Raw genomic sequence first — 144,179 nt, forward strand, 5'->3', positions numbered from 1 at the left:
TTTAAATGTATTTATTTATTTATTTTTGGCTGCATTGGGTCTTTGTTGCTATGCATGGACTTTCTCTAGTTGCGGCGACGGGGGACCACCCCTCGTTGTAGTGCTCGGGCCTCTCATTGCAGTGGCCTCTCGTGTTGCCGAGCACGGGCCCTAGGCGGGCAGGCTTCAGCAGTCGTGGCACGCAGGCTCAGCAGTTGTGGCTCATGGGCCCAGCCACTCCGCGGCATGTGGGATCCTCCCCGGCCGGGGATCAAACCGGTATCCCCTGCACTGGCAGTCGGACTCTCAACCACTGAGACTCAACCAGGAAAGCCCTACCTTTATTATTACTAATGGACAAAGTAAATCACTTCAATTTGAACTCACATTGCAGTAACTAGATGGAAGAGAGACATTACAAATTATTAATAAGAATAAGAACACAAGCGACCTTGTTGACTGAGAGCTTTATGAAAACCTAAGGTGCTGATGATTAAAAAAATTAAAAAGGAATGCTTAAGTGGAGGTAGCAATATAAAAATTAAAGTCTAAGGAGAACTGTCTGAAGATAAAGGACCATAGGGTCAACTTGCTATTTCTACGAACTTCCTGTTCTTAAACAAAAATCACAACAGACAAGGCATGTCTTCTTTCTCATGACAGAGTTCAGAAATAGCAAATACATCAACAGAGTTTTCTTTAACAAACCTTTACATAGATAATGACAGAGAACAAGCCACTAAATCTTTTTCACCATTTATTAAGCTCTGTTGTTCAGTTTGAGTTTCTATGATCATTTAATTGGGACTTGCATTACATTAATACACGTTTAATGCCATCTAAAAATATACCGCAATGAAAGAATATGAATTGTTTCTTTACCTTAAATAATTATTTTTATTTGAAGGATATCTATTTTTCTTTTCTATGTTCACCTAAAACTGAGACATTAAAGCATCTCTAACATTAAAGCAATTGAAAATATCTGTATTTTGGTTTTGCTAGTATGACTGTAAGAACAAAAAATAGTACAACAGCCTTCTAGTGACATCTGCTGAACAACCAGACTATTCCTTAAGCAATAAATAGAAAAGGTATCTCTGTTTGTAAAACAGAAAGTAAATGAATTTTCCTGAGTTTCCATACAAAATTAAAACATAAGATTTAAAATCAAACAATTGGGTGTTTCTTAGTTAAATGTAACTGTATGACTAGTTGAACAAGAATCTTGACTGTGTTGACACATTGCAAAATATAAATTATCGCCAAAGCATGGTGCCAATTTTTCTTCCTCATGATCTCCTCCAGTTCTACAAAAGTTTAATTTAAAGGAACATAACTTCAAGAATAAAAAAAAAATTCTTATGGCAGGAGGTGCTGAAAATTAGCAATGCATATATAACAGGCTCAACAAAGATGGAGAAAAGAATGAGACGTAGAAGTCATATTTATGAGAGCAAGCAAGGTTAGATGACTTCTGATACAAAAAAAAATGAACTGTAGAAATTTTAAAAAGTTTATAAATAAATTAAAATAAAACAAATTATTTGAAAAATTATAAAATAACTGGAAAATTCTTTATAAAAATACATAGTAGCTAAATTAATCAGTTAATATCAGATAACTATATGGCATGGATCAATGGTTAGTAGAAATACAGTAAATAATTTAATGCTAGCAAAATATATAGATTAATAAAAACTTTTAAATAATATTGTATTGAATAATTGTCCTGATATATAGTCTCGTTTAATCAACAAAGTAACCCCAAGAGGTGGGTATATTTTAGTTTAGCTGGGAAGGGAACCAAGGTGACATGAGTTTAAGTGGCCTGCCTCATGACAAGGTCATGAAACTTGGACTTCAAAGATCAACTCCATAGTCCTTTATACTGCACAGCTCCCATTTAGAGGAAATACTGCTCTCATTAAAGGCTGAAGACACTTATTATAACATTTGGCATGTGTTAAAAATAGAACTGTTAGAAGTCATCACCTTAAATAGTATGTCATGATCCTGGGGCAAACATCTACATTTTTTAATTGGAAAATAAAATTGTCAAGTATTTTTTTAAATTTATTTTATGTTTGATTTTTTCTTTCTGCAGCATTATATTAAAAGCTATTTTAGAACATTCTGTTGGGACATATTAGTTTGGGGCATGTTTTCATGATTTTAAATTATGGAAGCAATTATGTAAGGAATCAGACAAATTCTGTTTATGATACTTTTATAGCTCTTGTCAGTAAAGAACAGATGGTTTAAAAAAAAAGAATTTTGTATTGATAATATCACAGTTTTAATGTTACAGAATAATTTTTTTAAAACTTGTTTGAAGGTAAATAGAGAATTGATCTTCACATATTTTTCTTAACCAACATAAAAACATCTAATGTTCAGGGATGCTACTACAGTTGCATGTGTGTTGATAAAATTTGAACAAGCTTTTAAAATTCCTGGCACCATTTACTATTAATTTTGAGTTTTGTCACTGTTTAGAAGATCAAATATTCTACCATTATATGATGCATTAATTAAAATTAAATTTGTCTTCTTTTTTCATCAGTAAGCTAGTTTCCAAACAAGATTTCTGAGTCAAATTTATTTGTGAAGATTACTCTTCCTCTTGGCCTAGATTCTCTTCTCCAGTACCCTTGCATGTTTCCAGGAACAAATTAGATGCAAAATAAATGTTTATGATGATGTTGATGGTGATGATGATGACAATATATGAAAACTAATGACTGCTGTAAAGAATCATTGCATATACACTATAATCAAAAAAGGAAAGTAGGTGTGAAAGAAAGAGAAGATTACAGAACATCTTTTTCAAGTTGCCAAAAAAGTAAATCACATTCTTCCAAGATAAACCACTGTATGCTATTTTTATCAAAAATTTTTATTGTTCAAACTTAGTTTAAAAAATAAAGTCTTGTGATTTTTAAACACATTTAAAACTTTTAATTTAAATAGTATGAATGATGTAAATGAAATGAAAATGAAATATCTGAATTCAGTGATCCTAGCTATGGTTTTTGAGAATCTTGTCTGTCTCCATTTACCCCCAGGAGACAAAAATGTTCCTTCTTAAATAATTTTAACTTGTAAAGTGCATGAATGAGTGAGAGAAATAATGAATAAATGAATAAATAGATAAATTAATAATATATTTATCAACACATTTTAAAATCTAGAGAAATAGATTGTTATATTATCAAAAAAAAAAAGAAAGAAATGATATAGTATTGAGAGGATTCCAAAGAGGCATAGGTATATTTCCTATATGCAGTTAACGTTCTGCTAAACTTGCTCAGAATTCAAGCTAAGAATTTTGAAATACTCATTAATTATATTTCCAAAATATTAGATTTTTTTTCCCCAGAAACCACATACAAATATGATAATACAGGTCCACTCTATGCCTTCAGTGAGTTAAGGTATTTTGCATAATTTATGAAAAGATTAGCAAGGGCCAGAAAATCCAAGTAACTAAGACAAAATGAAGCAGCTGGTTCAGGGGAAATTTGGAATCCAGGTAAAATAATAAGGTAGCAAGTATCAAATTTCAAAACCACAAACATTTAAATAATGTAACTTACTTTTCTATAAATCAACTTTGTCTCTACAAAGAGAGACAATATTAGTCCTAGTCAACTCCAGATGAACACAATATATTTGGGTTTTTCTATCACCTGGCCTCTCCCTTTTCCCCAGAGATCAGTGTAAATTTCTGAGGGCGCATACCATAGCATGAGTTGGAAACTGAAGGTGTGATACAACCTCAAGGGGTAAAGGTAATCATCTACCCTTAGTGGCCATGTCATATTGGGTAGGTAGTAATAATTAGTGTTGACCTGAGACAAATAACTGCCAGGTATTTCTCCAGCAAAAATGGGTTTATTGGTTATCAGCCAAGAATTGCAATTCGGGGTCCACAACCTTGGTGAGCCATGTGTTAAGTCTGCTCAGAGCAAGAGAAGGAGAACACTTTTATAGAGGTGAAAAGGAAGTTGCGAGGGCCATAGCAAACAAAGATTCCTTGACTTTTCATTGGCAGAGTCCTTGCCAGGAAAGAAGAGGAGTCTTTCTTTTTCCTGTTGGGCTCTGTTATTGTCTCAGGGTGTGAGGGCTCCCCTTCTGATCTCCCAGCTCTATTTAACTGAGGTTTCTGTTTATTGATTTTTTTACATCATTTACAATTGTTAGAGTCCCTACTGTATATCAGACAGTGGTCTACATTCTTTCTTTATGTATTAGTTTACTTAATCCTCCCTAGATTTTATATCTAAGGGAGCTGAGGCACAAAAGATTATGTTATCTGTCTACCATCCTACAGCAAGTGTCAGGATGCTGGCTTCCAACACTGATCTCAATCACTACAACGTACTGCTTCTCTATGTTCCCAAGGTACAAAGTTTTATCAGTCCTTGGAAGTGGGTATATATCTCCTTATGCTAGTATCACAGAGACTCCTCCACTCAACCCACCCCACTCTGTCTATAGCTCCATTATGTTGGAACTGCTGATGCCCACTGGAAAGATCACAAGAGTCCTTCAGGTCTCTCAATGTCTTATGTGTGTGTGTGTGTGTGTGTGTGTGTGTATGTTGGGAGTGGGTGAAGGGCCACAAGAAAGAGGGATGCTGGCTGTGCCTCAGGAGATATTCTTCTGTATCTGTCTTACACATGGGCTTAAACTATTGAAACTTAAAATCCAATGATTTTATGTCTTTGTTCTCTTAGTTGACTTGACAATTTCCCACAGAGAAGTGTGTTGTAACAGAGTTAAAGAGTCACAGGGGTTAAGGAAACAACAGACTCCATAATGTCCTATCACCACAATAAGGGTGAAAATAACAAAACACTATCTCCTGTACCCAGAGAATTTCAGAGACCTCAGGAACAAATCTTTACTTTCTATTTGTGATTGCTCGAACGTCTTACGGGTGTTCTTTAATAGTGTCTACAGAGACTTCCCTGGTGGTGCAGTGGTTGAGAGTCCGCCTGCCGATGCGGGAGACACAGGTTTGTGCCCTGGCCCGTGAGCCATGGCCACTGAGCCCCGGCCCATGAGCCTGTGCTCCGCAGCGGGAGAGACCACAACAGTGAGAGGCCCGCGTACCGCAAAAAAGTGTCTACATTCTGCCCTCTCCCTTTCCAATATCAACATGAATTTTTTTCATCACAGTAGCAGTCTCTGAAATGTCATATATGAGTCTTCTCTTTGGTTCTACTCTCCAACATACTACAAAATCACTATAAGAAATTGGAGCAAATACTCTCCACTCCAACTTACGTTACCTTCTCTTCTCAGGACTCATCCTCCACTTTTAAGCTTTATTTGATGTTGTTCTTTTATATTTCTCATTATTTATTATCCAGTCCAATGTGTAAGAATCTTCCATGAGTCCAGGAAAACTGTAGGAAAGTTCAAATTGAGTGGCACATGTAATGATCTCCCAAATTACCCACTGTTCTTGGACCATGTTTGTCTTCTTTGACTTTTTCTTTTGGGGGGTGAGTTTCTTTAAGTGGAAACAAAAAAAAGGAAATTATTTGATTGGCCACAGCTTAAAGCCTGTTGGCTGTTTGTCATTGGTTGCATCTCAGTCCAATGGCATTCTTGCTTAATTAATTTAATATTAAGTATTTATTAGTAATTTAGTATTAATCTGGCTATAATACCTAAATTATGGTGGCAAAATATATTTTGGCCCCGATATGCCCAAACTTGTCTCACACCAAAAAAGGAATAGTTCACACTTGCACACACACAGATGACTAAATTTAATAGAATTTCAATGAATCCTTCAACTACAGCATCAGATATGGCTAAAGAGAGAAATCTAAACTGAATGGCTGCAACCCGTGTCCGTGGTCTCTTCTCTAGAACTTCTGTGTCTCAGAGTACCCATATCAGACAGGCAATATTCCTCTGTTAAGAGGAATGGGTGAAGTGACCAGCATGCTAAGGAAATGGGGGTCAGGTGGACATGGGAATAGAAGCCCCAGTTATTTAGCACAATCATGGGAGATTTTTTTTTCTATCTTAATGACAAATGGTTGGGTGGTTTTCATAAATAAATAAAACCAACTTAGGGTCCATGATATATACACATAATTTTAGTAGCATTTCCCATATCAATTAAATCAAAATTTCATACTCCTCTAGAAAGCTCTGACGGTAGAGATAGGTGCAATTTTTCTTTCCTTGGATCTAGGGTCGTTTGGTTTCTGACTAAAAGACATTTTGCTTGCTGATAACAAGTCTTCCATAGACATTTGACAAATATCCATTGCTTGATTAAACTACAGTGAGCAAGTATCTTTTGTTTATCATAGTGTTTCCTAAAGATTTCAAAGCATTGTTCACTAAGCTTTCAGATTTAAATAACTTTGAACATTCGTTTGAAATGATAAGCAATTATGAACTTTTTTTAAAAATTTTGTATTTCACAGAATGGAAATGTGAACTTCAGATTACCAGAGTAGCAGAAGGTAGAAATAATCTGGGCTCTTGGATTTAAAATCCTGCCTTTCTAGCCTTTAAAATATCTCCAGTGAGAGGAAGAGATGTATTTCTCATGGACTAAAGCCGGCGGGGAGTAAGCTTTCCTTCAGTAGCCCAGGGTCAGTGTGGGCCCTGGTTCTCACAGGCTGAATTCAGATGAGGCAGTTGGTCTGCATTCAGCTTTGTTTCTAAGCACAGAATGATTTCATGCACTTATCCTTTCTTTTCTGCCTGTCTGGTTTCCATGGAAATGCAGGCCTTTTGGAAACAGCAAAGCCTTGCACCTCATGCACAGGCACTGTGTGTTATTTTTGGAATCAAATGAGAAGTGAACACATCACAACATGTTGGTGTGAACAGGTCCTGGCCAAGGCAGGCAGGGGTGCAGAGGGAAGGTGCAGTATCCCATCATCTTATTAGGGAAAGAACTTCATGTCCACAGGAATTACAGGTTATCTGTTGTTCTATGAGAAATACAAGATTTATCTTGGTAAACATTAATCTAGACAGGGGAAAAACATATAATTGGGCAAAAATTCAGATTTCTGTGACTTCACTAAAAGTTTGTTTAATACGTGCTTAGGAATTACAGAGATGTAACTTTTACTCAAGTCAGGACTTAAATAAAATTATTATAAACTTTAAAGCTGTCAATTTCTCCACCAGAATGTATAATTTCATTAGGAATTTTCCTATTGGGTTAAAATCTATTTCTCTTCCCACACACAAGGTAAACGGAATTTGAAAAATAATTTAAGAAAACAACATTTTTTAAAGAAAAGAGATACTTGAAAAAAAATCCGATTGTGTTTTTTATAATGGGAAAATCATTTTTCATTTCTGTGAATTATATGCTGATTGTTGATGAACAACTTATTTTAGTGCCTATTTCTTAGTTTTTATTCTTGATATGTTACACTTTTATATTACAACTGATTTTATTCTTATCTCTAATAGAATTTATTAAACCTCATAGAAAGTCATGGGCTTTTAAGAGTTGCTTGGGTATAATCATATAATGTTATGTTACTCATAAAATAATTTGCTAATCACACAGTTAAATCAATCCCTTCTTTTTACAAAGCAAATTTTTTTAAAGTTTTCCCTTCCTTCAATTTATTAATCATTTAATTTTTTTAATAAATCATAAACATAAGAAATAATAAATGATATACAAAGTGCTACAGGATAAAAATATCTGTGTATATTCTAGAAAAATTACTCTACGAAAGCCTTGCCTTGTAAGAGCTTATGTTCATGGAGGAGAATGGAGACCAAAAAGATTTGGAAAAGAAAACACATAATTTGGCTTCAAAATGTATTTTTACAAAAATCACTTGAAAAACTTTTCTTTGTACCTACAGGGAAAGAGAAGGCCAATTTTGCACATGAAGTGGGAAATAAAGAAATAGCATAGGCCTCAGGAGAAAAGAGAAAAGAAAATGTTTATTATGAACTAGAGGTAAAAGTTTGGTTTAATCATAATGACAAAATGAAGAAATAAAATTGTGACAAGGAAAAAACTTTAATACTTTATTGTTTTAATAAGTTAATAAAAATAATATGTAGCTGAAAGACAAATAGAAAACCCCAAAGAGAATCATCTACAATGAGTCTGACAAGGTTAAAAACTACAACAAACATCCTTTTTTCCCAGCTTTATTGAGATATAATTGACATATAACATTGTTTAAGTTACAGTAAACATCTTAGTGAAAGGTATAGACAGTAATAAATTTTAACTAAGAATAGCTTTTTGAGATTAATTTAAAATACTTTTATCCTTAATAAGGAAAGTACATGCTTTTGAATCCAAACGGTCAAAAGTGTGCTTGTTTCTTTAAATTATAGAGCTTCATCTCAGGTATCTAGGAATAGAAGCAAATGCTATTATCTAGAAACCAGAGCAGTCCATCACTAATCATGGCTCTTGCAATTCAATATTATAGAGGTTATTTGGGATTGAGGATGACTAACACTATATAAATGCCACTGGTGACTCAAATTTCATCTCAAAAAAATTTAACCTTATGGAAATATTGATACATACGAATTATACAACCAAAATTTTAAATGATTTTTATGACTTGGCTTCATTGTCTTTTAAGTCCTCTGGTCAGATATAATCATATGTAAATAACAGGAAAGTGTTCCATTGAATAAGTATTGCTGCTTTCAGAACTACCTTTGTAAGCTATTACCTATTTCCATGCTTACCTTGTGCAAAATGTTTCTATTTATATTCCCATTAGGTCTTCCTATCCTTCATTCTTCACAATTCGTCTCTTGCCCGTGCGTATACCTAGACGAGAACAGACAACTAAGACAGAAAGAAATGAGGCTTTAAGAAATCAGGAGTCATTTCTTTAGATGTAAATCTTTCTGATCGCTATCATCATTCTAGCTGAAGTTGTTCCAGCGTTTCCTAGTGAATAGAGAGAAATTTTGTTAATGTCCTGCTGCAAATGACATCCATGTGCATCTTTTTCATTCACCTTCTCTAACAGGATATAAATTGATTTCGTTAAATCTTATACTTAGTGAACTTATGTTAGTTTCTAGTGATCACCCCTTCTCTTTGTAAGTGTTCCAATACTTCAGAATAATTTGTTTACTAATCTGCTTGGAAATTTTATCTGAGAATGACACAATCATTTTTGCAGCTTGCAAACATCTCTTTCTATCTGTACAAATCAAATATTACTGATATCAGCTTTGTGATCATAGCACTGGATTTTTTGGAAAGGGCACTGCACTGTGCCTGGAAAGTAAATGCAAAGGTATTATGTCAATCAACTGACTACCTAATAACCAACAAAATCCTGGAGTCAGGCCAAGGACTGTATTACTGTATGTTTCATGAATTTTTAAAGAGGCCTGGCTTGTGTACAACCAGGGATTTACAGAGACACTAATATCTTGATATTGTCAATAAGACAAGCCAAGGACACATCACACACTGTGCATTTATATAATTGAGATGCTGCCACGTCTCAGTACTTGAGATCTCCAACCATTACATAATAACTTCTTTGCATATTAATAGCACCTTTAAAATTGTTTTAAAAGGTGGAGCACAGAGGATTATTAGGGCAGTGAAACTACTCTGTATGATACTATAATGGTGGATACATGTCATTATACATTTTTCCAAAGTCATGGAACAGCAAGAGTGAACATTAATGTAAACTATGGGCTCTGGATGATTATGAGGTATCAAAGTCGGTTCCTCAGTTGTAACAAATGCACCACTGTGGTGGAGGGGTGTTGAGAATGGGGGAGGTTATGCATGGGTGGGAGCAGGAGATACATGGGAAACCTCTGTACCTGTCTCTCAATTTGCTGTGAACTTAAAGCTACTGTAAAAAATAAAGTTTACCTTTTAAAATTGCTTTATATTACTTATAAAATACATGTCTTTCTTCTGCACAGACGTGTGATCCTGGGAGCAAGCACCAAGTTGTATTCAGTTCTTTGCCTAAACCTACCACGTCTGCAAGAGCATTGTTTATATAAGGGTCTCAGTAATTGTTGTTTAAATGATAACTTCCCTCCAAGCCAGTTTTGTGCAGTCTAATTATTGTTTATTAAACTCATAGTCAAAACACTTTCATGCTTGGGTAGGCTGTGGATACACAGGGTATTTTACTAATTTGACTGATTCTTTGTCCTGTAACTGCTGTATTAGGAATCCTCTTTATACTAATTTATCAGTTATGATTATGACTATTTACTCATTTAAAAGCAGCTCAGAGAGTTAGGCAGTTCAAGAAAAATAGATCTAATACATTGTATTCATAAAAGACTCTGGAACTTCAGTTTCTGCTCACAATCAGCGTTTGACTTCTTCCATCCATGTTTACCTCATGTTTCAAGATGACTGCTGAAGTTCCTGCCATCGACTTCATCTTCCAGGCCAAGAAAGAAATTTCAGAAGCCTTGCCTAAAAACAAAACAAAAAAAGTGAGCATTTCCAGAAGGCTCACAAGATTCACCTGCTTAGATTTCTTTATCTAGAATTTAGGGGCATGACCACACTGAGCTGTGAGGAGGATAAGAAGTATAGTCTTTTATTCTGAATGGCAACATGACTCCCCAAATCAGAGCTCTGTTACTAGGGAGGAAAGTGAGAGTTTATGTTGGGTTAGCCATGGTAGTCTGTGCCTCACCAATCCTCAAATATGACTGGGAATCCCTCAAATGCCTGCTTCACCTGCTCTCACAAACCAGTCCACAAACATTCAATGACACTTGCCTCTCCTGTTCTGGATTCCTCCCTGTTAAAGCTGGACATTCTTGAAGCCCCTCTCTGGCATCCTCATGCCACTCACTGTGCCATCAGAGTGTGAACCTCAATGATGTACTCCAAGGGTGGTCCATCCAGATATTCTTGAAAGCACCTCATTCTCAAGGTTCCACAACAGAACTTGATTCTAAGCTGTTTCAGCATGAGTGGTCACTGCCCTAATGTCATGCAGCTGTTGGTAATCTAGACACAAAACCAAGCTTTCTAGGTCCAAGGACTTGGAAATTTCTTATGAAATTCTCTGACCATGATGTCTCTCTCCTAAAAGTCTTCTGGCACTCAAGAAACTGGGTGGTGCATTGGAGTTAGGCCAGTCTCCACTCTCCCCCATCAGGCCTCCTTTGACCAAATCAGAGCACATCTCAAGCCTGTCAAGTCTGAGAGATAGAGGTGGGTCTGACTCCTCTTGGGTTCTAGTAGGATAGCCCACTGGGCACACTTCCTGGCTGTTTTCTCTGGAGTGTGATTCCCTCCATACTGAATTTGCTTTTTTCACAAAAGCTGTCTTAAAAGTCATAAAAACAAACTTGAAGTAAATATATTCCACTATTTATTTAAAGCTCAAATATCAAATGTGAAGGATACTGTCATAAAGTTAGACTAGATTTTAAAGGCAGGTACTATAATCGAAGAGAGTAAATACATTCTCTTTATGAAAACAGGCCATTAGAGAAACATAAAAGTAAATGAGAACCTGAAACTATGTTCCTTTTCATATGTTTCAAATTTTTTGATGGCCAAGTGTTGCTTCATAAAGCATTTCTTAGTCATATTAATGGGTCATGAATACACATTAGTGTGGATAGAACAACGTGTTGATTAATTATTTTAGAGAAACCCACCAAGTGGCTTGTTTTTTTAGAGCCAACTTTTCAACACCAATTCATGTCAGCAAAAGCATTGTGAAGAGGAATAGAGTTAGCAAGATAAATATATCAGAAGCAGGATAACCTTTATATTATACTTAGGGAGAAGCACTCTGTAGCCAGATTGCCTGAGTTCAAATGGCAACTCAAACATTTATGGGTTCTGTGATTCTGGAAAAGGTGGTGAATCTCTCTGTGCCTCACTTTCTCAGTCTAGGAATCAGAAATAATAACGGTGCATAAACTTTCTAATTATTATACATGAATATCTCAAAATAGCACCTGGTGTATATAAATATTAGCTGTCCCTATAATTAACTTAAAAAAGATTTCAGAACACAGTAAAAAATATTACAAATTGACACCTATAAACAGAACTATTGAAACAACCTTTTTGCTTGCATAAAATGTATCAAATATATCCTAGTTAAAATCCTGCTTCCCCCAAATGATAAAATGTTAGTAGACACCTGTCCCCTCAAATAAAAGCCTATGAAAGCATGAGGAAACTAACATGCATCAATATCAAGTATCTTCTTTGTGCCTGGCATTTAGGGCCACCTTATGGGACAGCTCCATGGGGTACCATCACAATGTGTTCCAATGTGGGTTGAGCGTCAGGAGGTGCCATTACTATTGACCCCTGGGTAATGGGTACCCCCTGGAGCTGTGCAACGCAAGAGTCATGGGTATTATGTCAGCAAGGTACATTATACTCTAGGTTCACTGGAGAGAAAACATCCTTGGGCTAAATAAGTGGCTCAATTTAGCATCATTTCTAAGCAGCACCAGCTTCTCAATATCAGCTGTAGTAAGTCTACACTCAACCAAACCTATAAGCCCTAATGATGTGACAAAATTTAATAGTGTGTTAAACACAAGAACTTGTCACTCTCTTTTATATTCAGAGCTCAGGCCAGATTAGGTCTTGCGAACGAGAGTCCACAAAAGCAAGACAAGACTATTGCCCTTGTTGATAAGGAAACACTCTTTTAGAAGCAACTGAGAACTACTGAAAGAGAAACAGAGGAAATGTGAGCAATCCCAGGACCAAAGCTGCTCATCTCAGGCCCTGGGATGGGAAAGAGTCTGCAGGATCCCAGGGGAAGCAATATTCCTTACATTTGGAGGAGGTGAGGAAATACAGGGGCGGTCTGTGGCTTCAGCTTCTTTTTTCCTATCGTCCTTGTTACTGTAGGCCTTTTGTGTGGGCCCCTCAATTCCTTTAAAGTCCATTTTCCTTTCTTTTCTGATGTTCCCAGTTGTCACGTGTGTTACAGAACAAATTGTACTTTGTGCTGAATTCTGGGTGGAGAGGGGTGAACAGAATCATTGTATCTAAATGTCAAGTAATGTCAAAATGTGTCAATGCTTAAGAAAATAAGTGACCAATATAGGCATAAATATATGAACTTTTCAGTCCCTTGCATTAGTCATGACAGGCTCCATTATAATAAGAAAGTACTCCCTAAATCTTAGTGGTTTAACCCAACAAAGGTTTATTTTCGGTTGATTCAAAGTCCTCTTTAGACCAGGTGACACCTCATGCCTTCAGATCTCCCTGCCTCAATACAATGATCCAAACAAACAGAGGCCCCAACATGCCATAGTGGCTGCACCGGAAACAGGGGCATCCTGGGTCAGTGCAGCAGAGAAAACAAGGGCTGGAGGGCCCCCATGCTGGAGTTAAAAGTTTCAGATCAGGAATGTGCAGGCCACCTATTAATAACCCATTGCTAGTTATATGGTCTCATCTAATCATGAAATAATTGAGAATGGTGACCTTCTTGCTGCTTGCCGAGAGCAGGAGAATAACAAGATATGAGTGAGCATCAGAAATGCCTACCAAAAGCATTTCATGATCAGGGATTGATTAAATACTTTTTATGTCACACACTTTCCTCAGGTTAAATAGCACAAATTGCGAAAAGGCTGCTTTCAGAACAATTTTCATTCTATTAGGAAGGATTATTGTAATTCCATTAAGAAAGAAATAAAGCCTATATAAAGTTCTGTAAACTCCTCTGTATTTTGATTGTTTTTAATTCAAGCACATTATATCCTTTTGCTTATTAGTGAGTTACCCAAAAATACTTTTTTACCTATTTTTTTCAGAAAACAGTATTTGTTTCATAATGAGTCCTAATATGTGTGTATTCATATATATATATATATATATATATATATATATATATGTATATAACTGTAACCAAATCTCTATTTAGTAATTACTCTCAAATTTATTTTATTGGCTCTCAAAAAGCTACAGGTAAGTGTACCAGTTCTTACCCAGTAAAGCATGATCATCCATGACTGTCAGGTTGACTATAATTTTTTTTTTTTTTTTTTTGGCGGTACGCGGGCCTCTCACTGTTGTGGCCTCTCCCGTTGCGGAGCACAGGCTCCGGACGCGCAGGCTCAGCGACCATGGCTCACGGGCCTAGCCGCTCCGCGGCATGTGGGATCTTCCCGGACCGGGGCACGAACCCGTGTCCCCTGAATCGGCAGGCGGACTCTCAACCACTGCGCCACCAGGGAAGCCCTGACTATAATTATTTATGTTATATGCTGTGATTTTAAGATATATATTGTTGGGTTTAGATACATATTTGACTAAACTGAAAGCAGAAATCTCTTTAAATATTTTGAACAATGTAATAAAACTCTTCTCACTATTCTTACTGCTTCCTGTTGGAAGAGCCAGGAGACCATGAAGACTGAACCGAAGTGGAAACTGAACATCCCACCAAGTGCTCTTTCACTGTAGGAGGAAGATGGGAAGCCCTGACGAATGGCTGAACCGGGATGTGAGTGAACAGTAGATGGATCGAAAGTACGTCATGGTTGGCCAGGATCCAAAGCTGGTTGGACAAAATCTTACTCGGGAGCCGCATCAGGCACTTCGGTAGAGCCAACTGTGTGCTCAAAGTTCCCACCCACTCTATTCCTATCTCGGGGATGAAGTGATGGGAGAAGGTTTTTATGTATACCGAAAATGGGCTGTGTATAATATCTAGCTTTTAATATAAAATAAAAATGAAAAAGTCAAAACTAAGGAGACAGTAAAAAGATCAGTGGTTGCCAGAGGTTAGGGTGCAGGGAAGGATGAGCAGGTAGAGCACAGACAGTTTTTAGGGAAGTGAAAATACTCTGCATGATAGTATAATGATGGATACGTGTCATTACATGTTTATCCAAACCCATAGAACGTACACCACCAAGAGTGAATAGAAAGTAAATTATGGACTTTGGGTGATAATGATGCGTCAATGTAGATTCATCCATTATAACAAAAGTACCACTCTGGTACTTTTAATGGGGAAGGTTGTGCATGTGAGGGGGAGGGGGCATATGGGAACTCTCTGAACCTTCCCCTCGATTTTGCTGTGAAACTAAAACTGCTATAAAAAATAAAGCCTTTAAAAATGACAAAAGTTCAACCAGTATTTTTTTAAAACGGCCTAATCTAAGAAAATAATATGATTAAATTCTTTCCTAACTATAGGCTCTATAGACAACTATAAAATTTAACCAAATATTTTAATTATTCTGAAATCCAGAGCATGTAGTAATGTCAAGTACCACATATCTTTAGCTTTAGATATAATTTATCTTTATCTCATATGTTCAATCTAAGAGTGTAAAATTGTGCAAATTCTTAATATAAATGATTTTATTTTATACAGGCACAAAATAGGATATACATCATGAAATATATTTGTGTGAAAAAAGTATTTAAAAGTGTTTTCTTTTTTAGACAGTTGTTAATATCAATTTATATAGAATTTAATATCAAAGGAAGTAAGGAAATTCTCAGGTAAATTACCTAAAACTTTCAGATGTCACAAAGAATTATTATGGCTTTGTTATTGAGAGATAGTTAGGAAGATAATCTTTATGAGAGTAAATATCTTCCATGATGTTGGAACTTACACTATGCAATGCATTGGGGGTGATTTTGGTATACTGGCCAGGAATATATTTTTTTAAATTGACTGGCCACAAGATGGCAGCATGACACAAAAGACAATGCAAATGAAAAAATTACTTGTAGTTGTAAAAATACTAAGGTGCATGCCTTAATTTCATTTGATTGAAAGAAAAAAATAGCAAAAAAATAACTTCCCTAGTAAATACTTGATGGGAACACAACAGTAGGACATAGGCCATTGCACATTACACATTTTGAAGTAAAAGCAGCATTCTATTTAACCATAATTTCAGGAATATTGGCCCCCAAAAGGAAATTCTGCAAAGAGGCCTAAAGTGTTTCCCTTCCTTAAATAAGTGAGACGTGTCAAAGTGAAATCAATTAGATAGGTTACACTCACTGAGACACAACATTCATATATACCCACACATGCAAACATAATATACAGGGAACTATAAAGTCTGAAAACTTCTACGTTGCCATATTTATTGAAGTACTACTCAACCACTTTGAAATTTAAATATGGATTTATTTGAATCAGATTTAAAAGTTACATAACAAAGTGTTTAAATAATGTCAGTGCTCTTGAGTTCTGAATACTTTTGTGAATGTAAAGTATATTGCATTAAACATTTTAAATTCCAAATTTTAGAAGAAAAATAACCTTTACTATAAAGATATTCTAATATATTCTATCTATGAAGTTGGAAAGAGTTGACTGTGTGAGGAAATAATTGAAAATATTAGATGTCACTGATTCTAATTTTTTTGATTAAGTGTGAAATTGTGCATGCTTCTTCCTCTTTACGTTACAGCAATGTACAGTCCAAACATCAGCGCATTTGAGCATTATAGAGTTCATTCATTCTTATAGCTGAGGATTTATCTGATATCCTTTGATTTCAATCCTTATGGTACAAAAGCTCCCGAAATGCACTAGTCTATTTTCTTAGTTTGCAATTAGGATCCTGAATAGAAAAGAAAATGAGAATTTTGGTTATACGATTAACATTTTGTGTTCAATGAAATTATTCAATGGTTACTAAATGAAACTATGCACAATGTCGGAATCTGATTTAAATATATACTGACTCTAAGTCACAAATTGAACATTTTAAAGAAAATGTGCACGATATTGTATTATAAAAGTCATCAATGTGTTTTTTACTTTTTAAGAAACATTTTTTTTTTTTTTTTTTTTTTTAGGTACGCGGGCCTCTCACTGTTGTGGCCTCTCCCGCTGCGGAGCACAGGCTCCGGACGCGCAGGCTCAGCGGTCATGGCTTACGGGACCAGCCGCTCCGTGGCGGCATGTGGGATCTTCCCAGACCTGGGCACGAACCCGTGTCTCCTGCATCGGCAGGTGGACTCCCAACAACTGCGCCACCAGGGAAGCCCTAAGAAACATTTTAAATGAAGTGTGCATGATACATTCTTATAATAATAAATTCTCAACTTTGGTTTTTCTTTGTCCAAAATTACATATACAAAGAGCAATTTTTATGATGGTTGAGCTAAATGATTTCATATTACATTATACTATACTATGTTATGATATATTATTACACATTATCATAATATATTCTAATATTTTCTAGGAGTACATATCTTTATTATCATTTTATTATCACAGCATAGCATATCGTCCTGCCCTTTATCTCCCTACTGCTTTGTTGGTTATTTTCCTCTCTCCACCAACCACTCTGGAAACTTTTTTCTCTAACACCAATTTTGCCATTTTTTAAGATGATTACAAGAGCCGGAGGATCTAGCTAATAAGATTTTCCAGTATAATATATTCATTAAGCAAATGTTTGATTAGGATCTTCTTCTTGTTAAGTTTTTCAGTGACATCATCTCTTTCAACTTTTCTTCTCCTTGCTCCCCAAGCAGGATGCATTCTACTTTCCACCTGCTTTATCAGCAGTTTCCAGTGTGTATCTCACCCCCTCGTGCCCCACCCCCCGCCTTTGGGTGTATATTTGCTCATTCAACCTGAAATTCTTTTTTCCCCACTCTTTTGGCTTTCTGACTGTAGGGTAATTCTCTCTGCTGAACACTAATCACACTCTCCATCTCCTGCTCTAGTGTTTTGCAAATACCCAACATACACTAACCAGTATTAAAATCATCTCTTTTCTTATATGGTGCTACCCACAATAAAACTCTAAGCTCTTTGCAGATAGGTGTGTTTTATATTTAGTAACCATCATAGCAAAGTTGACTGAATGAAAGAGTTGATAAAGGGCCTGAACAGAAGTAAGAGTGACCTTCTTTTCTTGCAGCCAATATGATGGGAACTTACTGCCAGCCAAGAATTTAATCTAGGCAGTATGGACATATGTCTGTATTTATTTATATATGTATATATTACTATTTTGTTCTGTCTTGTTGTTTTTATTTTAGAATTTTTTTTAGAAAAGGAAAAGGAGATAAGATGCTATGGGTGTGACTATTTTATGCTTTTCTTTGCAATTCAGTGTCTCAGATAAAACCAACCTCCAACTGCTTGTGGACATTGAGGAAAACTCAGTTACCAATAATACAAGGAAAAGAAAGTGATCTTTGCAACATGCTGATAAAGGGGAAGTAAAACCTTCTGGCAACGTCTCAAGGCTGTACTGTTACTTTTAGGTCTTGTTACCATGTGAAGTTACTCCTCTTAGAGATGGCTAGGAAGAGAAGGTGGAGGACAATGTATGATTAAGCCCTGATCTTTGCCCTTGACATTTGAAACTTTCACGTTTATGCGTTTATGAATGAAGCTGGACAAATTTACCAAATTTTAAACCTGAAAGGGATTTGTCCAACAACTTAAATTCCCCTTTACTGCAAACAGCTCCTTTCTGGGGGGAGCCACATAAAATGCCCCGTTGAGAGGGACAAAAGTAAAACAGGCAGAAGAGACAGTGAAAGAGTTGCTTGAAAACCTATCTAAACTCTTCTGTGCCATGATGTGGAAACGTTCCATGTTGACCACTGAAGTTTATCTGTAGTCCACATGGACTTTGGGGAACTGTGTTTATTTTTTAATTATTTATTTTTGTTGTTATGATGTAGAATGTGCTGTGTCTGCAAATTGCTGTTTGTGGAGAGCTGTCTCTGATGCCATGAACAGATGCTCATAGGGTCAGGAGATGGGACCATACAGACTATGGGAATGATGTACAGGCAGGACGGACTGCACCCTGGAGGAAGAATGATGAGAAGTGAAGTGTTCAAGATGCATCTTGAACTAGACCATTTACTCCATTAGGTGGTATTTAATTCTGAACAATCCAGATTTTTGGAGACCTTTTTGAGTTGAAATGGAGTCTTACAAAGTAGCAGAAGAGTATCTTTCATAATTATGTTATGTCTTTTAGTTCCGAAGAGATTGTGGGTTTGGGGGGGCCAGGGTTGTTTTTTTATTTTTCATTTTTGAGTCAAAGGGTAAGAGCCCAGATCTCTAAGGATGGATTGAATTCCCACCTGCTGGGAATGGTTGTCAAACATTTTGCAAAGAGGCAGATCCTGGGGTAGGAAATGAACTTGGGAAAGAGGCTTTAGGAAGGGAGTGTCCCCAGCTGAGATGGGGATCGGAGGCAGGAAGGAAGCATCACTGTGTTTTCTCTTTATGCCTTTCTCTCTTGACTATGGACTCTGAAGAATCTAAGACCGTGTAATGCCTGCCTGAATGGTAGATAGAAAGGGTCTTCTACCACAGACTGTAAACTTATAAGTGGGCAAAGAGACTGGTAAGTAGTTAGGGCAATATATGAGGGCTCTGTAAACCAGATGAAAGGTAAAGGCAATCCGAGTTTCTCTGTGTTCCAATTCTCTCTCTAAACCATTGACCAAGTTTGTAAATGGTATAGTTGGTCTCTGTGCCACAGGGAATTGGAGAAGGAGTGGAATAGGAATGGTTTCTACCTTGGGTCACAATATCCAAGGGGTGAGCCATGCTTTCTTAGGCCAAATTGGGAGTGGCAGCTATGACCTGAGGGTGTGTCTGTGATCCCATTCCTGCAGAAAGAAAACATCACAGGATGCTGCAGAGCCAAACACTGGCCCAGCCTAGGCAGGGCCCTGAGTTGAGTAGAGAAAATTCAGAGGAGATGAAAAGATTTGCCGAAGTGTTCACATCTACTTCATGACTGTTCTAGAACTAGTACTAAGGTCTTTTAATTCCCAGTCAATAAGTAAAGGAAAAACAAAAAAGTGAAACGGTCTACATACAAGTGAATATATACGATATACATGTAATTGACAAAAGTGATAATAAAAGAATACCCGTATAGCCACCATCTAGTCTAGAAAAAGGAATATCTCCACACACTTTGAAGTGTCTTGTGGTCCTATCCTGGTTGCATTTGCTTTCTTCCACCCAAGGAAAACACTTTTAGAAGCCCCTTTTACCTCTAAAATTATCTGTGCTTTACGGAGAATATATGAATTCTCATATTCTTCACTTTAAATATCATTCATAATCAAAATACGTTTCATTTTACTTTTCCCGTTTTTGTTTTGTTTTGGTTTGGTTTGGTTTTTTTGCGGTACGCAGGCCTCTCACTGCTGTGGCCTCTCCCGTTGCGGAGCACAGGCTCCGGACGCGCAGACTCAGCGGCCATGGCTCATGGGCCCAGCCGTTCCGCGGCATGCGGGATCTTCCCAGACCGGGGCACGAACCCGTGTCCCCTACATCGGCAGGCGGACTCTCAACCACTGTGCCACCAGGGAAGCCCTTCCCGTATTTTTGATCACCTATTGGAACCCTCTAAAACCTTGATATAAATCCAGTTCAAAGGGTGAAAAAGACACTACCATCCCCTACCCATAAAAGACCACACTCTTTTCTACTACGTCTCATACTCACATGCCTTCAAAATTGTAAAATAAAATGTAATTTCAAGTTTCATACGCTGATTATACTTTCTACAGTACTCATATTACTTGACTAAGGAAAGCAGGACTATGGTTTTATCTGCTTTTTCATTCTTCTTTTTCAATAGTCCCTTTGTCCCCCGGTCTTTTCCCAAAGGTTCTCTATCAGATTCAGAAAATGGAATGAAATTGGCAGCTGAAGGAAATGACAAGTAGGGAGGAAAGAATCAGCTGGCTAAATGTAAATAATCTCATTTCATGGTATTCATTCATTCATTCACAAAAATTTATTGAGATTTTACCATGTGTGTGGAACACTGCTTATTGGTGGAGACTCACAAAGTATATAGTGCAATCCCCCTAAGTTCCCTGGGGGGAAAAATGATGGAAAAATTGTATTGTCTTGAAAATATCAATGACGATTTATACTGATATTTATGTATCCATCCCAAATCTAGAATTAAATACGATTATGGGCTGAATCGTGTCCCCCTAAAATTCATGTCTTGAAGTCCCAACTCCCAGTATCTCAGAATACAGCCATATTGGAGATAAGATCTTTAAACAGGTGCTTATGCTAAAATGAGGTCTTTAGGTTGGTCCCTAATCCAATACAATTAATGTCCTTTCAAGAAGAGGAAGAGACATCAGGAATGTACACATGCAGAGAGAGGCCATGTGAGGATACAGTGAAGGGGGCCATCTACAAGCTAAAGAGACCGGCTTCAGGAGAAACCAAACCTGCTGATATCTTGATCTTGGACTTCTAGCCTCCAGAACTCTGAGAAAATAAATTGCTGCTGTTTAAGCCACCCTGTGGTATTTTGTTATGGCAACCCTAGCAAACTAATACAAATACCTAAGTTGACAGCCTTGTCATAAAATATATGGTTTGGATTGTTGTCAACTAAATAAAAAATGTGCTCTTTATTATGCATTTTCCCAATTCTTTACTTGCATCACTCTCCATGAATTTATATTTTACATTGTTAAATATAGTTGTAATTCAGAGACATGCACACCAGGAGGCAAACCTGCTCTGAATTTCTATTCTTACTTGTAAAGGATGGACTCTGTTCTAAATCCAAATGACCATAAATGCTTATGTTTGTATGTTCTACCAAACAAAGCATGGGCAGAAGCTTAGGTTGCTGGACAAAAAAGCGGACATGTCATTCAAGAATGAGATTCTCCCTCAAATGAACCTTCTCATTCTACTTCATGTCAGACATAAGAGAATCCTTGGTCTCTTTGTTCTCTCAAGGAGCCATTTACTCTATGTGATTTAAAGTCAGCTTTTAAAAATGAATCTGCAGCCACAGCACCATCTAGTGCTCTTCACTCTTGGTATTTTGCCACATACCATTAAAACACATTAAAACGTATATTTATAAATAGAAATATAAACTTTGTTATACTCATTAACATAATAGTTAATATTCCAAGGGTATTCTTTGGTAGTAGTAGTTGGAAATGGCAGCAGAATACCCAAAAACTCCCCTATCATCTGACACACATTTCATAACATTAAAAAAAACCCTGAGCTTCCCTGGTGGCGCAGTGGTTGAGAGTCCACCTGCCGATGCAGGGGACACGGGTTCGTACCCCAGTTCGGGAAGATCCCACATGCCACAGAGCGGCTGGGCCGGTGAGCCATGGCCGCTGAGCCTGTGCGTCTGGAGCCTGTGCTCCGCAATGGGAGAGGCCATAGCAGTGAGAAGCCTGCATACCACAAAAAAACCCCAAAAAAACCCCTAATTTTAACATTCATGAAACCCATATTATAAAGGATATGTACTGATTTTGCTGTCTACTTTTTCTTCATCAACAAAATGAAATTTATTGACAGCTACAAAATCAGCGCTGTTCATGAATCAAGTTTTCAGTAGGAATTATTTCTTTAGAAAGAAGTTTGTCTGTTGGCACAGATTTCTAGGTATTTTCATGATTTTCCAAGGCACAAATTCTCAGAGTTTTATACCAATGTGCATAAAGCTATTCTAGACAGTAATCGTCTGTGTTTTCAACTGTGGGTGAGTATATGTGGGTATGTGTCCATGTACATGTAGTAAGCTTAGGGGTATTAAGATAGTAGGTGGGCAATAAAGTGTTCCTGGAAATAACAGGAAATGTAGCCAAGGAGAAAACGAAACAACACACTGCATACTGGTCCTGGGAGTCTCCACTGATAAAGAAAGACAGAGCTTATTAAAGCTCACTACAGGAACCGAGAAAGTCCAGCTACAGTTAGAAATTATTATTTTGTTGCTTGTTCACCTTTAAGACACTAAAGGCAATCTCCTTAGAAGCAGGTGTTTCTGTTGGGATTAGTAAAGTGACCTATGGAAGAGGGACTATAGCAGTTAAGGTACCTTGCTTATGAGTGGGTGCAGAGCTGGAGCGCCATTTACCAAGGGAAAGGATCAGCTCTGTTTATTCAAGGAGAAATGATTGGCCACTGAGTCTGCTCTCCCTAAATGCAAACTCCAAGTCCAGGAGTCACCTGCAGGATAGGAGGTACTGAGTTCTTTACACCAGGGAGCACAGATGACTCATTGATGTCAGTAACAGTGGCCACTGCAACACTAAATGCTGGGAGCTGACTCCGCTAGAATGTCATTCTCTGGTTGATTCTCTGACTGTTTCTATACTTCAGATGAGCAAATGGCTAACATATATGATGCTTCAGAGGAACTCACTGTAATTAATTCTCAGGTGTACCTGAATCCTTCTGTTGTAGTGGAACTATGTTAAATCAAGAGCTTTTTGTGAACCTTGCTACCCAAGATTCTTTAGAGCTGAGAATCTCTTTCCATTCTAGTGAATTTTCAGCTGAACAAAACTTTACAAAGTTTTGTATATGTATCTGTAAGAAAAAGAGGAAATTGTGACGTTCAGTCTGTTATTTACTTGATACCTGGAAAGGGTCGAGGAGCATTTGCTCTGTGCAAAGGACTTAGCTAATGCTCCCCACACACCCAAATTCCTGGAGTTTCTCTCTCCCTTTCTTGTTTGTGTGCTGTGTCATTTGATAATTTAGTGGGGTTTTTTGAGTGGATTATTTTTGTTTTATCATGGGAATTTTTATACTGAAGGCAGAAATTATGGATAAATTGTAAATTAACTGTTTAAAAGGAAAGATCTTAGGTACACATCTGTTCTGACTTTTCCTTTTCTACCTCTACTGCCAAAAGAATACAATGTCACATTCTCAACAAGAAAGGCTACTGTCAAAGAAAGGCTACTGTCAAAGACAATGAAAAACTTGTACATCCTTATCATCCAGAATTATCCAATATTGGAATGTTTACTGAATAAAAGAATTGAGATTATAATACTGGGTCAGAAGCTACTATGTTTTTCATGGTCCTCTGAGAATCTCTAGGCATATTCAAATTCAGTTCTCATCACAACCTGATGAAGTAGGTACTGTCATCCCTATTTTACAAACAAGGCAGAAAAGTTAAATATATCCAAGGTTATGGAGATTACATAGTTGCAGAGCCAGGTTTCAATAAACCCATGCCCCTTCCCTGGTTAAACCAAGTGGTTTTTCAAGGCAATGGACAATATTTGCAAACCAAATGTTGCAGTTTATCCCACAGATTACTGTATCTGTTTACTGTTTCAAATTGTATCTGAACATCCCGCATTATAAACGTAACTTACCATAACTATAGATACTACTTCATATATACATGGTTATGTGCTTTATTGATAGCACCAGCTCTAAAACACAATCTGTTTTTGAAAATGTAAGTGGGAAAGGGATTAGAATTTCTTATGTTAACTGACAACAGTCATATTAAACATAAGATCAAATACTTCATTTATGAAATTCTAGTTAAGTATTAATCTATAATGCTTCAGGAAGAGGCCAGAAATTTAAAACAGATTTACAATTTTATAATAAAGCCATAAAAACTAATATGCACAAACTATTTTACCAATAAAATAACCATTTTATTCAAAGGGCAATACCACATGTGATTCTCAAATAAATATTTTTCAGTAACCTTAATATTTGAATCAAGATGATTATTGAAAAAATTCCCAATTTCACTCCATGCCTACTTTTTTGTTTTATGGATGGAAATATACTTCAAAGCTTCAAATCATTTCAAATCATTTCAAGGAGATCAATGTTAGTTAGTACAATGATAAAATTCTTTATTGTAGTTGTTACTTCACTATTTTCAATAATGTAATAGTTAGAAATGAAAGCTATAAACATAAAGTAGTATATGCTTCAACCTCAAACTACGTCATATGTTTATAACAAGACACAAAAATAAAAGTCTAGTCCAAATGCCCAGCCTATAAGACATCATAAAATAAGAGAAAATACAAACAGGTATAATTCAAAAGTTTTATACTTACTCCAATATCCCCCTTTTAGGAATCTCAACATTACAACATTAAGTTGTAATTTTTTTTTTTTATGTCAGAGTTCTTCTAAAGATATGACAAAAAGAAAAAGTCTGCTATAGCTATCCAAAGCAGGAATGAGCAACATTCAAAAATATACCTGTTGGGCTTCCCTGGTGGCGCAGTGGTTGAGAGTCCGCCTGCCGATGCAGGGGACACGGGTTCGGGCCCCGGTCCGGGAAGATCCCACATGCCGCAGAGCGACTGGGCCCATGAGTCATGGCCGCTGAGCCTGCGCGTCCGGAGCCTGTGCTCCGCAACAGGAGAGGCCACAACAGTGAGAGGCCCGCGTACCGCAAAAAATATATATATATACTTGTAAATGACAGTGAAACATATTTTAACAGGAAAAATATAACTTCTTTTAAGGAAATTTCCATTCTATCCTGTAAATCCCCCTTCTGTGAGCTGTTGACTATTTTAAACCATTGAGAAACTGCCCCATTTATATTTTAATAAAGCAGTATTGGTTTACCTTAATTTGGGTCAACATTCTATCCAATGTGTCATCACTTTCAAGAAGGATTATATTGCAATAACTCCAAGAGCAATAATTTCAAATCTTCAACAAATAAAAAACAGAAATAAAAGAAAAATTGTCATCTCTGAACGTGAAGATTAATTTAAAGTTTCACACCTGAGGTCAACAGATCTTCCCTTCCTTCAATACAAGCAATACAAAGTATTTTATGAGTTAAGAAATACACTTCCCCAAAAGCCAACCAACCTGATCAAATTAAGACTGGGTATAACCAGGCTACACCTGGGCAGACACAAGAGCTTTCAACTGGTGCTTAAGATACTGATTTGGGGATGCATATTCATAAGGACACAGAGATTTTTATAAGAAAATCCAGAGTCCAAGTAAATGATACACATTGTAATTTGTAAACGGATGCTCAGATGTAAACTCTTTTGAAACTGAAACTAAATAAGTTACAAAGATGATAAAGGCCAGAGTTTCCTTTTAGCTGCTTTGCCAACTACACGCTTAGTCTTAAAGGGACCTTGCTGAGAGACAGGGGGATCGTTTAAGGACTCAGCGCCACCCATGTAAGTGACATCAAGTGATGGCAACTTTCTTACAAGTTGAAGGTGGGATGTGTGAAATGGGGGCTTCAGAACAATATGCCTACAAATTTATTACCACCTAGAACTGCCTAAAAGGGAACTGGAACCCCTTAATTTCATCATGCCCTTCCCTTCTGTTGGGGATACAGACATGAGTGTGATATTGCTAATGACAATGTGTTTATCAAGAAGGAGAGAATGATGGCATTAAAGTAGGATATGGAAAGTACAGAGCAGGTATAGTTTATATTCTTCAGCGATAACTATCTTAATTGAGAAAAAAGCTATGAAATGACTACCTAATTTCCTGACTCTCAGTCATGACTACACATTAAATTTACTTTGAATGAATGAAATCCATATATGAGCCCTAGTACTAAAGATTCTGATTCATCTAGTCTTGGACGGAACCTGGGATTCAATAGGTAAATTATCTCACCAGGTGTTTTTAATGTGCTTCCAAAAAGGAGAATTGTGTTTCAAAGTTCTCAATAAACTCTTGAAACTGTGACATGACTACAGTTTGCAGAAATCTACAAGGTTTTGTTTCATCTTCCCAATTGTCTGAATATACTTTTCCCTCTTCTAGATCAACTATGTATCAATTTGACCTGCTCCAAATGTGTAGAAACTGTGTAACACCCAACAGGAAGGAAGAACAATTAGGAATGTAAATGATGGTTTACAGATTGGGAGCTAGCAGCTGATTGGCTCATTTATCTTTGTGGAGAGTGTTGTAACAACAGAGGCATTACTTCCCCTAAATAGAGACACAATTGTGTCTACTTGTGAGTTGAGGGTCTCATGGATACAGTAAATGGACTTTTACCAGGAAGGTTACAAGTTTTGGCCAGAATTGAAATTCAGTTGAAGAGTTAGTTATGAGGTAACCTGGCCAAAGAATTCAGGAAAATTGCAAAGTTTTTGGAAAAATGTCAGAATGTCCTCAGTTATTATGAGTGTCCTTTGATATGGTAAGAGAAAGTACTGACCATCATGAAGACACCACTATAACATTAAGGTTCAGGGACCAAAAAAGCCCTTCTCAACATTGCCCATGTGGTTTTGGTGATTTTTGAAATTATAGGATATTTTGCTCCCTAACAGCATTTGAGCTAAGAAAGTATGCTGTACAAGAATAAGTAGTATTTTTCATTCTCTAAGAATACACAGCTACCCTTTTTTTAGTCTCTTTTTTTCTTCAATGTTTTGAATACCTAAAGAGAGGAAAGGAACAGCACTGGAAATGTAGGAATTCAAAGAAGTCATCCTTGATGAGAAGGGAATATTAAACAGTAGATGTAATGTGTGTGTCATTTTGGAAAATTACTCTTTTTCACCATTGATAGAGGGAATCTCCCAAGGTTCCCTGAACAGAATTTGAATTTAACATCAGATTGCTATTTTCCCTGATGACAATCTAGATCTAGTCAAGTTGAATTTCGGAAATAAAAGCTTTTTTTTTTTTTTTTTTTTTTTGGTGTGTTTATCACATGCCTTACAAATAACTTCTGCACATTTTTTGAAGTTATTTTTATTTCTAAAGTTCACACAACAATGAGAATAATTGCTCTAATTATTGATAAACTGTTGAAGTCACAGCTTTGCTCCAAAAAAGCTTTAACTTTGCTTGTAGTATTTTTTGCTACATACAAATGTTTAGGTTGCAAAATCACCAAAGTGTGTGTGTGTGTGTGTGTGTGTGGTTTCTAGACTTACAATTCTTCTATAAAAGCTTTCCACGCACCTAATCATCCTTTTTTTTTTTCTTAAAGTATCTTTATGAATTTATTTTTAAGTATTTATTTTGTATTAAGAGGCAGGTAGAAATTTAACCTATATTTCCCCACTGATAAGACACCACAACATTTCACAAACTAAATCTCCTATGTTGATTTCTTCCTAGCTTCTAAATGACCATTAAGCTGTGTGTCTATTTATGTTTTAGTGACCAAGATGTTTAACCACAAAAATTTCTCATTTAATATTTTCTACTACTAATATAATATTTTACTACTCTTTCTCAGGATTGTGTGATTTTTTAGTATTTAATGTCTACAAATGAACTTTAGAGTCACATGGAAGATAGAGATTAACTGAGGAGAATTGATAATGCAATCATTAATTTCATTACCTAAAAACAAGTTATTTCCTATTTATTTCATTAGCTATTCAAATCTGCTTTAGGTTTAATATAGGTTTTGCCCATATCTTGTTAGACTTATTCTCATTTATATATTTTTCTCCTTATTACAGATAAAATTTTGATTCCATTATATTTTTTGTTTGGTATTTCTAGAAATAGTAAAATTGATATTTATATTTATCTGTATCCATTTGTCTTGCTGGTTTTTCTTATCGGTTCTAATGATATTTTATTGTTCTGGTACTCTCCTGCTTCTCAGCAGTGCTATTTTTTTTAGGAGTTTTCAGGTATAAAGTAAAATCAGATGCAGTCAAATAATTTGACTCCTTTTTTTCCTAATATTTAACTTCTGATTTTACTTTAGCCGCCTTGCATTGACTTCTTCTTCCAGTAAATATTAAATAATAGTGATGCTAGTGAGCATTGTTTTATTCATCCTGATTTTATATGTGAATGCATGTAGGTGTATGTATGTGTGTGTGTGTGTGTGTGTGTGTGTGTGTGTGTGAGAGAGAGAGAGAGAGAAATTGTGTAGAAAATGAGAGAAAAAGGGCTCATGTTGAATATTATTAAATGCATTTTCTTTTTTCCTCTTCTTTTCTTTTTACTTTTTAACTCCATAAACACCTGTTGAAGAAGCAGGCACTCCTTTGTGCCATTGTGTATCTTCCATTAGTTAGAAGATTCTGAGAGTTAAGAGTGATAATCTAGGGCTTCCCTGGTGGCGCAGTGGTTGAGAGTCTGCCTGCCGATGCAGGGGACACGGGTTCGTGCCCCGGTCCGGGAGGATCCCACATGCCGCGGAGAGGCTAGGCCCGTGAGCCATGGCCGCTGAGCCTGCGCATCCGGAGCCTGTGCTCCACAACGGGAAGGGCCACAACAGTGAGAGGCCTGCGTGCAGAAAAAAAAAAAAAAGAATGATAATCTAATTTTCCATCATACAGAACAGAGCTCTGAGCAAAATAATTGTTATTTGAGGATGTAATCCAATTCCCTTTATGTCACAAATAGAAAATACTTCTTTGGTGGTAGCCTTGAATAAGCAGCTTTTGCAAAAATGTAGATCCTGTTAGAAGAGAATAACAGATTCCAGAGGCTTAAGGTATCTGCAAGGATCATATGCAATCCAGGGAAAAAAAAATATTGTAATACCAGCATGATCTTAAACTTCAGTTCTGAAATTAGATATATATGTTTTCCACATTCTTTTCAAACATTTCACGTTGCCACAGGCTATCAGGAATCACCTCACACCAAGCTGTTTATAAACCCACCATGCTATTCAAAGGTTTAGAACAGCCTACTAGAAATGTGCTTTGTTAAGCTACCTCTATATGATAATGGTAGTCAAACAGAGTATAACTGTACACACTGAAAGTGAACCCATAGTTGGAATAATGTTGGCCATTTATAATAGCAACATAGTCATCAATAGAGTGAATATTCTTTGTTTATCTTGACAGTAATAATCCCAAATGTCACACCAGAGCATTAATTCAAAGAGACAGCACAATGTTACCCCTGTGAGCTTTCCCAACTTCCTCAGGTGTTCTTTCAAACCTTCCATAATCTATTAATGGCACAACCTTAATGGGGAGCTTTCCAAATCTGCCATAGCGCTAGTCAATAGTAACAACACCCTACTTACCTTACTATGGGGCTGCCAGTATAATATAAGAATTCCAGAACATGAAGAGAGTTGCTTGGGGCATATTAATTAATGCCTACAAAAATAACTCACATTACATTCCCTTTGGCTGAATTTTTATAGTCTATGTGATTAACTCTTACTGAAACACTCTTTCTAGAGGCAAAATAAATGAAGGTGAGAATGGGGAGGAACAGCACAAAGAAACAAGAAGAAAATAAAGTCTTAGTATGACTTTTAAATCCAAGTAACTTTGCTTTAACTCAAGTGCATTGCCATGAAGGCACTGAGCCCAGCAAGCTTCAGAACTTTATTTTTTTTAATTTTTATTTTATATTGGAGTATAGTTGATTAACAATGTTGTGTTAGTACTTTCAGGTGTACACCAAAGTGATTAACTTATACATATACATGTATCTATTCTTTTTCAAATTCTTTTCCCATTTAGGTTATTACAGAATATTGAGCAGCATTCCCTGTGCTATACAGTAGGTCCTTGTTGGTTACCTATTTTAAATATAGCAGTGTGTACATGTCAGAATTCTTATTTGTATAGATTTCTTTCAACACCCAAGGAGAGACCCCAGCAGTGTATGATATGATATCACCATGAGCTTTTTGTAAACTTGTAAAGGTACAATTTTTTTTTAACTAGACTTGACTAAGTCTGCTGTATCCTGCCATTTAACTCTCCCCACTTGCTTTCTTGCTTCTTCTCTTGTCCACTGCTGATGAATGACCATGAGTATAACTGAAATGCAACAAAGGAAAGGCTGACTTGGGGGTATACGTAGTTTGGGTTTAGTGGGGTGTATTTACAAAGTTCACATTCACTCTGAGCAGAGTGAATTTATTGCTTGGCTCCAGCATGTAAGGGCTGCCATGGACATGCCTATACTCCCTGTGCCAACTCACTGTGCATACGGGAAAGCAAGCCCTGGCCTAGAGGATGCTCTGGGAAGTGAGACATGCCCTGCAGCCCCTGGCACCAGGTGTGTGAGGGCAGTGAGGGAGCAACAAGACTTGGAATGAATGGAGCCAGAGGCAGCCTGCAGAAAATTTTTCCAGTTGTCAGCAATGGAAAAATATAATGGTGGATTCATTTATCCAAGAAACTTATTCAAAATGGAAATTCTTGTCTTAGAAATATATTTTAAAATAACGTATATAAAAGAATGTGCTAGACGTTTTGGAAAAAAGTCCTTTTTGTTGGAAATATTGCACAATACAATTAATTGGAATTCCTGGAAGGAATTGCATAACTGCCACCAACATCAAAACAGCTTGCTTGGAGCAGAAGCAAGAAGAACTACAATCCTGCTGCCTGTGGAACAAAAACCACATTCACAGAAAGATAGACAGGATAAGAAGGCAGAAGGTTATGTACCAGATGAAGGAACAAGATAAAACCCCAGATAAACAACTAAATGAAGTGGAGATAGGCAGCCTTCCAGAAAGAGAATTCAGAATAATGATAGTGAAGATGATACAGGACCTCGGAAAAAGAATGGAGGCAAAGATCAAGAAGATTCAATAAATGTTTAACAAAGACCTATAAAAAATTAAAGAGCAAACAAACAGAGATGAACAATACAATACTGAAATGAATACTACACTAGAAGGAATCAATAGCAGAATAACTGAGGCAGAAGAACAGATAAGTGACCTGGAAGACAGAATGGTGGAATTCACTGCTGCAGAACAGAAAAAAGAATGAAAAGAAATAAAGACAGCCTAAGAGAACTCTGTGACAATATTAAGTGCAACAACATTCACATTATAGGTGTCCCAGAAGGAGAAGAGAGAGAGAAAGGACCCGAAAAAATATTTGAAGAGATTATAGTCGAAAACTTCCCTAACATGGGAAAGTAAATAGCCACCCAAGTCCAGAAAGCACAGAGAGTCTCATACAGGACAAACCCAAGGAGAAACATGCTGAAACACATAGTAATCAAATTGGCAAAAATTAAAGACAAAGAAAAATTATTGAAAGCAACAAGGGAAAAATGACAAATAACATACAAGGGAACTCCCATAAGGTTAAGAGCTGATTTCTCAGCAGAAACTCTACATGCCAGAAGGGAGTGGCATGATATACCTAAAGTGAGGAAAGGGAAGAACCTACAACCAAGATTACTCTACCCGGCAAGGATCTCATTCAGATTCGATGGGGAAATTGAAAGCTTTACAGACAAGCAAAAGCTAAGAGAATTCAGCACCACCAAACCAGCTCTACAACAAATACTAAAGGAACGTCTCTAAGTGGGAAACAGAAGAGAAGAAAAGGACCTACAAAAACAAACCCAAAACAATTAAGAAAATGGTCATAGGAACATAAGTATCGATAATTACCTTAAACGTGAATGGATTAAATTCTCCAAGCAAAAGACACAGGCTCACTGAATGGATACAGAAACAAGATCCATATATATGCTGTCTACAATAAACCCACTTCAGACCTAAGGGCACATACAGACTGAAAGTGAGTGGATGGATAAAGATATTCCATGCAAATGGAAATCAAAAGAAAGCTGGAGTAGCAATACTCATATCAGATAAAATAGACTTTAAAATAAAGAATATTACAAGGGACAAGGAAGGACACTACATAATGATCAAGGGATCAATCCAAGAGAAGATATAACAATTATAAACATATATGCACCCAACATAGGAGCACAACAATACATAAGGCAACTGCTAACAGCTCTAAAAGAGGAAATCAACAGTAACACAATAAGAGAGGGGGACTTTAACACCTCACTTACACCAATGGACAGATCATCCAAAATGAAAATAAATAAGGAAACAGGAGCTTTAAATGACACAATAGACCAGATAGATTTAATTGATATTTATAGGACATTCTATCCAAAAACAGCAGATTATACTTTCTTCTCAGGTGCGCACAGAACATTCTCCAGGATAGATCACATCTTGGGTCACAAATCAAGCCTCAGTAAATTTAAGAAAATTGAAATCATATCAAGCATCTTTTCTGACCACAACGCTATGAGATTAGAAATGAATTACAGGGAAAAAAATGTAAAAAACACAAACACATGGAGCCTAAACAATACCTTACTAAATAACCAAGAGATCACTGAAGAAAGCAAAGAGGAAATCAAGGGATGCCTGGAGACAAATGTCAATGGGGATATGATGATCCAGAACCTGTGGGATGCAGCAGGGTTAGTTCTAAGCAGGAGGTTTATAGCAATACAATCCTATCTCAAGAAACAAGAAAAATCTGAAATAAACAATCTAGAGTAGAAGAAAGTAAAGAAAGGAACAAACAATACCCAAAGTTAGTAGAGAAAGAAATCATAAAGATCAGAGCAGAAATAAATGAAATAAAAACAAAGAAAACAGTAGCAAAGATCAATAAAATTAAAAGCTCTTTCTTTGAAAAGATAAACAAAACTGATAAACCATTAGCCAGACTCATCAAGAAAAAGAGGGAGAGGACTCAAATCAATAAAATTGGAAATGAGAAAGGAGAAGTTACAGTGGACACCGCAGAAATACAAAGCATCCTAAGAGACTACTACAAGCAATTCTACGTCAATAAAATGGACAATCTGGAAGAAATGGACAAATTCTTAGAAAGGAATAGCCTTCAAAGACTGAACTGGGAAGAGATGGAAAATATGAGCAGACCAATCACAAGTAATGAAGTTGAAACTGTGATTAAAAGTCTCTCAACAAAGGTCCAGGACCAGATGGTTTCACAGGTGAATTCTGTCAAACATTTAGAGAAAAGTTAACACCCATCCTTGTCAAATTCTTCCAAAGAATCGCAGAGGAAGAAACACTCCCAAACGCATTCTATGAGGCCACTATCACCCTGATGCCAAAATCAGAAAAAGATACTACAAAAAAAGAAAATAACAGACCATATCACTGATGAATATAGATTTAAAACTCCTCAACATAATACTAGCAAACAGAATAAAAGAACACATTAAATGGATCATACACCATGATCAAGTGGGATTTATTTCAGGGATGCAAGGATTCTTCAATATAAGCAAATCAATCAATGTGATACACCATATTAACAAATTGAAGAATAAAAGCCATATGATCATCTCAATAGATGCAAAAAAAGCTTTTGACAAAATTCAGCACCCATTTATAATGAAAAGTCTCCAGAGGGTGGGTACAGAGGGAACCTACCTCAACATAATAAAGGTCATATACAACAAACATTTAGACAGCAAACATCATTCTCAGTGGTAAAGAACTGAGGCATTTCCTCTAGGATTGGGAATAAGACAAGGTTGTCCACTCTCACCACTATTGTTCAGCATGGTTTTGGAAGTCCTAGGCACAGCAATCAGAAAGGAAAAGGAAATAAGGGTAATACAAATTGGAAAAGAAGTAAAACTGTCCCTGTTTGCAGATGACATGATACTATACATAGATAATCCTAAAGATGCCACCAGAAAACTACTAGAGCTAATCAATGTATTTGGTATTGTTGCAGGATACAAAATTAATAGACAGAAATCTCTTGCATCCCTATACACTAACAGCAAAATATCAGAAAGAGAAATTAAGGAAAAAAATCCCATTCACCATTGCAACAAAAATAATAAAATACCTAGGAATAAACCTACCTAAGGAGATAAAAGACCTGTACTCATAAAACTATAAGACACTGATGAAAGAAATCAAAGATGACGTGAAACAAACAGATGGAGAGATATACCATGGTCTTGGATTGGAAAAATCAATATTGTGAAAATGGCTATACGACCCAAAGCAATCTACAGATTCACTGCAATCCCTATCAAATTACCAATGGCAGGGCTTCCCTGGTGGCGCAGTGGTTGAGAGTCCGCCTGCCGATGCAGGGGACATGAATTCGTGCCCCGGTCCGGGAAGATCCCACATGCCGTGGAGCGGCTGTGCCCGTGAGCCATGGCCGCTGAGCCTGCGCGTCCAGAGACTGTGCTCTGCAACGGGAGAGGCCAAAACAGTGAAAGGTCCACGTACCACAAAAACAAACAAACAAACAAACAAACAAAAAATTACCAATGGCATGTTTTACAGAACTAGAACAAAAAAATCTTAAAATTTGTATGGAGACAAAAAAGACCCGAAATAGTCAAAACAATCCTGAGGGAAAAAAACGCAGCTGGAGGAATCAGACTCCCTGACTTCAGACTATACTACAAGGCTACAGTAATCAAGACATTATGGTACTGGCACAAAAACAGAAATGTAGATCAATGGAACAGGATAGAAAGCCCAGAGGTAAACCAGCACACCTATGGTCAACTAATCTATGGCAAAGGAGGCAAGGTTATGCAGTGGAGAGAAGACAGTCTCTTCAATAAGTAGTGCTGGAAAAACTGGACAGCTACATGTAAAAGAATGAAATTAGAGCACTCCCTAACACCATACATAAAAATAAACTCAAAATGGATTAGACCTAACTGTAAGACCAGACACTATAAAGCTCTTAGAGGAAAACATAGGAAGAACACTCTTTAAAAAAAAAATCACAGCAAGTTCTTTTTTGACCCACCTCCTAGAGTGATGGAAGTGAAAACAAAGGTAAACAAATGGGACCTAATGAAATGTGGGAGCTTTTGCACAGCAAAGCAAACTATGAACAGGATGAAGGGACAACCCTCAGAATGGGAGAAAATATTTGCAAGTGAATGAAGGGACAGAGGATTAATCTCCAAAATATATAAACAGCTCATGCAGCTCAATATTAAAAAAGCAAACAAACAATCAAAAAATGAGCAGAAGACCCAAATAGACATTTCTCCAAAAAAGACATACAGATGGCCAAGAGGCACATGAAAAGCTTCTCAACATCACTTATTATTAGAGAAATGCAAATCAAAACTACAATGAGGTATCACCTTACACCAGTTAGAATGGGTATCATCAGAAAATCTATGATTTTCAACAACAAAGTCTGGAGAGGGTGGAAAAAGGGAACCCTCTTGTGCTGTTGGTGGGAATGTAGGTTGATACAGCCACTATGGAGAACAGTATGGAGGTTCCTTAAAAAACTAAAAATAGAACTACCATATGACCCAGCAATCTCACTACTGGACATATACCCAGAGAAAACCATAATTCAAAAAGACATGTGCACCCTAGGGTTCATTGCAGCACTATCTGCAGTAGCAGGTCATGGAGGCAACCTAGATGCCCATCGATGGACAAATGGACAGGGACGATGTGGTACATATATACAATGGAATATTAGTCAGCCATAAAAAGGAACAAAACTGGGTCATTTGTAGAGATGTGGATGGACCTAGAGACTGTCATGAGGAGTGGGGTGAGTCAGAAAGAGAATGACAAATATCATATGTTAGCACATATGGGTGGAGTCTAGAAAGATGGTACAGATGAACTGGTTTGCAGCGCAGGGGTGGAGACACAGATTAGAGAACAAATGTATAGACACCATGTGGGGAAAGTGGGGGTGGGGTGTTGGTGGTGGTGGGATGAACTGGGAGATTGGGATTGACATGTATACACTAATATGTATGAAGTGGATGACTGATAAGAAGCTGCTGTATTAAAAATAAAAAAAATAAAATTCAGAAAATAAATACTGACTAATAAAATTTTGATTAATAAAAATATTGAAATAATTTTCTGGATTTAGTGATTTTTTTGTCTGTCAGTTTTTGACAATTGTAATTCTTATTCCTTTTCTCATTGTAAATAAATATTCTCATTTTTAATCTAACTTTGTGGTTGTCATTTTCTTTATTTTCCTTGAGGAAAACCCCTAATATTGTATAAGCTTCAAGCTTCCACAGTTTCTGAATCTACCTTCATTGTATTAGTAGTAGTATTGTTATTGTTATTTTATAATCAGAAAATCCACTTCTGACAATGAAAACTGTAAGCCTGGAGCTCTGAGTCTCAAAACCATTTTCTACTGGAAAAATAAGTGACTTTTATGAGGCAATTAAAAATTACAAATTAAAATGTTCTGTTAAATAATTCATTTCTCCATTTCTCCAATGATTTTATTTACTGTTCAACAGGTGCCAACTGAGATAAAAGCAAATGCTAGCAATAACCCCAAGAAAATGTTATCAGAAATGTACTCTTCAAGGCTACAAGTTGTACACAATAATGTGACTATACTATTTTCAGTTATTTAACAGTCCAGTCTTGAAGCCAGAGCCTCTGCATCTTCTGAGCTGAGGGAGGAATAAGCACTACTAGGCTTGATCTTCCCAGGCTCCAGTGTTTCATGTCTTTCACTAGATACAGAGAAATGGAAGGATATTGTCAGAAAGCAGAAGTGAGTGAGCCAAGACTCAGTGAAAAATATGTACCCTCTTGTCTCAAGTTCCCTGTATGTGGGAATGGAGTGCCAGGTATGTGTGAGGTGGGACTCTTCCGAGGGTGGGGGTATGTGCTGGGAAAATTTCCCCAAATTGAGCTTCTCAAATGGGAAGACATATGAGCCTGGAATCCAAGGCTATAGGAGGAAGAGGCCAAGAGCCTCTAAGATCCTTGTACATGCAAGACAACAAACCTGATAGGAAGTGACAGAGGAATTATCTTTGGTTGGGACAACCCAGAATTTTTGCAAGTTGAGATAGTGGCAACTTTCCTGCCTTAGTGCATAATTAATGCAGCCACAGAACATCCCATGAAAAATCGGATTCCTTAATATATATAGCCCCAAGAAATTTGGTAAACTGAAGCAGATATATTGCTGAAGATGTCCTGGATTTAAACATGTATAACCTCCCAGTCAGATACCACACCCAGGTGCAAGCAGTAATCCCACCCCTATGCAATTTGCTCTCATTTTGGAGAAACCATATTCCAAATGTCAAGATCTAACTGAGCCACATTTTTGAAGACACCTGGAAGGAATTGATATTGAGTTTCTTTGCTGTGCTTTTTTGAGAACTTATTCTGCTAAAAGATCAAATAACCACTTCAGAAAATAAAACAGTGGGTAATACTCAATGACAGCACTCCTTTTCACTACATAAAAATGCCTGAAGTAAGGCATTCCTACCATACACAAAATCTATGTTATAAGTAGGGTGTGATTAACAAATTTTTGCCTAGCACCGTATGAAATCGCTCCCATTCATTTATTTTTGACCTACAACATGGCAAGCTCTAAAAAAAAATGGCATATAAAAGTATGGCTCTACTCAAAAAAAAAACTATGATTTGCTTAAAAATGATGTCAAACATATTCCTCAACTTTACCATTCCTAGAAAATCTGTGGCAAAGACAGTAAATTAGAAAACCACCTCTATACAACCTCTCATGGATATGTTCATGGAGAGCCAGACTAGCAAACAAGAAGTCAAATTTGGCATGTGAGAGAGAATACAGGACAGGAAAATTGACGGCTGAGTACAGCCACTAAGAGTGGGCACAGCAGCAAAGCTATTCAATTTGTAGAAGAGATGGATGCAGAAAACCAGAGAATCCCCAGGGCCAGGCAACAGTGTGATTGATAGCTTCTGCCCTTGGTCCAGGAAGAAGGAGCAAGTGGTCTGCGTGCAACAGGAGCAAAGGGAAAAAAAAAACATGTCAGAAAGATAGGACATTGTCCCTGATATGAGGTGAATCATGGAAATAACTAGAGCACTCACATGCAGAAAAATAGCTACTGAGGTATGTAATTCTTGGTATGCTCTCAAACCATCACACCCCAGGTGGGGATGTTAAAAATAACAGTGGCTCAGGCTGTACACAAACATTTCCACAGGCTGTACACAAGAGATGGCAGAGACAATGTCACTACTTAACATAAGGGCATGGTCAAGAATCAACAGATATTTAGACAAAGCCAAAAATGGCAAATAAGGATAAGAAGCCCAATAAGCAGGAGAAACTGTACCTGTAAAAAAATCAATAGAACCAACAAAATATGACATTAGGTTGAGAATAATTAATATGTTCAGGAAGACTATTAAGGATGTCACATTCAAGAAACAAGATAAAGCTGCCAACTAAAAATATTGTAGGTATTGTATAGCAGTATCTCTATATACACTTGCTTTGCTGATAACTTTTAAAGTTTAATAGATGGTCTGAATAAGTGGATAAGAATAAAAAAATTATCAGCTAGAAGATTAAGCTGAGTAATTTTCCCAGAATGCAATTCAAAAATGATAGAGAGAACTTCCCTGGTGGTGCAGTGGTTGAGAGTCTGCCTGCCGATGCAGGGGACACGGGTTCATGCCCCGGTCTGGGAAGATCCTACATGCCGCGGAGCGGCTGGGCCCGTGGGCCATGGCTGCTGAGCCTGCGCGTCCGGAGCGGGAGAGGCCACAACAGTGAGAGGCCCGCGTACCGCCAAAAAAAAAAAAAAAAATGATAGAGAAGGAAAGGCAAAAAGAAGAATTGAGTCGGATAAAGCATGCTCAGAAGTCCTAGCATCTGCCTAATTATAGAATTAGAGAAAAGAAATGAAGAGAGATAGATATTTTTAAAAAAGAATCATCAGCAAAAATTCTGAAGAACTAATACTTGAGTATTTAGATTGAAAGGGTCCACTGAAGGCCAAGAAAGATATAAAAATAAAAACAACCAGCACCTTGACAAATACCAGATTCTCAAGAAGCATAGCACAGGGATATCAGTTCGGTGCTTTGTGTGCACCTAGCGTGATGGGGGAGGGAGACTCAAGAGGGAGGGGATATGGGGATATATGTATACGTATAGCTGATTCACTTTGTTATACGGCAGAAACTAACACACCACTGTAAAGCAATTATACTCCAATAAAGATGTTTAAAAAAAGAAAGAATAAAGGATAAGGGAGGAAAACAAAATCTAGGAGCTTCTAAGGAAGAAAACAATTTTTTTAAAGTTCCTAGAGTGAAACAAACACCAGATTTACATGACTTCTTATCAGCAACATTGTGTGGAAAAAGACTATAGCATAATACATACAAAAACTTGAGGACTGAATGTGGCTTAAAACTCTTATCCAGAATTCTATACCCAGCCAATTTTTGTCAACTCATGTCTGGAAAACAAACAAAGCAAAACCATCAAGAAACTCTAAGAGTCACAGGCTTGTACATCTAAAACATAACATAGCCTCAAAAGATGAAAATCAGAAACTAATAAAACTAGAAGTGGAAGCTGATGAATTAGTAAGAATTGTGAATGTCTTTAAGTATAGCTCTTAGAGAAGAAAATTCAGGTACAAAACTATAAAGAATGTAATAAACACATCTAAAAAGCATTATATGTGCATTAACAATACAAAAGAAATACAAAAGAAAAGTGCCCATGTAATTGGTGAAAAGAAAATCTTAGTATATCTCTCAAAATGATACATTTAACCCGTGTTCACTAACCACAGTACCATAAATTTAGGAATCAAAACAGTATTTATACAAATAATAACGAAAAGGCCAAATACTTAGGAATTTCAAAAATATACTCCTAAATTATATCTGATTTAAAGATTAGCTAAAAATGGAAATTACAAACTATCTAGAACAGAACAGTATAGACACTACATCAAACACTGGGGACTACAAAAATAAATGATTTATAGGAATATTTATTGTTTAATTTATGAAAGGATTTCAATCTAAAATGGAACCAGAGGAAATGACATGGAAAATCTCATGCAGACACCCACAGAAGAACAGAAACTAAGAACTATGAGACAGATTTCAGGTAAAAGCCTGATTTACAGTAGACAGATTTATCTCCTGACCAAGGAATATCCCAAGAATCTCTTCCCATCCTCAAGGCAATGAACTTACGGCTCAGACTCTGGACTTCTTCCTCTTTCAGCTCTGTGCCCACAAGTCCAGCCAGCTCCAAATGCTCAACCGACTTGCCTGTAGCTGGTTATAGCATGTGTTTCACAAATTGCAGTTCTTCTGTTGTTCCCAAATAAACTCAGTTTCTGGTAATTTGAGCTTACCTTGGTTTACCTCTTTAGTTAGGTTGACAAATTTAAGAGGATAGAGAAAAAAAAAAGGAAAACCTAAAGTTAGTGGTATATAACACATCCAATAAATATGTAAAAATATATTAAGGAGATGGAAAACAAAACCAATTCACCAACAAAATGGAAAGTTTGTTCCAAAAAGCTGATATGACAGATTGACCTTTGCAAATAATAAAGAAAAGTTGAGAGAAGTTTAAAAAGTAACATTTGAATGAAAAATAAACTACAATGACAAAAATATTTTAAGTAAAAGAGAAAACCAAATATGGCAACATGCAAAAGTAAAAAAAATTGAGATGAAATGTCCAAAAAATTCTCATTTCTAAACTTGAAATAAACACCACACACACACACACACAAACCTTGAAAGATAAATATTAAGATAGTTACCTTAAAAAAAGTAGTTTACAATATTTTGAAAATTTATTTTGAAATAATTTAGATTTAAAGAAAAATTATAAAACTAATACAGTAAGTTCCCATATGCCTTTCATTCAGTTTCTCCTAATATTAGCATCTTGCATAATATAATAATTTTATTACAATGAAATCATCCACATGGATATAATATTATAAACTTACCTGAAGACTTACTTGGATTTCCCCTTTTTGGAAATTTTCACTTACGGTATTTCCACTTTTTTCTTTCAGTTCCAGGATCTTAACACTGCCTTTAGTTGTATGTTTGCTCAGTCTCCTCCAAGTTATGAAAGTGCTCAGTCTTACCTTGTTTTTCATGACCTTGACACTTTTGAAGAGTTCAAGTACATTATTTTATAGAATGCCCCTCAATTTGGGTTAATCTTATTTTTCTAATGCTTAGATTGTGATTATGCATTTGGAGCAAGAATACCACAGAAATGATTCATCCTTCTGAGTGCTTCAATCCAGGAGTTTCTGATTCTGATATCGATGGCGTGACCTTGATCACTTAATGTGGTGTCTGCTGGGTTTCTCCCCTGGTAATTATTATTTCTCCTTTTGTAATTAATAAAGAACCTGATTTTTCTCACCATCTTGCCCGTCGATTTTAGCACTCATTTGTAGAACTTGATTACAATTCTATGTTGTGTTATTGGTGATTTTTTTATTTCCTTTATTTTTTTCTACACTTATTAACTGAAGTTATTCTGTGAGGGAGGGCTGTCCCTTCTCCCTCATTTAATTATTTAAATATTTACTTTTATCAGTATGAACTTATACATACTTTTTTCTGTGGATTTTACTCAATATTATCATTATTTATTTTATTGCTTAAATCATTCCAGCTTTGGTTATTAGGAGCTTTTTCAGGTTGGCTCCTATACCTTTTCAATATTCCCCTTTCCTCTTTTTTTTTTCCCTTACTTTATTGATGATAATTGACAAATATAATTGTATTTTTTTAAGTATATAGAATGATGATTTGATATACGTATGTAGAGTGATATGATTACCAAGATCAAGACAATTAACACATCCATCACCTCACATAGTTAACACCTTATTATTTTGAGTAATTCTTTACTTTCCAGGACTACATCTTTCTCCAGGTTCATCTTGTATTTACCCTGTCCCGGACCTGGAATCAACAAATTTTTCCAAGCCATCCTGCCCTTAATTGGAGAATAATATTTAGAAACAAAGACCTGGGCTCCAGATACACTCGTAGCTACTAGAGTGTCACTGAATCTAGACCTCAGAAGATAGAGCAAGGACATGTATGTATCTATATCAACCGATGCACACACAGACATTATCTATCTATCTATCTATCTATCATCTATCTATTATTAACAACATAGGCTTTGAATACTTCTTATTCCATTCCTACATAGGGTTAATGCTAGCCTTTCTCCTTTCCTTATTTCTATCTGTCTTATCTATCAGTAAGAAATCTGGCTCTCATTACCTACAAAATATTTACTTACTTGTTAGATCCTAGTATATGCAAAACACATTTTCAGGATTCCTATACCAATACTCCTGGAAAAAAAAAATTATTAACACAAATATAGATTTGATGTACAGTGCTTTTTATTTTCTTCAGTCTTAGATTATTATCTCATCAAAATACTGGTTTCCAAAGTTACTTAGGTTACTTCTTTCCCACCCTCAATATGCTTTTATAAATATGTCATGTATTGCATTCCATTTTGCATTCTTCGTATATCCTGGTTGATATTTTAGAATTTACATATAGTATAAATCACTCTTTGTGGAGTTCAGTTAGTTTTTACAAATGTATAGAATTTTATCCACCATAGTTATGCCACAGAAAAGTTTTACCACCCAAGTATTACCTTCTGCCGTTCATATTTAATCAAGCCCTCCCTCCATCCCGGGCAAGCACTGATCTTTTTTCTGTTCCCATAGCTTTGCTTCTTCCAGAAGGTTATATAAATGGAATCAAACAATCTTTAGTTCTTGAGTCTGCTTCTTTCACATAGCAAAATAATTTTAGATTAATTATTTGATGAATTGATAATTCATTCCTTTTTATTGATGAATAATATTTTGTTGTATGGATGTATTAAATTTTATTTATACACAAAATGAAAACGATATGGGTTTTATTCAGGATGTTTTGATTATGAATAGTGTTGTTATAAAAACGTGCATATAGTTTTTGTGTGAACACCTGTTTTCATTTCTCTTGGGAAAATAACTGATAAGTGAGATTGCTAGGCCACATGAAAATGTATGTTTAACTATGTGATAAATTACCATACCGTTTTCCACAAAACGTCTGTGCCATTTGGTATTCACAGCATCTTTATACGACAAAAGTGAAGGCGGCCCATAGCCTCATCATCACTTTGTTATTGCCAGAATTTTTTTTTACTTAAACATTCTACTAAGTGTTTACTGGAATATCATTGTGGTTTTAACTTGCATTTACCCAATGACTAATTATTTTGAACATCTTCCACATGTTTTTTGCCATCCCTAGGCCTTCTTTGATGAAGTGTCTATTTAGATAGTTTATTTACTCTTTTTACTTAGGGTGATTGCTTTCTCACTGTTAAGTTTTGTTGTTCTCTATTCTAGATACAAGTAATTTGAGAGAAAGATGATTTGAAAACCTCAGTCTATGGATTATCTTTTCATTCTTTTAACAGTGTCTTTCACATAGCAAAGACATATAATATATATGTCTCCGTATCCATATTGCCGTTATCTAAAACAACATTACATGAGGTTTAGAATACCTGGTCTAAATTTCTTTTTACTAAACTTCAGTGAATAAAGACCCAGAAAAAGATTATTATTATTGTTATTATTGAGTTGGTGGAAAGGAGCTTTTTGTTTGTTTGTTTTTGCAGTACGCGGGCCTCTCACTGTTGTGGCCTCTCCCGTTGCGGAGCACAGGCTCCGGACGCGCAGGCTCAGCGGCCATGGCTCACGGGCCCAGCCGCTCCGCGGCATGTGGGATCTTCCCGAACTGGGGCACGAACCCGTGTCCCCTGCATCGACAGGCGGACTCTCAACCACTGCGCCAACAGGGAAGCCCCAGGAGCTTTTTTTTGGTAGAAAATAGACGAAAAGATAGATATTAGACTGGAAATCTGCAAACTGCAAGAATATAACTGATGCTTATATAGCCATAAAAATCATGTATATGAGTTACAAGCAGATTTTGTTTAATCATAATAAACATGTTGACCTCTTTGTAACAAAAAGCGATGGAAATTAAAAGATACATGACTTCATGGGTAACTGTTTTAACATGGACAAGAACCAAATAACAAATAATAATTTAACATTAATTCAGGTATATACCTACTTTTGCAAATGATAGGATGGTAGGTCTATGCCATCCTATAATATCTAGTTCCACTGCACAAAGACAAAGCAGAGCTGTACACCCAAAATTAATATCAAGGTGTCATTTCTCAAATTTTCAGAGAACTTGAAGGATGTCTCAGTTCTGTGAATACAAATCAAAATAGCCTACATTTAGGAAATTTTGAAAGACATCTGGGTATTTGAAAATGCATTTTCCTAAAATTTCCAGTAGATGGCATAAATACTCCTATTTTCCAGGTGTTGGCTATCATTAGTAATCATGAGAAGGATGCTGTAGCTCTCCAGACAGAAGGAGGAGGTAGGGGGAATGTTCTCAGATCATGCGGAAAAGACTGATATACCTCTTGATTTGGAAAAAAGGCATACACTACCAAATGTAAAATAGATAGCTAGTGGGAAGCAGCCACATAGCACAGGGAGATCAGCTCGGTGCTTTGTGACCACCTAGAGGGCTGGGATGGGGGGGTGGGAGGGAGACGTAAGAGGGAGGAGATATGGGGATATATGAATATGTATAGCTGATTCACTGTGTTATAAAGCAGAAACTAACACAACATTGTAAAGCAATTTTACTCCAATAAAGATGTTAAAAGAAAAAAAAAAAACCTTTTGTAAACAGAAATGACTGTCCTGATCTGTTTGTAATTGGTGACTTCAGAGATTTTATCGGAATGGAATTAAGAGTTACTGGTGTTCCTCTAGCATATATCTTAAACAAAATTAATTATTTTTAAATGCACATATATTTTAAAGAAATAGAATTATGAATACAACATAGTCCCAGTAAACTCATGGAAATTAATTACTGAAGTTTGCAAATAACCATTAATTAAGTAATCTAGCTGATATGGGGATAGAATCCCTGTTTGGCCCAAAGAAGTTGTCCAGATTCACAACAGTTTCTTACATAAGAAACTATAAACCAGATCACCTAATTTTACCTGTCCTCAACTACTAATGTTTTCCTTAGTCATGTAGCTTCTGTCACTCCGCATCATTTAAATGTTCTAATCCCTCTTTAATATTCCTCTAATTCTGACTGTCTCTCATACCATGTTGTCTATCTATCCTAAGAAAAGTTTACACTCAATAGATAATAGAGTAACGGCCCGCATGAGGGACACCACTCTCCACGTGCTCATAAAAATGCACACACACACTCACATCTCATTGCATCACTTCTGTATCAGTTAGGGTGCTTCAGACCACACAGTTTTGAGCAAGAAGTAGGTTGTTTGTTCTATAGCAGAAAGTTCAGACAAAGACTCTTCTTGGATTGATTCAGTGCCTAATGATGTTCAAGACTGGTGTTTTTATCTTTGTCCACTGTTCCACCAGTCTGGAAGCAACCCCTCTCATGGTCACAGACAGATGTAGCTTCTCCAGACATGGCCACTTCTGGTAATGAAAATTTTCTGAAAAAACCCTCAGGAGATGCCCCTTCACATCTTTGTCTAAGGTTAAATATGGTATGTGAGAATGCCTAAATTGTCAGGAGTTGCTTAAACTAAATAATATGTATCCCCTGGTGATGGAGTGGACCCCTGTGGCATGTGATCTCCTGGCACGTAAATACAAGTAGGACGTGGAAGGAGAGAAGCATAGCAGTTGGACCGGAAACTACATATAGCAACTTCTTTTATATTCAGGTCTCAAGTCAAAAAGGGCAACATTAATGAGACCTTCTCTGAGGACCCATATGTATCCCCTTCCCATTCCCATCACTCCTGCCATTGTGCTCTTGTCTCTCACCTGACTACTTCAAGAACATATTTTCTTTCAAAGATCTTCTTATTGTTTCCCTATCCTTCCCCTTCCCCTACTATAAAGTCAGCCCCTTTAGAGCAGAAATGCTGTCTGTCTGTTCATCACCATTCCTCCAATTCCTGGAACAGTTTCTCCTGTACACTAGATTTATTTATTTGAGAAATAATGGTTGGATGTAAATATTAATAGAAGCATCCTGATCTTTACTGGCTCCTTGTTTTAACAGTATAGAGGAAGTTAATTAGGAAGTATCTTTTTCTCCTAGACATGATTCTGGCATGAGACGAAAATGCTTATGGAATTTAATAAGCACCAGAGAACATCAGAACTGGAAGGAGGAGCTGGGAGGTGGTGGTTGACTATAGAATTAATATCCATCAGGAGGATAGAGTGGGCTGGACCACAGCTCAATAAACAGGAAGATTGGACCCTTAGCTAAGGAAAAAGTACACCCAGAAATGATGCGGGTTTGAGTTTTAGTTGAAAAAGCACTTTTTTGTGTAGTTGTTTCTAGTGTTGTTACTTAGTAGCTGTGTTTTGTTAGGCAAATTACAGATTTTCTGAAAACCTTAGTAGCATCATCTCTAAACTATGGTTGTACGATTTGCAGGATCTATTGGAAAGAACACAGGAGTTGAGGTCAAATATCTCAATTGGAATACTGACTCCAGCAGTAAGGACTTTTGTTTGTTTGTTTGTTTCTTCCTCTTTAACCACACATAAGTTTCTTGACTTCTCTGAATCTTGGCTTCTTTAAGTGTTAAGTAGATATTTAGAATACCATATAATTCAGTTGACTCTGTTCCAGCTAGTTGTAGCATTTTCCTATGTGGATCCAATTTTCTCAAATTTTAAAAGTTGGCAACTAATTCGTTACACACACACACATACACACACACACACACACACACACATCAGCAGTGTGCCAATGGGGGAAATTAAAAAGAAAAAAAAATCTCTGGGATTTTTCTAGCCCATAGCTTTCTCATTCCAGCCGGGCTGCTAAGATGCTCAAGAGACCATCCATTAGTGAGGAAAATGGAATAATCATAAATATTTGTAGAATGAATACAATGGAAATTGGTGAATGAACTTGTAAAAGAAAATATGGCTATTAAAACTTAATCCAAGTTTAGTTCTGTAAATAAGTTGCAACAGTGAACTAAAGTGAAAATTTCAGACCTCTTTTGGTCAGCAGTGTTTGAAGATAGGTGATGTTCTGGAGGTTTATATTTGACCGATGCCATTTCTCACCCATATAAGCAAAAACAGTGATTACACAAATGATGAAGTTAACCCAGCAAAATACTGGGGAAAACAATTTTATATATGGTCTGTTTGCTGAAAAATATAACTAATTGGTTTTCATCAGACTCATTATAAACTTAATAAGAAAACATAAAATGGTTTCTTGGTTTATGTGATTGAGATGTTAGTAAGCAATGAACACACTGTAAGCACAGTCTACACAGATGACAGAAAAGTATTTAAAATGGTTTTTCATAATACCCTGGTTAAAATTAAGAAAATGGGTTATTTTTAAAGAAAATTAGGTGGATTAGTCACTTCTGGTTTAATGTTTTACTGTTTGATCAATGAAGAAATTAAAGTAACCTCAAGGGAGATCTCTTCGAAGGCTTTGTGTCAAGTGAGAGCTTTGACCTTTGTTTCCTTAATGTTTTTGTAAAAGAAGATTTTAAAAAATGTTTCTCATATTTGAGTTATGTAGCATTATTTTTACGTATAAGAATAAGATTGAATGGAACTTCAGGATCTAAAGAAATGGAATAAATCTAATGACCAAAGACAAGATTCAAGCAATGCTCTTGATTCTAGAAATCAATTGCTTTCATGTAGGAATAGAGATGGTGAGAGATGGCCTAGTATCAGCCTATGATGAACTGCCTTCTGCATTTACTGTATGATTACCCTCCAAGCTGTGAAGTGGCTAGGAAAAAAAAAGAGATATTATTCTGTACCCATTAAGAATAAAATCTAAGAGGTAATGGCTGAGTTCTACTCTGTTCAGATCACAGCATACATGGAAATTTTAAAAAGTGATAAAGATCAACTAGATCATTTGACAGCCAGGTTATTTTGTAGAGAACACAATTAGTATTTCTTTCACGGATGGCCTCACAAATGGATATCTCATCCCACTGGCTCTCCTTAAAATGGGACGTATTCCCTCCTCCACCAAAGAGTAAGATTTATGTTGCCTCCCGTTGACCTTTGCAAGTGCCTTGACTGATAGTGTGAGGTGAAATGATGCTTTATGACTTCGGAGACTAGATCACAAAGAGTGATATGTCTTCTACTTCTCTCTGTCTCTTTCTCTGTCTCTCTGCCTGCCAGCCCCCCAAATGTGTGGATGTAGCAAGAAGATCACCATCTGCAAGCCAAGAAGAGAGCCCTCACTGGGAACCAAGTTGTTTGGCACCTTGATCTTGGACTTCCCAGCCTTCAGAACTATGATAACTAAATGTCTGTTGTTAAAGCCACCCAGGCTATGGCATTTTTTTATAGCAGCCTGAGCAGACTAAGACAGGGATTAGAGTTATTTGAATGTATACCACATGTGAAATACCCTAGTTTAATTGTTATAACAAGCTTATAACATAAATGTTATTGCAACCTTTTCACATAGGAAGAAAATAAAATTCATAAAGATTAATCCATTGACCTTTGTAGCTGCCAAATGGTATAGATAAAATGTAAATCTAGGTCAAAACTCCAAATTCATTTTTTTTTTCCTATATGAGCTGCCTCTAGGCACTTTAAAACATTTCTTTAGGATATAAACCTGTGGCTTTCCTCTGCTGGTTCATAGGTAGAAAGTTGCAAGAACCAATTACTTCCACCCAAACAACCAAAACAATCCAGATAAGTGACAAATCATAGATTTTTAAACTTAACAGAGATCGGAGAACCCAAAGAAATCAAAATGAAGCAAACTCCAGGAAAGAAGGAGACACTTACCACCACTGCTTTCATCCCAGGCAGGATTGAAGGAGGAGGAGGAATCTTTCCCAGATGGAGACTAGGGGAAACTAGACAAATGTTTACAGAACAATGAATAGCTAGTGTGTCAGGTCAGAATTCCAAAGTACCAAGCTACAAAGCAAGGGCACCCACCCACCAACTTTTTCCCATGGGTTTTCCCTGAGGTCTGGAGGGAGTGAGCCAAACCTTGGGGCTGGGGAAAATGGTTGAGATGGAGTCACCTTGAGCAGTGCAGGGGGAGATTGTATGCAAGACCATTACCTTCAGAAAGTATGGGGGAAGGCAGGATACAATGTAAAAACAGAAAAGGAAAGGTGGCGACCTCCAGAGTGAGCCTCTGAGAGGCAGAGGGAGAAGATGGAGGAGGCAAGACATAAAAAAATAAGTAATAAAAAGAAAAGAAAGACAAGTCCCATGAGAGAGGAATCAGAGTTCAGAGGAGATTAATCTATAGGAGAAAAAACATTCTAAGATTTTATAGAGAAGTGTTCATGTAGGTAAAGGGGAAGTCAGCGTATTATAAGAACTGAAAGCAGATTTATACAGTTTATAAATATACTGCTTCCCTGCAGTGTGACTGCAGAGAAGGAGTATATTTACTAAGTATATCTAGACTGGTAACTGTATTATCTTGGTTTGAAGCCCAACACCAGCCCTTAGTTCTATAACATGAATTTGCCAATGTAACTCAACTTCTCTGCTTCAGGGTCTTCATCTGTAAAATGGGAGCAATGGGAGGGTCTCTCTTATAGAGTCATTGTGACAATTACATGGTTCAGTTCACAGGAAACAATTAGAACAGTACCTGGGACACAGTGAACTAGAAATTTACTAAGATTGGTGGAGGGAAGACATCAAGGTACTTATATTGCCTCACCTATAAATTTCTTTCTACAACCATGCAGCCTTTGTTCTTCACATCCAGTATCCTCTCTCTGACCACCAGGCTTTCACACATGGCCTGGTGAAGTTCTCTCCTCCTGATAGGCTTTCTAACCCTACTCTTCTCTGGCTAGTAGGGCCAGGTTCATGAGTCACACAGGACCACGTAATTGGTTCAATGCTCTGCTGTTGCTTTCTTGAAATCCACAATGATTTTTGAATAAGGGGATCCACATTTTCATTTTACACTGGGACTCACAAATTATATAGCTGCTTCTGTTGACTAGCTCCATCCTAAGTCTTGGTTTAGAAGCCACACCACCCAGGTAGACTTTTCTGGAACATGGGAAATTGCCACCACTCTATTTCTTTTTATTACTTTTTATTTCTCCTATTATATTATTATGGAACTCTAGAACGTTTATCTCTGTGAGATATTGAAAGCTACAGAAAGTCAGGGGTATTGTCAATCTTGCTGAATATTTTTCTTTTCACCAGCATCGTTGATAGGCCATGGCAATATGTACTCAACAACTATGTGCTGAGTGAATGAATGAAGAAAACATTTGCCATGAAAATAGGGAAGTTTCTGCAAACCACTGCCCCATGACCCTATACTACATGAAAATCATACAAATTTCCCCAGAAGGGATAAATCCATGACAAATAGAAGAGTAGAAGGCAAGGGATACAATTCCCATTGAGAAGCAATGGATTTCTCCCAAACTGAGTGCAGAGACTGGCAGCAAGTTGCCAACTGTGAAAGGAAAGAGTGAGTTATTTGAACATTTGACTCAGAAGTTGTAATATTTGCTGAAAGAGGCTGAAAGTGCTACCAGGTAGGTACTAATTATTGATAATTACTGATGCTCTTAGAAAATGAATAGAGATGAACACAGAGAGAGAGACAATGATTGTAAGCAGGTTCTCCAAGAACACCTCCCCAAGGGGGGTTCAAAAGGGTCCATTGAGCAGGTACAGGCCCACGTAATGTTCCACATTAGTGGTTTAGGAGGAAGTCTACAGTTATTACAGCTTTTCTCTAGGTTGAAGAAATATACTGTGAGCAAATTTTCTTCTGTCCATGAGATTATTATCATTTGTTGTTGTCATTTTGTTTTCCAAACTAACCAGTAATTTTGAGTCGCTCTAAGATGAGAAGCTTTTATGATCACTTCTTTATCCTCTGTGAATTAGAAAGTAAAATGTTTGTAGAGTGTTTTGGTAAAATAATCCATAAAACATTATTTAATAGTTAAAGAATGCTGAGCCCTGAGTCAACATCACATGTGGGCTCTCATCAATTTCTACTAACCCCCTGGGTTACTTTTGGCAATTCATTTAACCTTCCTACTCTTCAGTTTCTTTAAAATAAGAAAGTTTGGATGATTTCTAGGTTTCCTTTCAGCTCTACAGTGCCTAAGAGAGAGGGGGGAAAAAGAACAAATCCTTTGGAGGTATAGGTAGTCAAAAGTAGTTTGAGATGTTGTTTACAAGGAAAGGACAGAAAAGAAATAAAGTCGAAAGAACAGAATCTACTGGAGAGGGTGTGGAGAAAAGGGAACACTCTTGCACTGTTGGTGGGAATGTACATTGATACAGCCACTATGGAGAACAGTATGGTGGTTCCTTAAAAAACTACAAATAGAACTACCATATGACCCAGCAATCCCACTACGGGGCATATACCCTGAGAAAACCATAATTCAAAAATAGTCATGTACCAAAATGTTCATTGCAGCTCTATTTACAATAGCCAGGTCATGGAAGCAACCTAGGTGTCCATCAACAGATAGATGGATAAAGAAGATGTGGCACATATACAATGGAATATTACTCAGCCATAAAATGAAACGAAACTGAGTTATTTGTAGTGAGGTGGATGGACCTAGAGTCTGTCATACAGAGTGAATTAAGTCAGAAAGAGAAAAACAAATACCATATGGTAACACATATATGTGGAATCTAAAAAAAAAAAAAATGGTAATGAAGAACCTAGGGGCAAGATGGGAATAATGACACAGACCTACTAGAGAATGGACTTGAGGATATGGGGAGGGGGAAGGGTAAGCTGGGACAAAGTGAGAGAGTGGTATGGACATATATACACTACCAAACGTAAAATAGATAGCTAGTGGGAAGCATCCGCATAGCACAGGGAGATCAGCTCAGTGCTTTGTGACCACCTAGAGGGGTGGGTTAGGGAGGGTGGGAGGGAGGGAGATGCAAGAGGGAAGAGATATTGGGACATATGTATATGTATAACTGATTCACTTTGTTATAAAGTAGAAACTAATACACCATTGTACAGCAATTATATTCCAATAAAGAGTTTTTTAAAAAAAAAAAAACAAAAAAAGAACAGAATCTGCACACATTGGAAACTGTACAAATTGCACAAAGGTTTTCCCAGGACAGTAAGTTTTATGTAGAGGTACGACTGTCAGTAAGAACATAGTCTAGATGGGGATGCATACTTGGATGAGGACATTCCAGTAAAAAATCTACACTCAACAAAACATAATAAAACAAAACAATCCAAAGAAGCCCAAACAGCAGGAGGAATTAGAAGCAGGCTCTCACATCGAGGTGGGAGTGTATGGCATGAGTGTGGACCAGCAGGAAAGTTTACAAGGAAAAAGAGGCACCTCTGACTTTTTTATGAATCTCAAGGTTTGACTGGTAATGTTTCCTTCACTTAATGAATAGGCATTTCTTGCAGAAGTCTTCCTTGAATGTTTTGTCACACTCTCAACAATTCTTTTTGTCCAGAAAATACCTTCAATGTTTATTGTAAATCTGCCGGTTTTGGAAAATGTGCCTAGAGAGAGCAAATCCACCTCTTTTTGCCACCTCCCAACCCTGTGCTTTTGAGAGGAGGGTTTAATAATAACTGCTGAGGAGGATGGTGACAAGATTAAGGTGGCTTGACATGAGTAATAGGAAGGTTCTGCAGCAGGTGCACAAGACATCATAAGAATTTTGATATGAGTCAGGAAGAGAAATATTAATAAATATGTTTTATTCTCCTCAATGATTTGGGGTGAGGGATATTATATATTTTTCAAGATTATTATTCTCATAAAGCAGATGGCTAGAGATATAACTAGAGCTTTCTTTTTTCTGGAAAGGGTTATAGGGAACATGTGGCTAAAGGTTTGTGTGTTTCATGGAACAGGATTTGATATTCCAGATTTGATATGTAACATCAGAGAGAGAACCTCTTGGGAAAGTGGACAGTGTTTCCTATAAAGATCAGGATAGAACTGTTTAAAGTATTTTTTGGTCTGATCAAAAAGGGTTTACACCCAAGACTAGGGGGCTAAAGAGAAATGCAAGATGTTACAATTGGAAAATCAGATACTCTCACTGTGAAATAGAAGCTACCAGGTCTTCTGAAGGCTAAGATCAGATCTAGCCCAGAGTCCCTTCTACCCATTTCTATTCGCTACAGCAAGTCACAAGCCCGGTTCAGACTCAATTCCCATTTTTAGACAAGAAATGTATATTTTTTGGAAAAAAATAATATTGTACTAAAATTCATATTGATAGTAAGTGCTGTAGCACAAATTTGTCTGATTCCATATTTCATTTCAGCTCAGCATGCTGCCTTTAAGTTCATCAAAGCATTCAATAAGAAATTCTATAATATTATTGGAAGTACAATGAAAATGCAAGTTGGACAAATTATACAGTTATTCAATACATGTGGGCAATTTACAGTTGTCATAACTCAGAGATTTAGAAACAAATTTTTGTCCTGTTTTATTCAACCCTTTTATCAATGACTTTATTTAATGTTTTATTAATTACATTAAGTCAGTAGAAGTCTCAGTAAATGAAGCTAGATTCTCAAATGTATTTTATATTCCAGCACATAAGCTATCTTTGAAATTGTTAGCTATGCTTTTGGAAAAAGAGCTAAAATGGAGGATGTAAATCAAACAATAACACAGTTCATACACTTTTAATATATTTTCTGTTAATGTAGTACATGGTGACAGGGTATACTGCAGAAGTTCTTTATTTCTTTACTTCTATATAATTTCTCTCCTTTCCATCTCTGTAAATCTGATTGGGAACACAATCATCAGGGTTATATAATTTGTAATTGTTTATTTGAGGGATTTTTTTCAGATATAATTGAGGAGATTTTCCCCAAAGTTTGTATTTTTCCAAACATATCCTGTAACTGCTGGGTTGTTGAGAAATAGACACAGTGACCTCAGATTCATTACCTTCAGTTTCTAACAGTAAATTGTAAATTGTCATGATTTGGCTTTATCAAGTAGGCTTAGTCTTACACATAGAATGCACCACAATTTGGTGTTTTTCTCTCCTTCCAGAAAGGCAATAGAATAAACACAGTAGAAACATCAAAGGGCATAAATAGAGGAGCATAGTCAGAATGACAGAAGACAGCAGCAGGTGACAGAAAGCAGTGCAGGTGGTACTGCAGGACCAACTATATTAAGTTTTCAACCAAGCAGAACCCTATAGGGACTTCCCAGGACAGACCCACACATCCTATGCCTGACTCTTATTTGTAGAAAAACTGTAGCCTCCTAGACCCTCCCTGAGTTCCAAAGAATACATTTAATCAGAGGAGTGAGAAAATGCAGAAGCAAAGGAAAACAGTCAAGCAAGACAAAATAATAATCAAGGACCTTTAGTTCCTCCTCAAGGTCTATAGATGATATTCTGAGCCAAATCCTTTGAACTGTTTTACAGATGCTGAAACCCCTACCAGGTGGAAGAAGTTAACTGTATGTGGCTCACAAGCAAGTAGTACCTAGACCAGTTGGAACCAGAAGGTTGATGATGTTGACTCCTGATTACCTACCTCACCACCAACCAATCAGAATAAAGTCCATAAGCTGATCACACACCCAACAACCCCCCTCTCTCACCCTGTTTTTAAAAACTTTTCCCTGAAAGCCATCAGGAAGTTCAGGTCTTCTGAGCAATAACTGCCTGGACTCCTTGTTTGACACCTGCAATAAACGTTGCACTTTCCTTCACCACAACCCAAAGTCAGTAGATTGGCTTTACTGCACATGGGCCAGGGGACCCAAATTTGGTTAGGTAACAAGTTGGGCACAGATGCTGGAAAACACGAAAGAGGAAGAAGCTTTTCCTTGATGGTGAACCAGCATCAAAGACTCTCCAGACTGGGAGTGAGCAAGAAGTGGGGAGTGAAAATGTTGCCTGTGTAACATCTGCTCCAGCTCAGGTCCATGTCCCAACTCAGGCAGCAAGAGGTCCCCCAGGACAAAACTAGATAATCCATCACAAATTCTCCAGACACTGAAAAATCTTTCTGGGAAAGCTTAAGATGCTTGGAAGACATTTTGTAAGTACTTTCAATCTGAAGCATGAGTCACTTTTACACTAGAGAATTTTTATATAGTTATTTGATTATTGTTTTCTGTCTTCCCTCTTTGTTCTCCCTTTCTGGAATTAATTTTAAACAAATATTGCAACTTCTGGATACATCCTCTAGCCTCTCTCCCTCTCCCTTGTCCTCTCACTCTCCCTTTTTTCTTATGTGTTTTCTTTTTGAATTTGCTTGCTTTCCCTTTTTTTAAATTGATTTCTAGGCAAATCACTTTACTCCACCTTCATGATGATTAATCTGAGAGTTGGCAGGGATCTGGCTCTCAGTGCAAAGATGCTCCTTGTTTACTGTGGCAGGAAATTACCTGGTGCCTTCTATTTCTCTGTCTGGACTCAATTTCTATGTTGTAAGTAGCAGGTGATGTGCATCAATTATAAACCTGTTTATGGCTTTACTTAGGACAGACACTGGTGCTTGGCTTCTTGAAACTGGACTCTGGAATAGCCATTCTGAAATCTTGTGTCAAAATCCCTCTACCTGGCCCATGGGATACTTTATCCTAGGTCATGCTGTATCTGACTTAAGGGTTTTCCTGTATACATACACATATATTTGTCAGCAATCAAATTTATTTTTTCTATATTTTAGACATCTTCTTGTTTCACGTCCATTAATGATAGCCATAGATGTTTCCTAGTAGTTATGGATTATCTCTTATTCTTATAGTTCTTTCATCTTAATTGGATTTTGGTAGTGAAGAAAGATATACTCATCAGCTTTTCTGAACCTGAATCCAAAATCCATTTCTAAAATTTACACTCAAATTATCAAAGTGATAATGATGGGGGAAAAAAAAACAAATCTACTGATAGATATGAGAATTATGATAGACATGCTCTTGGTTTTTGACTAGAGGATTGGACTATATGTCGAATGGAAAATGAACATTAGCTTACACCATTGTAGCTCAATACTAGGGCCTTAAGGGAAGTAAAAAAATAATATCACATCACAACATCCCCTATCATGCCAGAAAGTCATATGATGATTCTGTTCCACTTTTCAACATGTAAATCAATTTACATGAGATTTAAAAAAATCCATTTTACAATTAATTGTGGATTATAGAATTTCAAAATAGAGTGAGGGGTTAATGTCTTACTTTTATCTCTTCAAACTAAGTTATTTATCAGATTATTTCCTTGTGAATCATGCTAACCCAATGCTACCCTTTAATGTTCCTCTCTTTTTCTTAATGCTGGGATATTGTAGTCTCTCTATCTCATTGCTTTCCACTGTCGACCAAACTACTAGTGTTTTACTTCAGAAAGTTGACATGAACTGGATGTAGAGTTTTAAATTATTTTTGGTAAAAGCCAAATATCTTTTATCAATAAAAATTTCCAAAAATCATGTTTTCAAGTCTTTGGACTTTGTTTTTGAATGTTCCTGCTAGATTATTTTTAACTGGAATTCTCAGAGTGGATACATTCTGAATATAATACTCATAACTACCTCTACTTTCAGCATTCTGTATTTTACTTCTTCATCTTCCAACATAGTGATAATTCTGGCACTGTTTTCAAATTTATAATCTCATCTATATTTTTATTGGTGTTCGATATTCATGATGCTTCTATTTTATCTTCTCCACTGCTCCTTTCTCACACTAACGAAGGGAACATCCAGAGAAGGCACAATAGTATTATCCAGACCCAAAGATGCCATTCTAAACCACAGGATTATCACCCTTAAAACACTTACAACTCTGCCCACTGAGCCAGTTCTCTCAGGTTATAACTTTTTGGTGACCTTAATAATAAAAAAAAGCCTTTACACTTTTATTACCCAATACACTAAGAGGTCTTATACTATTGTCACTTTGTTCCAAATGTAAACCATCTTTTCTTTACTGGCTCACAATAGACAGTGTGGTATTCCATAACGCCTTCTGCTCTCAGACTCTGCACTCATGGTAATTATCTTTGCCAACAATTTCATTTTCTGCATTTTCCCTTGTGTAATTTCCTAGCAATTGTGTGTGGTTGGTTGCTCTATCCAAATGGCTTTCAAGATGAACACATGCTTCAAATTCACTTAAGCACTTAGGCAGCATGGGAATTATCTATTACTTGGGGTACTCTCACAGACCACATTTCTATTAGTGAGATAACCATGTCCTTCCTAATCAGAGGGGAAAAAATAGTGTAAGTTCATTATGTGTGTGAGTTCAAAACAAATAGCATTTGAAGTCTGCAAATATATCAATGTATCCTGAACATATAAATCATTCAGTTTCTGCCAATGTAGTCAGAGCTGTAAAAATTGAATTAAGGTCTCTCTAATTTAGATATATTTATTTCACTTTGATCTTCATACATCTCTCCCATTTCCCTTTCTCATTTTATTTATTTATTTTTGGCCAGCACATAGGATATGTACATTTTAGTGAGATTTTTTAAAGTGTCATATAATTGCTATAATGTCCAAAATTATAGATGTCAAGTTATCAGGCAGGGAAGCTATTCCATATGTAAAAATTGCCCCTAAAATTGACATGTATTATTCATGTTTTACTACTTCTGAGGCAAAGAATGAAAAAATAGGATGATAAAGACATGCTAAAATAAGCTTGCATTTCCATTTAAAAACGTTATCTGTTGAACAAATATATGGAGGAAAGGCAGAGGGCAGAAGATTTAAAGAAACATTCATTGATCATCTTCAGTATAAAAGAAACATTTTTATTCTCACACAAAAAAGAAGAATTTAGCATTATGTACATCTAGAAATCCACTATCCAGTTTTAACAACCAATTACATTTCTCTTTCTCTCTCTCCCTCTCTCTCTTTTTCTCTGCCTTCCCCTCCCCTCTCTCTCCAGCATTCTAGTTGAGTTTTTATTTTGAATAATGCTATTTTATCTTATATTTATTACATTAACCATAAATTTTAAATTTTTGTCATGGTATTATTCTTTTATAGATGGGTACAGACTATTTTATTCTACTGAATGGATATAAATTTATTTTTCTCTTTTTTATTGCTGGATATTTACGTTTACAAAGGAGATTTCTAGTTGTGCCTGCATATCCTTCCCTCATTTTCCACAATCAAAAAAATGTAGCTGCGTATGCTCATAGCTCCTCCCTGATTCCTGTGAGATGAATGTGGACTTGACTGTGTAACTGGACACAACCTTCCAGAGATGGCAGCATGATAGGCATTCTGGACAGAACTTGAAACCCTGGCAAATTTAGAGGCAGAGTAATTGCATGAGGACTAAATTCCCCAGCTCAGATCTTTTTAAAGAAACCTCTATCAAGTCATAAGACATTAATCCAATCTAAAGTGGATGATAGTTTGGAGGGTCCAGCTTCTTCTCTTGCCCTTGTTTCTACAGACAGCTCTGTACCACTGGGCTTATAATGCAGTCAGTAATTCTCACATAAAACGAGTGACTCACCTTTGCTTTCTGATGGTCCAGGACATTTGCTTTCTACTATCAGTCGTGGGAACCTCTCATATGATCTGTCTCTTTACACCCTATACTCACCTCTCTCTCTGACTAGGAAGAACAGATATTCCTCTGTAAGGATCCAACCCTTTCACAGAGGATTTTTCAGTCTGAAAAGGAGCAATGAAAATTAAACAAAGCATCCTGAAATGTTAGGTAGTAGAGGTTTTTTTTTTTTTTCATGAAGCTCCAGGACTTGGGTTTGATCAGGTTCAAGTACAGACTCTACATTTGAAACAATCGTCCTTTTCAACACTCAGAGAGTATGGCTTTGCCTAGCTAAGCTACAAGACTAGTACTGATATTATCCTTGGAAGGCTCCAAGGCTTCTCTTCTTCTATTCCACTTAACCCCTTCCCCTTCCCCAGTCCATTGGCAATGCCATTATATTTTTAGACCTCATTTGTGGACACGTTCAGATTGTTTCCAGTGGCCTTCTATGACATTGTAAGAACTGTAGCTGGATACCTGTTTAGGTGACCTCAGGAATTCTATAAAAATAAAAGAAATTTATCTTTCCCTCCCCGAAAGAGAAACTTCAGAGATGCACCAGTGTTACCCTATCACACCCCTGGACAAGATTATATATCCTCTTAAAGCAGTAACCTGTCACACCCCTGGACAAGATTATATATCCTCTTAAAGCAGTATCTAGGACTGTATCTCACAAATATTACCTAGGTGTGCAAAAATGTTTTTTAGGGCTTCCCTGGTGGCGCAGTGGTTGAGAGTCCGCCTGCCGATGCAGGGGACACGGGTTCGTTCCCCGGTCCGGGAAGATCTCACATGCCGCGGAGCGGCTGGGCCCGTGAGCCATGGCCGCTGAGCCTGCGCGTCTGGAGCCTGTGCTCCGCAAAGGGAGAGGTCACAACAGTGAGAGGTCCGCGTACCGCAAAAAAAAAAAAAAAAAAAAAAAAAACTTTATTTAATTTCTTCTTAAACTAAACATAACTTGTGATTCTGAGTTAACAACTTGATCTGAGTTAAACCATATAAATAAGTGCAGTCCAGATATACCAGGTTCTCTCTGCCTAATCCTGTCTATGGGGGAACGTGGCTAAAATTCCCATTAGTATCTACTGTCCTCTTATCCCTTAAGAAATAGGATTCAGGAGTTTACTTGGTATGTCAACTGTCCATCTAGAAATTTCATTTCATAGCCTCTTTGTAGCTGAGATTGCATAAAGGTAGACAGGCATTTGAATAAGCTTTGGCTTCAGGAGCTAAAGTGACATGTGTGATTCCTGGGCCATCTAATTTCAGAGAAGTTCTAAACTGACATCAATCCACAATACAAGCCACATCCCCTTCATAGTGAATTTCACTTTTCTCCTCCACCAGGCCTCTTGTTGGGACACTGGCTTCTTCTTCCCTTTCTGCAGACCGTTCATAAAGCTGTTCTCACCATCTCCTCTGTAGAAAACACTGCTACATTTTTCTCAGGTCCTATCATGAAATACTTCACATTGCTCCATGCTTTCAAAATTTTGCCAGAGAAAAGTAAGATCCTCTATTGAAGACCCCTGCCTTCAAAAACAGTCATCTCATGTTTCTTAAAATATTTGTCCTCCCTAAAATTTGTCCTGAGAGGGTCTACATGGCAAAGAGGCAACCCTACTCCCTCTTGTTCTTATGCTAAAACTATCTGCCCCCCCATCTTGGAGCTTGTTGAAAAGACATTTAATATAAGGCTGGTAGGAGCAGAATGACAGGACAACAAGGATGTCATTACATTAGAGTTACATATATTCCCTAATGTTTTTAAACTCTCATTTCATACAGTGTCTTTGGTCTAGCATTTCAGAATGTCATTTTTTCCCCAGAAGTCCATATATGGGGTGGTTTTGAGGGAACAAAAGTGGCTTTTGATTTCTTAAGTTGTTAGACTGCCACAAATCATTCCATCATGCCACATAGAAAGACTATGATGGGATACATGAAAAAGGAAAGGAAAAAGGGATATGATTAATATGTAATGCTCCTACTGTATCTCCAGCCACCGGATAAAGAAAAGCAGGGTTTTGATCATTTTCTTCCTATCATTTTCCTCTGTGCACCTCTTCCCCTCTCCCCTACCTCCAAATGTGAACGCTGCCTGAGTGTGCATTCTCTTTTCTGCTGCAGAAAAGCAAAATCAGCAGATAGAGAAGTCCATAAGGGAAAAAGACTAGAGAGAAAGGGAAAGCACTTGATGAAAGAAGCTATATCTATTTTGTAACAAAGAGTTGACAAAGAAAAAGAGAGAACCTGCTTGAGTTGGGAATGGAGAAAAAGCTTTTTGAGAGTTGGAAAATGAGAGGCTTCTGAGCATTGTAGATATGATAACATTTGAGAAAAAAGAAAAAAAAAAGAATATGAGAAGAGTTTCTGGGATAGTTATTCATTTATCTTTTAAACTTATTCTGAACAATGAAAGGTAAAGATAACAATTATTATTCTTTTTTATTTTGGAGTACTTCAAATGGACATCAAAACAAGGACTGGGAATTATGTGTCTGGCATTCATATGGACCGCTTGAAGATTTCCACATGGGATTTGCATATAAAGACACAACACTCAGCGATGGTTTCTCAGATCAAGGTCACCATCTTAAACTTGTTACCTTCAAATATATCTAGATTCTCATCACTTGTTACCATCTTTTCTAGTTCCCATTCCACCCTCAGTCAGGCTTTATAACCCCTGTCCTAGAATATTGCTATGGATTTATAACTAGTCTCTGCTTTACATTGCTTCTGCCTTTGCTTTCCTAAGTGTATTCTCCCTAAAACTGATAATTCTTTTTTTTAAAAATATATCAACCAAATCATGGTATTAATCTGCACAAAACTCTATAATAGCTTCCCATATCACTCAAAATAGAATCCAAAATCCTTGTAAGGGCCTGTGAGACTCTGCGGGATTTGCACGTTGACATCTATGACTTTTTTCCTACACTCAACCCTCACATACTCCTCTTCATGCATACTGGATATTTCACTGTTTTACTGTTCTTCAGGAATGCACTAGCCTCAGGGAATTTTGGATTACTATTTCCTCTGTTTGAAATTTTCATTCACTGTGCATCCGGGGAACAACAAATCTCATTCTCTCATGTTTTTCAAGTCTCTGTTTAAATGTAAAACTCTCCTGGAGATCTGTTCTGCCTCCCTACTTAACATAAAGAGTTTCCTTTCTCCCTGTGTTTTTAATTCTGCATATCCAATTTTATTTATTTTTCTTCATAACACTTATTGTTCTCTGACATATTATGCAGAGGTTTGTTTATTTTCTTGTTTTTTTATCTCCCACAATTACAATGTAAGATTTATGAGTTTTGCTCTCTACTAAATCTCCTGTGTCCCCAAAATGCCTGGCACCCAATAAATATTTGTTGAAAGAGTGAATGAATAAATGCCATATACTGAGAAAAGAGTGCAATGTAGTGAGGGAGTGATACAGTTTGAGCCACGTAGCATTAACAGAATATTACATAGTCTATGAATGAATTCTGGGGAGATGGTGGCAAGAGTGGCATAGTTTCTGAAACCCCTTAATCCTCCAATAAAAATAAGCAAAGCAAGTAGGATATCAATATTAAAAACCCAAAGATGATGTCTAAAATAAAATTTTGTGGCAGCATATGGGTAGGTAAGAGCAAAGCAAGGCAGCTAAAAGACCCATGTGTTGTGAGTCTACGTGTACTAGGAAGCAGGAAAATGCAAAGACATATCTGATGGACAAGAGAAGAGAAGCCCTCTTCTAGTGAGCAGACATCTCTGAGAACAGGAGCTGAAAATAAGAGGGGTTTCTGGAGAATCCAGTTGGCAAGTAAAATGCAAGGGAATCCTCGTAAATTCTGAAAGCAGTCTGAGTTCCAGGTATTTTTAGAAACTAGTCATCTTTCTTCCAGAATAAAACCTAATTTAAAGGAAAAATGATATGTAAAATATCCAGGACAAAAAAAACAGAAGATACAGATAAAAGTGAAGGAAGAAGCAGATAAGGCAGATCTCAGAAAGTAACAAGTATTTTTTTCCCCTTTTTTGATCATTTAATGAAAACAATACAAGAGAGTTCTAGAGCACTAGAAATGGAAAAGTTATCTTGCCCCTGTCCTCCCTTCTAATGGTACAGAAAAATTTATTTCATTAAAACCCATAACAAAAGTGACTGCAATCAAATTCTATATACAGATATTAAGCAAAATAAAGTATATATAGAGAATGAAACACTTTAAAAAGATGAAACCACAAAATAAAATTATGACCTAAATTTCAAAATGAGTTAAATGCATTAAAAATAGAAACTACGAAAGAATAATGTAAATCAGATATTTTTAAAAACTCAAAATGAGGAAGTTGATCTAAAGAATGAGTTGAGAAGAGGGGATACAAAACTCAGAAAAACATTAAAAAGAAAAAAATTTGAGAAATCAAGGCAAAAATTAGAAAAAGCACAAGAGAAAATATAATGGATATTGTTGTAGTTATATAAGATAGAAATAATCATTTTTGAAATTTAAAAATAAATGAAGGGAGAAATACAAGTGAATCCGAGACAAAGTAATAAATATAGAAGGTAGAAAAAAGGGCCAACATACATTAACTAGCAGTACAAAAAGATAAAACAAAACAATGGAATGGACTCATACTAAAAACTATTATTCAATACAATATTCATAAAATAATAAAAATAACTAAATAGTTAAAAGACAGATCATATGCCTAAGATAATTCTGAAATGTATTTTAGTAAAACTATTAGATTTTTTTTAGAAAAATCAATTTTAGATACAAATAAATGGAAACACATTCCATTTACATGTATAGGAAGACTCAATATTGTCAAGATGTCAGTTTTTCCCAAATTAGTCTACAGATTTAACACAATTCCAAATAAAATCCCAGCAAGTTATTTTGTGAATGTCAACAAAGTGCTTTTAAAGTTTACATGGAGAGGCAAAAGACCCACAATAGTTAATTCAATATTCAAGGAGAATAAAATGGGAGGACTGATATTATAAAGCTATAGTAGTCAAGACACTGTGGTATTGGTGAAACAATAGACAAGTGGATCTATGGAACAGAATAGTGTCCAAAAATATACCCACACAAATATAGTCAACTGATCTTTGATGAAGGAGCAAAGGCAGTTCAATGGAAAAAACAGTGCCTTTCCAACAAGTGGTGCTGGATAACTAGACATGCACATGCAAAAAAAAAAAAAAAAAAAAATTCTGGACATAGACTTTACACCTTTCACAAAAATGAACTCAAAAAACTCAAAATAGATCACAGACCTAAATATGAAATGCAAACATATAAAACTCCTGGGAGATGCTGTAGGAGAAAATCTAGATGAGCTTGGATTTGAGGATGACTTTTCAATACATAAAGCAAAAAGCACAAAAAGAAAAAAAAAATGAAAGGTTAAATTTCTTTGAAAGTAAAAACTCCTGCTCTGCAAAAGACTGCTAAGAGAATGAGAAAACAACCCACAGACTCAGAGAAAATCTTTGCAGAACACATATCTGTTAAAGGACTTGTATCCAAGTATACAAGTAACTCTTAAAAAGTTAACAATAAGAAAACAAACAACCCAATTAAAAAATTTAAAAATGGGCAAAAGATCTAAACAGATACTTTTTCAAAGAAGACATACAGATGGAAAACAAGCCTATTTAAAGGTATTCAATATCATGTGTCATTAGGGAAGTGAAAATTAAAACAACAGTGTGATACCACTACACATCTATTGGCATGGCTAAAATCCAAAACACTAACAACACCAAATGCTAACAAGGATGTGGGGCAACAGGAACTCTGATTCATTGTTGGTGGGAATGCAAAATGTCACAGCCACTTTGGAAGACAGTTTGGTGCTTTCTTACAAAACAAAACATCCTCATATCATGTGATCCAGTAATCTCACTTCTTGGTATTTACCCAAAAGAGTTGAAAATTTATGTCCATGCATACACCTGCACACGAATGTTTATAGTAGCTTTATTCATAATTGCCAAAAATTTGGAAGCAACCAAGATGTCCTTGGATCGGTGAATTGATAAACTGTGGTACATTCAGACAATGGAATATTATTCAGTGGTAAAAAGATATGTGAGTTATCAAGCCATGCAAATACATAGGGGAATATTAAAGACATATTACTAAGTGAAAGAAGCCATTCCAAAACAACTACATACAGGCGAAACTATGGAGACAGTAAAAACATCAGTGGTGGGAGAGAAGGGAAGATTGAACAGACACAATAAAAGAGAAGTTTTAGGGCAGTAAAACTATTCTGTGTGATACCGTAATGATGGATACCTGTTATACATATGTCAATACCCAGAGAATGTACAATACAAAAAGTAAGCCTCATGTAAGCTATGGACATTAACATAATAATAATCCATCAATATTCACTCACCAATTATAGTAAATGGCACACACTAGTGCAAGATGTTAATAATCGGGGAAAACAGGAAAAGGGGAAGAGTGAGTGGGGAGATGGAAATTGTTCTTTCCTTTCAATTTTCTTATAAGCCTAAAACTGCTCAAAAATAATCCTCTAATTGAAAAATATAAAGATTACCCACTTTCCAAAAATAAAAATCAATTGGATATCCAAGCAATAATGACTAAGTCCAGATTGGTGTCAGGCTCTAAGAGTACCTCTCTATTCCAGAAAGCAGTGAATTGACACATCTAATTTGGTATAGGAAATAAAATGTGACTAAAGGCTCTGCATCTAGTCAATCTTATCTTTAGTTATGAAGTATGTGAAAACAAACAAACATGTTTGAAAGTGGAAGAACTCAGAGAATACTATTCCCAGGAGCTTTCCTAATGAATCTATTTTAAGCTCCAAATAGCCAAAGTGATTGAAGTGATATCAATTATTTCTCAGCCAGTGGTGCATTGACGGGTGTGCAGATGGTGGGAGCTGTCCACCCTGGCACAGAGGTGTATTTCATCATTGTAATTGTTCCAAATTGCCAGTTCATGGTGTTAATTAAAATCAGACAGATTATAATCAGTTTCATTACTGTTTACATTCTCTGCATTCTGTCATTGCCTTCTTACCTACACCCAGGGCTCACCACTACCATCAGCCCGAATTTATATGCCACATAAATCACTAAACCACACGATCAGTTGTAGAGTGGAAAAGCAAACAGAGAGAAATATAAAATATACATGCTATTCTGGGCATGAAATTCTCCGTGTTTTATGGGCTGCTCCCCAAAATTGTTTCCTATTTTGAATTGATCATGGGAAATTCTTAAAAAATGGAGGCAAAAGACATTCTATGTCTGAAAGCTATTACCTTCAGGACCTGTTACTTTTTTATTCGAGTGAAGCCTGCAAAACTACTGAAACTTCTAACAAATTCAACTACTTCTGATAGGAAAAAGTAAGATTCTTTTTCAAAACATAAAGAACAAGAGATTGAATGGGAAAAGCAGAAAGTTGAGAATGGAGGAGAAACTATTCCTTGCCTTTACATTTCAACAAATGTTTTTTATATCTTCTACAGAACATTCCCACAATGAAGTAAATACTATTTCATTTCATTCTTTTCCCACCTGTTTCCCCACTACCCAGGATTAAAACACACACACACACACACACACACACACACACACACACACACACACACACCTTTGTGAACAAGACATCTGGTGACTCCTGTGTTTTCCTCAACTCTGTGACTAATTGGCTCTGTAGCATTAGGCCAGTAAGTACCATATTGGAGCTCAATTTTATCATTTGTAACATAAACAACGTTTGGGATAGATGACTTCTAGTGTCTGTATAGGAGTTAAGCAGATGGGGGGAGCATGGTTAACAGAAGATTAGGTAAAGTAGTAAGGTGTAATAACAAGGGGTTGGGTATTTGGTCACAAGATCAGAGTTTAAGATGCAAAGTCTAGAACTACCCATTTATCTATACATCTTTGAGCTTAGTTACATAACAGAAAAAAAGATTTTTTACAGTTATTATGCAATAAGTTATGACATTTACCTATAAAATGCTATACACTGATGTCATTAAACCATATATATGTGTGTGTGTGTGTGTGTGTGTGTGTGTGTGTGTGTGTGTGTGTATATTTAAATGTCTGAGCTATATTGGGGAATATGTGGAAGTTGGAGCTGTAAAGCTTTGAAGTATGCAGTTTCAATCTTGAGGGCCTAGTTAGATAAACAAATGTCTTCAGCATGGTGTGATTTCACTCAGTTAAGAAATTCTTATTACCTTCCTGCCTTACCCCTGCCTTCCCTTCACCAAACTAGAAAATTATTTTTTCCCTCCAAAGCAAAGCTGGTTTCTTAAGGAATTGATGTCTTTTGGAGATAAAGTTCTCACCTACCCAGATTATTTCAAAGCTCCCCCTCAGGCTTCACTAAATACACACAGAAATTATATTCTTATTCTGATAAACTTGAATGCACCATGCAAAATTTTTAAGCTCCCTTTTGCCTGATTTTTCTCCATGTACAGAAAAAAAAATCCTGGTCCAAGTGGACATTTAACCATTTCTTATGAATGCAAATAGTAACTTACAAGTAGTAACTCACAAATAGAAAACACAACTACCTCAATGTTTTGCCACTAAGAAAACAGAGAAAAGCTGGTGGACCAGTAATCTAAGGGAGGTGAGCAGGGAAATGAAGGTCATGGCTAGTCATTTATCTTGGTTATCAACCTTTGAGCCTTGCTGCATATCAATTATCCTAACTGAAGAGGTTGATGTGTGCAGTGAGGAGGTGGTGGGGTAGATATTAGAAAAGTAAGAAAAAGTACTGTCATTAAGTGTCTCAACAAGCCAAGCTTTACTAAGGACTACCGCATTTAAATTCTTTTCAACAGAACTACAGTTAACCAAAAATCTGGCTCCAGTTCCAGTAGTTGAACTTAAGTTATATTTAATAAGCTGGCAAATGGGCTCCATGTTAATCACCATGGAAATAAGATGAATCCAATCACCAGGCATAAGTTATGACCCAGTCATTGCTATATCTTTCAAATCCCATGAATAAAAACAAATTTAAGTTTGAAATATACCTTCAATGGGATATATGTTTCAGCGGGAATATGTGAATATGCAAATATGGAAAGAAGAAAAAGTTAAAAGTTATTAAAAGATATAAAGCATGTTAGTGCATATATTTTTAAATATCTTCAAATTATGCTGATTTTGTTTATGGCAATTAGAATTTATATTAGCCCATCAATTATTCCCACATAGGGGCTTGGAAGCAGGGACTCTCAAATATATTTCTCTTAACAGCCTGCTTTATGAAGTGATGCCTACAGGCTTTCTACCTCATTATGTCTCCCACAGCCCCCATCTTCAAATATTTCTGAAACAGAAAACAAGTCTTCCAAAACAATTGGCATTCAGTAGCTCTTCTGGAACATGACAACACAAATGGATGTATATGGGTGCTCCCTGGTGGTCTAGTAGTTAAGATTCAGTACTCTCTTAAAAGGATGTATATGTATGGTGGGGACTTTAAAAGCAAAAGGAAAAACTGCCATAACTTTACAGTAACAGTCTATAGTCAATCCTTAAATAAGCCTGAGAAAAATAGTGCAATACAAGAAGACAATGTGCAATCTTTATAATTGAGGTAGAAGGGCTCTGGATTTTGGACTTCAGATATAGTAGTAAACTCAGTTCTGTAAATTGCTGGGATTTTATTGCCACTTAATTCAGTGATTGGAAACTTTTTCCAAAAAGCATATGATGAGAAGTCAAAAGGTGAAAAAGCCAGTGCAAATACAATGAGGAGTTCCAAGTACTTTTGAGATTACAGTCATCCCTCTGTATCCTTGGGGGATCAGTTCCAGGATGCCCCTGTGGATATCAAAATCCATGGATGCTCAAATCTGCAAATGGTCATTAGGTCCATGGATGTTCATCAGATTCTCAGCTGGTTGAATATGTGAATGCAGAACCCATGTGTCTGCAGTACCTAAAAATGTATACATTTTATCAGGTTGTTTATTTTGTAATATAACAAAATAAATAAACTCACATGTTGATAAACATTTTAAAAGAGATAATTCTAATATGCACATGAATGTTCAGTCAACATTTCCCCCTCATCCTTTTGGAAATTTAGGAAAAACAAAAAAATATGCAAATTTAAACGTTGGCAGGACTTCCCCGGTGGTGCAGAGGTTAAGAATCTGTGCTCCTGGGCTTCCCTGGTGGCGTAGTAGTTGAGAGTCTGCCTGCCGATGTAGGGAACACGGGTTTGTGCCCCGGTCTGGGAAGATCCCACATGCTGCGGAGCAGCTGGGCCCGTGAGCCATGGCTGCTGATCCTGCACATCCGGAGCCTGTGCTCCACAATGGAAGAGGCCACAGAAGTGAGAGGCCCGCGTACTGCAAAAAAAAAAAAAAAAAAAAAAATCTGTGCTCCTAATGCAGGGGGCCCAGGTTCAATACCTGGTCAGGGAACTAGATCCCACATTCATGCCACAAATAAGAGTTTGCATGCCACAACTAAGGAGCCCACTGGCTGCAACTAAGACCTATCACAACCAAATAAATAAATAAATATTTAAAAAAATGTTGGCAAGACTATAGATAGATTCCAAATTAATTGCAGGAAGACAAAAGCCAATTGAGCCTCTATAGAAGACACATAGTTGTAAATGGAGAGGAAACCCAGCCTCTTCAATAGTGAATATTAAAAGGAGTTGATAAAATGTCTATAAAAATATTTTATAAATAAGGGAAATAGAAGACTATGACTTAGTAACAGATAAATACTTGCAAGATAAATGTTGCCATGTAGAAAAGGACATTTGAAATTACATTTTAGTGTGTGAAATTTAATCAATCATCTCTAAAAAGTAAGAACATAAAGTAGAAATGCAAGGATTCAAGGAATTGTTAAAAGAAAAAGTAGTTCAATTTGAGGTAGCAGACCTCAAGAAAGATGTATGAGAAAAAGTAAAATTTATTTCAAAGAAATACAATAAAATTTAAGCAAGCATGGATGAAAAGGCATTAGGAAAGCACAATAAGATATAGAAGCTAGAAATAAGAAAATTAAACAAAATGTGTTGGAATTTTTTTTTAATTTGAAAGGAAATTATAAGTATAAAACACAAAATTGATTCAATATATGTAAAATTGGAATCCCTGAAATTAAATTCAACTATTAAAATAAAATGTGTATTTATAATTCAGAAACATTTTCTAAAATACAAGATGCCTAGAAACTCCACAAAAGAGCATCCATTATGTCATAAAAAAATTGACCCACACTTGTGAACACTAAGATACACATTACTTAAATTACTAAGCTTCAAAATTAAAGAATCCTGTTGGCAATAAGGCAAAAATATTAAGGCACATTTAAAGGGGGAGAAAATTAGGCCCTGGCACCTCCATAGCAAAATTCAAGAACAGACGACAATGTTGTGATAGTTATAAGATCTTTTTAAAAATAATGTGTGAACCAAGGACAAGCTTAATAGTCCTCAAAAACAAATGCAATAGTTGAATAGTTTTGAACATGCAAGGTTTTTTAGGGGAGGAGACTACTAAAGAACAACCTTAGCCAATCCAAACAGTTTTGGTGAGACTATAAGAAAATTTAGTGCCGACAAATCTACATTATGAAAAATGTTAAAGGAAGTTCTTCGTGAAGAGAAAAATAACACCAGATGGAGTCCTAGAAAAAAATAGCTCCAAAATAGCAAGTTTGTGGGGGAGGAACAAGAAGAATTTTTTTTTAATTTTAAAATTTATTTAAAACTCAAATGGCAGTTTAAAGCAAAATAATAACAATGTATTATTGTACTTATGTGCAATGTGTAGAACTAAAAGTAGAACTAAAATGTAAGATAAAAATTACACAAGGATGGGAGGAGATAAATGAATGTACAAAGTTGTATGGTATTTACATTATATGTGAAAAGCTATGTTATTATTTGAAGGTAGATTATGATATGATAAAATACATATTATTAATCTGAGAGCAACCACTAAAATTTAAAACAAAGAGGGGCTTTTATTATGTAATATTGGAGATAAAATACACTATTAAAATACACCCAGTTATAAATCTAAAGAAGATGAGTAAAAAGAAGAATAAAGAAAACTCAATCAGGTAAAAAACTAAATAACCAAATAGTATATTGCAATCTAACCATATGATACTTATATTAAGTGTAAATGAACTAAACTCTCCAACTAGAAGACAGATGTTTTCAAACCGGATTAAAAAGCAAAATCCAACTACATGCTGTCTAAAATAATCCCATTTTAATTAAAGGCCAAGATAGGTTAAAATAAAAAGAAAAATGATGTGACAGTAAAAATTAATCATAATAAATCTGGATAGCTATATAAATATCAGAAAAACAGACTCAAATCATAATATTATTATAAGTATGGAGAGGAATTTCTCAATAATAAGGGATTAATTATTAATCAAGAAGATATAACCATCCAAAATGTTTATTTATAAACTTAATAACAGAGTTCCAAAGTACATAAAGTAAAAAAAAATAACAGTTTGGAAAACACAACAAACAAATTCACAATTTTTGGTGGAGATTTCAACATTTCTCAATAAATGAGATAGACAGCAAGCATGTGGAAGACTTAGCACCGTCAACCAACTTGAGTTGGTGAATATTTATAGAACACTCCACTCAACAACTGCAGAATATATACTTTTTTCAAGTGCAGATAGTATGTTCACCAAGGTAGATAATAATCAACATCAAAAATTGTCTCAATTAAATTAAAGTTATTACACAGAACATCTTCTCTGAAAATAATGAAATAAAATTAATTAAATAAAGATATTTGAAAATCAATGAGTATCTGGATATTAAATAACACTCCTGTGTCATTACCTGTACACCTAAATCTTATTCAATGCTTGTTTGTCAATTATACCCCAATAAAACTGAGCAAAAGTAAATAATACTTTTAAATAAATTAGAAAGAAAAAGAAATGGCATGGGAAATTTTAAAATATTTTGAATCAAATAAAAATTAAAATGCAACTTATTAAAAATTATGGGTTGCAATACTTTGCAACAAATTTAAGTTTATGTTAGAAGATCAATCTTCTAAGTTGCCATCCTAAGAAATTAGAAATAGAAGACCAAATTATGTCCAATGTAAATAGATGGGAAGAAAAAATTAACAAAAATAAGATTAAAGTAAAAAAAAAGAGAAAATAGAATAGAAAAAGTAATGAAACCAAAAGCTGTTTCTTTGAAATGAATAAGAAAATCAATAAATATCTACATATTGATCAAGATAAAAAGACAGAAATATACATTACTGATATCAGAAATGATAGAGGGAATATGCTAATAGACACTAAATGGATTTGTTGATAAAAAATTAGTCAATAGTTAATCTAAGAAAGAAATGGAAAACTTTCATTGAGGTAATCTGAGAACTAAAACCTGGGAGACAGTCTTCATAAAGCTCTGAGGATTGTTTCAAATAGGTAAGGGGGGAGGCCCGTATATATGTCATTTTGGCAGAGCAGTACATGAAATCTAGCATACATCGTGGTAGGTTACTGCTATTTCCAAGGAACAAATATTTTAGTGCTTTTCTAAGTATGGGAAGATGTAAGAAACTGGGTTTGCAACATTTTCTCCAGAAAATACCTAACTATCCGAGAGCAGTTTTGACAGTTTTCCCAGAGCACAAAATATCTCATACTGATCTTTGTCCTGCAATCCTTTCAGGGTGTATTGTAGGTCAGCAACTATAATAGCTAATGACTTGATTCTTGTAAACTGGACGGTGGGCAGCATTCTTTATTTTACAATCCCCTCCATTTTGGTCTTAATTTTGATCAAGATTTGGGAGGCACTTTGTGACCAATTTGTCCCAGGGCACTAGGAATGCTCATTACTAGGTTGGGCGAGGATTTTGTTGATAAGCCACTTAATGTGCTGTTACTGGATTAGGCCTGGTTAACAGTAGTCAAAAGCCTCTGGACTGCCTGTCTTATTAGCCAATAATGGTAGAGGAAAATGCTCATTGCTTATTCTCATAACTAGAGTTACACTATTATGATAATTTGATTTATAGAACTATATATTCCATCCATCGTTTCAAGTCACCTAGTCATCATTTTTTTTATTGGAGGCTTGGTCACACATTTGATAATGTAAGAAACAATAGTCTTGTAAAATAGGCAGAATACAAGTAATATAGCTAGTAACATTAATAAGGTCATAAGTAAGTATTTAAGTTAAGAATTTCCATTAGATGCAGCCCAGTGTCCCCCCCAGGTCATCTAACCCAGTCTGTTCTGTACCAATCACTGTCTTTAAGGGAAATGATATATTGGCATTGTACATAAAGTTCCCCAAAGATGTCTGCATGTACAAGGCAAGTGGTGGGTCATTGTGACACCTTACAGGATTGAGAAAAGTATGTTATCTCTTAAGGAGTAACATGGCTGGTGCCAGAAGATGAAAAATTGATCTTTATGGTTGAGCAGGTATTTCTGCCATCGGGGATGTCTGGTTAATGCATAATGCAGATGTTCAATGCACACTAGAGGGGAGGGAGGAGGCTCAAATGGACAGAGAAAATTTTTGTTTAAATTTTTCTTGTCTTGCCTTAAAATATGAATTTTATTTCATCAGATTATAAAGATCTATTATGAACAATTTTATGCCAATAAATTAAATGCACAGATCCTTTGCTGTTCAGCTTGTAAGAGGTAAAGATGTAAAACAACATTAGATGTTCCATTACATAGCTCATGCTCTTAATCATTGTACTAGTTCTTGCCAAATCCATTGTTTTCTTTTAAAAGTTTTTGGAAAGCTTTATAATTTATAGAATTACCAGTATGGTAGGAAACTTAGATATTGCCTTTTCCAATTCTTTATTTTACTTATATAAAATCACAGCTTTTATTTAATTATTGGCATTTCCTTTAAATAATAAAATTATTAGGAAATCATAGAGATCTCATAACATTTTATTATCATCCCATGTTTAGATCTTTCTGCCAAAATGCAAAAAAATATTGTTAAAAAATTTCAACCGAGTAAATTAAAAAAATCTAATTGGTTTTATTGAATTGGACAGTTTCCCATATAGCATGTAGAGGGGAGATCCAAAGAGCTACAGAAAGGGAAAGTTGTTTACAGGAAGACCAAGGAAGTAAAGAACAAAAAAAGGTTATTTCAGGTTTAGATAACCTACTTATGGGGGAAGGAAGGGGTCTATGTGGCAGATTATCTCATCTTTGGGGGATGAAGGAGGCCCATGTGACAGATTACTTTATTAGTGCTGACCAGAAAATTCCTGACTGACAAGTTAAAACTACATTTCTGGGAAAGGTTGAAGTTTTAATTAGGTTAAGCATCAAGCCCTAAGCCCAGGTCTGTTGATGTGGCCTAGCAGAAATGACTCCACTTTGGGCCTGTGGTTTTCTTTTTAACAACATGAAGTCAGTGGGATATAGGAAGAGGCAAAGAGAGCAGAAGCCACAGAATATAAAAACTGTCTTATATTAGAAATAAACCCCTTTTTATCTGAACAATTTATCATTAATATTTATAGCTTCTCAATTAGAAGAGGACTCTGAAGCTAACTGAAGCCAAATCTGGCCTCTGTACCCTGACACTGAATTAAATCTTGGAGACAGAGGTTTGGGTGAAGTAGAAAAGAATAGCTTTATTGTGTGCAAAGCAAAGGGGGCCACAGCAGGCTAATTCCCTCAGAACTGTGTGTCCCAACCTGGAGGGAGTAGTGAGAAGTGTTATAGTAATAGTTCAAACAAGGTGTGATCAGCGCATGGACATTCTTCTGATTGGTTTGTGGTGAGGTAAGTGGGGGTCAGCATCATCAACCTTCTGGTTCCAAGTAGTCTGGCGTCCTTGAGCTTGTGTGCAGCATACCTTTGTTAACTGTTATAACCATTAACTTCTCCAGTATCTGCAAAACAGCTCGAAGATATTGTCATAGTATCCCTTGATAGGGAACCAGGACCTTGCCCCAAGGCTGCACTATTGTTTCTCTTGACTGTTCCTCCCTTGTCCCCTCCCTTTCCCTGTTTGAACCTGCCTTTTGGAACTCAGGGTAGGTCATGGAGGCTGAATGAAGCCTATTTCCTGTAATCAAAGAAATGGGGGACACAGGAAGGCTTTTGTGCCCAGAAGCCTCACAGAATCCTGCTCTGTATCGTAATCTGTGTTATCCATAACTATACCCAAAATGTAGTAACAAATTCACCTTAGTAAAGGCTGTCCAACTCATTTCAATGGCACCATTAAAATCATTGATTTTTAAGACATGAATGAATAGCTCATGCCAATTTAATCATGACCTAAATTTACTAATTATTGACTACCTTCCTCTTTTGGAAGAAAAAAATTGCTTTCTGTCTCTTATCTGTTCCCCAAGGAAGCAACTAGAACTAATAAATACTTCTCACATCAGAAGATTTAATCAGAAAAAGAATAAGTAACTGAGAAAGGAAGAGTTAATACACAGAGAGAGAAGTCAAGGCAGTTGTATTACCTACCTTCCTTCCACCATACAATGTGTTAGTTCTAAATCCAACTGAACACCTACCATGTGCTGTGATAAGTACCATGACCTAAATATTGCAAAAAATGAAGTTGTAGGCAAGATGGTTTACCAATAAATATCCACTTCGTATTAGATACCACGAGTGTTCTAAAAATGTTACACATGTTGAAAGCAAGATTACTTTTCAACTCAGGAAACAATGTCTTCATGTAGGATTGTTGCTTACATGGAGCCTCTACTGAAGGTCAGATTCGTCCAACAAGGAGACACGGAGAAATGAAGCACCAGGTAAACCAGTATCATATAAAGAAAGGACTCAAAGCAAAGAAAGGTAGGTGTTTCATGATTAGATGTTAATGTATTGGCAACATAGAAGGTGGTATAAATGGAGAGGTATTTTGAGGACAAATGTAGAGCACATTTACCATTATGTTAATAAGTTTTCTCTTCAGACTAATCTTTCCAAAGGTTTTGTATTAGGTGTCTATGACTGTAATGAGAAAAAATATTATAGCTACATAAATTTGAGAAATGCTTGGTAAACTCATTTTTCTACTGCAAGACTTCTCAGAGCTTTTAATATGACTTGTGACTGTCTCAGGGAATGATCACAATAAGAGCAGAGAACAGATATATTATACAATAATTCCTCAACCTATTTGACCATAAAACTCATTTAATTTTTCACTTAGTTTTTTGTGAGATGTTTCCTTAGCATTTTTGAAAAATAAATAAAAGCATGTGGGGAGAAGCTACTGAAGAAAATGATAAGATATTCCATGAACATTGGTACATAAATGATATGACCATGTGAAAATCCATCTAAATAACAATGTATAAAATGTTTTACAAAGAAAAGATTAATTCAAAATGTTGACTGGGCTCTACAGCAATTGTCCAACTGAGAGTGAAGACCTTAAAAGTTATTTTCATGGATAGAAGAAACAGAAGATGACAGATAATGGTGAAAATTTTAGTTTGGAACATTGTAGGAAAATCAGTATTTGGTCATAATTTGTAATTGTCCATATTAAACCTTGGAAATTTGAAATATTTATCCATTAATAAATTTGGAATATCTGTACAAAATCCCATTAAAAAGTTAAATGATAAATAAAATATTGATAAATATATTTTAATACTAGTAATAATCTGAAGTATTATTATATATGTAAGCATGTATTATACACGTGTGTGTGTGCACATACATCTATGTTTAAAGAAGTGAACAAGCCAGTGGAGAAATAAAAAAAATTAATATGCAATTATAGAAAAAGAAATACAAATGACTGACATATTTATTAAAAAAAAAAGTTCAACCTCACTAATAATGAATTGCAAAGGGAAAAGAACAGAAGCTATTATTTTTGCTTTTTAATTGTTAAAACTTAAAACGCCTGAAGTAATCCAATGTTGATGAAGTAATGGGAAACCAGAGAAATTCCACTGCAGAAAGGATTCTAAAATAGTACTTTTTAGAGACCAATTTAGAATCCACCATTTATCAACATCTTCTATCAGGTATTTGACCTGTTAAAATGAACACTTCTTCCAGAGTGAGATTTGTGGCAAGCAACCAGGAGGAAGAATTTTTTTTACCTCTTACACCCTGCATATTTTACACTGAAAACATAATAGCATGCTGACTGTGAAATTGTGATTTATAAGAAAAATATATATTTGGTTATTCAGATGACCAAAATATTATATATATATATATATATATATATATATATATATATATATATATATATATATATATTTGGTCTTCATCCATGGTTCCTGGCTTACAGCTCCCAAAATCCTTGGAACTGCCTAAATGTTGAGAAAAATAATTATGTCTTTTGTTATTTTAATAAGGTGACTTTAGGAAAGCACCTAAGATTGGGGGCTGGTTGCCTGAGTATCCAATTGGGATTTGGGGGTTGGAGCTTTCAGTCTCACCCCCTGACCTCTTGGGAGGAGAGAGAGCTGAAAATTGAGTTCTATCACTAATGGTCAATGATTTAATCAATCATACCTACATAATAAGGTCTCCATAAAACCCATAAAGGGTAAGGTTCAGAGAGCTTCCACATTGATGAACACATAAAGATGTGGGGAGAGTGGCACCCTGGAGAGGACAGGGCAGCTCTGAGGCCCTTCTCACCTGCCTTGCCTTATTCATATTTTCATCTGACTATTCCTGAGTTATATATATTTTTTATAATAAACCAGTGACCTAGTAAGTAAAATTGAAACAGGAAGGAATGGGGCAAGGCACAACCTTTAAAAGAATGACATAGCCACAGGACATGACAGAAACTGGTTAGAACCAATGAGGTCCAAGATGGCGGAAGATTCAACTTCCAGTAGACCTTGAGCCTCATTATGCACTCATTATAATACATTAGCATGCTAAATGACACAACCACCAGCATCATGACAGTTCTGAGGCCAACCATAAAAGGTCAAAAAGTGGGCTTCCCTGTTGGCGCAGTGGTTGAGAGTCCGCCTGCCAATGCAGGGAACACGGGTTCGTGCCCTGGTCAGGGAAGATCCCACATGCCGCGGAGCGGCTGGGCCCGTGAGCCATGGCTGCTGAGCCTGCACATCCGGAGCCTGTGCTCCGCAACGGGAGAGGCCACAACAGTGAGAGGCCCGCATACTGCAAAAAAAAAAAAAAAAAAAGTCAAAAAGTGGGAGTTGGCCCAATTCCTGGAAATCCCTGTGCCTTGCCCGAAATAATTAGAATAATCTTCCCACTCATTAGCCTATGAAATTATCCAGCCCATAAAAACTAACCATGCCATATTTTGAGGTCTCTTGCCTTCCGAGATGGCCCACACTCTGCCTGTCAGTGTGCTTCTCCTAAGGCTTTCTCACCTGAAATGGCCCACACTCTGTGGAGTGTGTTTCCCTCTAAATATATCCACTTCTTACCAATCACTTTGTCTCTCACTGAATTCTTTCTGCGATGAGACATCAAGATCCTCAGATTCACTGGGAACAAATCTTCTCAGAGTTCTGTGAGCCTCCCTACCAAATTAAAGAAACCCAGGGAAAGGGTGGCTGAAACCTATGATCTAACAAGCTGAACTTTGACTACATCTGAAGTCCAAGGAGGGTATTGTTGGAACCCTCAATCTACAGCCAGTTGGTCAGAAGTAGAGATGACAACCTGAAACTGCGATTGGTGTCTGTAGTGGGGAGGGTGGCAGTCTTGTAGGACTGAACCCTTAACCTGTGGAATCTGATGCTATATCTGGGTAGATAGTGCCAGAATTGAGAGGAATTATAGGACACCCAGCTGATGTGTGAATTCTTGGAGGTGTGAGCAAACCCCCCACACACACTTTGAAATTGGGTCCAGGAGCTCCATTAGTGACCAAAAATAAAGATAAATGCACTAAGGGAATGAATATTTTCTGAAAATTATAATTTAAGCAATCTTTTAAGATAAAAAGATACATTTTTTTTAATTTCAATAATCAAATATTGAAATTTCTTAGAGTAGAATGTAGCCATAGTATATAAATACATAGGAACAGGAAATTACCATTTTAAACCATTTTCAAACATAGAATGCTCATTAGTAGAAATATATCAATAGATTTATAATAAAATAAGAATATAGCTAAATATACATTATATTACACTATATTAAAGCAAATCATACATTTTATTATGTCTTCATAACATGCCATGCTTTAGTTCGTGTCTCTGAGAAGGCACTAAAATTCCAGAAGGTGCTATTGTGTAGCTGAAAAGAACACAGGTGAGGAAAGGATTCAAGCCTTGGCCCCATTATTTACCAGTGGAGTCACTTTTGGTAACCTGCCAACAGGGGCTTTGTCCTTGGTATTTTTACTATCTGAAATGTTCTTACTTAATCATCACCATGATTCTTTGCCTCACTTGACTCAGATATCTACTCAGATACTAGCATATTGGAGCTGTCAAACAAATCACCTGTTTAAAAGAGTGACACCAACTTTTACGTTATTACCCACCATTCCATATTCTGCCTACATTTTCCTCTTAATCCTTATTGAGACCTAGAAATATGCCTGTTTTTAGTGCCTATTTTCCCTGCTAGATTGTAAACTCCTTGACCTTAGGGGATATGCATATCTTTGCTTACTGAAACATAGCAAGCATTCAGTGACTATTTGTTGAATAAATGAATGAATGAGGAATAAACAGCTTTGAGCCTCATTTTCTCGTTTATAAAATCAGGGTAATAATAAAGGCTTCCTGTGGTGTTTTTGAAGATTTAAATGTGATTAAATGTTTAGCACAGTTTCTGGTACATAGTCATCACTACACATGTAACTGAAATTTTTATTTGTTGTCTCAGTTTTCTACAATTTTAGTGATTTTCCTTTTTGAAGAATCCAATTTGTGAAAATGGTTTTAATGCTTCCTTAGACTGCTCTCCTTTCCTTTTTTTTCTAAATATCTTATTTATGCCTTTTGAATTTATATATCATTGTTTTCAAATTTTAATTGCAATAGGGCCTCATTAGGAAATTATGATAAAAATATTCTGAGGTGTATAGTTTGGAAGGCTATAAGATAAAACTATTTACTCACTGTTGTCATGAGAATTAAAGACTGCAGTGACTGAAGTATAGAGAATGTTTATATGAACAATACGCACATTTTTTGATAGAATCATTTTCTATCAAATGATAGAAAAAATTATTCAAAAGTATGTAAAGAAAAGGATTCACTTATTCCAAAGCAGAAAGAAAAGTAGGTTTTACAAAATGTAAGGTTTGGAATAGTTTGCTACATCTAATCTTGATACATTATTGGCTATCTTTCAATGTTCCTGGATAAAATAAAAACAAATATATTTTTCTCTAAAAACTGCCATTTAAATTGTCAAAATACATGTATTTGTTGTTGCACCCAAGCTCTTGGGCAGTGCCCAAGAACAGCTGCATATTTCTACCCTTGTAATTCACTTCAGTAAAAATCAGATAGTGTAAAGGAAACTTAAGACATATAATCTCATACCTAGAGGATATTTGACTTTACATCGTTCTTATTTAAGTAAAAAAAAAAAAAAAAACCCTGAGAATTAGGCCACCCTAGAGAAGATTTATAACCTCAGACTGACCTTGACTTTGGAAAGTTCATTCCTTCAGTCTCAGTCTCCTCATTTATGAAATGTCACCTAGTTAGCCAATCATCTTATATAGATTCTTGATCCATTCATTTACCACTTGCCATTCGTAGTTCCATGAGTAGAACACTCAGTTCTATAAACCACCAGCAAACCCTCACTAAAACTTCGAAGATTTCCTTGAGTGATTGATAAAGGTATGTAAACAGGGAAATAATCTTATAAAAGCAGTTTTTCTATTATTGAAAATGTTAAGTGGTAGTTTAGAGAAATATACTATATTTTTCCTCTAAGGAATATTTGAAATGTACTACATCTTCAGTATTTTCACATTGGTTTATATATTAGAATTATTCTCTCCTGTTAATCTCTATAGCATTTAAATGTGTGCATCAGTCATATGGAACATTAGAAACACTCCTTCTGTTTATTTCTGATTATATTTATATCAATAAACCTTTGTTTATGAACAGATTGTATGATAATGTGAAATATACATTCAAAAGATGAAAAGAATTTTCGGTGAAGCTAATATCGACCCAGTTTATAAATCTTATCACAATCTTTTATTTTTTTTCTTCTTCTTATTATTTTTTGCGGTACATGGGCCTCTCACTGTTGTGGCCTCTCCCGTTGCGGAGCACAGGCTCCGGGCGCGCAGGCTCAGCGGCCATGGCTCACGGGCCTAGCCGCTCCGCGGTATGTGGGATCTTTCCGGACAGGGGCACGAACCCGTGTCCCCTGCATCGGCAGGCGGACTCTCAACCACTGCACCACCAGGGAAGCCCTTATCACAATCTTAAAGATAATCATATCTCTTAAAGCTTGGAATTAAATGTCATTTTCAAAACTGTTTCTTATGAATCTGACAGGAAACATTTGCCTAAGCATATTAATTATTCTATTTACTCTTTGTTAAATTGTATGGTAAAAAGCAGCATAGGAAAGTACTATGAGTGAATTTCCTCCAGTTGCAATGTTTGCAAAATATTTTTAGCCAAGAGATTTTGGCACCCAGAGCGTATTTTCCCCATTTGCCATGAGGAATAAATTGATGTAAAATTGGACTCATTAGGAAGAACTGCAGCCTGCTAGGCAAGAGGCTTTTGAGAACTACTACAGAGATGATGGGCAGAGTTTGAGTAAAATTTTGAAGAGAAAAAATGACTTGCAGTTTGGAGGAGAGATGGATTTTCCACATTGAGTAAGCAAGTTAACTGAGATGCAGATGGATGAGCTCCCCTCTGGTGGGTTCCAGACTCAGAAAGGCACAGAGTTCCCTCAAATGACTTTCAAATGACTTTGTTGGGTGGGAGATGATGAGAAGGTTGTATTCCCAGGACACAGGAACTTTCCACTACCTGTTCTATTTCCTGAGAGGCGAGGTCTTTGATTTTATAGCAAAGAACGTAGATAAGTTTCTTCTATCACTGTGAAAGCAAAAGATTTAGCATTTCAGGAGATTCGTACAGATCTGTTAGACTCTGATATTTTACCATGAGCATTTAGTTTCACTTCATATCTTACAGAATGCTCTGTTTTTTCTTTAACTAAAGAGGATTACCCTTACTTTTTTTCAAATCTTGATTCTGACTATATGTACATGAAAAGAGAAAGTAATTTGAGGAAAAGCAGTTGCTCTTCTCAGTGAATAGACAGGGGTCCATAGTTGTGAACAGCCTCAAGCCCAGTTTCTGGTCTCTCTCATATATGTTCTCAATTCCTGATTGTCTGACTACACAGAATCCATTTTCCACGATAAGCTGGAGTCAGTCGCACTTCTTCCCTTGCCAGAAGTCACAAATGAGTGTCCTAAAATACTAGAACCCACATTTTCATTGCTTTGCTTGTCTTGTATTTTGTCTTACTTCCTACAATCACCAAGCAGTCAACCCTCTACCATGTATCCTTTCTTTTCCTTGTTGTATTACATTAATGTGACTTTTGCATCTGGCTTGTATTTTCTGAGTATTTCATGGGATATTGAGGGTACGGATTAATCACAACCATATACCAAAAATCATAATGGAAAGGCTTTGTGTCTGCATCTGTTTTTCTTTTTCTTTTTTTTTTTTTGAATTCTGTTACTTATAAGATTTGAAGTTGTCCCTTCCAAAATCTAAGACTTCCTAACAGCCATCATAATCAAATCTTTCCAAAGTCTTAATGCACACAAGCAAGATATTCAAATTTAAAGATTCTAACAGATGTATTTATTTTCACATAATATAATACACTTTACAATTTAATTTTTAAGTCCTAAATTATTTTTCCAGCATGCATGATAAACATACTCAAGGGAGAGATTAAAAGGGATCATTTTCAAGTCCAATACATTTTCTCTCTAATAATATTCATGTTCCTTCAAAAAAAAAAAAAAAAAAACACCAACTCTTCCTTCTTACATTTAGAAACTGACCTATTTTTTTACAGTCTAGAAGACTTCCAGTTCCTTTTTGGGTACTTAAGAATATGTTTTAATTAGTTATTGTGGGTATATTATCTCGATTAAAGGCATCTTAACAAGACAAAATTTTCTAAACATATACATTAAGAAAGAAAATAAGGAAGTTATTCTTTAATGAAGTTATATAAGCTTCTGTTTTTTTCTGCATTGTAATTAACATAGCACAATACTTTTCTACTCCTGTTCATTCAGTCATAACACCTTACATCCATAGCCACAATGATTTAATCCAAGTGGTTATGTCATATCCTAAACCAAGAATATCGACGGCCTTCTTTTCTCAGCATTATTTCAACCTGGATTAGAAGAGGTGTTGTTACTCTTTTCTGGTGAAAAAACTTCCAAGCTTCTTATCCTGGGCTTACAAATAGCTATAACTTCTGTCACAGAAATAGATTCCAGAAGGAAAGGAAGAAGGGTCCCCTTCTGAGTTGAATTCTTGGACATCCCTGCCCCTTGAAATTGCTTGAGATGAGATTCATTTTATGCCCAAGCAAATTTGAACTTGTCTTTTGTCTCTTTTTACTAAATGCTGAACATTGTGGATGTTATCATTTGAATGTTTGACTTTTATCTTTTAAACGCTATTGCATTTATTTTAACAGTTAAATTACTTGCAGATCAGCATGATCTTTTCTAAGATTTTTTTCAGGTTGTTCTTGTTTGGAGGGCCTAAAGTAACCTAGAACTGTTTTAACCCTACCACTAAAGCATACCTATTCTGGTGCCTTTCATGAGCACCACCATGTGTTTCTGAGGTCTCTCTAACCCTGTCTGTTCAGAATGAAACATATCCAGCAGTTTGAGACTCTTGGGAATTGTTCAGCTTACAACTCCTTAGGAATTGTCCTTTGACTACCCACGCTTATAAAATTCTATGCTTGCTTCAGCTGATGCTCCCGTAATTTGACACAGCCTGGACCACTTTGTTTTTCTGTTTGTTTTTGTTACAACCTCAGTTTGGCATTCTTCTTTTAGGTGTATAAAGTTTCATCCTGTACCCATACCTGGCAGCATGTCACAGGTTTTTCTTTTCTTCTTTTTATTTTTTGGTGCATTTTTCCTATGAGCAAATTGTTTTCTTTCATGGGTCATGCTTTTGGTATAAGAACTCTTTTCCTAGCCCTAGATCCTGAAGATAGTATCTTTTTATTTTCTTTCTAAAAGTTGTTAAGTTTTATGTTTTACATTTTGTTGTGTGATCCATTTCAAGTTTATTTTTGTATAATGTTTAAAATTTAAGTCATGTTTCATTTTTCTGCTTATTTTGATTCCTCCAGTACCGTTTGTTGAAAAGCTTTTCTTTCCTCCATTTAATTGCTTCTGCCTTTGTGAAAAATCAGCCTCACAGGCTAAAGTCTTTCTGCAAACAATAGACAGGAGGAGGGAGTCTGTCTTTGGATGGCTCCATAGGGTCCTGCTAGGTTACAGCTTCTTTAGGATTATATAAGGAAAAGGAAATCTCAAGAAACTCTCCATCAGGTCCTTTCTCAGCCCCAAAGTCCTTATCAGCCTGCTTTTTTCTGTCCAGGGTTTTCAACCTTCTTACGTTTGTTATATAATGTCTACAGGATTTACTTATACTTAGTTGGGGGAATAGGGAAAAATATATCTACTTGATTGTCTCATAAACAGAAGTCTTTAGCTCTTGTTCTGCCACCTTGGGTGCAATCACATAACTTTACAGAGTGAACTGAAACCGAGTCCCCCTAAAATCAAGTTCCCTTACCGAGTCTATAATTATTCTATCTAAAACTTTACTGTCTTTCTTGCCCCCTCTGACTTCAACTTTGTGCTAACTGAACACTAATTAACCAGAGTCAGATGACTAAAATTGCTGTTGTTGATAACACTGCTGATGTACTATAATTGCTGTTATCAATATCATCATTAACTTACAAACTCAGGTTGTTTCTCCAGGGCAAGATGAGCTAACCGAGCCATGGACCACCTGGCCAGAGAATTGTAAACCAGAGACATCCTGACTCCCAAAACTAAGACGAAGACATGTCACAGAAATGTCACAAGATGATGATTAACCCTAGCTTCTTTGTTCTTCCCCTTTCAGATACCTTTAACTCAAAGACCAAGTTGGAGTGGATCTGAGACTTGTTTCCCAGCCCTTTGCTGGATGCCCTGCAATGAATTCTTACTTTTGCAAACTCCCACTGTCAGAGTTTGGCTTTCTGCACTGCAGGCACATGAGCCTTTTGCTCGGTTATAGAACTGCCTAAGAATGTTTACCTTCTGTGTGTGTGTATGTCCAGCTATACATTTTCACATGAGCATTTTGCAAATAACAATTCTGTCTGGCTTGTTACTGAGAACATCACAACAAATTTTCAGGTAAGTTTGCTTCTACATGTACAATTCATGACATAAGTCATCTGTTTCATTCCACACCTATCACAATTAACTAGCAAAGTGCCTGAATAACACTAGACATTTAGTAAGTATTTCCTGAATAAGTAGTGAGAGAATAATGCTTACAACAAAACAGTGACACCTAGCTACATGTTTGCCTTCTAAAGTCAATTATTCATTGTATTAAGTAGATGATTGTTTCTTTTTGCATCTTTCCAGATCATCTGGCATTCAGATGATGTGTGGTTAATAGTTAAGAGTAAGTAAATGTCTAATGAATATTTAGCATACATTTTATAGCTTGAGCTACCATGTCAGCATCTTGGAAGTGCCAGCATTGGTCCATCTTCCTACCTGTTTCCATGCATATCTATCTACCTAGTTTCCACATAAATGGTTAATTAGATCAATCTTACAGCTTCACTGCTCTGCCTTAAAAACCTTTCTTTTTTTTCATGCTACCTCCATAATGGCAGCCAAGCTCACTATCTGGCTTTTAAGGGGCTCCAAATGCTAGCCCCCCATATACTTCTAACTCCTCTTATACTAATCTTTCATATGGGTTAATGCTAAGTAAGTTGCTTTCCAAATCAAATCGTACATTAATTCTAGGTCCCAGGTCTCAACAGCTTCTGACAAAAAACATAGTCCCAATTTCTCTTTCTGTCACAATTAGTAGGAGGTCTTACCACTTTGATTTTTATAAATTGGCCATCTCCTTCCTTAAATTATTCCCCAGAAACATAAGCATTCCCTAGGGAGCTGTTTCTCAAATACTTTGAGACAGTTATCTCAGCTTCTTCCACCTGCTACCTTGCCAAAACATCCACACTCATGGTGCTGCTGCCATTCCCAAGACCCCGTTTTGCTGAGCACAGCTTTTCTCTGCATCCGACTTCCAGCGTCAGCTCTTGCCTCACTAAGGTGTACGACATCGGTGAAGAAAGATGGTTCTCTCTCTCAGTTATCTCCAAGCAAGTCATCCTTCATTTTAAAAATGACTATAATCCAACTGAAATCAAATAGTACTTCTAACTCTATTCCACTAAAGTATCATGGATTGGGGGTAAAGTGTGCATCACAGAAGGATGCTTTATGTAGACAGCCCTGGACTAAGATTTCTATGAGGTTATCCCTGTGTCTTATTTTGCTGCAGGCTCATCTCCACGAACGACTTTCTCATTTTCACACTTCAGATTAAGTCTAGTCTAACTCTTCTTGGACTCTGATAAAGGGATATTTGGAAGGGAGAGGATTTTAACAATAAAAAAGAAATAAGCTTTTTAAAATTATTTATAAATATAGCTCTATGTTTTATGCTTAAGTACAGGATTAAGATGTGTGAAGTTAGTGAATTCAAGGAACTTATTCCATGTGCCTTTCAGTCCGACATTGAAAGAAACAGGCAAGGACTTCCCTGGTGGCATAGTGGTTAAGAATCCACCTGCCAATGCAGGGGACACGGGTTTGAGCCCTGGTCTGGGAGGATTCCACATGCCGCGGAACAACTAAGCCCGTGTGCCATAACTACTGAAGCCCGCACGCCTAGAGCCCGTGCTCCGCAACAGGAGAAGCCATTGGAATGAGAAGCCCATGCACCGCAATGAAGAGTAGCTCCCACTCACTCATCGCAACTATAGAAAGCTCACGTGCAACAACGAAGACCCAATGCCGCCAAAAATAAATAAATAAATTTATGAAAAAAAGAGAAAGAAACAGGCAAGAAAAGAGGAAAGAGCTGTAGATTTTTTTTTAGTTTTTTGTTTTGTGGGTTTAAAAAAAAATTTCCTACAAAAGCAAGATTTAAGTGAGTGCACAGTTGGAGGTAACCAAGGAGAGCAGAGGGTCTGGCAAAGATTAAAATGGCAGTCACCCAATCCAACTGTATCAATTAAAAGAATCCTCCACAAGATCTCATGCATGGAAAAAAAAAAACATATGAAAGTGAAGCAAATAATTACTTGAAGCAGAGTGAATTTGAATAGTTCTGTCTTGATGTAAGATCCAAATAAGTGTCTGGGAATTGTTTCAATAGGGCACAGAAGGAGACCTTATGCAAAAGGGTACAGGTGGTCAACTAATGGTGTTTGCAGGCCCTGTGTCCTCAGTGGACCATGCTCCTGCTCTCTGCCTATCACGTCTCCTACTGGCACAGTTATGTCCAGCACAGGTAATCTAAGGGTCTGTGAATTTTTAATCACATTACCTTTTCTTCTAGTCAAAAAGACCATGTGGTATGGGGGAGTAGGGGGGAACTAGAAGAGATAGGGGAAGGGAACAATATATAATTATGGTGCTATCCTCATGTAGATTCTCCTTCTCTAGTCCTCACATCTTGCTCCGGAATCAAGCTTTTTAAGGAAGCCTGAGAAAAAAATTGTCCAATTCCTTGAAGGATCACAACCCACTTCTACCCTTAATGGTGATTTAAAAAAAAAAATTATCTCCAAGAAAACTACCTAAAAATAGTCTGACATTGGTACATTTTCTGAAGTATAGCTTTCTGTTTCATCTTTAGTCAACTTGTTATACTTGCAGAGTTGGTATCTGCTTTTATTCACCGGTATGGATTTCTGGAAGGAACAACAGGGTTTGAGTGAGAAACTATGGTTGAAACCTGACTTTGTGTTTAACAATGCTAAATTAATATAGACTTCCTCAACTTAGTCAATTTCAATTATTTGCTCTGCCAAAATTGAATTTGAAATGAATTGAAATGGATATATATGGAGTTGATATGCTGAAGGGTAACGATTCAATTATTTCTTTTGGCAATCTCCCAGCACGTTAGTCTCAAACCAAAATATCAGCCTTTCTTTCAAGACTTTATAGATTAGCATTTTAAGTTTTTTTTCTTTTCTAAAAAATATGCATTCCATCTGGTATAGAGTTGTCAAATGATGTATTTCATTCTACATTAAAGATATAGCAAGCTACATAATTATGACTACTATATTTTTTTCTCCTCACTTCGGAATGTAGTTAAGCCTTTTTCTGATCAGAAAAAGAAAATGTCATCATGAACCTTGACATTGTAACAAATTGATAAGTTGTATAGCACTTATTAGCCATAACTTTTGTTTTGAGATCAGTATATTCACTTGTCACATTTTCAAATGGCCTTTTAGGCTCTGGTTGGATTTTAGGCCATATAACTCATTTAAAAATTAGATTCTGAATCCATGCTTTGCATACACTTTCACTTACACAGAAAGCTCCTATAAACTAATTCATTATAAATGATTTTAGAGGCAAGGAACTCTTCCCATTCTCTTTTACCTATTCCTATAATTCACAATATGATTAATGGTTAAAGTTGCAAATTAAGTTCATCTGCAATGAGATGCAGGCTTTGATCACATTTAAATTTCAGAAATATTTTTACACTTTTATTCTGGACTAAAATTTTAGACTAATGAGTTGGCCTTGCAGACTAGAACATTTTCTAGTCATAAGTTTTCCTGAAATTATGTGGAGTCATGAATGTGAGGGCAAAAGCACTAAAATGACTGAATAAGACTGTAAATATGACTACAAGGTAAAGAGATTGTTCAATGTAATTTGATGGTGGAAATAGTTAGCTTTCTAACATGTGAAGGGTGCAGAATTTAACAAAAATTAGGTGAATGAGACTTGAAGTCACCCACTGACTTATTGACTGTTGGTAAGGAACACATTACCTGTATTCACATGTCTGGATGTGATAGAGAACTTCCACTCTGGACCAGAGGAGAAAACTAAAAAAGGACAAAAAATGTGTAGGAAGAACCTTCCCAGTTTTTCTCAGTCCCATACCCTCTCCTTTGTATGGGAAAAGTGATATCTGATTGGATTTGGGGAGAAAGCCTTGAGCATGTTTCTTCCAGATTCTATCTTTTCCAGTTGACCTGTCTCCAGCAAGAATGTGTCTTTTTAGGAGTGTGTGATGTTGTCTCCCTAGGGAAACTTTCAGTCTGTCTAGTTTGCTAATAATTGGGCAGATAAATCTGTCTAATTCAGAGGAGAAGTACCAGCAACCAATTGCTTGTCGATATAGATCCAGAATATTTTTCCCAGTCAAGTTTATCTACATAAATTATAAATTTTATCTCTATTTGCCTCTGCTGTTTCATCTCTCAAATAACCCCACAGTGGAGTAGGAATGGTCATATATTGCCTAGAGGAAATAGTTTTTTTTTAAAATATTGACGCTTGTCAAAATGTTATCTTAGGGAATTTCTGTCCCTACCCAGCTTGCCTTTTGATTGTTTTGAAAGCAACGTAAAACATATAAAATAAATGTATAGGTATAGATTTTTGTAAAGAATTATGTAACATGTCAAATATCAACATTTTCCAGGCAATTATCACTTCTAGTTACAACATAGTCCTTGCTCTGGGCATATACTCATTGTTCTATGAATTCCTTGGTTGGAGTTTTATGGAGACAATAAATTATACTCCTCTCCCCAAAGTTCAAAACCTTCGAGAAATAAACAGGATCTGATAGAGATCAAAATGCTAGCTCTATTAATCATACATTCATCAAAGAATGTAGCTTTACTTCTGTAGACAAACGAGTTCACTAATACTTTACCACTGCACCACATGAAATTGTAGATCATTAGATACAGAGAAAAAAAAATCCTCCGGAATTTCCACTGATTCTGAAATGGGAAGGTCTGGGCAGACCATGCTCAGGTATTTCTTCTGAATTAGGTTAAGTCATTGATCAGATAAGGCAGTTTTCTTCTTTCCATGGTGAAGAAAGTGAGAAGGGTGTGATGAGAAGCCAGGAGTGTTTTTGTAATAAAAGTCCTTCATATTTCCAGGAGCCTAGGGAAATGGAAATTATCCACACAGCTTGTAAATAATTTCCTGTTTTATTTTTGATGCCAGTGCTTTGATACTATTACTCAGTCACTTGCCCTAATGCTGAATTCTTGGCCAGACCTTGTCTTTTCTTCCTATCTTCTGATACCTCCATGTAATCACCTGACTTACAGAGGACAAGCCTCCCTTGGTGACTCTGATCACCCTGGTCTGATCTTGATTTTACTTTATTTTATTATTTTCTTGATTATGTAGATGCATAGAGTCTTCTTTATCACTTTGGGTTGTGATTCCTAAAGGTTGCCTTTAGGTCTCTTGACTGTAGAACTCAATTTCATAATTTTTATTAAGTATTTTTCCTCAACTACTCCTTGAATTTTGGTCTGCCTCTTTGCATCCCAAGTCCTAGCATAATATGTATTGTGTGTGTGTGTATTTTCCAATTCTGTACTTTGCTCAAATCCTTATTCTGCTTTTCTCAGAATACTCTATTTTCTTTATTCTACCTTTTCAAATTTTGCTACTTCTTCACAACCCAGGTGAGAAGGTATCAGGGTGGTAAAAGCTGGACATAGACTTTGAAATATTAGGATCCTGTATTTGTATGCTACCTCCACAACCTTCAAAGATTTGTGATCTTAAACAAGTCACGTATCTTAAACTTCAGTAACTTTATCAGAAGAACGTTCTCAGAAAAAAGTTATAACTATCAACTATTAAATAAATTGGTATAAAACTTTCTTAACAAATTGTCAGGTAAAAAAAAATGACTAGGATGCCCTTAAACATGTTACAGTTATATAATTTCCAATTAATTTATGTCATCTATATTTCTTCCATAAAAATAGACTTAGAAAGCCCAGTTTTTATGAATTAATAGTACATTTTACCTACACTATTTCACTTTTGACCTGTACCATTTCATTCATTCATTTATTTAATTACCTTTTGGCTTGGTTACTTCTCATATTGCTTAACATTTTATACATTCTTGCCTTATTTTCCTACATCCTCATTTCCTCCATTCTCTTGTGTAAAATCCTTATAGGTAGTTAACGATTGTGTACTTTATGTTCATAAATGTATTAAGCTTAGTGGATTTCACCTCATAGGAATTAATTTACATTATGGAGTAAATAAATGATGCTTAACAATAAGTCAAAATGTGGGAAACGGAATGAATTAAAGTATTTTGCCAAATTTTTAGGATAATTTAGGCCAGCTACTTTTTTATCTATTTATTGGGCCGTGGCATTAACACTAAAAGCATGGCGATAGCAGAAAACGTTGTGATGACATAGTTTTCTCTATCTTTTGAGTATGAATTACATTTCATACATGTAGAGAATAATTATGAGGAGGTGAATTAAGCAATTTAAGAACTAGAACTGTTTATGTAGTCCCTAAAGGATCTGAAGATAATATCAGAAGACTACTGAGAAGTGTAGGGGTAGGAGGAGACACATTAATCTCACAAGTAAGATTTCTAATCATGAAAATCCTGTTGGAGCATCTGAAACATGATTAACCTATTTTGTATAGTTATAAGATTATAGAAGTAAATATTTGTGAGATTTACAATTTTTATTTAAATATCATTTCCTCACAAGGATTAAAATAGAAAAAGTATAAAATGGACAAGTAATACTTTAGTTATCTTTGTTTCACAACAATACAGCTTCATAAATGAACTACCATGGCGCTCAACATCATTTTGGAACGAAGAAAGTTATTTTAGCAATTTTTCATCTCTCATAAAAGTAAAAACTATATGATGAGGAATGAACAATTTGCATAAGGGTAATTGCTAACATTTATTAAGTCTATGACTCAGACCCTCTTCTAAACACTTCTTAGACCTCGACTCATTAATCCTCACCATCCCTTGGTCTTACTATTCTCATTGACAAATGAAAACAAAACAAAACAAACAAAAATGACAGGGGGCACCTATTATGTCCATGGGATTTAAAAAAAAAGAAATAGAAGACATGGTTCCTGGATTTAATCAGCTCACAGTATAATCAAAGAAAAAATAAATAAACCTATGATTCCAACTCAGTGGAATAAATATTATGGCTCACAATTATCCAAGGTACTCTATCAGCCCAGAAGACAAGGCAAAAATTTCTGCCTGGATGTCCTGCTGAAAAGGCTCAAACCCAACATGCTGGAAACCTGATAAGCTGTCCTGTTGCTGCCCTGAGTTCTACCCATACCATATCACTCACATACCCTGACTGTCCACTACCTTTTCTGCAACATTTACATCCATTTCTGATTTTATTGCTGAGCCATTTTCTTTCCTCATACACACACACACACTCAAAATATTTTTCTTTTTCTTCTCCACTTTCATGTAATCAACTCTGACAGAAATTTTGGAATCACTTGAAGTCAGGACTTAGGAAATTTGGTCAGACTATAAATCAAAATGGATTAATCGTATATTAGTCTTGAAAGAATTTCATGAAAAATTCCAATTAAGTTGGAGTTTAGATCCCTGCCTCCAGAAAATCAAAGAATATAATATTTTATCATTGGCAGTTCTTAGCTCTTCTCTTCAGTTGTTCCCTTGTGAGAGGGAGAGAAGATGAGGGGCAAGCAATGGTTTTGTCAGCCTCTAAAATACAAGTGAGGCTATAGGTTCAGATGACTTTAGTTGTCTTTGTATGATTTCCCACATTTTTGTCAAAAAATGTAGACAAAAGTAGGTTAAAAATTCAAGTTGACAAACAATTTAACATTTTTAAATGACCTAAATAAGATGCTTTTACACTTCTACTCATTCCTTTTCACATATGTTCTCCTATCCTTTATCAATTTAGTAGGGACAGAGTAACTGTGAACTTCAAGTCCACAAGCAATGCCAAACTGTCATTGGTGTTTCAAAACCAGCCTAAGACGGTACTTTGAAGAATTTATTTCGCTGCTCTCCTTGCCCTAGGCAAGAGGCTTTAACCACCAGTTTGAGGAAAAAATCAATAGCTATGAGTTTCAAAATTAAGAGCTACTAGTTTTCCAAATACCGTATATTAATGAATATATATATGGAATCTAGAAAAATGGTACTGATGAACCCAGTGGCAGGGCAGGAATAGAGACACAGTTGTAGAGAATGGACTTTGGACACAGCAGAGGAAAGGGAGGGTGGGATGAATTGAGAGTGTAGCACTGACATATATACACTACCATGTGTAAAATAGATAGCTAGTGGGAAGATACTGTATAGCACAGGGAGATCAGCTCGGTGCTTTGTGATAACCTAGAGGGGTGGGATAGGGAGGGTGGGTGGGAGGCTCAAGAGGGAGGGGATATAGGTATATATATATATAGCTGATTCACTTTGTTGTCCAGCAGGAACTAGCACAACATTGTAAAGCAATTATAATCCAATAAAGATGTAATAAATAAATAAATTTCCAGGCATAATAAAAAATGCCTTTAGTTTTCAAAACTGTGTCAAATACCTTTAAAAACACTTCTCCTTTTATTTTAAATTTTGTTTTGTTAGTTTATGAGTGTTTCTCCTAAAGAGATGCCTGATGATTATAAAGATTTATGGGCATAAGTATAAGATTTTGTGAAAGTGTCCCAGAATCTCTCCTAAATAAAATTGCTACCATTCTTGATTTCTAGGCGAGGTTAGCATTTGATGTATATGGGTCAACCCTAAAAAAGGAATTATTTCTTTTACTGTAAATATTCATGTAGAAATGCAAAAAACAATTGGGAAAATGAACTCATGCATAAATTATTTCAGTAGATAAATTAAAAATTATTTTCACCCACAATGCACAGTAAAATGAATACAAAGGAATTTTTTTTTCACCTTGATGAATGAAAGCAATAGAATTTGTAAAAATATTCTCCTGTAGTTAATAAATAATAGTTTCATGGATAGTCTGTTTTAAGCCAATTAGGGGAAAAAAGGATGAAATTAAACAGTCATTTATAGAGATGTCCATGGAAAATACACATGACTTTGAATGACCCTAAGTAAAAGTGTTGTGATTATATAAACCTAAATGGGTATTTTCATATATAAGTAAAATTTCAGTCCCTAGCTATTATTTTATTACACTTTTCTATGTGTTTTGAGCTGTCCGTGTTTCTTTTCAGCCTATCTTCTGTAGCTGGTCTTGGGTTTTTTGCCTAGACTCCTTTCCTTCTATTGAATAATCTGCTCCTTTACTTTTAGAAAGCTATTCCGTTCCCATTACTCATTTTACTTACGGTCTTGAAAAAAAACTGTTATCTTCATGCATGACACTGACCTATCTGGAAAGAATAAATCATCTAAGTGTAAGCATGCAAACCAAACGAGCCCATCATCATCCTTTCTTGGAATTTTTGACACAAAGAAAACTATTTTCCCAAAGGAGATGTTGGAAACTGGAAAATTCCAAGATTCTGACAACTATTGTTCTGACACTTCGGAGAAAGCAGATTTGATATTGTAGTGGTCGGTGCAACAAGGTTCCCTTCATAAGGAGGAACTTGATCATAAGTTCCCCTGAGGTATAAATACATTGTAAGCCTTTGTGAATGTGTGTTTTGTCATGTCGAATGAACCCTATAACACAATGGGTAAAGATAGGACCTACCAATCTGATGTTCCCTTTCGATGCTTTGTATACAGGGACCTGCTGTATAGGAGGAAGCCTATGAGTGATTTCTCAGATTTTCTGAGCTGACCAGGTCTCCTCAGGGTCAGTGAACTTACTGGCCAGCCAGGGGTCCTTGGAGCTCTTCCAAGTCCTCTGGCCAGTATTTACTCAGAGAAATGAAGGGCTAAAGATGCTGTACAAAGCTTCATTTCTGCACCTTGTCTTTGAAGCCATACAAACCATTTGTTTACCTATTCTAATATTTCTGTGGAACTGATAAATTTGCATGAAAAGTAACACCTTTCTTTTGCAGAGAATAAAATTGATATCAAAGAGAGGCAAAGATGAGGGCTTCCCTGGTGGCGCAGTGGTTGAGAGTCCGCCTGCCGATTCAGGGGACACGGGTTCGTGCCCCGGTCCGGGAGGATCCCACGTGCCGCGGAGCGGCTGGGCCCGTGAGCCGTGGCCGCTGAGCCCGTGCGTCCACAACGGGAGAGGCCACAACAGTGAGAGGCCTGCGTACCGTAAAAAAAAAAAAAAAAAAAAAAAAAAAAAAGAGGCAAAGATGAGAGATGGAGAGCCCTGACCAGGCTCACACCACTGTTTACAGTTCCTGCAGTTGCTACGTTTTTTGCCCCCATCTTTTCTACACTTGAGTGTACTTCCTACACTTTCCTTACAGTGAAAAGCACTAGTATATTTCCAGTTAATTTCTCTCTCTCTCTTTTTATATATATACATTTTTTTGGCTTAGATTGAGTTGTGTATCTTTAAAAATCTAATCCTGAGTGATAGAGAAACTGTCAAGAGAACTGGTACATTACAGGTGACAAAATGGGGACGTAAGAGTAGGTGCTGAGGTATCAGACATTCAGGATTGGTTAAAGAGCTATTTGGACCATGCAAAAGCAATATCATCAAACTATAACATTCTGGTCCTTGAAACTCCAGGCATGTATTCACACATACACAAAAAGCCATTTAGGTGACTCTGCAAAAATATATCAGCTATGTGTTGGTTACTTCTTAATTAAAGTGCTGCTAAAGTAAAACATACTTGAGCCCAAGCCTGTCCATCCCAAGAAAAATCAGGGACTGCAATTCAACCTAATGAAACCCATAGTCAACTAAGAAACTGGATAAAGAGATTACTTAGAAAATGATACCTATATGTGTCTTCAATATTTTGTTTTAAACTAAATGTACAGTTTTGAGCACAAGTCGATTGATAAGATTTCTGCATCAATTTTTTTTTTTACATCTACCAAATCCAATATGTATCATTTAAAATTTCTAGTTTCTTTAAAGTGGAATATAGATTTAAATATGCTATTAATCTGCATTCAGATGGCTTTTAGATATTTATAATTTTTACTTTACTATTTTAGTTATTTATATACACACAATTCAAGGGTATTTTTTTTGCGTGTGACTAGTTTTATCAATCTTTCCCAAGCATTTTATTTAGTTTTCACAGAAATAACAAACCTCATTTCTTTTTACACTCATGTATCTAATTTGGTGTACATATAGAAATTAATTATTTACGGTGGTAGCAAATGAACTGACAAAAACAGGCTGGGGAAGCAAAAGCAACAGGCTCTTAATTGCATACCTCAGCTGCTGGGAGCAGAGGTGCTCAGATGTTCAGGAATGTGGCCCCCGGGGGAACTCAACAAGCTGGGGGGCAGAGGTCATAAAGTTTTACAGGGAAAATAGAGTGAGGGATGTATTCTTTTGCTAAGGCTGCCATAACAAAGTACCACAAACTGAGTGACTTAAACAACAGAGTTTTTTTATCTCACAGTCCTAGAGGATAAAAGTCTGAAATCAAGGTGTCAGTTCCTTCTGAGGATCTCTCCCATGCCTCTCCCCTAGTGGGGGTAATGATGTGTCATCATTACAGCTTCTATCACATGATTTCAGTAAGAGATGCTTTTTTTGCCTGTGGCTAGTGATAGGGCTCTGAGCCTGATCACAAGCTGATCTAGTGATCATTGGTAAGTATGTTGATGACTGTATAATTAAGTTGCACAATGAGAGGTGGGGCATTTGGGGATCAGGAAGAAAAAGAAAATCAGTGTGTATATTATTTAAACATGTGATATAGACTGGTTGCACCTGTCTCCTTATAATGCAGCAGAGCCAATCAGAGAACATCCCTGGGGAGTGTTTTTTATTGTTTGTTTTTTCTTTATTTTATTACTAGAGACAATGAGGATGTTATTTTTTAATGGGTCCTTACTAAAAGCCATTACTAGTCATGTATAACATCATCATGGGGGGAAGGCTGTTTGAGAGAATGAGGCAGACACACAGAGGGAAGAGAAGAAAAGCATCTCTGCTTCCAGTTCCAGATTTTTTCAGAACCAATCCTAAAGCATAGCTGTTGGATCGTTCCTTCAACATTGTGAGCAGTCCAGGAATCCTTTCAATACATTTCCCTTTTTGTTTACTCTGGTTCAAAAATGTTCTTTTTTGTTTTTTCCCAAAAGTATCTTGATGTTTATACTTTCTTTTTAAGGCAATGGAATTTGCACAGTATTTCAGTGTATTTCAAATGATATTATATAGCATATATATATAAAATTATAGATTTTGTTAAAGTACCTTTATATTATTTGTGCACCTAAATATATTTATTTTCAAAATAGTCTTGTTTATTAGAAATAGTCTAAATGTTTATTAGAAAAGTAATACAGCAAATTTTAACAAATCTAAACAATATATAATTAGTATAATTATATCTTTATATTTCACTCCTATCCAATTCAGAAGATATTAAATTTTTTAGGATGATTATATATTCCCAGGTACTTTTTGTGCTCATTGGCATAAGATATCTTTCTTAACTTTTATTCTCTCTCTCTCTCTCTCTCATACACACACATATACACACACAATTTTTTTCCGACGCAAAGGATCACATTCTACATATTGTTCTGCACCCAGCTTTTATAAATAAACAATAGTTTTTAAAAAAATCTAAGTGAAAGCATGGAGGTTTATTTTACTTTTGCTAATCACACCATTTTGTGCAAATACTCAGACATATTAAATTTATTTATTTATGCATATTTGTGATATTTCCAGGTTTGGTTTGATTTGGTTTGGTTTTTGCTGTTACAAATGTTAAAGGACATCACTGCACATAAATCTTCATTGATGTTAGCACTAGTGCAGGATAAATTTTCAGAAATAAAATTGTTATTCAAAAGTGTGTTCATTTATAAGTTCAAACTACCATTTGAAAGGTCAATTAAATTTACATTTCCATCAAAAGTGTATATGCTATCCCATTACTCTTATAAATCTCATGTGCTATTAAATATTTTCCTTTAAAAATCTAAAAGACAAAACTATTTTCTAATTAATGTTTCAATGTATATTTCCTAATCTTTAATGAGATTTGAATAATTTTGTATTTGTATTAACTGCTTTAATTTATCTTTTTCTGAAAATTATTTGTTAATGTTTTGGCCCATTTTCTATTAGGTTCTTAGAGACAGTAAATATAATTAACTCTTTAAGAAGTTTATGAAGAAGAAGAAATTTAAAAAGTAATCAAATAGCATGTGTGATTGAAAAGACTTACTTATTTAGTTGGCCATATTCTTGTTTTTAATGGAAATATTTGAAGGTATCCAAAGACCAAGGAATAGCTACAAATATAGCACAGAGGGTAACTACAAAGGAGTTAGAAATAAAAATTGGTAGTAAAAGTTTCTGGCAAAAGTGAGAAAAAGTGAGATTCAAACATAAATTGAGATTATTATTTCTTAATCCTCTATCCCCAAAACAAAACTTCAGATAAAATTATCCACAAATGTCCAGAATGTCACTTTCTTTGAAATGTAATATATGCCCTCTATATTGAAACCATTTAATATAAAATGTAATAAATCTTCACATTATGAAGACTCATTTAGATTTACCATAATCTGAAAGCATCTTAGTTTACCAACTTTTCTTGTATTTTGTGTTCTCCATCTTTGCATTTTCATTTTGTGGTAAAAGCACATTCTTAATTTGATTTTCAGAAAAGGTAGTACCTAGATGATGTACTTTCTGAGGGCTTGTGTGCCTCAATATATTTTTATATTTTAAAATTACAGTTGAATGATATTACATTGAATATAAAAATTTAGATAAAGATAAATTTAAAAACTTTTGCCATCTTGACCCACTATCTCACTATAGAGGTAAAAAGTATAGACAAAAAATCTGGTCTAAATTTTCTTTTACACATGAAGAAGCTGAGGTTCAAAGTACTTAATTAATTATGCAAGGTAAAATAACTAGTAATTGGACCGTTGACACTGGAACTCACATGCTCTGTATTCTTGTATTAGTTTCGTAGGTCTGCCATAACAAAGTGCTGCAGTCTGGGTGGCTTAACAACAAAGAATTTCTCACAGTTCTGAAGGCTAGAAGTCCTAGATCAAGTCATTGGCAGGGTTTCTTCTAAGCATCTCTCCTTGGCTTGTAGATGGCTGTCTTCTCCTTGTGTCTACATGCTCTTTCCTCTGTAGGTTCCTTTTACCTTAATCTCCTAGTAAGGACAAACTCGGTGTTGGATTAAGGTTTACCCTAATGACCTCCTTCCAACTGAATTACTTCTTTAAAGACCCTATATGCAAATATAGTCACATATTGGGATACTAAGAGTTGCGACTTCAAAATATGAATTTGGGGGAAGGACAAAATTCAGCTTAGAACAATCCTCAATTCCTACAGTATTTCTGTTAAATATACAGACTTTTACAGTGTTTAAAACAACCTATGGCTCAACTCCAGAACCTAATTATATCACTAAGCATACCAAAATGAATACATCCATCTCTAGGTATTTTAGAAATGATAAGACAGGTACAACTCAAGCTCCTTGAGAAATCTTACTTAAATAAGTGTTATCTCTGATAAGTTGACCTTTTCTGCTGCCCAAAGCAAGTCATGTCCAGCGTTTATATTTTGCTTTCAAATGAATCATTTATCTTACCTGGAGACAGCTTACCTCTGACACAAAAGTTACCAACCTCAGCCTACCCTGTCAGTCATGCTGCTTAGAAAACTTAGTCTCTTTAACAAACATATCAGAGTAAAGTTTATCTTTAAACATAACATAACTGGATAACATCCTCATACACTTTTTCTCATTTTATGCCACTGTTTTCTACAATAAAACACTGCTCCCCAATATCTTACCTTAATATATGGTATTATATATATATATATATATATATATATACACATTAGCTGCTTTTTTAACATAGCAGATGATGCACATTTATTTTGTTTCAAATTTATAGCAAGAACAGCATGAACAAAACACATCTTCTAGAGTCTTGTTGGATGATAGATGGTTTCCAAAGTCTGGGAAGATTTCCAGGTGCATTTCAAGGAAGTTAGTTTCTCAGAGTTGTGGGTAAAGACTCTTTTCCCCTGAATAAATACCATTAACTACTGTCAATCTAATATTCAGTTTAAGAAAATAAACTAATCAGATAGAAAGTAACCATCACATCAGAAATTTTAGTAACTTTAAAGCTAATAAATTCTTCTATCAAAATGACCCAGCAATCCCACTACTGGGCATATACCCTGAGAAAACCATAGTTCAAAAAGATTCATATACCAAAATGTTCATTGCAGCTCTATTTACAATAGACATGGAAGCAACCTAAGTGTCCATCAACAGATGAATGGGTAAAGAAGATGTGATACATATATTGTAAAGCAATTATATTCCAATAAAGATGTTAAAAAAAAAGAGTTTTTAATCACATTCCATTTTCAGCTAAGGATCAACATTAATGGAAAACTACTTCAAACACAACTTTTTAATCAAATAGTGCCTGGAATAGAGAATAATTTCCAGAATTCTCTTGAGACAGAATTTTATTTTACAGATAAGAAAACAGATGAGTTAATTGATCTGTCCAACTTTAACAGTATAATGTATGAATGGGTTTCAACTTTCCTAACCTGTTACTAATAGTCCTTGACGTGATCTACCACACTTTTTAAATGTATTTTTAAATTCATGTTAGTGAATATATATATAATATATATATAACTATGTTTAATATATAACTATATATAAAAACTAAATATATTATATATACTATATATGATATTTGAATCACCCAATCATGGTGGTATTGCCCCATTGAGTCCTAGAAGAAACTGCTGGAACCACTACTGGGGACACAGAATGCTGTTGCTATGGTAATGAATTATCAACCAAATTTTGCTTCTCTGTATCACTCAAATTAGATTAAATATCCCAGATGGTGTCTTTCAGGTAAGTGACTATGCTATAATGCTATACTACCTTGCTCATGCAAAACAGCAGTCTAGAATCTTTAGATTCCCTAAGAAGAAATGAGGACCAATTCTCATGAAAACTCAAACAATGTTATGGTCCCTAAATATAGAAAGTTGGTATAGTATATACTCAAATTAAATTTACCTCAGAGGCCTACTTTGAGGATAGCCTTGATTATCTCACATACATACACCTACTACTTCTCGTATTTCTACTTCTCAAAGAAATGTCCTGCCTATCATAATCCAGCTGTGTCCTTTACATTACCAAAATCATATCACTTCTCTTGGAAGAGACAACCCGAATCTCACCAGTTACTGAATTCACTTCCAAATCTAAAATTTTGATTTATTAATCTGTTTCCTTGAACTCATTAAATCCTATTTTCTGTCATCTCTGAGCTAATTTAAAAAGTTAAATTTATATTCCATTTATATATATGGAATGTGTAACTTCAGCTAGTATGAGGGCTGTAAACAGTATGTGTGCCTTTGGTCCTGTATCACCCACCCCATGAACTTTTTGTAAGAAACATAGCTACTTGAATCTTGCTGCTTACTGTGGTAGCTTGGTTGCATTGCCTGTGTCCTCACTTCCATTTCTGAGGATTCTAATCATATGTAGGTCCTACAAACACATGGATGCACGAACTCTGTTTTGCAGCAGCTACACTATTTCCCTTTGATAGGCAGAATTGTTCACTCAAATCTTCACCATAACCCACCTTTTTTTGTTTGTTTGTTTTGTTTAGGAGAATTAGGAGCTTAAATTGACCAGGTTGCAATGCTAACTCCCAATTCAATAAAATTACTATTATTTACCAAGTAAAACTTTTTTTCCTTTCACTTATGAAGATCCCAAGGGATTGAGCAGAGAAAAATTTTTCTAATGGGACAATAGATCTAATAGTGAGAAATAGTGTTCACTGATTCCAAGCACACATTGCACCCAATTTGATAGCATCCCAGTCTAGGTTTAACCATCCAGCTAGCTCTGCACCTGAATCATCTTGAGCCATCCCACTGTTTTGTATAGTGGGTCTACTCTACTTAATGAGATACATTATAGGACCAATGGGTAATGCCATGGGTATCAGAACTTTCCTTATTATTTTATAAGAAAGTAAGTTTCCTGGCTAGTACCAAGATTGTGTGGTAGGTTCTGAGGATATTTTGTCTGAGACTGATGGGAGGAAGAAAGATAGAGTGAAGAATAGAGAAAGTTTTAAATATTCATATGTAGCAGGGAAATATTCAAAGAGAAGGAAATTATGAATTTTGGAAAGGAATATTCAGAAACGAAGTTGATGTTGATGGTTTACCAAATATACTTACATGAATATAAGACTAATGAAGATATAAAAGCTATCTCAGTCAGTTGCTTGGTTCTAGCCACAGTTCCTTCAGTCCATCAGTCTGTTGCCAACAGCTGATTAGGTTCTCTGGTCTAACCTTAAACGTAAACATCAAGCTTTGATTAGGGGACATGTGTGTTTGCAAACAACACAAATATAATTGTCTTGATGAAATTAAAACTAAAAATTAGTATAAAATGAAGAAAATCTGCATCATTTAAGATAATAGATTAGATGTCTTTATTAACATCTAACGTTTCTCTTTATCTCAAGAATACAGCATTAGGAGAATACTATTAGGAGAAGCACAGCTAGCTTTTATCCTATCATGAATTACAGTGGTTTCCTAAGTCTTCTAATGGTTACCTTTAGAAATATGTAAGGAAATTGGTAATGAGATTTTCAGAAGAGTACAGGATAAGGTTACTTCCATTCAGTGGAAGGGGTTTTAGTGTTTCCAATTATGGCTATTTCCTGAAGACATTTTTGTTCCTGCCAACTACTTTTAGGAGATAAGAATATTTCATAATTAATTCTCAGTTGTTTCTTATTATGCTTCTAGTGATATATTTCTGTACACTAATGGGTTGGAGATAGTGTTACAAAATAAATGTAATCCATATTTTCTATTTGTCAAAGACTTTTTTTCAGCATGAAAAGTTTTGAGTTTCAAATGGGAAGTTATGTAAATTACATTCAAATAAATAATTGTTGTTTGGAAAGTTTCATGTCCTTAACTTTGTGCTGATTTCTCTAGAAGATACACATAAATATAAACAGTTTTTATTAAAGGCTTAGAGGGAATATAAACTCTTAGGTTGATGGAAAAATATATTGATAAAGTCATAATTCAAAGTGCATTGTAAAAACCTGTGTATATCATGAAGGAAGTAATACTTGAATTACTTTTTAAAGAATGAATAGAGTTGATAGGTAAATATGTGAAGAAAGAAAGCCTTTTCAGATAGAAAAAAAGATATATATTTACCCAAGCAAAAATTCAGAGGATAGAAAATTTGAGTAACTACTAGTGAAATACTTTTACTCCAGTTTGTATAGATTGCATAAATGCTATTAAAGTTCAGTCATCTATATTTCTGGAAAGGTGTATGGTGTCAATACATGTAGGATTTTGAAAAATTAAGACTATGGAATATGGATCTAATGAAATAGGCAAAGGAAATGTTTAGAGGACGATTGATCTTACAACACTATAATCCATAGGATAAATTTAGCTGAAATGATAGTAAACATGAACTTAGCTGGTGGCCATGATTTCAGTAAGCCTAGCTCTATGTGAGGAAGCCTACAGGATATTATATGTAGAGCTGGTGGGAAGAAAGTGATTGCAAACAAAACAAATCAAAAGCAAAACAAAAACATATTGAAAGTAGAAAAGTATATATGTAATTGCTAAAAAGATTTAGGTAAGGAGTGAAGAATAATGCAAAGATGACTAAAGTCTTATATTTAGCTATTGGAAGATTCATCGTCCATTATCAAGAGTTGTTTGAAGGCATGATTTGAAGCCACGTCTCAGAGACAGCCTAATGAATAGCATATAATTATCAGTGATTTCAGCCTAATAGTTTTGAATGACTATTGCAATATTTAATGACATTAATACACTGATGATGTATTGCCTGAATGATTTTGATGAAAATTTGAGTGATATTTGCCTATTAATCTTAAAATTGCAAAAGACTCTACAGGAATTAAAATCACTTCTTGATATGATATGCTTTCAGGTGATTTTAAACTTCATTCTCCATGTTTATTTTCCAAATATAAGTTATACATTTACAGCACACATACATACACATACAATTATTTAGGAGATGAGGAGATGGCAAAACACAAAACATACACATTAAAGGGTTGCTTTGATATTACCTAATTCAAACCTGATAACATTTCCTACTAGTTTTGATTGAACAGCTTCATACACCCCATGTTGTGTTTTTGTTGTTTTTCTTTGTTGTTGTTTTTCTATGTCTTAGATACTGAGTGCAATTATTCTCAGTGCCAAACACTTTTTAATTTGGGGTTCAGTTGGGTAATGTTCGAAAATGTATCATTTTCTATCCAGATTTTTCATAAGTTTATTTCATTTCAGACTGAAAGAAGATGGGAGATGATATTTCTCATTTTGTGCGATTAGAAGAAAATGTATGGCTCTGTCAAAACTGTGGATGCATTACCTATGCCAATGATTTACAAACCCTTGCAGTGTTCTAAGTGGTGGGCTTTTCAGTCTTTCGTTAGCTGCTACTCCCAGCCCCCAGCTCCAAAACCCAGAGCAGCCCTTGTTTTTCTGAGTTAGAGGCTTTGGGGAAGGTGTGATTAAGAGACGGCTGTGTCATATGAAATCTACAAGAATCACTACGCATCGTTTGAATCTCTCTCTCTCTCTCTCTCTCCCCCTCTCTCACTCTCTCTCCCTCTCTCTCTCTCTCTCTCTCTCTCTCTCTCTCTCTCTCTCTCTCTTTCTCAACGGCACAGATCAACTATTTCCTTCAATCCAAGTCTCACAGACATATTTAGCAAAAGTATTCCAAGCTTTTAGCATATGGAGGCTTAGATCAGATTTTTTTTTTAATGTGTATTTTGTTGACTTTTAAATAGGAATTAGGGAATGTTTGGTGCCAGGAAATACCCATGCCCTCAGTTTGCCTTCCTGTTAGGATAATTGAGGTAGGGAGGGAACACATTCTCACAGAGAACGATGTTGATTTTCATAGCACTGTCTTTTCCTGAGCTTAAACCTATTATTTTGACTTTCCCTAGCTTCTCCAACAAACAAAACCACAAATTTCAGTAGCTTAACAATAAATTTTATTTCTCATGTATGTAAAATCTAAAATTTTATTTCTTACTGGGAGCTAATCTCTTGGAAGTGATGATTTAAATACTCAGTTCCTTGCATATTTGGGGGCTGCTGTCTTCAACACATAGTTTCCAAAATACATTTGTTTCCTAAGGCTGCCATAACAGATTACCACACACTGGATGGCTTTAAGACAGAATGAATTTATTCCCTCACAGTTCTGGGAGCCAGAAGTCTGAAATCAAGGTGTTGGCAAGGCTATGCTTTTTCTCTGAAAATTCTAAGGAAGGATCCTTCCTTGTTTCTTCCTAGCTTTAGGTGGTTACTAGCAATCTTAGGTGTTCTTTGTCTGTAAGTATATGACTCCAATCTCTGCCTCTTTCATTACATGGTATTCTGCCTGTATATCTCTGTGTCCAAATTCTTCTCTTCTTATAAGGATCATAGTCCTTATATAAAGACACAAGTTCTACTAGATTAATGGACCACCCATGTCCACAAGGACCTCATCTTAACGTGATTACATCTGCAAAGCCCTTATTTCCAAATAAGGTCATGTTAACATGTTGAGGATAGACATAAATTTTGAGGTATGTTATTCAATTCAGTACAGAAGGGCACAGGGCTTCTCTAAATTAATACAGAAGAGGGTAGATAGAATGGAGGATGAGACCTCAGAGATTTCTACATGGAGTAGACCTACAACTAGTGTGAACCCCTGCTGTTCCAGAACATAATGACAAGGATACACCCATGCCTATGGAGACTGGAACTTATAGCATCAGTGTATAGCTAGGCAGCAAAAGAAACAGGTTTGTGAGCAGTAGTCAATGTGTATCATATTTAGTTCCCCCTTTTTTTTAAAAAAATTAAAGGTAAGCTAAAATGAAACACATCTGAGAATAAGAACCAAAAATATCCTTCGTTGTTTTGTTTTATTTTTATTTTGTGTCCATTTTATCAGAAAAAAAGATAATATTGTTAGAAACTTTCTGCTCACAAGATCAGACTAAATCCCATTTCATTTCTTGAAAAAAAACTGTAGAAAGAAGAGTAATCAATCAACTAATATGTCTTCTATGGTCAAAAAAATAACAAATGTATTATATTTTTCTCAGATGTTTTCTCAGGGGCTCTCACTGTTGTGGCCTCTCCCGTTGCAGAGCACAGGCTCCGGACGCACAGGCTCAGCGGCCATGGCTCACAGGACCAGCCGCTCCGCGGCATGTGGGATCTTCCCGGACCGGGGCACGAACCCGTGTTCCCTGCATCGTCAGGCAGACTCTCAACCACTGCGCCACCAGGGAATCCCTCATATGTTTTCTTAATAAACAAAATGCTATAGATAAATTTAAATGCTCTAGAGTTTCTTCTTTAGACCCCTTACCTCCTCCTCTAGAAATAGCTATTATTGTGTAAGTGATATATATTATCAGTTTTACTTTCTTACAAATAAAGTTCAATGTAACTACAATGGAGATAGACTACATTTAGTTCACTCCTTTTAAATGTAGAGTTTGACAAGTTTTGACAAATACATAGAATTATGTAACTGTCACCACCATTAAGATACAGACCATTTCCATCACCACAGAAAGGTTCCTGGTGCCTCTTTGCAGACACTCCCTTACTCTCAACCTTAACTGCTGGAAAACAGTTATCTTATTTCTGTTTCTACAGTTTTGTCTTTTCCTTAATGTTGTATAAATGGAATCATACAGTGTGTATACTTTGACTTCTTTTACTTAGCATAAATCTTTTGAGAACCATCTATCTTGCTGCATATATCTCCCTGTAGTTCCTTTTTTTTTTTTTAATTGCTAAGTATTCCAGTGCACACAGGTACTACAATGTGTTTATCCATTCAACAGTTGATGGTCACTAAAGTTGTCCTCACTTTTGGGTTCCCATATCCCATAGGAATAAAGTTCTTAAACACATTTGCATGCAGACTTCTGTGTGGACATTTATTTTTATTTCTTTTGAATAAATAGCTAGAAGTAGTATTTTTTAGGTCATATGGTAAGTAATGCTTAAATTCATAAGAAACGGCCAAACTATTTTCCAAAGCAGCTGCATTATTTTGCATTTTAAAATCTAAAGATTTGCAGTTGCTCTACATTCTTACCAGCCCTTTTGTTATCTGATTTCTTAATTGTAGTGATTTTCATATATGTATATGGTATCTAATAATGTTTACATTTTCCTAATGACTAATAATGCTGTGCACCATTTTTTGTGTGTTTACTTTTCACCCATATCTTAGGAAAAGGGTGTACTCAAATTCCTTTTCCATTTTTTAAAAATGAGTCACTTTTCTTATTAATATTTAGTTGTAAAAATTTCATTTCTATCTTAGAAACAAGTCTCCAATATTAGATATTTCAAATATTTCCCCCAGTAAATAACTACTATTTTTCATTTCCTTAACACTGCTTTTGAAAACATGAAAATTTTTAATTTTGATGAAATACAATTTAGCATTGTTCCTTTTATGTTCCATGCTTTTAGTCATATACCTACAAAAGTTTTGTCTAATCAAAGATCACAAAGATTTTCTCCTGTATTTCCTTTTATAAGTTTCATAGTTTCAAACTGTACATTTAGAACTACAATGTATTCTGAGGGGTTTCTTTTTTGGTATAAGATGTAAATTGAATTGTTTCATTTTTTGCACATATATGCAGTTTTTTTTTATAACCAGAATTATGACTTATAACATTATACCAGAACATATAAGATTTTTAGGAATTTCATATAACGTCTGAAACATTTATATTAACATATTTCCACACAAATAACTCAAAGAAATTTTAGTATTAGTTTTTTTTTTTAATTTTTGAATTTAATTTTATTTATTTTTTTTATACAGCAGGTTCTTATTAGTCATCAACTTTATACACATTAATGTATACATGTCAATTCCAATCTCCCAGTTCATCCCACCACCAGCACGACCCCCCGCGGCTTTACCCCAGTGGTGTCCATACGTTTGTTCTCTACATCTGTGTCTCAACTTCTGCCCTGCAAAACGGTTCATCTGTACCATTTTTCTAGGTTCCACATACATGTGTTAATAATATATGATATTTGTTTTTCTCTTTCTGACTTACTTCACTCACTATGACAGTCTCTAGATCCATCCATGTCTCAACAAATGACCCAATTTCGTTCCTTTCTATGGCTGAGTAATATTCCATCATATATATGTACCACATCTTCTTTATCCATTTGTCTGTCGATGGGCATTTAGGTTGCTTCCATGACCTGGCTATTTTAAATAGTGCTGCAATGAACATTGGGGTGCATGTTTCTTTTTAAATTATGGTTTTCCCTGGGTATATGTCCAGTAGTGGGATTGCTGGATCATATCATAATTCTATTTTTAGTTTTTAAGGAACCTCCATACTGTTCTCCATAGTGGCTGTATCAATTTACATTCCCACAAACTGTGCAAGAGGGTTCCCTTTTCTCCAGACCCTCTCCAGCATTTGTTGTTTGTAGATTTTCTGATGATGCCCATTCTAACTGGTGTGAGCTGATACCTCATTGTAGTTTTGAGTTGCATTTCTCTAATAATTAGTGATGTGGAGCAGCTTTTCATATGCTTTTTGGCCATCTGTATGTCTTCTTTGAAGAAATATCTAGTTAGGTCTTCTGCCCATTTTTGGATTGAGCTGCTTGTTTCTTTAATATTAAGCTGCCTGAGCTTTTTATATATTTTGGAGATTAATCTTTTGTCCATTGATTCATTTGCAAGTATTTCTCCCATTCTGAGGGTTGTCTTTTCATCTTGTTTATGGTTTCCTTTGCTATGCAAAAACTTTTAAGTTTCATTAGGTCCCACTTGTTTATTTATTTATTTTTTATTTCCATTACACTAGGAGGTGGATCAAAAAAGATCTTGCTGTGATTTATATCAAAGAGGGTTCTTCCTGTGTTTTCCTCTAAGAGTTTTATAGTGTCCGGTCTTAAATTTAGGCCTCAAATCCATTTTGAGTTTAGTTTTGTGTATGGTGTTAGGGAGTTTTCTAGTTTCATTCTTTTACATGTAGCTGTCCAGTTTTCCCAGCACTATTTATTGAGGAGAATTTCTTTTCTCCACAGTATATCCTTGCCTCCTTTGTCATAGATTAGTTGACCATAGGTGTGTGGGTTTACCCCTGGGCTTTCTATCTTGTTCCATTGGTCTATGTTTCTGTTTTTGTTCCAGTAGAATATTATCTTGATTACTGTAGCTTTGTAGTATGGTCTGAAGTCAGGGAGTCTGATTCCTCCTGCTCTGTTTTTTTTCTCTCAAGGCTGCTTTGGTTATTCGGGGTCTTTTTTGTCTCCATTCAAATTTTAAGATTTTTTTGTTCTAGTCCCGTAAAAAATGCCGTTGGTAATTTGATAGGGATTGCATTGAATCTTTAGGTTGCTTTGGGTAGTATAGTCATTTTCACAATATTGATTCTTCCAATCCAAGAACATGGTATATCTCTCCATCTGTTTGTATCATCTTTAATTTCTTTCATCAGTTTCTTAGAGTTTTCTGCATACAGGTATTTTGTCTCCCTAGGTAGGTTTATTCCTAGGTATTTTATTCTTTTCGTTGCAGTGGTAAATGGGAGTATTTCCTTAATATCTTTTTCAGATTTTTCATCGTTATTGTATAAGAATGCAAGAGATTTCTGTGCATTAATTTTGTATCCTGCTACTGTACTAAATTCATTGATTAGCTCTGGTAGTTTTCTAGTTGCATTTTTAGGATTTTCTATGTATAGCATCATGACATCTGCAAACAGTGACAGTTTTACTTCTTCTTTTCCGATTTGTATTCCTTTTATTTCTTTTTCTTCTCTGATTGCTGTGGCTAGGACTTCCAAAACTATGTTGAATAATAGTGGTGAGAGTGGACATCCTTGTCTTTTTCCTGATCTTAGAGGAAATGCTTTCAGTTTTTCACATTGAGAATGATGTTTTGCTGTAAGTTTGTCATATATGGCCTTTATTATGTTGAGGTCGGTTCCCTCTATGCCAACTTTCTGGAAAGGTTTTATCATAAATGGATGTTGAATTTTGTCAAAAGCTTTTTCTGAATCTATTGAAATGATTATATGGTTTTTCTTCTTCAGTTTCTTAATATGGTGTATCACATTGATTGATTTGCATATATTGAAGAATCCTTGCATTCCTGGGATAAATCCCCCTTGATCATGGTGTATGATCCTTTTAATGTGTTGTTGGATTCTGTTTGCTAGTATTTTGTTGAGGATTTTTGCATGTATATTCATCAATGATATTAGTCTGTAATTTTCTTTTTTTGTAGTATCTTTTCTGGTTTTGGTATCAGGGTGATCATGGCCTCATAGAATGTGTTTGGGAGTGTTCCTTCCTCTGCAATTTTTTGGAAGAGTTTGACAAGGATGGGTGTTAGCTCTTCTCTAAATGTTTGATAGAATTCACCTGTGAAGCCATCTGGTCCTGGACCTTTGTTTGTTGGAAGATTTTTTTTTTTTTTTTTTTGCGGTACACGGGCCTCTCACTGTTGTGGCCTCTCCCGTCGCGGAGCACAGGCTCTGGACACGCAGGCTCATCGGCCACGGCTCACGGGCCCAGTAGCTCCACGGCATGTGAGATCTTCCCAGACCGGGGCACGAACCCGTGTCCCCTGCATTGGCAGGCAGACTCTCAACTACTGCACCACCAGGGAAGCCCTGTTGGAAGATTTTTAATCACAGATTGAATTGCAATACTTGTTATTGGTCTGATCATATTTTCTATTTCTTACTGGTTCAGTCTTGGAAGGTTATACCTTTCTAAGAATTTGTTCGTTTTTCCCAAGTTGTCCATTTTATTCGCATAGAGTTGCTTGTAGTAGTCTCTTGGGAAGCTTTGTATTTCTGTGGTGTCTGTTGTAACTTCTCCTTTTTCATTTCTAATTTTATTGATTTGAGTCCTCTCCCTCTTTATCTTGATGAGTCTGGCTAATGGCTTATCAATTTTGTTGATCTTCTCAGAGAACCAGCTTTTAGTTTTATTGATCTTTGCTATTTTTTCTTTGTTACTATTTCATTTATTTCTGCTCTGATCTTTATGATTTCTATCCTTCTGCTAACTTTGGGTTTTATTTGTTCTTCTTTCTCTAGTTCCTTTAGGTGTAAGAGTCGATTGTTTATTTGAGAATTTTCTTGTTTCTTGAGGTAGGCTTATATAGCTATAAACTTCCTCTTAGAACTTCTTTTGCTGCATCCCACAGGTTTTGGATCGTCGTGTTTTCATTGTCATTTGTCTCTAGGTATTTTTTTTTATTTCCCCTTTGATTTCTTCAGTGATCTCTTAGTTATTTAGTAACATATTGTTTAGCCTCCATGTGTTTGTGCTTTTTACGTTTTTTTCCCTGTAATTCATTTCTAATCTCATAGTGTTGTGGTCAGAAAAGATGCTTGATGTGACTTCAATTTTCTTAAATTTACTGAGGTTTGATTTGTGACCCAAGATGTGATCTATCCTGGAGAATGTTCCGTGCACACTTGAGAAGAAAGTGTAATCTGAAGTTTTTGGATAGAATGTCCTATAAATATCAATTAATTCCATCTGGTCTATTGTGTCATTTAAAGCTCCTGTTTCCTTATTTATTTTCATTTTGGATGATCTGTCTATTGGTGTAAATGAGGTGTTAAAGTCCCCCACTCTTATTGTGTTACTGTTGATTTCCTCTTTTAGAGTTGTTAGCAGTTTGCCTTATGTATTGAGGTGCTCTTATGTTGGGTGCATATATATTTATAATTGTTATATCTTCTTCTTGGAATGATCCCTTGATCATTATGTAGTGTCCTTCCTTGTCCCTTGTAACATTCTTTATTTTAAAGTCTATTTTATCTGATATGAGTATTGCTACTCCAGCTTTCCTTTGATTTCCATTTGCATAGAATATCTTTTTCCATCCCCTCACTTTCAGTCTGTATGTATCCCTAGGTCTGAAGTGGGTCTCTTGTAGACAGCATATATATGGGTCTTATTTTTGTATCCATTCAGTGAGCCTGTGTCTTTTGGTTGGAGCATTTAATACATTCACGTTTAAGGTAATTATCAATACGTATGTTCCTATGACCATTTTCTTAATTGTTTTGGGTTTGCTTTTGTAGGTCCTTTTCTTCTCTTGTGCTTCCCAGTTAGAGAAGTTCCTTTAGAATTTGTTGTAGAGCTGGTTTGATGGTTCTGAATTCTCTTAGCTTTTGCTTGTCTGTAAAGCTTTTGATTTTTCCATCAAATCTGAATGAGATCCTTGCCGGGTACAGTAATCTTTGTTGTAGATTCTTCCCTTTCATCACTTTAAGTATATCATGCCACTCCCTTCTAGCTTGTAGAGTTTCTGATGAGAAATCAGCTCTTAACCTTATGGGAGTTCCCTTGTATGTTATTTGTCATTTTTCCCTTGCTGCTTTCAATAATTTTTCTTTGTCTTTAATTTTTGCCAATTTGATTACTATGTGTTTCAGCGTGTTTCTCCTTGGGTTTACCCTGTATGGGTCTCTGTGCTTCCTGGCCTTGGGTGGCTATTTCCTTTCCCATGTTAGGGAAGTTTTCGGCTATACTCTCTTCAAATATTTTCTCGGGTCCTTTCTCTCTCCTTCTCCTTCTGGGACACCTATAATGCGAACGTTTTTGCGTTTAGTGTTGTGCCAGAGGTCTCTTAGGCTGTCTTTATTTCTTTTCATTCTTTTTTCTTTATTCTGTTCCACAGCTGTGAATTCCACCATTCTGTCTTCCAGGTCACTTATCCGTTCTTCTCCCTCAGTTATTCTGCTATTGATTCCTTCTAGTGTAGTTTTCATTTCAGTTATTGTATTGTTCATCTCTGTTTGTTTGTTGTTTAATTCTTCTAGGTCTTTGTTAAACATTTCTTTCATCTTCTTGATCTTTGCCTCCATTTTTCTTCTGAGGTCTGGATCATCTTCACTATCATTATTCTGAATTCTTTTTCTGGAAGTTTGCCTATCTCCACTTGATTTAGTTGTTCTCCTGTGTTTTTTATTATTTAGTTAGTTAGTTAGTTAGTTTTGGCTGTGTTGGGTCTTCATTTCTGTGTGAGGGCTTTCTCTAGTTGCAGCAAGTGGGGGCCACTCTTCATTGTGGTGCATGTGCCTCTCATTATTGCGGCCTCTCTTGTTGCAGAGCACAGGATCCAGACGTGCAGGCTCACTAGTTGTGGCTCACGGGCCTAGTTGCTCTGCGTCATGTGGGATCTTCTCAGACCAGGGCTCAAACTCGTGTCCCTGTATTAGCAGGCAGATTCTCAATCACTGTGCCACCAGTGAAGTCCTTCCTGGGGTTTTATCTTGTTCCTCCTTCTGGTACATAGCCCTCTGCCTTTCCATCTTGTCTATCATTCTGTGAATGTGGTTTTTGTTCCACAGGCTGCAGAATTGTAGTTCTTGCTTCTGCTGTCTGCCCTCTGGTGGATGAGGCTCTATAAGCAGTTTTTAATGTTTCTTGGGGTTTGCTTAATTTCTTTGACCTTTAGTTGTTGTCCTTCCTTAACTGTGAAAAATCTGTACCATTATCTCTTCAAATCCCCCCTTGTTATGCATTCTCTCTCCCTTATTTTTCTTGGACTTCAATTACTCCCATGTTAGAAATTTTGATACTGTCCCATATATATTAGATGTTCTACTTTTTTTTTTCATGTTTGTCCTCAACACTTAATTTTGGATAAGTTCTATTGAACTATTATCAAGTTCAGCATTTTTTAAAGTCTTTTAAAGGAATCTTTCATCTCTGATATCATATCTCTTAATTCTAGAATTTCTAGCATTTCCTGTCATGTTTTTATCTCTCTGCTGAAGTTCACCATTTATTTATACATGCCATCTACCATTTCCACTTGATATTTTAACATATCTAAGATCATTATTTTAAAATCCCCCTAATAGCTTCAACATCTGTATCTTTTCTGAATCTGGCTATGTCATTTCCTATATCTCTTGAAAAAGAGTCATTTGTTCTGCTTTTCTGTGTGTCTCATAAATTTTGGCTGAATACTAGTCATCATGAACAGATGAGTGTTAAGTATATATATATATTTAGAAAGGAGCACCATTCTTCTGTCAATCTGATAACTTTGGGGTTTATTAAATCTACTCAGTAGTTGAAGTGGATTTCGTTTTCTTGATCCTATCATTACCTCAGTGAACCATAAGCTATTTTTAATTGTTTTATTTTTTATCTTTATTTTTATTGAAGTATAGTTGATTTACAGTGTATTAATCTCTGCTGTACAGCAAAGTGATTCAGTTATACATATAAATACATTCTTTTTTTTAATATTCTTTTCCATTATGGTTTATCATAAGATATCAAATATAGTTCTCTGTGCCATACAGTAAGACCCTATTGCTTATCCATTCTATATATAATAGTTTACATCTGCTAACTCCAACTTCCCACTCCATCCCTCCCCCAGCCCTCTACCCTTTGGCAACCACAAGTCAGACATTGAAGTTTTTATTTCAGAAGTTCAGTTTGGGTCTTTTAAAATCTTTATTGTTTACTTAAAAATGCTCAACTTTACCTCTACCTTCTTGAATATGTGAATTATAGTTATGTGCATATTTTAATGTCTTTACTAATTTTATCACCTGACATTTCTGATCTGATCTTTGTTTTTAATTTTTATTGGAGTATAGTTGCTTTACAGTGTTGTGTTAGTTTCTACTGTACAGCAAAGTGATTGAGCTATACATATACATATATTGACATATATACACTATTTTTTTAAATTGGAGTATAATTGCTTTACAATGTTGTGTTCGTTTCTGCCACACAGTGAAGTGAATCAGCCATATGCATACACACATCCCCTCCTCTTGGATTTCCCCCCTCCCCATCCCACCCAACTAGGTCATCACAGAGCACTGAGCTGAGCTCCCTGTTCTATACAGCAGGTTCCCACTAGCTATCTATTTTACACATGGTAGTGTACTTATGTTAAACCTAATCTCCCAATTCATCCCACCCTCCCCTTCCCCTCTTGTGTCCACATGTCCATTCTCCATATCTGCCTTTCTATTCCTATCCTGCAAATAGGTTCATCTGTACCATTTTTCTAGTTTCCACATGTATGTTAATATATGATATTTGTTTTCCTCTTTCTGACTCACTTCACTCTGTATGGCAGACTCTAGGTCCACCCACATCTCTACAAATGACCCAATTTCACTTCTTTTTATTGGTACTATGTAAAAAATAGATAACTAATGAGAACCTACTGTATAGCACAGGGAACTCTACTCAATGCTCTGTGGTGACCTAAATGAGAAGGAAATCCAAATAAGTGAACCATAAGCTTTAACACTTCTAGCAGTAAAGCTGCCACTATCTAGTCCTTTATGTTGGTGCAGAATCTTGAGCTCAAGCCTCAGATGAAATTTGCTTTTCCCTCTCCCTCCAAATCAGTGGATCTTTGCCCAGTCCCTGTGGATAAGAAAGTTTGCTGTCCCTTTCCCAGTGGCTTAAGGCTTTTGTTTCATTTGGAAGAACATCTCAATTCCTTAAATTGGAGGAACAGAGTTTCCTGACTGTTCTGCAGTGGCAGCCAGTCACCACCTGTTTGCCTCATTCACTCACTCATTGTTCCCAATCTTTCTTATGAGCATCTTATGGCAGCCTGTTTAAAAGAACTTGCAAGAAGTTTCAATGTCCCTTAATGTCTGGACTCTCAGTCATTCTAAACTGATACGTTTGCTGTATTGGTTTGAATAGTGGTGACTGAAAATATATATCCACATCCTAATTTCCAGAACCTGTGAATGTTACATTATATGGAACATGAGTCTTTGCAAATACAAATAAGTTAAGAATATTGAGATAAAGAAATCATCCTGGATTATCTGGGTAGGCCCTAGGTAAAAGGGCAGGTACCCTTATATGAGGAATACAGAAGGATGTTGAGACAGATGGAAGAGAAGACATAGATACAAAGAAGAGAAGGTGATTGAAGACAGAGATAGAGACTGAAGTGAGGAAGCTATAAGCCAAGAAATGTCAAACATTGCTGGCACCTTCCAGAAGCTAAGAGAGAGGTCCAGACATGAGTCTCCCTCATAACCTCCATAAGGAACCACCCCTGCTATCATCTTAATTTGACTTCTGGCCTCCAGAACTGAGAGAGGATGCATTTTGGTTGTTTTAAGCCACTCAGTTTGTGATAATTTGTTACAACAGTGAAACTACTACACTTGCCCATACCTGGCCTTTAGAAGCTCACAAATACGTTAGCCGATTTCTTCTTACATGCTGAGTGGTGGTCACTTCTTTCCCTTGTACTCTGCTAAGGTATCCTGTCTCTCCTTAGAGGGGCTTGTCACTCTTTGAAATTCTGTTTACTTTGTTGATTAGTTTCTTTGATAGATTAAAATTCTGTTTACTTTGTTGATTAGTTTCTTTCTTCTGTTTACTTTGTTGATTAGTTTCTTTGATAGATTAGAGAAAAAATATGATTTAGTAATTTATCTGCAATTTTCTCTTTGTTTGAATGAGAGTGTTCTCTTGCTGCTTTCTACATCTATGAACAATTCTTTTTAACATGATACATCTTATGAACAATTTTTTAAACATGATTTTAACATGTATAGTCTCTAAAATATTCTTGAGTCAAAAAGAATACCCATGATAGATTGTGGCTTTGAACAGAAATTAATAAAATACTAGAGCATTTTATTTTCCCTTCTCACAGTAAATGTAAATTTCCAAATAGACCAGTCTTGAGGAGGGGAAAGAAAACAACAATATATGCTCTCAGAGAAAGTACTGAATTGTAAGCCAGTGTCTGCCCTAAATATGGAAATGCCCTTCACTTGTACACAGGAAACAATAAATTTATTACCTCACATTCTATAACATGCTGCCTCTCATTAAATTGAGATTTCCTATAAAAGATAAAAATCTAAATATGCAATAAATCAAAACAGTTCAGCCTAGTAATAGGTAATATTTAGACCAATGAGATTTAATTCCCAGGATCCCCATTCTGTAACTGACAAAACCAAGTAAGCTTTGGGCCGAGTGGACAGCATCAGCCATGCGGAAGCTGGAGAGTCTGAGAACTCAGAAGCCACACAGCCAGCTAGCTACATAAGGAGCCTTTGTGAAGTCAAAGCAAGAGACCCACAGAAGAGCCTCTGACAATGACTTCTACAGCACCATGCTAAGAATAGACTTTACTTCCTCTTCACACTAATAGAAAAGATGTGAACAAACGACGTTTCACATAGATACCTTTAATATTATTTTGAAATGTTAAGTGAACAAAGCTGAAATCAAGCAGATGAAGTGATAGATTACAATTTCCTGCTACCTGTTTAGAATTATATTAAACTTGTGTTAACAGAATCATTTGTATCTGTATGTGAACTTTTGGCACATTGATATACTTGCATGAAAAATCAATAGATATATCACAGACTGCCTGCAGATACATTCATTTTGTTATAAAGTAGGTTTCAGTTTCACACCTATTTTCCAATATCAGCTTCGAGAAATTAGATCATTACGGTGAGAAATAAAATATGAAATTAATGATTTGAAGTTAATATGTACTGGTTATCTTCAAAAGAGGGTAACCAAGTTTAATGAATTTGTGGTGAAAAAGTATTTGAATATTCAGTCAGTTAGGAGCAACAAATGGCAAACTTTTTTTCATCATTAAAAAAAATTAAATACTCCAATAAAAAGAATTAATGGCAGCAAAATTTATGTAAAAGGACAAATCAATTCTATTATTGTGGAATAAAGTAAATAACCAGAGAATATTTTTAAATTACCTTTTTGTATGCAAGTTACGTAAGTAAAATGCCAACAAGTTCTGAAATGTAACCTAATATGTATGCAAAGCATTTAAATACTGGGTCAATGAACATTATTAGGGATACAGAATACAGCAGTATGCATTACACTTAGTTTTATTGCATTAAGCACTATACCAAAATCATCATATGTATTTCTTGGTAAAGTTTTCCTTTCTTTTCTATTAAAAAAACTTCCCTTCAATGACATCCATAGGCACAGCTAATATCATTACTCTAATTAAAGTGTATAGCTTTCATAACCACAAAAATGTCCAAGGAAACAGAGGTGATATGATAGCAACAATAGCCATCTTCTAGATTTTATACCTGGTCTAGGTTGAATCATGAGGTGTGATTTTGTTGCCTGAGACTATCCTTTTAACAATTATTTCCTTCCTTTTAATAATTATTTCATTTCCTTGTGTAATCCAGGCTCCCTGGCCCAACCTAGCTCCCTGATATTAAGCACCTCACATGTAAATACCTTTTATAGTCTATTTTTTCTTTATATTTTTAGTTTTATATTTTTTTGGAAGTTTCATAAAGACCGTTTACTTCAACTTGAATTGAGTACCTCATTTAGGCACTCAAAATTTAGCTAGTGTTCACCTCAGAGAATATTCTCTTGAAATAAATTTATTTTATTTTTAATTTTTATTGGAGTATAGTTGATTTGCAATGTTGTGATAGTTTCAGGTGTACAGCAAAGTGGATCGGTTATACATATACATATATCCACTCTTTTTATAGATTATTTTCCCACATAGACCATTACAAGTATTGAGTAGAGTTCCCTGTGCTATACAGTAGGTTCTTATTAGTTATCTGTTTTATATATAGCAGTGTCTATATGTCACTCCCAACCCCCCAATTTATCCCCCCCATCCCCTGGTAACTATAAGTTTGTTTTCTACATCCATAACTCTATTTCTGTTTTGTAAATAAGTTCATTTGTACCCTTTTTTTAGATTCTACATATAAGGAATATCATATGATACTTGTCTTTCTTTGTCTGACTTACTTCACTCAGTATGACAATCTCTAGGTCATTGGTATCAACTTACTCTCATTTAAGCAGCTTGAGAAAGGTAGTCATTCTTAAATTGTGGAAATACGTATTTGATTATTAATATTTCCATGTGAAATATTACTCATTTCAACAGAGGAATACAAATTTGCCTTTTAAATTTCAAGAGTTGGAGGTTTTGAAAATGAGAGCCATATAAGTGTAATAGATTTAGTTCTCTGATATCACAAACATTTCTTCCTCCACTTAATAAAGCAATCTTGTTCTACCCTTTACAAAATATATTCTCATTCTACATATAATAAAATATCACCAAAGCCCAAGATGCTCTTTCAAGTATTTGACATCAATGAAACTATGTCTTGTTTGCTTATATTTTAAGGTACATAACTCTGTTTTATAATAGAAGTATTCCATCTCAAAGCATCTGGGTGAAGCAGAAGTTGCTTTTCCATGTTGAATTTGAACACATGAACTATTTTAGAAAGATGCCAACAAACTCTCATCCCATACTTACTGTCAAACACTTTCACAAAGATTCTCTAGGTTTTTGGTATAAAGTCTTTTCTCAGAAATATAAGTCAATTTCTTGACACTATAATTTTCTCCTAGTAAGCTTAAGAGAAATGTTTGATAATGAAGCATTCAACTCTGCTAGGGTGACCTGAAAGAAAAATAGATGTCACATTGATGCTGTGAAGTATTGGCTGAGAAAGTGAAGCATGGCTATGTGTACTTTGAGGGTGAACTTTAAATAACAGGAAATGTTGGCAAGCTGCTGTAAAGTGGCTCTGTTTCAGGGAAATGGATGTACCATCTGCAAGACTAAACTGAAATGACAAGCCTTTGAGGCAGAGAGAATAAATGTTCAATCCATTTGGCAGATAAATCAGGTCATGGATTGGTTTATTTAGCTCCAGTTTCACATAAACAATATACAGGCAGAAGCAATGAAGCATTGCTAAATTCAACAGGAAATTCCATTTGAGGTGATACCTACGCTCAAGCTTCAAATGGTCTCAATTCTCCCATTCCATCTTTTTGCCATGTTTCTGCCATGGTTTGCCAATGTATTTTGGTAGTTTATATAGCAGAATCTAATTGAACAACACATATTCTCTAGTGAAAGAATAAACTGAATCATCACCATTCCAAAACTTACCTAATTATATTTCTCTAATAGAAGTATGTGTGTAAAGATAAAAATATAAAGAATGCTTTTCATGTTTCTGACAAAAAACATAGCAGACATATATCTAGCCACTGTAAAATGTATGTTCCTAGCACTTCATGGCCATGTTCACATAGCAGTCTCAAAGAGCCCTCAATGCCTTCAGCAACTAATCATCCACATACAGCAGCCATTCATGTCTTCTTCTACTTTTGATCCTTAAGAAAAATTTTACTTTGCTTTGGTTAGTGTAATGAAATACTAGGTTCCTGTTCTGCTTGACTTCTTGTATCTATTTTATAGAATTTCATGCTACTCTAGAGAGAAGAGGCATATTTCTTTTTCAATTTTGATGAAAGAATATGAACCACATTTCACCTTCATTCTCTTTGTGAAGGTCATATTTGAAATATGACAGAGCATTAAGATCCAAGTTCTTTTTCCAATCTCCTATGATCCAAAGCAATAAATGCAGTTTAACAACTTAACTAAACCTATTCTCTATGTATATTATCAGAATATTCTATAATGGTTGGATTATAAGAAAGTGATATCTTATAGAGAGCTGGAAAGGCTGTTTATTCCCACTGCAAGAAACTTAAAGAAAGAGAAATGGTTTTTCTTTAGTTTCTCTTTTACTTTAACAAGAGATTTTTAAAGAGTTTGCTTCTCTTCTCCTGTAATTATTTAGTAATTTTGTTTTGTTTTTCTTTCAATATACAACATTATCAGGCAATAACAGACTTATAAAATCCTCAATTTGTTGCTTATCTGCTTTGCCAAACTTGAGTTGTAAAATATTTACTGCAACAGGTAGGGTCAATTAACACACACATAATCACACATGCAATGTTTTGAATTATACGTTTTGTTTTATATTATATTTTGCATTGTATAGTATATTTTGTATATATTACATATATACAATATTATGAGGACATTATGACTTGATTTAATGTGAAATCAATAAAATGATTTGTTGAATATGTTATTGAGATCTAGCTATGAGAAAAACGTATATATACCAACTACTCTTTACTTTTAATCTAGTGAAAAATGTTGTTTCAAATATAGTTAATATAATTGCTTCTGCACTGGTACGGGCTAAATTCATCATTTGTTCTCATTATCCTCTTATGGTGTGCCCTATGTTGATTGCCTCTTAGCCATATCATGCAGATCCCCTTCAGGACTGAAGGACTTATTCTTCTGATACCTGGAATGCTGCTGCAGACTGTCCCCAGCTGTCCATCTTCTCCAGGACTTGTCCTTTGTTGAAAAGAGCTGTCAGGCCCAAGTTCATTTCTCCCTCCAGGGGACAGCCCACATGAATGAATGACCAGAGTGAGACTATAAAACCTTGTCCCTTCTACCAAACTTCAGAGGCCTGTAAAGAGTGATTCTAGTTTCAGAGCTTACCGTGGGTGATGTATGGCTTTATTGTGATGGCACTGAACTCTTAAACCTCCTTCTGCCACACCCTGTTTTCTTCCCTTTCCTCAAGAAATATTAATGCTGAGACACTACATGTAAGTTTCCTGCACTCAATAATCTACGTCTCAAGGGAATCCGACCTGCAATAGTTTGTACCAGATTCGGTCCAAGAAAGTGGGTGTTACAATGGGATATTGGAGGTGGATTGCCACTACCCAGTTGGCAATGAGGACCTCATCACTGGTTGTATGTGGAGCATAAGAGTCCCTGGCAAATTGAAGTGTAATTATTTAACTTTTATTAGTGGCAATTTGGGACTGTATATCTGTAGAATGAAAGGCACTGGTGAATGTAATGACAAACATAGTGGAAAGAGTGATTATAACACAGTGGAATTGGATGGTTCTTGTTTAGGGTGAATAATTATGATTTAATAAAACCAATTGTGAAAGTCAGAGGCCCTCCTTTCAGCATATCTCATCCTCTGAAGCTGGTAAGTAAAGAAAGCTAAAGACAAAACATAGAACTCAGACATAAAAGTTCCAAATAAGGATAAATTCTCAAACTAGGCAGGTCTGCTCTGTTGAGGTCAAGACTTTGATAGAAAAGAATGGGACCCTGGTACAGGGTATGGTGACATCAGGATTAATGCTCTTGAAAACCTTGCATTCCCCAAACCCACACTGCTGAGGGATAGTAAGTGCCCTTTTCTTTGAATATGATCCAGAAGACTCTGCCTTGCAATAAATAAAGAGTTCTCTCAATATCTGTCTCTACATTTCTTCACGTGGTCATGACATACTAAGGTTAGAGAAGACCTAGACCTTTCTAGGGAGAAAAGAGAGTATATGCAGAAGGAGCTACAGGACTTAAGCAAGATGAGCCAGAGGAGACCAGCTAGTCTGTATAGGACTTGATCCTAAGGGTGCTGGATCAAGAAGTGGTGGAAAGTAAAGTTGGACAAGGAATAGTTTACCAAATTGATATTCTTCTGGGATACTGGATCTAAGGGCCTGACAAGAACCCTGAGAGATGGAATAAATATGCTATTAGGATGGGTTAAAGAAGCTTAAAGAAAATGGTGAAAAAACTAAGTGAAGTAAAAATGTCTGAACTATCATGGTCAACAATAGAAGAAAGGATCAAAAGTTTAGAGACTTGGTCATGATAGAATTTTTATTCTATGCAAGATCAGGAAGTCTAGCAGGTATCTAAAGCACTAAGGATGAACTAGTGGTAGGGGCATGTGTACCACTGGGAAACTACAGGCAGGTCTGATGGAAGGAGATTCTGTATAGAAATGAGCACCCCAATAGCAATGGTGAGGTTGAAAAGATGATCAGGAAGCTGATGACAGTTGCCCTAGTAAGAAGCTATGACCCTTTGCCTAGTTTCTGGATGTGAACCAAATTTTAGACCTAAAACACATTTTGTAAGGGAGTGTCATGTCCCCAGGCAAAAGACCCTGAAATACTAGAGCAACTATGTATAATTATACCCTAGTCTTTTCCCAAAGGGACCTACGGTGACTAACTTGAGTTATAGTACAGAGAGGGAAAGAGAACATCCAGATATTTTAAGGACGATTGAACATGCATAGAAGTTGACATAGATTATCTGAGATTCAGACTCACCATCAATTCCCTATTAGAGTGGGAACATATGGAAGACAAGTAATAAAGTCCTGATGCTAGTCCATTCAGCGAGGTCTACTGGGACCATGGATGGACCCAGTGGTAATATTTCTCCCTGCCAATGAATTTTTGGAATGAGCTTACTAGGGAGTTGGCAGAATACCTATGTTGATGTTTGGCCTGTAGGACAGGAGTTTCTCACTAGAAAAAAACCAAGCTGAAGCCTCTGAAACTCTCTCTCACATTCTGAGAAAGACGGTAAAGAAAGAACAAGCACATCCCACTAGAATAGAAGATATTAGTATCACCCCTTATTGGTTATCCATTTCTCCACTGCAGAATTTTGTACAAACTATCATATCTGCCTGTAAACCTCTTTTCTTCTATCTCATCTCACAAAATACTACTAATTTTTCAAACTTAGTTAAATCCTCACTTCCTTTTAAAGCTGTCTTATACTGTTTTAATTAGATCAAGTCTCCCTTTTTTATGATACAATATTACAGACCTTTACTTTTTGGTATTTATCTTTCAGATATATGATTATTTGAATAAGTAAATTTTATATACCAGAATATAAACTCCATGGTGTCTAATTATGTCTCAGAATTTAGGATGAATTCAAGAAATACTATCACAAAAGAGTTGATTATACTTAGTCTTTCTATATTTCTAATACAGGAAATTTTACATTATTGTGCAATTTGATATATCTTATAGGAAAAGATGTTTATTGAACATCAAGAACTTACAGATTTCATAGTATTTTCTTAGAAGAAAAAATCGATTATAATATCCATCTCTGAAATAAGAAAAAGAAATGAATTTAAAACCATCCTAGGAATTAAGACTAGTTATGAGAACATTTAGATACAGGGTAAAAATGTTATATAAAATTTTATGATTAAACTATATATATATATATATATATATATATATGAATGTATAAATGGATAAATATAGTACAATATACTCAATATTCTCACAGATACTCAAGTGCCTTTCTATGTGAGTACAAAAAGAGGAATATGTAACTCTGCCTTAACTAGGGGTATTAACCTAGGGAGGATTTTGAGGAGAAAACAGCATCCCAATGGAATTTTAAAGAATGAGAGAGGTTTTACCCAGAAAATGTAAAGGGAAGAGCAAGAGAGAGTATCATTTGTTTGGCTCAAAGCACAGTTTGAATTCCCTTTATACATAATTTTATTTATTATAAGCAACAACTCTGTAAATTAAATGCCATACTCCTACTTTATAGAGACAGCAGGGAAGGAATTAATATTTATAATTATGCAACAGGTGCTATAAGTTTTATATATGTGCTTGTTTAATACTCAGAACAACACAGGCTGTAGGTTTTATTACTGTGGTTTTGCATAGGAAAAAGCATAAATTAAAGGGAATATTTAATTTACTGAAGGTCATAGACCCAAATAATAGTCAAGACAGAATTTTAACCCAAGCCTGTTTATTCCTGCTCGACCAATGTGAAAAAAGTCCCTTTAGAGTCAGAACAAATCATATATGAAATTAAGGAGTTATAATTAAACTTGACAGAACATGAGACTTTTATTGAATATATTATTCTACTTGCTGTACACAAGCTGCTTTCTAAAAGGCTGTATAGAAATCAACTATACCTTGGTGTTTGGAAAAATATGCATTATAATGTAAAAGTGATTAAAAATTATTCAAAGTCTTTCTATATTTCACTTTTTACAAGTTTCCAATTATATACAAGATAGAGACTCATAGGAAGAAAAATAGATGTAAAGAAAAATGACAAATAGATTCAAATAATAATCCACATATTTTCAAAAAGTATGGAATTATTTTAATGTCTTTGCTTTCAAATTACAATGTATAAGACCTCTATTGAAGAGTAACGTGCACAATAATTTATCCAGTACATTGTGTTACTTTGAGGAAGATTTTTAATTTTAAACTTACATTAATATTACATGAGTTTATCTTATCAAGTCATACCCAAGAAGTAAAAATGTAGGGCAAATGAAATAACCTAATATTTAAGGACCCAGAATCTTGAATCCCATAATGATTTATTTATGAGCCATCTGGTTATATAAACATGATAGTAGGGTCAAATGTGCTCTATATGCATGGAAAGAAAGAATTATTCAGAAAAAAATAATTAGGTTTTATGAGTGAAATCCCAAGGCTAAGTACAGAATTTATGTAACAGACTTTTCTTGCAAGTGAAAAAAAAATGTATAAATATGTATTATATTATGTGTAATAGAATGTTACTTATATATATATAACTGAGTCACATCTTTGTACAGAAGAAATTAACAGAACATTGTAAATCAACATACTTCAATAAGATTTTTAAAAAGAATGCATATATCGGTATACATACATATACACATAGCTATTGCATGATTTTGTCATAGCAGGAAAGACTGAGAACTACAGCATTTTATCTAGGGGATTATGAATGCGAACAGACACAGTGAGTATGACTCATTCTGGACTCCTAAGGGAAACCAGGGGAACCCAAGACAGCGCTGCCTTCCATTTCTGTTATTACCAGCATTAATCAGTTTTTACCTCCCCATCTGTCACATGTGTTTAGTGGACATGCACAAATGTGTGTCCAAGGTTATATGGGAGGTGGGGTGGGGGATGGGGTGAAGCCACAGTAATTTCTTTTCCATAAATTTCTAATTTAAGTACCGCTTATACGTGGGTAAAATTTCTTATTTTTTTCCTCTTTGTTGTCATCTAAGGACCAATTTACACTTAAAATAATATATGCTATTACATTTTTATGCACACACATACTTAACTGCATTTAACATGTTTTACCTTTTGAGCTTGCTTTTCATTTATTTACTATCCAATTTCTGTCCATGTAGACCGGAAGCTAATGATAATAGAGCCAAGCTATATATTTTCTTTTTTTATAACCAAGGCATTCTAATTTTCTTCTTATTCATGTGTCAAATTCTTACCAATACTTCTGAAACAAGTAGAAGGGATATAAATTATAACAAGCCCATAGTTTTTTCCATCAAAAAAAAATGACACTCTTGACTATAGCCAAAAATTAAAATGAAAATTCTCTAATTTATAATCAATGATGCAAGCCAAGGCAACTAAAATTAAGAGCAAAAATTTGGAACAACTCCAGGATAACTTAGACACAAATATGATAATACGTTGGAAACATATTTTATCATAACATATATGTTGTACACTGCACAATTCCATTATGCATTCACATTTACTATGATTTTTATGGTGCTCCCCAGCACCATCAAGTTGTGTAACATGGTGACCTTGTCCATCTATGTTTTAAACATTTATTGTGTTTATAACAGTGAAAGCAAAATCTTACCAAGGTCTGTGGAAGTTTCAGATACTTGAGCTTTCCACAACAGTCTTAAATATGATTTATCTTTGTTTTCATCTTAATAACCTATCTCTGTCTTGTTATGCAAATGAATAATTTTACCATCAAGTGAGTAATAACTTGGATAATCTGTAAAACTAAATCAATATACATGGAAAATAGATATTGGTTTTTCACCTAAGGGATAAAAATGTTTTATATACACCAGATTTTGGGGGGTGGGGAGGAAGCAATCAAATATTTACAAGCATTTATCTTTTTCTCCAAACAACATAGGCTGCAAATAATTTATGTTAGTATGAATATATGCAGTTTACACCTAACAATAAACCATAGAGGATATAGTGCAGAATTTATCAATAATACTCTGTTCCTGTGCATTTGTTTCCTATAGAGTGTAACTAAATCATCAACAGCTCTCATTCCTCATGAGTCTCTCATTTCTGTTCGTCCTGGTATAGGGAGATCTTTGATTCCTAGTCATATCTACCCAATGCTAGTGAGCTGATAAAGCTCCTTATTAAATAATGAGGTAGATTATGTATATACCTTCCTAGAACCTGAGATATAGGGCTGTATGGGTCATGAATGTAAATTTATTTCAATAGATCCATCTCTGGTTTGCATCTTATAAATTTTTTGTACCAAATGTCAGTTGAATATAGAATATTATCATTTCCTTACATGATGTTGATAATTGTATGTCCTTATTTAAAAGATTCTGTATATTCTATACAAAGAGCTTCAAGTTTCAAATTTTGAAGAAAACATTTAAACTTCCAAGGAAAATAGGTCAAAAAGAGTTTGTAATGAATTTTAGAATTATCTAAATAGATATGACTATCTAAATTGAAGGGACAAATGGACAATTCAACAACAATATTTGGACTTTTCAATACCTCATTTTTCATAATGATAGAACAACCAGGTAGAAGATTAAATTTTAAAAGATTGAAATCATATAAAGTGTGCTCTTCAATCATAATATAAATTTGAAATAGATAACAGAGGAAATTTGGGGAATTCACTAATATGATGAAATTAAACAACACACTCACTCCTAAATAATGAATGGGTCAGAAAAGAACCGACAAAGAAAATTTTGAAAATACTCGAGATGAATGAAATGAACATAACATGCCAAAATTTATGGAATTCAGATAAAGCAGTACTTAAAGGGAAATTTATATCAGTAAATGCCTATACTAAAAAAAATATATATTCTTTAATCAATAACCTAAATTTCCACCCTATGAAACTAGAAAAAATAAGAACAAGCTAAACTTAAAGTAATCAGAAGAAAGAAATAATACAAATTGGAGAAAGAAATGAAACAGATAACTTAAAAAACAGAGAAAATAGACAAAGAATGTTGAATCTTTGGAAACCTCAACAATCAACTCTGCATTTGAAACTTAGTTTCTAGTTGAAGAATAGACTGTTTAATTTCCCATCACGAGAATTATATGTGTGCCTAGCAGGTGGGAAAATAAGTTCTTAGCATTGGAGCCCTAATCAGTACTCTTGAAAGCATATGGCAGAGTATATTTATGGCAATATAAACATATACAATGGGAAAACATTTGGGTGGACTGGATTTATTGATATCTTTAGAACCCAGATTTATTTTTAAATATGTAAAATAATTCCTAAAGGAAGGAATTAGTTATAGGGACAGTATGTGCTCCTCCCCATAGGTGATGGAGATAGTAGTGTAAGATGAGGTGCATGAATGGGTAGTGTTAGCTGGCTTTCACAGCAGCTGAGAGGTTAAAAAAAGAAAAATGTTACATGATTTTCTGGCTAACAAATCTGAACAAGATTAATGAGCCAGTTCTTTTTCTGACATACTGGTCATTGTTTTTCATTAAACAAGCTTGTCATTATTACAATTATCCTTTTATCACCATTTTCCACAAATAGGATTTCATCAGTTGACTTATGGGAAAAACATACATATTCTAGGTCTCATTATTTTATCCAGAGTAGGATAGGGCTATAGGCTTATCTATAATTATTAAATATTTATTAAAATTATCAAAAATAATCTAATTGGATTAAATCAATTACCAGTTAAGTAAACAATGTGGGCAGGCATTTCTTTTTTTTTTTCTTATTAATCATCCATTTTATACACATCAGTGTATGCATGTCAATCCCAATCTTCCAATTTATTACATCACAACACCCACCCCTTGCTGCTTTCCCCCCTTGGTGTCCTTACATTTTTTCTCTACTTCTGTGTCTCAATTTCTGCTCTGCAAACCGGTTCATCTGTACCATTATCTAGGTTACACATATATGTGTTAATATACAATATTTGTTTTCTCTTTCTGACTTACTTCACTCTATATGACAGTCTCTAGATGCAACCACATCTCTACAAATGACCAAATTTCGTTCCTTTTTATGGCTGAGTAATATTCCATTGTATATATGTACCACATCTTCTTTATCCATTCATCTGTCGATGAGCATTGAGGTTGTTCCATGACCTGCCTATTGTAAATAGTGCTGCAATGAACATTGGGGTGCATGTGTCTTTTTGAATTATGGTTTTCTCAGGGTATATGCCCAGTAGTGGGATTGTTGGGTCATGCAGTAATTCTATTTTTAGTTCTTTTTTTTTTTTTTTTTTTTTTTGTGGTACACGGGCCTCTCACTGCTGTGGCCTCTCCTGCTGCAGAGCACAGGCTCCAGACACGCAGGCTCAGTGGCCATGGCTCATGGGTCCAGACTCTTTGTGGCATGTGGGATCCCCCCAGACCGGGACACGAACCCGTGTTCCTTGCATCGGCAGGCGGACTCTCAAACACTACGCCACCAGGGAAGCCCCTATTTTTAGTCCTTTAAGGAACCTCCATACTGTTCTCCATAGTGGCTGTATCAATTTACATTCCCACCAATGGTGCAAGAGTGTTCCCTTTTCTCCACACCCTCTCCAGCATTTGTTGTTTGTAGATTTTCTGATGATGCCCATTCTAACTGGTGTGAGCTGATACCTCATTGTAGTTTTGATTTGCATTTCTCTAATAATTAGTGATGTTGAACAGCTTTTCATGCACTTCTTGGCCATCTGTATGTCTTCTTTGGAGAAATGTCTAGTTAGGTCTTCTGCCCAATTTTGGATTGGGTTTTTGTTTTTTAAATATTGAGCTGCATGAGCTGTTTATATAGTTTGGAGATTAATCCTTTGTCCGATGATTCGTTTGCAAATATTTGCTCCCATTCTGAGGGTTGTCTTTTCATCTTGTTTATGGTTACACTTGCTGTGCAAAAGCTTTTAAGTTTCATTAGGTCCCATGTGTTTTTTTTTGTTTTTATTTCCATTACTCTAAGAGGTGGACCAAAACAGATCTTACTGTGATTTATGTCAAAGAGGGAGCCTACACTGGTTCTTTGGTGGGGCTAATGGTGGCCTCTGGGAGAGCTCACGTCAAGGAGTACTTCCCAGAACTTCTGCTGCCAGTGTCCTTGTCCCTTGGTGAACCATAGCTGCCCCCCATCTCTGCAGGAGACCCTCCAACACTAGCAGGTAGGTCTGGTTCATTCTCCTATGAGGTCACTGCTCCTTCTCCTGGATCCTGATGCACACGCTACTTTGTGTGTGCCCTCCAAGAGTAGAGTCTCTCTTTCCCCCTGTCCTGCTAAAGTCCTGCAAACAAATCCTGCTAGCCTTCAAAGTCTGATTTGCTAGGAATTCCTCCTCCCATTGCCAGACCCCCAGGTTGGGAGGCCTGATGTATGGCTCAGAACCTTCACTCCAAAAGGTGGACTTCTGTGGTATAAGTGTTCTCTTTTTTGTGAGTTACCCAGCCAGCAGTTATGGGATTTGATTTTATTGTGATAGTGCCCCTCCTACCATCTCATTGTGGCTTCTCCTTTGTCTTTGCATGTGGGGTATCTCTTTTGGTGAGTTCCAGTGTCTTCCTGTCAATGATTGTTCAGCAGTTAGTTGTGATTCCGGTGTTCTTGGAAGAGGGAGTGAGAGTATGTCCTTTTACTCCGCCATCTTGAACCAATCTCTGCAGGCATTTCTTTTAATCCTATATCTTCCACACTTGGGAGAGTGTTGGAATATAATAAGGACTCAATGAATATGGGTTGAGTGAATTTGTGGATCCACAATGTCAGTTCAGTATATTTCACACAGTGAGGATGTGGTATTTAAAAAAATTATCAACTAAATAAATTATCATCTAAAAAGTATAAAATACCTCAATGAGCTGCAATACCCCAAAATTTGTCAGGCACTGTAGATGTGTTACAATAATTTAGTCTGAATTTTTGTGTCATGTTTTATTCATCATACCTTGCTGCATAACATAACACTATTACCACAAACTTAGTGGCCTAAAACAACACACATTTATTATCCCACAGTTTCTGTGAGTTAGAAGCTTGTCATGACTTATCTGAATCCTCTGCTTATGAGTCTCAGGAGGCAGCAGTCATGGTGTCAGCTAGGATTGTATTCTGTCTCTGATTCCATCAGGCTGCAAATGCTTCACTACTCGCACAGTTGTTGGTAGCATTGATTCCTTGAATGTTGGACTGAGAGCTACTTTGCAGGCTATTGCCACACTCTCAGATCCCAGAGGCCACCTACAGTTCCTTGTTATGTGGGGTTTCCCAACATAGTTGCTTGCTTCCTTCTAGCCAGCAAGAGAGAGAGACTCCAGGAAGACCAGCGATGCAATCTTGTGTAATATAATGCAATATGCAATATGTGTAATATAATGGCATACACATAATCCAAATATTCTGTTGCTTAGAAGCAAGTCACAGGTCTTGCCTATAATCAAGGGGAAGGAATCATATGAGTCTAACACTATGACGCAAGGAACATTGAGGTCACCTTAAAAGTTTGCTTGTTACATGTATGTAGGGGAAAACCTAGAGCTATTCACAAATACATTTCAGCCATAATGAAAGTTAGACGAGGAAGAACAGGAGGAACTGATCATATCTATTTTAGAAGTTATAGCTTAAAGTATATAGGATAAAAGAAAAAGAATGTTTTGATAGTTGATGCAGAATTATTAGAAAATTTCAAAATAATTTTTGAAAAGCCAAAAATTATAAGTAGCCCAGAAAATTAGCAACTGAAAAATAGCTTCTTTACATCCTCCAACCCCAGTTCACCCATTGCTCACAGGTATGAAAGGATTGTTTCTCTTAAAGATGTCCACTGAAAATACCAAAATTAATTAGTAAGGAGTGATTAGTAAAAATGAGAAAAAGTACATTAAGGTGCACAGTGAAGATGTTAAGACTTAGCCAAGCCTTAAATTTTAAATCACAGGGAAAAAAATATTTAAGAGAAAAGAAGAACTTAGTCTGCATTATTAAAGTACAAAGAGATATTCTTTAAAAGAATAAGATTGCAATTAGAACCTTAGGTAACCTCCTCAAATGTGGAGAACTCAGAATATAGTTAATGGAGCCTAAGGACCTAATAAAGGAAAGAAAGTCCCCCTGTTGAGAGAGAAAGTGTTGGTCCACAGCTGATATGTGCTCTCACATGAGGGCTTATTTTAGCTGTAGAGTCAGAATGGTCACTGACTGTGCTTTCAAGACTGTTTAAGGATTCACAAGGATTATGTTTATCAAATCAAGTGATTAAAAAATTCTTACAAACAAAAAAAATATTTTGAATTTGAAAGCAATTTAAGCTGTTGGGAATTGTTTATTTAAAGTGACATTATAAGTGTGATGAATCATTAATCTAAGACTTCTTTAAAGTAGTTACATATTCATGGACTTATAAATATAATACAATTTATAAACGGAACATTATATTTTAAGGAAGAGCTAAGATTTTAAATTTGTAAATTTAACAAATTTGATATTGGATATCAGTCATAAAATTCAACATAGTCTTTTTCTAAAGTAATAGTAGCTACCAATTTTTAAAATAAAAAGCATGTGATTTAAGCCATTTAAAAATTAGTTTAAAAGGAGCAGTTCTCTCCCTGGATTAAGCCTTGATTACAAAAGACTTTTGTTTGGAATAAAGAATCCTAGCATAGTAGGAAGAATTGGATAGATAATGAAAGGTAAATATATGTGACTTTATCTGGAGGGAATCATTCACACTGTTCTCTCCCTTCCTAGACATCGGATGCCCCATGCACTAGGGCTTCTAGCATATCTCCCATAACTTTAGAGGAGGAACACCATACTAACAACTGCCAGGTGTGATGCCGTCAGTCAACAACTAAAATATGGCTTCAGAATCTAGTGAACTATGGCTGCTAACTATGGCTCATGGAAAACATTCTTTCATATTAACATTGGGTAACCATAGTGGGAACAGATTATTTTTCCTCAAATACATTAATGATCAGATCAGAAGCATCACTCCCTCAGTGCCAGAATATTGGAACTGGGCTGCCGATCACAGTTGCCCCATTAAATAATTAAAAGAAGTCCAACATCAACTGCAGTGAGCTGTCAAACTTACTCAAGTCTGGTATATAAGTAGGTTAATTAATACTTATGTAGCATTAACTTCAAAAAATATGCAAAAGCCAGGCACATGGATTCCAGTCTCTCTTTTTATTAATTAAGAAAGGGCGGGGTTCTTAAGATCAGTTTTCTACATCTCAGTTACACTTTGAAGTACGAAAAAACATATATTTTTCAATAATGGAAAATCCTCAAAGCTCATTTATGTCAAAATTAATGAAATCATTCCCCTGATTCCCCATACATGTTGTGCATTCCCCTTCCAAAAAAAGAAAAAAAAAATGTGAAAGCACTGACTAAATTGGATTTCTCCCCATCATTGTTAAAGTGTCACTGGAAATATCAATACAATAGCAGCATTTCAAACAACCTTAAGGGAGATAATCCTATGAAGCCCTTCAGAATCAAAATTGAAATGCTGTAATAGCATCTCTAGAACTCCACTAAGATGTGATTGCAGCAGTGGCAGTGGATCACACAGCCCTGCTTCCATGGCTATTCCTTTCAGTGTTTGCTCAAGTGTTACCTGCTCAATGGGGTCTACACTGACCCATGCTATTTAAAAATGTACTTGACACAATATTCCAATCGCCTTTATCATGCTCTTTATCTTTCCAATTTATTTTCTCTTTCTTTCTGGTACTTTTCAATGTCTAGCATAATATAATCTTTAATTATGTATTAAGCTTGTTGTCTACTGTCTATATCCCACCCCCCAAAAGAATGTAAGTAAGCTTCACTCAGAGAGATTTTTGTTTTGTTCATTGACATGCCAAGTGCCTAGAACAGTGCCTGGCACAAGATAAGTGCCCAATGTTTGCTGAACAAATGAATAAAAGCCCAGAAATCCAGTTAGCAGACATCCTCAATATTTATGGGCAAATTGTTTTTAAATAGGTCTGAAAAATATAGTGAACTATGGCTGCTAATGATCCCAAATTGTGAACGCCTCCAATTTTCTGGATATAAATATTAATGGAAGACCGCTTTAATAAACACTCACATTTATGTAAAACAAAGAAGGGGTAAACTCTTTCTGTGGCCACTGATCTATACATCTTTATCAGTGGAGTGAGAGCCCACCTCCCCATCCTAGACAGGAACTAGAGGTAAAGGGATCTAGGAACTGGGGGGGGGGGGAGAAATTTCATTTTTTAAAAATTGACCTCTATTTTCACATCTCAAAGTGATTTTGGCAAGGACTTCCTTCCCAGACTCTTTACCGATAAAAACTCCCACTTACTTTTGGAGTGGTTTGGAGACCTAAGAATTGCCCAGGGGTTTGGAATATCACCAGCTACTCTTTTTCCTATTTTTGGTGTTTTCCCTTCCGTAATTAAACCTAAATGGGTTGACAATCACTTTACATACTTTAGACTTCATGTTTCAGTAAGGAAGATTATAGAAAGGATAACTTGCAAGTCATGGTTCTTGACTTTGAATTCCAGTCTTAAGATTTGTGTCTCTGAACTGAATGGTGAATGCTCTGTCTATCCTCCTAACAGTTTATCTGCTTCTTGGATTCTGTTTCTGAGGAGCCATGGAGATAGGGCAGGATAATCTGCTCCTTGCTTTCAGACTCCTAATTTCTCACCATGTGGGCAATTTTCTCTGTTTTGACATTCCTCTAGTTTAGAAGTTGGCAGATGTTCTTTAAAGGGCCAGAGAGTAAATATTTTTGGATGTAGGGCTATGTGATCTCTGTCACAACTGTTCAAGTCTGCCATGAGAGCACCAAAGCAGCCATGGATGACATGGAAAGAATGGGCATGGATGTGTTCCAATAAAACTTTACTCACAAAATTAGGTGGCTAGCTGGATTTGATCCCCTGCTCAAACAGTCTTTAGTGTAAAATAGAGAATTTGGCTTCACCCATTCTGCTCAGTGCACAGTTATTTCCATCTCATGCATTCTGGGATGCGAACAGCAGGCAAAAAAGCCACCATGGCTTTCAGAATGACCCTTATAAGCCTCTCTTTGTTCTGGGAAAATATAAGACTCTAATTACAATTTGTCCTTTTAAGAAAGAAGGATGAAATATACTGTTTGTCCCAGCCTGATAGGAGGTGAAAGAAATGAACACATTCTTTGTTTGTTTCCTTTGGTTTATTTGTACTAAAATCATAGCTCCTCAACTTAGTGACACCCAATCAAAGCTGATAAACAAGAGTAAATATATAAATTAATGATGATCTAAAATTAATATCAAATGATATAAAACATTCAGCTCTTAGCGTACCAATATTTTCTTAAATTTATACTCTTTCCCGAATTTCAATTTATGTTTTGTAAGATAGTCAATTTACTTGTTCATCTTCCTGAAACTAGAATTACTGTAAATAAAAGTAAGTCTTGGTGTTCCTGAATATGAAGCACATCAAAAAAGCTATTTATGAGTGATTTACTTTGACATCCTTCTTGTATTGAAGCATGTCCCTTTACTGCAGGATCTAACTGCATAATGAAGTAGGCAAAATTTACAAAATCCTGAAACTTTTCTACCTTGTTCCTTAAAGTTCTAGTCTTGGTAAACAACATGGCCTGAATCAGGACTTATTTAAATCAATTACTTTGGCACTAAGTAACAGGAATTAATAACTTCCTAGGTAGAAATTGGAAATTTATTAGGACCCCACACTTATACTTGACTCAGAAAATTCCATACATTTTAGACTATCATTATTAGTGCATGCCCCTTCCATCGCCCACCCCTGGCAAAAACAAAACAAAAAAGCAAACAAACCAAACATAAATAACAAAAACAAAAGAAACCAAACACTTCCACCTACCAATTTCTGTGTTCATTGGGATTCTTTAATTGCAATTGAATGAATGGAGCCTAATTAAAGTTAAGTTAAGCAAAATAGGAATTGGGGGCCTCATTAAACTGGAAAGCCCAGGGATAAAGCTGATTTTGTACACAGTCAGATACAGGGTTTTGATGATGTCAGTAACACTCTGTCTCACTCTATATTTCATATAATCCTTCAATCATACATAAAGACTTTCAGATATAAGTAAAAGCATATTCGTCCTTCAATAGTTCAACACATAACATAAGACATCTCACGTGAAAGGAAGGCCAAAGGTAAGAAACCACCGGCATTGGTTTGGTAGCTCAGAAATGTCAGGACCATTGATCTTTTCCTCGTGACACCAAGATGGGAGCCAAGCTCTAGATTTTACATCTATATTTTAGGAATAAAGAATGGAAGGGAAAAAGTGTCCAGTGACATGATGACTTCTGTTTAATAAAAACGTAAAAGCTCTCCCAGAAGTCCCCCAGCAATTATACATTAACATCTGGTTGGCTAGGACACATCACATACACTTACATAATGATAAGAGACATCATAAAAGCACATATTTCTTAGCCTTTTTAAAGGAAAAGGATCTTCGGAAGGGGTGTTCAATTAGCCAACCAACACTGCATGTCAACAGTCTATAAGAATATAGAAGATAGACCCTATGGATATTTACAGCTAACAGTCACATCATACTAGGTTAGGTGGGGAAAGAAATTTCTCCTTACAAAGGCTGACAGAAAAGGTGAAGGATGCTGATTGGTCAGTCTTGGTTCATTTATCTCTGAACATATCATTATACTCATAGGGATGGGGTGTGTTTCTAGGGATCAACTTAAAATCAGCTCCAACTGAATCATACAAAGTGATTTCCATATTGGAAAGTGGAATCTTGTTTTCCAAAGTAAGAGGAGGGGCAGAGAGTGTATTAGTTTTCTGTTACTGCATAACAAATTACCAAAAGTTTGACAGTTTAGAAGAACCCTATTTATTATTTCACATTTTTCATGGGTTAGGAGCTCAGGAAGAGCTTAGTCGAGTCCTCTGTACAGGGTCTCAAGCAGCTGCCATCAAGGTATTGCCTGGGGCAGCTTTCTCATCTGAGACCCAGGGGCTTCTCCTAAATTCACACATGCGCAGCTGTAGAACTCATGGTGGATTGCTTCTTCAAGGCTAGGAGGACAAGGATGTCTCTGATCCTAGACCCAGGATAATCTCCCCTTTGATTAACTTTAAAATCTACTGATTAGAGACTTTAATTGCACCTTAAAAGTTTTATCACCTTGGCCATATTATGTTACTGATATGGGAGTTGATTTCTACCATTTTCACAGTACCAGTCCACACTCATATGGAGGGGAGAGGTTATAAGACATATATACCAGGGCATGGGAGTCCTAGAGACCTTCTTACAATGCCACCTATCACAGAGGTTCTCCCTGTGAAAATGAACACATCACTAGAGTAATATGAATGAAAAAGATTGACCCTATATATTCATCAGGTTAAATAAGGGGAACAAAAAGTTGAAAATTTGAGTTTATATGGCAATCCACTTCAAGTCATCATACTTAAATGGCATAGAAAAACGCTAATAAAATTAGAGTATAATTTTTCCAAAATGATTTGTTTATTTAGTGTGAGCATAATGGAAAAAATAAAAGAGGAGTTAGCTGATTTTTGCTTGGTGTCTTCTGTATAACTGATATTTCTAATGTTGATTACACAGATTTTATATCATAAGTAATAACAGTCTATTTGTGCCTAAAGGAAAGTGAAGTTGCAACAATGGTATAAATTTCAAAGTAAAAAAAAAAAAAAACAAGCTACAAGGATTAAATATGATATTTTCTCTTACTGGGAATAAGCTCAGAAGTAATTTATATAGTGGGAAATATTAAAATCTAAAAAGGAAGACATTTTTTAATTTAACCATCTTAGTGAAAAAAAAGTACCTTTCCTAATTTTATTTTTTTAAAAATCACTGTAGATCAAAGAAGTCTGTAAAAAGCAGATATTTATTGAAAAACTGTTCATAATAACCTACCATATCACAAAAATACTGAAGAATATATGTATACTATATAGAGACAGAATATTTAAATAAAGCTTTAGGCCCACAGGAATTTGGTGAGGGAAAAAAAATGCTACATTTACTCAGAAAATAGATTTTGCATCCTATCAAAATGTTTAAAATGTCTCAATTAATATATATAGTTCTTCTGTAATGTAAGTCAAACAGTTAAAAAAATATATCGTGGTAGATCTTATTTTAATAACCTTAACTAGAATTCCCTCATATTGTTAAGAAGTCATCTCTGACACTCCAGTAGCAATTTGCATATGATTAGAAGCAATGTTTTTGCATTTAATTCTGAACACTTATTTTTAACTTGTCAAAGACTGCTGTAACAGAGTGGTCCTGCATATTACTGAGGATGAAGAGCAATGCTGTCACAGCAAAATAAATCGATTGCCCTGAATATGACCAGTTCATTCTAGAGCACAGGTCACAAAGGATTTTTTAATGTATGGAACAAATAAGCAAAAGACAAAGTTATAGAAGTGTTAGAAATGTCTAACTGATAACATTCCTATAAAATGAAGTTTTTAAAGGTAGTCTGATCCCTTGAAAACAAAAAGAAAACTAGACTTTCTCCTATATATAAGGTTTAGCAGACTTCATAATGAGATCTTAATCCTTTTTGCTGTGTTAGACCATTTACTCACTTTCAAGTCATATTTCTTTAACTGATGCAGAATTTACATATGTCTCCTCATTCAAATGTGTCATTAAGATTCAGGCTATGTTACAGGGTTTGGAAATTTTCAGACATCTGTCTCTTGAACGCTTAAGGAGCTTGCTACTCCAAATTGACCCTGGACACTTATCAGAATATGTCCCTGATGCTCAAATAACTTAAAAGCAGAGTTTTATCATTGTTTGGGTAAGGTCAGCTCTGTCAAATATGTAAGCAATGGAATACACATCCACAACTCTAGGGAACAATGTTTCTATTTTCATTGTAATACTTACCAAGAAACACATAGCACATTCTGGAAAAGAAAGAGGTGGAATTTTGATCTAAAAAGCTAAAATCCTGATGCAGGAAGATTTCATTTAGGTACAATTTATAATATACTTATTGGCCTGATCTAGCTGTGTGTGGGAAGGGGAGCCATAGAGGAAGCAGGATTTCACATTTATGGAAATTTTATTTTTGAAAAAATATCTGTAATATCAAACAGAGGACATCACTTATGAGTTAGAGACACAAAGGAATCTGTGAGTTTGTGTGCCTGAATTACTGATGAAAAATATGCAGAAAGCTAACACATTTGCTTAAAGTGAATTGATGATTAAACACCCTGAGCTTCTTGTTATCTCTCATATCAGTTTTCTACCACTGCTGTAGCAAATTATCACAAACTTCATAGCTTACAACATTTATCACAGCTCTGTAGGTCCAATGTCTGGGTGGGCTTGACTGGGTTCTCAGCTTAGGGCCTTATAAGGCCAAAATCACTGTGTGAGCTGGGCTGGGCTCATACCCTGGAGGCTCTGGGGAAAAAAAATCTGCTTCCAAGCTCACGCAAATTTTTGACAAATGTCAGCTCATCGCTATTGTAGGACTAAGATTCTTATTTCCTTGCTGGCTGTCAGCTAGCAGACTCTGTAAGACTGCCACCATTCCTTCTCTTGTTGCCCTATCTTCATAGCTAGCAACGGCACATCAAGTCCTTCTCCAGCTTCAACTCTCCCTGTCATCAGAAGCTGCTTTTAAGGGCTCATGTGATTAGATCAGGTCCATTCAGATTACCTTCCTGTCTTAGACTCAATTGTGTCATATAACATAATCATGGGAGTGATATCTGTTCATATCCATAGGTTCTTAGGATTAGGACAGGACATTTCTAGCAGACCGTTTTAGAAAGTCTACCTATTGCATTTCTTTTCAAGGTTCGGTGATATCCAGCAACAGCTACCCTATTCCATAGTCCTTATAGTTACATTTTTCCTCCTTATTCTCCAGTGCCAGAGATATTACACCAGCTAAAGCATCTCCTTCTATCAGTATGCTATCCCAGTTCTCTATTGGTGAAAGCTTTAACAATTGCATAATTACAACATGTAGTGCAACTTTCCAGTATCCCTCTGCTATCAGTGATGAGATGCCTATTGCTGGTTGGATAGTGAGTGTTACATCAGTAAAATCCCAATTTATGGTTGGTTCCTTAGAACCATTTCTGGTATCAACTGTCTGAGAAGGGCTTCCCTGGAAACAGCTTGTGAGAAGGAGATTTTATTGGGGATTGCATTCAAGAGATACATCTGTCAGGAAGGTGGAGCTATATGGAGGGAGGAGCTTCTCAGTGTGGGGGTAAATGAGGTCTCAGTTGATCCTAGAGCAAGTTCTGGAGCTGGAGTGGCCCTTTAAAGCATGGCTGGGCCTTTGTGTCCTCACATCAGCCAGTCCTGGGAGGTAATTTCCTGCAGCAGCTAGCAATTCCCAGTAAGGTGTCAGCTGGGAGTCACCAGGGGCTGATAAGGCAGAATACTACAGAATCTTCTACCACTACAACATTACTACCACTACAGTACCTATTAACAATACCATACTACTATCACCACAGTATCTACTAAAAATATTACACTACTATCACTACTGTATCTACTATCACTACTGTATCTACTATCACTACAGTATCTACTCTCACTACAGTATCTACTATCACTACAGTATCCACAGACTACTGTACTACTTACTATCACTACAGTATCCACTAAAACTACTGTACTACTATCACTACAGTATCTACTAAAGCTACTGTATCGGGCTTCCCTGGTGGCGCAGTGGTTGAGAGTCCGCCTGCCGATGCAGGGGACATGGGTTGGTGCCCTGGGTCGCGAAGATCCCACATGCCGCTGAGCGGCTGGGCCCGTGAGCCATGGCCGCTGAGCCTGTGCATCTGGAGACTGTGCTCCGCAACGGGAGAGGCCACAACAGTGAGAAGCCCGCATAACACACACAAAAAAATAAAAAAATAGAAAAATAAAATAAAACTACTGTATCTACTATCACTACAGTATCTACTAAAACTACCATATCTACTAACACTACTGTATCTGCTAACAGTACTGTGTCTATTAATAATACTGTATCTACCAACACTACGGTAACTACTAACACTAAAATACCTACCAAGACTACAGTATCTAACACTATGGTATCTGCTAACACTACAGTATCTACTAACACTATAATATTACTAACAGCACCATAACTACTAAGACCACCATTCTATCTACTAACAAACACTACAATATCTACCAATACTACAGTATTTGCTAACATTGTAGCATCTATACAATTGAAAGGGAGAAATTATCTTTTTTGTTCAAGTGGAAGTTTCCTGATTTCCATTCCAAATTAGACAAAAGATTCTTGGTTTTAGAATGCTTTCTTTATAACTGCAACATGCTTGATTGCCATCAGGATAGACAAAAGTTAAAAAATGATAGACATCGTAATTTTAAAATGCTACATCCTTTCAGATAAGAATGTAGGAATTTAAATATTCTCTCTTTTATTAAAAAAAATTTAAATGGTAAAATTCTTCTTCCATCTAATCCCACATACTAAGCTAAATAAGCATCACTTTTCAACTAAGTTGTGCTTGTTTCATATTTAAACTTAGTGGGAGACAAATGCATTAGTAGAGGGAAGACTCTCAGTGCTAGAGACCTAAAGTTTAGCCCTTTCTCTTCAGTGTAACCTTGAAGAGGTCATTTAACTTCATCCTTTACTCTAATTTTTGAAATGAAAGTATTGGAATATTTAATATTTAATGTTCTTTCCAAGCCAGAAACCATAAGCTGCATACTTGATTTTATTCCCCTTATGAAAAATTCTTCTCTCTTGAGCTTAGATTTCACAATCTGTTGTCCCCATTTGTCATCTTCACCACTTGAGCAGCCTTGACTTGAAATGTGAGGCCACCCCCATACAAGATGCTCTGATCTGCCAAGCTGTCCACTCTCCACCCCACGGTTGAGTGTGTGAATGAGTGTGTGTGTGTTTGCGTGTGAGATTTATATATCCTGGCAATAGAAATTCATAGCACTCTTGCATTTAAAACATTTCCTGTATGTGAGCTAGCACCTCAAGTAACCATGGGAGAATTTAGAAGCTCCAAAAAGAGAAAGTTTCCGACAACAATTACAAAGGATGCTTTTGCATTAAATGGGCAAAGTTTTTCTTTTCTAAAGTGATTTGCTGGGATCCTAAGAATTTGACTCATGTCTGTGACTCTGGCTAATTTGTAGGGAACTTTTACTGACTTCCAAGGGAAAGTCTTGCCTTGGGTTTGAGTGCCAGCATTCCAGCACTGGCGCTGGTCACACACCTCCAGGCCTTACTCCTTTCCCACTAGCTTCCTAGTGGTGAACACTGGTAACATGTCAATGTGCTTTTAATGTTATGATGCTTTATCATGCACTGGGTTTTTAGATTTTGTGTCATCAAATATCTGAGCTTTTTCAAATATCACTCCTTTAATTTGGAATTATTTTTATTGTTTCAAGAAAAAGATAGTTTTGTGAAAAATTAGATTGAGGAATGTAATATTAAGATGGCTAGAATATATCGCTGTCTTCCAGGGTACTTGACAGAGATTGTAGCACTATATTATTTATCTCAGAGGCAGAGTATTATAATTGGTAAGATGACAAAGTTTGGCATAGGATAATATTGGCTTTAAATTCTGGCTTTGCCACTTAAAAGATGTCTGACTTCTGGCAAATTGTTTAAGTTTGCTAAGTAATTTCTACATTGATGAAAAGAAGATGTATATTTCTTAGAATTTTTATCATGACATTTAGAAAGCTTATATTATAGAGCCTGAGAATGAAAATGTGCTTAGCATTTATTTTTATCAAAGCAATAGTCATAAGAAGGACTAATACTAATCTAGCACTTGCTGGGTCCCAGACACTGTTCTAAGCACTTTACATATGTTACCTATTATTATAATAATTCTCACAACATTTTTATGAGGCAGGTACAATTATAAATTAGCCTCATTTTACGATCTAGAGAAGTGAAGAACAGAGAAGTCAAGTAACTTGCCCAGGATCACACAACTGGTAGGTGATAAAGTCTGGATTTGGATATAGTCTGTGCCTTTACCCAATAGTCCAAATTACAGAAACTGCTTAGTCAATTTTATCAGCTTTATATTTGAATAAAGTTTCATATATTAATCATAACTTATTTCAGGTACAAAGGATTGCCTAGAAAGGTGGTTTAAGTTTATCCAGTTCGATGAATAAATAAGATTGATGCATAAATTTATTTGTGACTGGCTAATCATTTTTATCATCTGCTTTAAGAATGTTTAAAATAATGTAAATATTTAAGTAATATATACCTTCATCTGAAATTATTGTTTCTGAAATTCATAATCTGAAATTATGCTATTAATGTGTACTTTCGTAGACAAGGTATCTGTATTACTATCAATTCTATATTATTAAAGTTAGTATTATTAAAGGGTTGAGAGCCAAATTCTCACTTCAGGCTACATATTCAGTGCAGTGGACATCTGTGAGTTTGGGTAGTGGTCCAAGATTCATCCACTTCCTTCTGGTAGCAGCATCTTGACTTTCCTTTAGGGAACAACTTTCCCCTTACCCTGAGCACATGTGCTTTAGGCAGGTCAAGCCTACCTTCTGTACACAGAAATAGACCTGTGACCATAGAATGGATGACAGCATATCCTCTTCTGTGCCTCTTTTTGCCATATCCTACGCCACTCACATAGCAATAGACTAAGGGGTGGACCCATGACCTAAGCCAGGCAGTGAGACACGATGCCCAGACATGTTGAAATCCTTCAGAGAGATGCATTTTTTTTTTCTCTCTGGGCTTGTCAAACTGAAAAGATGTGAGCTGCAAGCTTTGGGACACCAATATTTGGAGAAGAAAGCAGAGGTAAAAAATGGAATAAGAGGAACTGAA

This window comes from Delphinus delphis, chromosome 3 (assembly GCF_949987515.2).
Source record: "Delphinus delphis chromosome 3, mDelDel1.2, whole genome shotgun sequence".
In the NCBI taxonomy this organism is placed as follows: domain Eukaryota; kingdom Metazoa; phylum Chordata; class Mammalia; order Artiodactyla; family Delphinidae; genus Delphinus; species Delphinus delphis.